Source organism: Cyprinodon tularosa, unplaced genomic scaffold (assembly GCF_016077235.1).
Source record: "Cyprinodon tularosa strain WSP-4 unplaced genomic scaffold, ASM1607723v1 ctg702, whole genome shotgun sequence".
Classification (NCBI taxonomy): Eukaryota; Metazoa; Chordata; class Actinopteri; order Cyprinodontiformes; family Cyprinodontidae; genus Cyprinodon; species Cyprinodon tularosa.
Window position 1 is genome coordinate 114,983 of NW_024039455.1, and position 124,750 is coordinate 239,732.

The 124,750-nt window shown below is 38.0% G+C and overlaps 3 protein-coding genes and 2 long non-coding RNA genes across 9 annotated transcripts; all 5 read right to left on the reverse strand.

The window, feature by feature from the left end:
- Nucleotides 1-4,752: 4,752 nt before the first annotated feature.
- LOC119772218 (poliovirus receptor-like) lies at nt 4,753-48,918 on the reverse strand. 2 transcript variants are annotated; one of them, XM_038268557.1, is made up of 8 exons: nt 48,603-48,917; nt 43,892-44,212; nt 43,496-43,792; nt 28,962-29,061; nt 14,741-14,892; nt 7,030-7,132; nt 6,825-6,931; nt 4,753-6,594 (listed from the first exon to the last, which is right to left on the reverse strand). In XM_038268557.1, exons 1-7 carry the CDS (start codon nt 48,658-48,660, stop codon nt 6,868-6,870), a joined length of 1,095 nt encoding a protein of 364 aa, XP_038124485.1. In that variant the 5' UTR covers nt 48,661-48,917; the 3' UTR covers nt 4,753-6,594; nt 6,825-6,867. The 2 variants fall into 2 exon arrangements, 1 of the variants encoding a protein (XP_038124485.1); XR_005279233.1 differs by lacking the exons at nt 4,753-6,594; nt 6,825-6,931 and adding an exon at nt 7,307-7,403 and having other exon boundaries at nt 48,603-48,918.
- LOC119772217 (zinc finger BED domain-containing protein 4-like) lies at nt 23,391-25,343 on the reverse strand. Of its 2 annotated transcripts, XM_038268556.1 has the most exons (4): nt 25,092-25,343; nt 24,896-25,061; nt 23,627-24,560; nt 23,391-23,596 (listed from the first exon to the last, which is right to left on the reverse strand). In XM_038268556.1, the coding sequence occupies exons 1-4, from the start codon at nt 25,118-25,120 to the stop codon at nt 23,436-23,438; spliced, it is 1,290 nt and encodes a 429-aa protein (XP_038124484.1). In that variant the 5' UTR covers nt 25,121-25,343; the 3' UTR covers nt 23,391-23,435. The 2 variants fall into 2 exon arrangements, with proteins under 2 accessions (XP_038124484.1, XP_038124483.1); XM_038268555.1 differs by having other exon boundaries at nt 23,391-24,560.
- A 17,924-nt stretch (nt 48,919-66,842) lies between the features above and the next one.
- Nucleotides 66,843-69,377, reverse strand: LOC119772214. The gene is made up of 4 exons (XR_005279231.1): nt 69,182-69,377; nt 68,574-69,101; nt 67,497-67,542; nt 66,843-67,117 (listed from the first exon to the last, which is right to left on the reverse strand). It is a non-coding gene; the product is annotated as an uncharacterized LOC119772214 (long non-coding RNA).
- Nucleotides 69,378-77,796: 8,419 nt separating this feature from the next.
- On the reverse strand, nt 77,797-78,568 carry LOC119772215. The gene is made up of 3 exons (XR_005279232.1): nt 78,254-78,568; nt 77,956-78,181; nt 77,797-77,884 (listed from the first exon to the last, which is right to left on the reverse strand). It is a non-coding gene; the product is annotated as an uncharacterized LOC119772215 (long non-coding RNA).
- Nucleotides 78,569-79,647: 1,079 nt separating this feature from the next.
- Nucleotides 79,648-94,375, reverse strand: LOC119772224. Of its 3 annotated transcripts, XM_038268563.1 has the most exons (6): nt 94,259-94,375; nt 81,640-81,654; nt 81,238-81,555; nt 81,050-81,140; nt 80,111-80,219; nt 79,663-79,983 (listed from the first exon to the last, which is right to left on the reverse strand). In XM_038268563.1, exons 1-6 carry the CDS (start codon nt 94,317-94,319, stop codon nt 79,855-79,857), a joined length of 723 nt encoding a protein of 240 aa, XP_038124491.1. In that variant the 5' UTR covers nt 94,320-94,375; the 3' UTR covers nt 79,663-79,854. The 3 variants fall into 3 exon arrangements, with proteins under 3 accessions (XP_038124490.1, XP_038124491.1, XP_038124489.1); XM_038268562.1 differs by lacking the exon at nt 94,259-94,375 and having other exon boundaries at nt 79,648-79,983; nt 80,111-80,201; nt 81,640-81,753; XM_038268561.1 differs by lacking the exon at nt 94,259-94,375 and having other exon boundaries at nt 79,665-79,983; nt 81,640-81,753.
- Between the last annotated feature and the right edge of the window lie 30,375 nt (nt 94,376-124,750).

Here is a 124,750-nt window from a genome sequence, read left to right on the forward strand (position 1 = left end):
ATAGAACTTGGGTTTTGTAATCTCTACTACTGTAGGTGCAGCATTTTGATTTAATGGTTGGAATCGTTGGTTGTCATCCATCTGACTCTTATATGCTTGGATGAATAAAACCTGCTTTTGTTTTGCTGATGGTGCAGTTCATTTACATGCAATTTATCAAGTTGGGAGTGCAGGGAGCAGAGTGTGATTCTGTGGCAGCGTCCCCAATATATTTATAACAATGTCTTCATTGGTGTTGTGTACACTTGTGTTGATGCAGTTTCTTTTAAGAGGTTTAGGCAAACATACAGTGTTCATCTTAGTGTGTACTACCTCACACTTGTCAAGCTATAGCTCTATATCTGTACTCATGGGGGTTGGGTGTTACAAACGATACAATTGAGGCCAGGATGTATTCAGATCTAGTTTTATAAAGCAAAAAGGTATTTCTATCTGAAGCTACAAAATTAAAAGGCATGAAAAAATCTAAATTTGTAAAGCATCGGAAAAGATGAATACAAAAAAGAAGCATTACACAGAATAAAAAAAAAAGTAATAACAGAATAACATATGAAAATAAAAACAAGTGTTAATATCAGTTTCCGCTAGAGTTAGACGATCCCACTAAAATCTAATTTTTATTAAAACAAAAAAAGTGGTCAAAATAAAAAAAAATGGTGACATCTCAAAGAACTCAAAGAAACAACAACAAAAAAAACTGTTTAAAAAAATGAATTAAAATAGAACGTGAGCAAAAACTTTTAACCCTGGAATGAGTTAAAACAAGAACTCCAAGTTCAATACAACTGAAATTTAAATGAACATGTAATCAATGTCAAACAGAGGAGAAACCACAAAAATCAAATCCACACCTGTTGAGTAAAACTGAGCACTGACAGTTGATATACAAGGAAGAAAAGGTTTTATTTAGAGAATAACACAAAACAGCTGAATACAGGTCTGTAGAGGTGTAAATCACATCCATCATGGCGATTCGATTCAGTATCGATTTCCTGACCCAACGATTCGATTATTTTCAATAATTAAAAAAACACCACGATACGATTCGATTAATTGGTTCATTTTTTTTTTTTTACACCTTACAGGCTAGACAATGTTTCAAATTTGAAATAAATCAATGTAAGCTGTAATATCGTTATGCATTTTTTTTTTAGAAACAACAGCAAATAACAGAAGTATAAGAGTTGCACTCCACCTATTTTTTTGCATCAAAAAAATAAGTACTGCACAAAATCAGTGCAATGAGTGCAAGGCAATACCTTTGGTCCAGACGTCCCCGCCCCCTCCACAGACGCTCCGCTGCACCTCTCCCAAATTGTAGCTGACCGCAAACAGTGCTGTAGACAGGAGGCCGGCTTGTTTTTGTTTTTATGACCGAAATTGCGGAAAACAACTCGTGAAGTTTGACCCATTAGAAGAGCGAGGTGCGCGAGAACACTGGGACCCTTTTTCCACCTGGATCTCCGCTCTTTTTGGCCCTCATGTTCCTCCGCCGTCGGACTAAACTCGCCCCCACTTCCACGCCGCCTCGGCTGTATCTAGACCCACAGTGTATAGCCCAGACCACGCTTCAATATTGAGCATAAATCAAAAATGTCTGTGTCAAGCTTACTGAAACACACTGCTGTAAGAGTATAACCAGGAAGCGGGGTAGGAGGGCAAAATAGGTTAAGCGCCACCGCAGCACGGGAGGGAGAATTACGCCCAGGAGAAATGGATAAAAATAGATCGGAGGAAAAAAAACAAAAAAAACATGAATCGATACTCTTGCGGACGTATCGATGCATCGGATAGTCGGCTGTTGGATCGATGTAAAACGATTATTATTTACACCCATACAGGTCTGAGTGTGTTCAGCAACCCACCCCAGAATATAAAGAGACTCCACACTACACACACACATTAACATTGAGTCTTCCCAAGAGAAACACTTTAGATCATCAAAGGACATAATTTTGCTCAGATAAACATTTCAAACATGTTTCTTGTTCACCCCAGTAACAGGAAGGGAGAATGATAAGGGCATGCATTTTAACCATAGCATGAAGGAGGCTTTGTGAACTCATTATTTCTCATGAGCTTCCCTTCAGCCTTGTCTAGAGTAGGGAGGGGAGGCATCGGCTTTCTAAACAGTACAGCATAGTGAAGGGTACAGGACTTCTCAATCATTACTCCTATTCAAACAAACATTTTATCACACAAAATGACCAAGGAAAAATATGACTCCACACACCACAAACTTTACAGAGATAGCATTTAGTACAAATATGATCCAGCTTAACATATGCATAGCTTAACCTATGGTAGACATAGTATAAATTCTAAACAAGGGTTCTTTACTTGACATCAAAGAAGTATTTTGAGGTGGTGTTGCAGCGTTGGTAGTTTCACTTCCTGAGGCTTGTATCAGACTATAGTTAGTGACACTCTGTTCAGGTAACTTGTGCAATTTTTTCTGGAATAGCCACAATAAACAGACAACGTAATACAGAACAGTTGAACCAAATTCTAATAAATAGAAAATAGATGCTGTGTGTAATGGTGCGTTCACACAGTAGGCGGTGAAGGTGGTTATTTCAGCCGCTTTGCATTTTAGGTCACCCAGAAGTCAACTATCCCCCCATCCCACCAAAATTTTATCAAAACTATGTAGCCTGTTTTTTCAGTGCTACTTCATTAGTGCAGGTAAAACTACTGTTTGGTTTTAAATATAAAATAGTTTTTTAATACGGCAGATGATGTTGCGATCAGTGCGCATGCTTGGGCTCTCTCTGGGTACTCCGGCTTCCTCCCAATGTCCAAAAACTTGACTGTTACATTAATTAGCTTCTTTAAATCTCCTTAGGTGTGAGTGTGTGCATGAATGGACAGAAGAAGGATAGAAAGAAAGCTACAATTTCTGCTGTAAAAGTTAAAGCTGATGAAGAAACTGTTGTATCCCGTATGCTTCCTCAATATCCTGAACCTAATCAAATTCAAGGGGGTGATGGGGTTCAAGCAGTGGCATCAGCTGCGCAGGAAGGTGGACATAAACCCCATCACAGTGAATATGAACACAGCCATGCCGCTGTTCCTCCTCCAGTGGCCCCACCATCGAATAATGATATTGGAGGAGCAGGAGCAAGCCCCCTGTCCATATCGTCCTCTATGGATGGTATGAAACTCAGTGCCCCTGACCCTTGCGAGCATGAATTAAGAAAACAAGAACAGGACCAAGATCCTGGGGGGGGGGGGGGGGGGGGGATGGGGGCATGTGCTTTTCCAATGTTAGAGGTGGCCAACCCTCGTTATGGTCAATGCACGGGACCCCAAGATAATGACCCACTAGATCATAGACCCACTATTCTTGTGTGTAGGCCAAGGACAGATGCAGAGATGCAGACTGCCTGTCAAGGTTTAACTCCAGCCAGACAGAACCCAGTTAAATGGTCGGAGGATGTTAAAAATAGATTGAGAAAATTCATGGCAGAAACAGGAAAGCCATGGCCATTGTGTTTGCACTTGGTAAAATTACTCATGAGGATTATTCCAACATCTGATGGTTTGACCCCTTTTGAGATAGTGAATGGGAGACCTTTTGTTCTACCTCTATGGGAAGGACAGCCATGGGCAGAAACAGAACAAGATGACATTGACCCGCTAACTAAGTGGATGCTGAAGCTTTTCAGCGACCAAACTGTTCGGAAAATATGTAATCTGCCTAGTGCTCCTTTTGTTTCCCCACAGGAAGGCCTGAAGCCTGGAGACCAATTGCTGATTAAGATCATCAAAAGGAAAATTTGGAAAGCTCCGAGGTGGGAAGGACCCTACATAATGCAACTAACAACCCCCACCGCCGTGAAAATCCAGGAAAGAAACACTTGGATCCACCAGAGTCATTGTAAGCTGATTAAAGATTTTCCCCAACAGAAAGTCCAGTCACCTTCACAGGAACCCCATAACTAAGGTACGGATCTGTGGTGAAGTCCAGCTTCAAAGGGCTTTGGTTTTTTAGGACCATTCGTCTCAACGCTGGTGAAGAAAACAACCTAACCCAGTCCTTTAGAGTCCTAGTTAATGGTTGTTTCATTGGAAGAGCTGGTGAAGATGGGAAAACTAATGACGTTCTGCTGCCTGGTGGTGACCGTTGGACTACTGTTCCTAGGGACTCAAACTGACTCTGAAACAAAGGAAGAACAGGATGATTTTTGATGGATCCACAGAAAATCATCCATACGGTGCCAATATGTGGTGGCAACATGTAAAACATGTTGCTGAAGATTTGAACAAAACAGACTGTTATGTTTATACTCATATTCCTACTTCTATGAATACAATATGAATTGAAAGATGCTGATGTTTTTTATGTTTAACAGGGGGGAAATGTTAGAGTTATGATTATAAAATGATGCTACATTTGTGTGCTCTGAATCAATCAAGAGGGTCGTAGACTTTTGTGACCTGCATCCTGCTATCCTGTGATTCAATCATTAGGTCATGAGGCAAAGTCACACGGTTGCATCCTGCTGTGATTCAATCAAGAGGAGCATTTTGTCCTATGACCTAATCAATTGCCTTGTCAGAAGAACACTGTTCTGTAACCCAATCCATGTGTATGATCTGGTAATAAAAGGCTTCTGCTGAGGAGAGGGAGAGAGAGAAGGGCAGATGTAGCTGAACGTGACTCTCTCCTCTTGGAGGAGCCAAAGAACCCTATTCTGTGTGGACTTTCTTTTTTATCATAAACCTACAATTTTGAACGTAACAGGTTGTTTGTCCTGTTTGTCTCTGTATTGACCTGCAATAGACTGCCAACCTGTCCAGGGTGTACACCGCCTCTCACCCATAGACAGCTGGAGATAGGAACCAGCATCCCTTGCGACCCCAGCAGGGATCGCAAGGGATGCTGGTCAGAAAAAAAATGGAATTACGACGGGTGACGTCCCAGCAGACGTTAGTTAGTGGTGTGCTGATATAAAGTTATCGCATAACATCACATGTCATGTCTGTGCTGTTACTGAATATAATAGTGGGCATGTTTAACTTATTTAGTGACTGGAATGATTGTTCAATATGTAGTAAATCACCAGCCTCCCTTGGCAACCCATCTCATTTCCTGTCATGGTCTCGCTGTCTGTCGGGATTTAACAATAAAAGTACAGGTGAAACTTAACATCAGGGACTGATGCTACATTGTTCCTTCTAAAATCCTTTGGAATCCACCATCATCTTTTGGATAAGCCCTTAAAAGCTTGATTAATTAAACAGACAAGCTAGATTAATGTAACTTTAATAACAACTCAAAAGCATAATAAGAAACCAACATAACTTCAATGGCATGTTGTTTACTCCCTCAACAACTGGTCTGCTGACTAGATTAAGCCTTTTTTTCTAATTCAACAGCAGAATAGTACCATTAATGATGAAATTATTACAAGCACAATGCTGCTACTGCTTTGTTGTTACACGTGTAAAAATACGATATACATCCATGTATGCATACATTCTATACTCATAATGGTAAGGCTATTTGAACATACAGCTGCTATGTTACCTCATTCATTAAGGCAGGTTCAAATGCTTCGCACGTTTCTGTGCTGTTAGGAAGGTATTGTGGTTAACCAGCAGGCTGGTTGACCTGGATGCCACTTCTATGTGAACAGGAAGAGCTAAAGTCAGCAAAAATGCTATAATTTCTTAGTGATTCAGCATTCAGCCTAAAAATCAGCTGAAGACTGACTTGGTTTCATTTTTTTGGAACTTTTAAGAAAAAAATTACTTTCCTGATCTAGTGATCTGATCTATTGATTCCTGATCTAGTGATCTGGTAAAAGGCTATTGCTCTGAATGTTTTTGGCCCCTAGACTATCCTAGATCAGCTCTAACAACTAAACAGTTGGAGCAGTACAAACATTAATGGTTACAATGATAAGTTAATGCAGTGTGTTGAAAAATATAGTAAAATACTCTAAGTGAAAAAGAATTAGATTTAAATAGCCAAATATCTGTTTTAATATTTTTAAAGGCAGAAAAATCTGCTAATTTATTTCCAGTATTTAATTCAGTAGTTTTCTAGACTGTTCTAGTTTGTGTTTGTTTTCTAAAGCTGAGGTAAAGCTAAGGCTGTTACATATCAAATTACTGGATTTGTGTTCTTTAAACGTCACCGAAATTCAATGTTCGGTAGATTTCGTCTTTCAGCAGCAGATGGCACTGTGCTATAAAGCAGATAGTATTAGGAAACTGTAATAAACTGCAAAGTACTAACTAACTAGGGTTTTGAGGTAACCTGTAACTATTGTTTAATGCATATACAAGGCAAAACAGTTTGGGGGATTCTTTCCTGTATGAAAGGGAATTCTTAACAGTGTAGTCAGTAGTTACTGGACAATGCCAGGAAATATGGCATTTTTAAATTTTTGTTTTTGTTGCTTTCTGTGGACAAAAACGACACAGCAAAATCAGTACATGTCAGTACCAGCTTCAATCAACCCAATTTGCCAAACTTGCAAATTTAAATATTCAGCCCCCATACGAAATAAGGCTACTATGGAAAGCATCACAAGCAGCAGAAGATTGTAGTCGCTGTTGCTTCAGCCTCTGTCGAAGATGGTGCTAAAAAAGACAACATGGTTAGCCTCAGAATAGATTGGCAAAGATTCATGATCAATCAAAGAAATTGAAAAATATTTTCACAAAAAAACAGTTGTTGAACTACACAAAATGACACTACTTGTATTTATTTATTAACATTAAATCTGCATTAGGGAATATTTTAAAACAGAAATATCCGTAAATGTGATGAAAAAGAGAGAAGAAAATTTCCTTGTGCTACTATCACTTACAGCTCTGTAGTTCTAGGTCATGCTATGCTCCTCCCCATTGGTCTTAAAGACTCTCAGCTTCACCTGGTGAGGATGTTGGTACTTCATCTCTTCTATGCAAAAAAAAGCTGACAAGTAGAAACATGACATCATATCAGCAGGATGTAACCATAATAGCATTAGTTATTAATTACATAGCAGCCTCCATAACTGTTCTTGTCCATACCTTGGAAGTTTAAGAAGTCCACGTCTGTATAAAGCCATAGTAACAGCAATGGCTAAAACAATGACCAGAAGAAGAATGAAAGCGATCCAACCCTCATTGCTGCCTGTTTTTAAAAAACAAGACACACAGGCCATAAGGTAAATTTATAGCTTGATTTTTCATTGAAAAACCTGTTGGCGCTTTTAGTAGGTTTGAATATGTTCATATATTTATATAAATGATGTTTTTACATGCAGTTTTACATGCAGGTAGTTGCATATGAATGCCTTTCAGAAACCTGCATATCCAAAGTCTTTATAGAAAGGACAACTGACGTCTTAGCATTGGGTGGCTCACAACTTGTTTCAATTACAACACTGGCTTTTTCTGCAGACCTAAAATAAACAAGTAGAGAGAAAAGCATTGGTTTGGTATAAACTTTTATGCACCATTTGAGATGTAGTCCACCCTATGTCTTTTCAATGTCAAAGTGTGTGTTAAAAATGTTCAATTAGCCTCAGGTTTTCCTCCTCTGTACCAAAAACCCTTTCAGAGACAGATGGGTATAGGGCTTTGCAGGCTAACAAAAGAAGCCAAACGACCCTCATTCCAAAGGGGTGGACCCATTCGTCCGTTTCCATTTGCATGCTACTGTTTAAAGCCTAGAACTCAACACTATTTCTGACATTTTAAATTGAAAAAGCTTCCTGGATGGAAGGTGAAATGTCTTTAAACTGGGAAACAAAGTCCAGTGTTTTTTTTTGTTGTTGTTTTTTTTACTTTTTTGGAACTCCTCTGTACCATACTGAAAAACCTTTGTCGTATCTTTTAAAGATCATTCATCTCAAGTAACCAGGACATGCTTTTTTTTCTTCAGTAATCTTGGATTTACATGCTGAGGGGAGAGTGAAGAAAGAACCTCCTGATGTGCTAGAAAAGGCCACTCAGGTGAAAAAACAGAGCCAGACTGGTTGCAGACAAATACTTCAGTATTTCCATAAAAAGGGCCTCTGTCTAAACTTGTACCACCTAAATGCATGTGTTCTTTTCAAACCAGGTTTGTTGCCATGGGCCTTCTCAATAATGCGGATAAAAATTGAAGAGGACTGAAGAGTGTTCAGCATGGTCGTGAAGCTCATAAAATTGGTCTGCAGTTTATATTCCAGTGGGGTTGCTTTTGCTCTTTCCCTGTAATAGAGTTTACACCATCTACCTATGTAATTTTTCATTAGGCCTAGACCGTATCAAACTACCTGCAGCTCAGTCAGACTGGAAGGGGAGTGTTTGGTACATTTTTCAATTCTTAATAAGGTTCTCAAAATTTAGATCTGGGTTAGCCAACAGACACAAGAATGAGTATGTTTTCATCTAAACCGGGGGTCGGCAACCTGCGGCTCTTTAGCATCCCCCTTGCGGCGCCCTGGAGCTTTTTCAAAAATAAATGAAAATTGATTTTTTGTTTTTGTTTTGTTTTAATATGGTGTGCAGGAGGTCAAACAAAAATTAATTATGTTTTCCAATGCTGTAAAAATTTGTATAATAAATAAATGTAAAGAATAATTTGCGTCATAGCCATAGAGATCAGTAGCCTGACGTAGTCCGACTCAATTCTAGTCAGAATATGAGTCTGATACTGCTCCATAGAGCTGTGATTATAGGGCGTGTTTCGAACGAACCAGGAAAAAAAATGCCTCTGCACTCAATTGGATAGACCTACAACCAATAAGAGCAACGGAGTGCGTGACGTATGTTAAGCGAGGCATAGTTGTTGTCCACAAAAATCAAAGCGTGCAGTTGCACGCCCTTTAATAAGAAGATGAGACTTGATCGCGTTTCTCTGTTCCTCTTTTTAAATTAATTTGCTGTCGATATCTTCTAGAACAGACCTAATAGCAGAATCTACTCACCTAAACTCTCCAGCGGCAGCCATTATTGTTGTCACCCAAGCGCGCATTGGTCACGTGGTTGATTACGTTACTGTTGATCATCTGTCCATCATCGTATAAAGCCCGCCCTGACAATTTGATTGGATCGCCTGACAGTGGGCGATAATACTCGCGCTACTATGGAGCAGAGCCAGACCGAACTTCCCGACCTCAAACTTTGTGGGCGGGACTAAGTTCGGAATGGCACCCAGGCTAAGAGATCAGTGGTCATAACTTGCAAACAGCGTGGCAGCCAAACAAAGCGGTGGGTGTTCCTCAGACCATGGATTCCAAAGGGAAAAAAAAAAGAGGAAAGAGGATTCAAAGAAGAATGGATCGAATCATTTTCTTTCATTATCAATGCAGAAGGATTGCCTGCATTTTTGCTTTGTAATGAGAGGTTGTCAAAAAAATAAAAAAATGGAAAGGAATTTCTAGGGAAGGAAGGCTAAATTTGCAGCCGACCACCAAGTTGGGAGGGAGAGAAAAAGTGTGATTGCAGAACTTCTGGATAAATTAGTGGAGCGCAGAGATAGATTTAAGAAGTGGATTGCATCTCCAAACTCCACTACTGCTGCTAGTTTTGTTGCAAGGATGGAAAACCATCCACAGATCAAACAGGTAGCGCTCTGATGCAGGTATGTGAACTTTCTTCCATTTTTTTCCAGAAATTCTAAAAATATAAATCACACCAAGGAACGATGGTGACGGAGGATGTGGGATTTCAGGGTTAGAGAGCTCTGCTCTGATGGATGTCAGTTCCTGCTTGGTTCATCATGACTCAATCAACTGCTCCCAAGAGAAAGACGTCAACCACAGAAAGATTCTTTTATTGTGTTTCTATAATTTCATCAATGCAACAAAACTTAAACCACGCGTGAAGGGCGGTGAAGCGCTGTGCAGAGAAGCGCTGTGCAGTGAAGCGGCATGTGGTGAAGCGGCGCAATGGGAGCATTTTCTGCTTTTCCCTCACCTCATGCTACTATGGGACATTTGCCCCAGGATAAACAATTAATCATGAATGCTTATTTTATATTTAAGCCCATATAGTCATTTTCTATAGTGGGGTAATACACTTAAAGCCCGTGTTTCCATACGAGGCATATATCAGACTTTTACATTTTTGCGGCTCCAGACAGATTTATTTTGTGTTTTCTTTGGTCCAATATGACTCGTTAAGCAGTTGGTGTTGCTGACCCCTGATCTAAACTCTTTTACTGAAGCCCAGCTGTGTTTTTCAATATTTGCCCTGCAACTCACATTTCTGCCCCAGTCTCAAGGCTTTTACAGTGTTCTTGCTGTATTGCCCAAAATTCAGCTACAGCCTAAGATGGTCAAAAAATTTACTATTCCTAGGTGTAAGGCCAAGCTCGCAGAGGGGAGGATGGATGTGCAGATAGGAAGGTTGAGTGACCTTGCTCGTACACACGCACACACACACAGAAAGAGCTGATTTTGTAGAAGCAGAAAAACAACAGAACAAGAAACAACATATACAGAGATGGAAACTATAGGGAGTATGAATACTGTGTATCTGCTTGAGGGACAGTTTGCGTAGAATTGTAAGATTTTCCCTGATAAAGATAAATAAAATGAGCCAGCCCGGGGAGAAGGACAGTGTTGCTTGCAGATACTGGCTGCAATTCCTCTCCCTCTGCAAAGGTCAACAGAAGCTGGGTAGTCTCTGTCATGTATTTCACTCCATCTGAAGTTAACTTGCATTCGAATCTCTGGACCCGGGGAAGCTGAGACAGCTTCAAAATGCTGCTAAGACCAACATCTGTTAAAGAGGGCCACTATAACAGCATGAAACTGCAAACTGCGCTGCCCTATGTGCACTGCCAGCTTCCCCTACTAGTTTGTGTGTGTGTGTGTATGTGTGTGTGTGTGTGTGTGTGTGTGTGTGTGTGTGTGTGCATATACCGTGTTTTTTTAGGTAAGGGGTGCATAAAGGGGTCTGTCTGGAACTGCCTTTCTAAACTATTCCATTAAGTACATACCAGGAGAGACCGGATAACAGAGAAATTCAAACAGCACGGACCACTCTGACCCTCCCAGCTTTAAGCCCAGCTGTACTCAAACTGTGCGACTGTTACCCTTTTAGAATCAGACCTTTCATGTGTTGCGCTTTAACTGTTTTACAGATTTTTCTATACATAGAAAAATCATACAAAACCATAGCACATTCTGCAGATGTTTAACTTAACTAAAACTTAACTAATTAAGTTTTTAACTAACTTAACTAACTTACTGATGTTTAAAGCTACAGTGTGTAACTTTTAGCGACATCTAGCGGTCAGACTGCAGACTGCAGCAACATGAACATCTCCCCCCCACCGCTTCTCCCCCCCAACAGTACGGCGAGCGTTACGGGACAAAATGTCTTCCACGACGTCCGCATCACCTACCTTCTCAAGTGATGAGGTTTGTTTACATAGATAATTTTACAGATAGTATTCATTAGTCTGTGTAGGGTATAGATTTCATGTAGACTTAAGATAATAAATATACCCGTTATTTTTTCTACATTGTTGTGACCTTTTGGCGATCTCGCAATCACTAGTTTGTTGGCTCTGCGCTGCCGTAGCGCAAAGATGTCTGCCTCCATGGCTGCGAGACCCGCTCCTATGTAATTATAAATAACGAATTCTAAGGCAACGCAAATATTAAGGTTAAGAGGCTGAGCTCCTAGATGATGATAAAATAACATACTTATGTATAATATATTACACAAAGGTTTGGAAATAAATAACAAAGAAAATATATTATTTAACATGGTAACACCATGTCTTTTATGTATTCTTTAAAATTAGTAAGATGCATCTGCAGCTAGAAGAAAATATATACTAATAATGCATGGAAGATTAGCCTTTTTTTAGTTGGAGACACAATACAGTTCCATCTGCAGTGAAAAAGTCAATTTCTTCCAGCAGATTTGAGGTTTTAAATTCCTTATACGCTATTTAAACAATTATAAATGACTTGTATAGTTGACAATTATTTCAATAATTAACCAACATTGATTATGTGATAAAACAGTTTCAGCCCTGTTAACCATGAAAGAAAGACAAGTTGGCTGTGCACAGTACTCTACAAATTAACTTCTTTAGGCTGCATCCTTTTTTGCTGATAAATGGTTTGTTTCCTAAGTGGCAGCAAGGCACAGAAATCCCCCATAAAGAACCTGACAACTGTGGCAGCAGTTGTGTAGTTCAGGAGAAAAAAAAAATAAAATAAAATAACTGACCAGAACACAGAGCAGATAAGCACAACTTCCTGCCTCCTTATAACATCCTATTCTTTCGCAAACGGTTACTTTAACTTCACCGTTAGCCAATCAAGACGTTATTTGGCACAAGAGACTTGTACCAACACAAAATGCCTGCATGCCTACACAAAATATGTGTTTCCTTTGAAAATTATTTACACCCCGTTAACATCAGCAAGTTGAAATTGACTTAATTTAAATAGTGTTTCATCTATTTATGGCCAGCCTCTCAGGGTTTAGGAGGAAGTTTCCTCCTCACACTAAGCTGAGCGATCATTTATACTATTGAGGAACAGTCTGAGGTATTTTACATCACTCGCTCAAAAGTGTGAAATTGTTGAAGAGTAATTTCTTATTATTTTATTTTCTGTTCTAAACAACTACTATTTCTATAAGTCTGCTAGTTAGGTCAGGTAGAATGGCATTGGAATGTTTAAACTCTGATACACAGAGAGGGTCTAGCATCACCTTATATGGTAATACTGTTATGAGGCTGGCAAAGGCAGGAAACTGGAGCTTGGTATTTTTGTAAGAAGCTCCTCCCTGCTGGGTGAGGGATTTTTGGATAAATTGAAAAACTTTTACCAGTTCTGGGCCATTTGAGCTGTTCAGACATGTATGGTCAAGAAGACAGGCCTAAGACAAAGAAGAAGCAGACTTCCTCTGCAAATTTTGTGTCTACCAATGATTTTGTTAAACATGGAATAAATTCTGTCACTGCTTAAAGATCTTTCTCTCTTTCTTTCTTGTACCTTTCTGGGAAACATTCCTCCTCGGATTAGAACCGGGTGACCAAAATAATGAATGAACACATGCTATAATTCTACATTTAAAACATTTGCAGTGAAGTTTGACGAGACATGATCCAAAGTACGACATAAATTACTAAATGAATCCTGAGGAGTGACAATGATGCAACAAGTTTAACAGTGAAAGAAAAAGATTCAGGAAATTAAGGTGATTTTTCTGCAATGATCCAGTCACTTAACACAATGTTTATTTATCAATACTAAATATACTGGTCATCAGCATTAGTCTTAACGCTGGCTTAGGGTAATTAGAGATATAAAGAGGACACACTATGCTTTTAGATAATTATCTGATGTTACCTTGCAAGCAAGATTAATTTTCGTGATATTTCTAAATTCCCAAACTCCCGAAAATTCATCTCGCCAGAAGCCAACATATGCATCAGCCCCGATACGGAAATGTTTCAGACCGATGAAATGCAGTGACATGTATGACATCGACACGACATACAGAGGCAGAAGGCTGAAGCAAAACCAACATGGCTGCGCCAGCTTCAGCCGAAATACCCTCAATTTCTTGTTTAAATTTAGCCATTTTTGAAATGTTTGCCTTTGAGTGTGGGAAGATTTTTGCATGTTCCTCTCGACCGGATTTGTTAAGAGTTTGATTTATCAGTTAAATCTATTAAACAAATCAATAATGTGATTGTCTCAGCTGCAACAGGTGCTGTGCACTTTCAAGAACATGTTATACAAGAGACTTCCCAAATTGACAAATGTATCACATATATAAATATGGCTTATGCCAAGTTATCTATAGCCTCTTTCCCACTGAAAATAGCTAGTTTACATGTGTTTTTCAACACAATCGCTAACAATCGGCGTTTGGCCAGCAAAAAAAGCTGGTCTCCCCTCGCTCGCAAGCTGCATTTCCTCTTTCCCCCTGCAGCTGCATGTCTGGCGACCCCATCACACTGTGTTAGTGTTAATGATGTGTGACATAAATCACTAAAGTAAAGAATGGAGTGCAACATTTAAGGAAGCCAGGGCGTAGTCCCTGTGCTTTAATCTTTCACTCTATTATCTTTCCAAATCCCTCTTTACAATGATGTGCCATGTTTTATCAATGTAAACAGAGTTGTTTCAGCTTATTTAGATCAGACATGGCTGGCGTGGTGCGTTGACGTCCGTCCGTATTTTTCTATGTTTTCAACACTTGTTGTTGATCATGAGAATACACCCTTTTGTGTTGGTTGTTTGCAGGACTATAAAGTGCAAATAGAAACCAAACCTAAAGTAAAGGACACAGAACACAGGCAGAGAAAAAGGGAACACGGAAGCCAAAAGGCAAGAGACAAGTTTATACACAAAGGAAAGAGAGGAGAAAAGCCAGGCAACAGAGTAATGAATAGAAGCATGTAGAGGGGAACATTGAGAGGAAGTCAGAGTTACCATACAAAATTAACACAAGATTTAACAGAAAAGATATGAAAACTAAAATGGAAACAACTGAAGAACATTAATAGCAGGAAAATAACAGAGACCGTTATTAAAAAAAAGCCCAAACAACTATGGATTGTGACCGTACAGAGTAAAGACTTACCACTAAAAACAATGCGGCACATTTATAAAAGTTGAGGAGAACTACTAAAAAATGTGCCTAATGGTAAAAAAAAAAAAAAAAAAAAGGACCACGTTGGGAACAATATTTGCATATGCTCAAATTTAAAATGTATTAGAAACATTTCTAAACCAAAAAAACAAAGGATAAAATCGCCTACTTTCCTCACCTGAGTGGAAATGCAGATAGAGGGAACTATGGCTGCTCCCGTGTGAGTTGTTTGCCACACACTGGTAGAGGCCATTCAGATCAGAGGTCCCACTGCTAAATATCAGCCTTCCCTCTTGTACTGTGATGGAGGAAGGTAAAGGGTTGCCTGACCTGAAAAACAAAAAGGATAACATTTCTATCAGTTAGTGGAGTTACAATTATAAACCTCTCAATGAAATTACTATTCAGGAATAATCTATGTAACCATTAATGGTGTTTAGCATCGATGGCAGTAAATGATCTAGTTTTATTCAGAATTTTTTTTTTTTTATTCTTTAATGTATGTATGTAAATTCCTTTATTGTCCCACAATGAGGAAATTCTCTGCATTTTAACTTATCCCTTTGGGGAGCAGTTGGCTGCCATTTTGCGGCGCCGGAGGAGCAGTGTGGGGTTAAGGGTCTTGCTCAGGAACCCAGAGTGGAGGCTGTGGAGATTGAACTTGGTACTGGCAACCTTCTCTAAGCACAAGCGCACTGCTCTAACAACTAGGCCAACACTCCCCAAAAAATATAGTCAACACTAGATTAAATTACCCAGCTGGTGAGGAACACAGAACAATGCAACATGAGCAATCTTGGGGGGGTAGATGTGATATAAGATTTCTTCTTCATGTCAAAATATAATCCCTACATATAAACATAAACATATATACCTTTTCTCTCTGAAAAAGCTTTTTAAATTTGCATAAAAATGTGTAATTACACCCATCCTTACTACCCTGGATATGTGTAGTTGTTTACTGTAACCATGCTTACCCATTAGCAGAGTGGAAATTATGACTTTAACCTCTCAAAACCCACCATTTTAATCGTTTACAAATATCTCAGTATGCATGAAAATTACACTGGTAAAATGTTTACCAATATAGACATGTTAGACATCATTGGAAGGCTTAGATTTTCCATTAAACCACCTAGTTGTTTTTTTTTTTTTTTTTTTTACAGTGTACTGTCTGGTGATGTGGCATTGAGAATAATTGTCTTGATACCAAGAGAGCCCAACCAATTTTACTTTCATGAGTGGAGCAGTATGGTTATTGCCATAGTATTCCGCTTGATTTATACATATAAATTGCTTTATTATAATTATGCAGGGAGTTTTACAGATTATATGGACACTGCAATGTAAGTAGAAAAGGAAAGGAAAAAAAGAAAAAAAGGAGAAAAGATCAAAGAAAGAGAAGATAAAAGGGAGATAACAATAAAACATTTTCAGTTTCCTTCATCACCTGCAAAGAGATGTAAAAAGAACAGCACAACCAACCTAGTTGATTTTATGGGCATAGTGAGCACCAAAGCACAATTAACATATGTAGCAGCACGTCAAAATGTAGCATGACAAAGCAGCCACAACAAGCAAGCATGTCTTTATAACTGCTGTTCAAAAAAAGACCAATTGTTTTTGATAATTAAAAAACAACTTTGAGTCTTGTTTGAACTGATGCAGCTTGGGTGTTTTACTCACCCAATTTTTATGAATATATCCAGAAACTAGAAGGTGTTAGCTTTCAAATAATGTATAGCACATGTAATTTGGGCTTACAGTTCCTCAGTTATTTGCTTTTCCATTTGGGTATGCAAAATATGCGAGAATTTCCCAAAATTTGGTGGATATTAAGAGGTTAATATTTAACACGTGAGGCTTGTTCTTGTGTGCCAACAAGAAATTGCTAGGAGGGATCTACCAGGATTGCAAGCATAAATACAGGTGGAAAAGTTGAAGGGACCGCCCTGATTAAGTGAGGAATTTGCATGTGCTACTGGTTTCAAACGGGTGAAAGAATTTAATATATAAAAAAAAAAAAGATGGAAACTATATTTAAAGAAAATAATATGCAGCCACAACAAAGACTATGCAATGGTTTGTAACTGAGGAAGCCAATATATTGTGAATCTCAGACACGTTTTAATTAGAATATATCTAACAATTTCAAAGAGAGAGGAGTGCGATGAGCCGCACATGTAACTCATTGTCTCTAATAAGCATCCTTGCTGCTCCATTTATTTTTTTTTTTTACTATATTCCCTTTTATTTTCACAGCTCATACATAATAATTAGACAGTAATACCACAGGTCCAAATACCGTGACTCATACAGTATTGCAAAAGCAAACAAAAAAAGAGGAAGATGAAACATTGAAAGATAATATATTTTAAAGATACTGTTAAATGCACAAATACACAAAGTAGCAAAATATTGATCTGTTCCAGAACCTATTGCCATAATAAGGCAATCATGGGACTCCACCTTTTCCTCAGTAACGGACGAGCCCAGATAAAGGCAGTGACACATCAAAGGATTATCTAGTGCTCCATCTTCTGAGGGCTCAAGTTGACTGACAACAAAAAATTGCTGATATAACATCTGTCACTGTTGTCGTTTCATACAATGAGTAGCTAACTGTCAAATATAAGCAAAGAGATGATGTGAACCTTTTGTATTAAAAACAATCAATATGTTAGACATCACGTCAGTTTTTTCTTTACAACCCTGCAAAAATATCTAGGATTTACGGAGCCCATAAAGTAAGGATTCTAGTAAAGTAAACAGTTTTTTCCCCCGGCTTCCGTAGCGTCGTGATCGCGCGTGTGCGCGCTTTCAGGAAATCCTATACACTACTGTTTATGCTCTAAAAACCTTCTAAATGACTTCGTTTCGAGTAAATTCTGGATGCTACCCACTCAGGACACTTGGAATACATTGGACGAGCAGTATGGAGGAATATTGACACGTTTTTTGTGGACTTTTATGGACCTTTCTGCCTCGGGCGCCTCCATTATTTGAATGTCAGCAGACAGCAAGAAGCCTCCCAGATCTCCAGATGCATTTGAGATATCAAAAAAGTACTCCAGGGTGTTGTTCAGCATGGGGGTGAGTAGAAAATGAAGGCTAATCATGTTTTGGGTGTACTATTCCTTTAAGGCATTTTACAGAGACAATTCAACCAGATAATAGTTGATTGGTTCAAAAGGTTCTATTTAAGGAAAACCAGCTGATTGCATGGACTCCTTTGAAGGAGCTTTTAAATTTGGACAGACTTTCTTGTAGCTGTGATTGAGCTACAAATAGGCTGCATTCAAGTAGAAGGTATGAATGCTCTATTAAAATTTTTTGGCATAGTCTTCTATATTACAAACTAAATGTGACTGCAATTAACCTTCGGTCTAAACAGTTCAGGGTATAAGATTGACCCAAGATTGACCCAAGGACACATAAGAAGATGTCCATTATAGAGATACATTATACAGAAATTTATATATACACTCACCGGCCACTTTATTAGGTACACCTGTCCAACTGCTCGTTAACACTTAATTTCTAAGCAGCCAAACACATGGCAGCAACTCAGTGCATTTAGGCATGTAGACATGGTCAAGACAACCTCCTGCAGTTCAAACCGAGCATCAGTATGGGAAAGAAAGGTGATTTGAGTGACTTTGAACGTGGCATGATTGTTGGTACCAGAAGGGCTGGTCTGAGTATTTCAGAAACTGCTGAACTACTGGGATTTTCACACACAACCATCTCTAGGGTTTACAGAGAATGGTCTGAAAAGGAAAAAACAATCAGTGAGCGGCAGTTCTGTGGGCGGAAATGCCTTGTTGATGCCAGAGGTTAGAGGAGAATGGCCAGACTGGTTCGAGGTGATAGAAGGGCAACAGTGACTCAAATAATCACCTGTTACAACCAAGGTGGGCAGAAGAGCATCTCTGAACACACAGTATGTCGAACTTTGAGGCAGATGGGCTACAGCAGCAGAAGACCACACCGGGTGCCACTCCTTTCAGCTAAGAACAGGAAACTGAGGCTACAATTTGCACAAGCTCATCGAAATTGGACAATAGAAGATTGGAAAAACGTTGCCTGGTCTGATGAGTCTTGATTTCTGCTGCGACATTCGGATGGTAGGGTCAGAATTTGGCGTCTACAACATGAAAGCATGGATCCATCCTGCCTTGTATCAACGGTTCAGTCTGGTGGTGGTGGTGTCATGGTGTGGGGAATATTTTCTTGGCACTCTTTGGGCCCCTTGGTACCAATTGAGCATCGTTGCAACGCCACAGCCTACCTGAGTATTGCTGCTGACCATGTCCATCCCTTTATGACCACAATGTACCCAACTTCTGATGGCTACTTCAGCAGGATAATGCGCCATGTCGTAAAGCTGGAATCATCTCAGACTGGTTTGACAATGAGTTCACTGTAATCAAATGGCCTCCACAGTCACCAGATCTCAATCCAACAGAGCATCTTTTTTGGGATGTGGTGGAATGGGAGATTCGCATCATGGATGTGCAGCCGACAAATCTGCGGCAACTGTGTGATGCCATCATGTCAATATGGACCAAACTCCCTGAGGAATGCTTCCAGCACCTTGTTGAATCTATGCCACGAAGAATTGAGGCAGTTCTGAAGGCAAAAGGGGGTCCAACCCGTTACTAGCATGGGGTACCTAATAAAGTGGCCGGTGAGTGTAAAAGTATGTTTAACAGTTTAGCTGTAATATATGATATAGCGCATTAGTGGAACACAGAGGCCCTGGGAAAACTTGGAAAGGTATAAATATTTGAATTCAGTTTAGCCTGTGCATGAACTTCCATTCAGATGCAAGGCATGTCACGTTTATTTGTATAGAGCAAATAATTACATAGGTAACTCAAAGTGCTTCGATGATCCATTCAATGATTTATAGACTAACAAAAGGATTTTAAACTATTCTCTGAGAGACCCAGTATAAGGACCTAAGAACCGGGATGATGTGTTCTACCTTCTTAGTTCTAGTGAGAACACAGGAAGCAGTGGGAGCTGTCTGACAGACTTTATAGGCAAACTTATATAGACACTGTTGCAGTAATAAATTCTACTAAAGATAAATGCATAAATGAGTTTTGCTCGGATGTTCTTTAATCCTGGAAAGTTTCTTCAGGTGATAAAAGGCAGACTTAGTAACTGCCTTTATGTGGCTGTGTAGGTTCAGGTCTAAATCCATTGTGACACAAAGATGTGGCCCATAATCAGTGGTTTCTAGCTTTTGTTGGGATCCGGAGGCTTGCCCACCAGAGGGCGCCAAGGATCCCTTCCTGGGGATTTGTTTTTCTGTTGGTTTCTGGGTTCTGTCTGCCTTTCTCCTCCAGAGGGCGTTCTGGGTCTCCTGAAGCTGGAATTGACTTCACCAGCTGTTCCCAATCTGCTCATCAGGAGACCAGCATATAAGCAGTGGCAGTGCAACACTCCAGTGCAGAGTGTTAAGCCAGTTACGGTTAGCAAGCCTGAGCCAACCAGCCTGTCTGATTCTCTGACTCCCCTGAAAACCTGACTTGAACCTAACCAGTTTTTGTCCTCTCTGCTTCCTAGGAAGAACCTGACTGAACACTGGAACTCTGGAAGAGTTTCTCAGCTGAAACCTGCTTGCCTGCTCTTAGAAGCACATCTGTGGATCAAACTATCTGAACCTGCCTGTCCGCTCTCAAGAAGAGAACTGGAAGAAACTCAGGACCTGAACACTAACAAGTCTGAAGTCGAGCCCTGCCGTTGCCTAGCCCTCTGCCGACCATCTGCCTCTGGACCCTCCTGGTTCCCTCCCTCTGCTGCTCAGCCTGAACCACATCACAGGTACAGACCTGCACAACTCCTCTGACAAGATCAACTGCATCCTGGCTAACCTAACTATCCCTCTCTGCAGAGAACCCTGTGTGACCAGTCCCGGATCTGTTTCCCAGCATCAAGTTTATTAACATTGTGTTTTCTCAATAAACAGTCAAACTTTTCATCTGACTCCGTGTGTGTTCTGCATGTGGGTTAGGAACCTTAATCCCATCATGACAGCTTTAATAGCTGAAGCTGTGAGCTAATTCTGGATCTCCTTCTTTGGTCTGAAGATTAATATCTCAGTTTTTAGTTCCATTGGAGAGAATTATTATACACATACTTGTGCTGATCTTTTATATGCTTTTAGCTAAGGATCTGATGGGTTCAAAGTCATTATAATGCATAACTGTGTGTCATCTGCATAGTTAAGGTAAAGTAGTGCAGTTATTGAATTGGAGGGCCACCAGAATGGAATCTTTAGAAACCCTGCATGTTATTTTTCCGTTCTCTGATTTAAAGTTCCTGTCCCTGTCCTTCCAGTAGGGTTCAAACCAGTCCAGTTACGCTGAAAGCTTTACCTTCCACTTCAGTGAGTAAAAATGTTTATACTGTACTCCCAGCACTATCCATCTTGTTACACTCTTGGGATCCAATTTTTTTTGTGGTTTTGCACATTTAATGTAGGACTTTTAATCATTCTTCTCACATTGCTGATGCTCTTTGTTTGCAACTTGACCAGATAAATGAGCTGCTGGCAAGCAATATTGCTCTGCATCAAAGGTTAGATGTGTGGGGACTCCAGCTTTAAATCCTGCTTCCTGGTGCTATGCAAGAACATCTATTATATGGTTTAGTCTTTGCTGAGTCGGTTTTCTGTAAGCGGGACCAATCTATGGTTTGATGTGTTGCAATGTAAGCCACACTAATTAATTGTGGCTTATTTTTAAGCCACAGTTCATAACTGAAGATAAAGGCCATGTATGGATGTGGGAAAAATTCCAACAGTCCTGTGGAAGACACTGCCAGTGAAATCCCACAATGACATAGTTATACAATGATAATATTTATAATTCTCTCCAGCAAACATTAGGCAAACATAGGCAGTTGCCTAGGGCCCCGAGTTCCTGGGAAGCCCATAAAACTCCTTTTACATATATGGTTAATACTTATTTGTGCACATTAATTACGTTTTTGATAAAATTCCTTTAGCTAAAATGCCAGTAGAATGCTTATTACCTTAAGTGTGTCTCTTAGGGCCCCCCAAGAGAGGAAAAGAAATGAGAGATGGAAAAAAAAAAAGAAAAAAAAAAAAAAGAAATGAGAGATGAAAAGAAGCTACTCTAGTGGTGCTGAAAAGAGGAGAAAGAAGGAGGCAAGTAATAAGCTGCTTTAAAGTTACCGAAAATAACTGACTCCTTGCTTCTTCACTGCGGCAGCGGCTAACACAAGCAGCAGTAACCCACAATGTACAGCAATGTCAGTGGTAATTTGGAACCTGTGAAGGGTCCATTGTGTATAGATGAACTACTGGTATTAAACCATCCCCCTGTATTGATAAGTATTTATTTAATTTATTGAAGATACATTAAATTGGGTCATTTTAAAGTAAGTTTTGAATTTACTTTCTATTTGCTAGTTCAGCATCATCCACTCAGCTAGTAAGCAGTTTAAGAAATTGTTATATTTGTATGTGTCCTGTGACATGCATCTATGTAACACCGGAGGATCAGAGATTGTGTAAAAATACTTATATTTAACCACTGGGTAAAGTCTTATATTGTGTATTATGTGTGATTGTTTTCAGCATGAGACATGATTCTTCTGGAAGATGACCCAGCACTGTCCGATCAAGTACAATGCTCGATAGTATGGAGAGGACCACTCCAGGTGAAGGACAGGATCTTTCCAAAAAATGGAGATGGGCACAGACTTACTTCCACCTATTATTTCATTCAAATGAAAAATGGAGAACAGATAAGCAGATCATGGCTTGTCTACAGTGAAAAGAATGACTGTGTTATTTACTTTTGTCGCCGCATTTTTGGAAACACAGGAAGGAGCAATCATTTAAGTGAGCTTAGTGCTTGGAAAAAATATTTGATTCCTTTTGAGACAGCATGAAAAGTCAACTGATTACAAAACATTAGGGCTGCAACTAACGACTATTTTGACAGTCGACTAGTCAGCGACTATTGAAACGATTAGTCAACTAATCGGATAATTATTACTTTTTTCTTAAATTCAGCATGAAGTTGATTTAATTATGTGGTACATGATAATGAACACAAAAAAGATGGTTACAATGAAAAAACTTATTTTATTGCACATACTGTGGATTTGTATAAAAATTTAATAAAAATTTCCTAACTTCAATTAGGCACAGTGCTCAGTCAACAGAGACATAAATTGATAAATAAATAAACCTCTGTCCATTTTTTTAGGGACAGGGAAATAAATTATTAATAAATTAAAATCAAATAAACATTTTTTCCCCTGTAAACCAAGAACAGGCTCATTAGCAGCAGCAGAACATTAAATAAAACAAAGATGTGCATTTTGTGAAGCACATTCAATGGTCAACTGTCTGTTGCAAAGGAACTTTACAATTCTCAACAGTCTGAAATCTAACGGTATTAACAACTGACATTAGTAGATACAGCTGAAAATAAGCATTCAGAGCTGTCTTTACTCAAGTTGTAAACATGGGCTGTGTGATATAACTTGGACACAAACTTGTCATGGTGGACAGACCAGGTTTAAAATCAAGATGAGGCTCAGGATATGTTGTTTAGTTTATTTATACTAAGAAAAGTCAGCATATCAACATGGTCTCGTGTGAGACTTGCTCTCTTCTGCGAGCAGATATGTCCTGCTGCTGAGAAGATTCGCTCTGTTGGGGTGGATGTTGCAGGAATGCACAAAAGGGATCTTGCTACATTGGACAGTGTGGGAAAACGCCCCTCATTTTCTCTCCACCAGCTGAGCGGATCATCCTTTTTGCCTATTGGTGCCTCTGTGAAGAACAGCTGAACTTCCTTCCTCACCATTTGGATTTTTAGGTCCTACTGGGTCTCCTCCTCTTCCTCACTCCGGCTGTCAGTGTCGGACTGAAGAAGGTTATCCAGCGCTGACTTTCCCCCTGAGACATTGCCCCTCCTCTTCAGCTGTAGCTCAGGGTCATCATGTATCCCAGTCTCAGCCTTAGCTTCTATTATGGCAAGAACTTCAATTGTGCTTTGCACCCTTGTGCCATCTTCAGGGGAGATAAACTTCATCTTTCGGAATCTTGGGTTGATGGCAGCTGCAAGAACAAGTGGGTTGTCTCTCTCTGCAGACACAGTGTTAAGATTCTCCAACCTCTCACTTATTCCCTTTCCTGCAATTGCTCGAAAGGCTTTTCCTGCACTCGTCTCAAACTGTGTTTGCTGTATGGACCGTTGCAGACCTTTGACCAGCTGTGGAAGACATGAAGCAGTAGCATACTCCTGTCCACTGAGGAAAATGGTTGCACATTCAAAAGGCCCCAACCCTTGCACCAGCTCTTCAAGTAGCACCCACTGCTCTGGTTTGAGGTCACAGTAGTGCTTGCCTCTAGGTGTTACCTCAGGGTCAGAGAGGGTCGCTGTGACTGGCCATCGCTGCTCCAGGAGTCTCTCCATCATGTAGTACGTGCTATTCCATCGCGTATTTACGTCCTGGATCAGCTTGTGCTCTGCTGTGTTCATTTGCTGCTGCTTCTTCAGTTTTGAATTCGCCAGCTCACTTCTCCTAAAGTGCTCCACTAAGTTTCTTGCTGCACCGGTGGCTTTGTTGATGCTGGGCTCTTTGAGGGTACTGTTAACAATAAGTTGGAGAGTGTGCCCAGCACAGCGCACAGAAAACCAACCATGTTTTTCTTCCAGGAGTCGAGCTGCAGCCACCATGTTAGACCCGTTGTCATGTACTATTGCTTTAATTTTGCTAGGCAAGATGTCAAATTTCTCTATCACCTCTTCCATCCATAACATGATGTTGGCAGCAGTATGCCTCTCCTCTAGAGGTAGAGTGGGGAGGTTTAGAGTTTTCATTTGCCAGTCTTTGGTAATGAAGTGACACGAAACTCCAAGATATGCCTCTGTGGCACGGCTGGTCCAAACATCACACGTCAGTGTGAGGGAGCTGCTGACCTCTTTTAGGATCTCCTTTACCTTTAAACACAAAAGTTGATTTTTGTAAATATTTAAAGAGCAAAAACCTACAAATCAACAGAAACTATTCAACATAAAAGTTTTATTGCAGCTGCTCTATCATACTACCAAAATTAAGTTATGTATTTCAGATATTTTAATACATAATAAGTAAATATGTAATATATTAATTAAATATATAATTGCTTTTAAATGACATTTGTGATTGCTTGTATGAAATGTGTGTGTGTTGGTGGGTGGGGGTGATTGATTGCTAATATGAAATACATAATTGCTATTAAATGAAATGTGTGATTGCTTATATGAACTCTATGTGTGTGTATTTAAACAATTACCTTCAGAAACATTGTACTGTATTTCTGCTCCATCAAGTGGGTGAAATGGGTCCTGGATGGCAGGATATAGTCAGGGTTGAACTGGGCTATCATCTGTTGAAACCCAGCACTGTCAACCATGGAGAGTGGCCTCATATCATAGATGAGCATCTGCAGTACTGACTCAGTGAGGGCAGCCGCCTGTTGCGGGGTGCATGTCTGCCTCCTTTGCAGGAAGGGGTCCATGGTGCTTCTCTTCTTTGGACTGCGTGCATTTAATTTAAAATATGTTTGTCAGGCAGTCTGGCATAACGCTCAAGCTCTTTTTAATAGCAAAAATGCGCTTATAAAATGCACAATGTATGTCATTAAAACTGCATTGGCTTGAATGTTACTTGCATCTTACCGAGGCGAGTCAGACTCTGTTTCGTTCAACTCCCCGACGTGCTTTCTCTTTAAATGTTCGTGCATCACAGAGGTGCCTTGCCATGCAAGGTCTGCTTTGCAAACCTTGCAAGTAATCTTTTTATTCGCCATATCCAAGCTAAAATATGCTCCCAAACTTTAGAAGTGTTGGTACGTGTACCTGATATTGACGCCACCATATTTGTATGTTACCGCTCAGAGACAGAGACACTACTGCGCATGAGCGACTCTCAGCAGAGATCATAATCAAGTGAGATGCCTCACTCTGTTGGAAAAACGCGTCTGGCGACAATAGTCGACAATGGAATTCATTGTTGACAATTTCTATCATCGACTTTTGTCGACAACGTCGACTAATCGTTGCAGCCCTACAAAACATAGAGAGGAAAACAACAAGAGAGGGACAAAATGTAGAAAAAATTATGTATGTCTACTCTATTAAAATTTCTGTATCTGTATAATGGGTCTGTTTTATGTGCTGTCTTCTCATTTCAAAGGGCCCCCTGCCTGTCTTTGCCTAGGGCCCCAAATTTCCTAAATCCGCTTCTGCTGTGGTGGTAGGATCTCTGATCCTCCGGTGTTTTAGTGTTTATGTAAGTTTTCTAACTCGATAAACTCTGCTCCTCCACCTGTGCCCTCTTTCTTCAGTACTCTTCAATTCAACATTCTTCAACATTTTCCTCACCAAAATACAGGCTTACAGGACATCATCTAAGTTTTTTCTGAAAAGGTTTCGAGATATATTACAGGGGTCTTTATCAAATTTGACAGCTCTCACCAGACCAAACTGAAGAAGGATTGCTAATGTTTTTAAGCATGTGGAGGCATATTGTTCTAGGCCCTTCCAGAGTCACATTTAACTCAGTGACCTACTCGTTAATCATGTGCTTTGGTGTAAGTTGTTTACTTGGCCACATGGATCACAATGACACTGCTATTACACAATTTCCTCAGAAAGAGTCTCAGGATAGGGTGAAACCTGCATGAGAGTTGAAAATGTTAAATGGTGGCCTTCATCGTTTAACAACTACTTCCTTCAACCTTTGTTCACCCTTCTGCTTCTGAATCTCCCCTTTTGGGACTCTGAGTTTTTAGTTTTCAGTTATTCTGTTTTGTTGATCTTAGGTCTATTTTCAATTATATTCAAGCAGTCTTTAGTTACTCTGTGTTACCCCCTTGTGCTTGTTTCCTTTCCCCTTGGCTTCCTTCTAGTTAGTTCCACTCACACCTGCTCCACATTCAGCTCATTAGCCCATCCGTTGTTCTGTTCCCCTTATATACACCACCTCTGCAATCACTCAGTACTGTTTCCTTGTTGTTTTTAGTTGCTTTCTCGTCTAACTCCCCACTTGCATTTTCCCTAATTTTTTATTTTTTTTGGTTCTTTGCATTTGTGGATGTATGCCTCAGTTTTTTATTAAGTAAACCAGAACTCATCTCTGCTTCACACATTGCTGCATTTTGGATCCTCAAGCAACCTCACCCCCATTGTTGACAGAAGGAACCAGCAAAAAGTATGGACCCAGCAGAGTTGAACATTGAAGGAAGCCTGGAGGACTTTAAAAAAAATCTCTGTGTCAACATCGCCACTCTCAGCCCACCTTGGAGACGGGTAAGCGCGACTGCACAACTTAAAAAAAAAAAAAAAGTTAACTCCCCAAACTACTCTCCTGTCAGGTCTAGGGTTACTGGACATTTTTGAGAAAGTGAAGTGGAACCAAAAGGCTGTTGCTGCTCAGCTTTTTTAATAAGACTCCTCCACATGTCAACCTATTACAACAGCTTATTCAGTTCACTTCCCAACTAGGTAACTTTTCCCTGTGGTTTCACTTGTCACCTCCATGACCAAAAAAAAGCTGGCTTCAAAAGTCGGACCCGGGACCTCCCATTGTTGACAAATGGTTTCACTGCTTACCAGTCTCAAGAGTCACACTTGAAAAACAAAGCCTTTGGAATTTTGTTTGTGTTGGGGAGATGTTTTACAATGTTGTGACAGAGTAAATGCTGCTGACAATGGGTCTCTGTGGTATCCATCCTTTGTGTTTTTATGGTAAAGCCTTTTTCTGAATAAATTTTATAGAGGAGAGGATGAGAGGTTGGTTCTCTGAAGTTTTTGATTGTCCTTTTCCTTGTATAACTATTTGTTGGGTTCCTTTACAGTACATTTTTTTTCTTACCTCGTACATAATCCTTTGTGTTTTTTTTTTTTTTTTTCGTGTACAGTACTTTGTCTTGCTACTGAGCTGTGCTGTATAAAAATTGCTTTGCCTTTTGAGGCTCTCATATGTGTAACAATGCATTCTTTTTTTCATGGTAATATGCAGCGATGAGTACCACTTTGCATCTACCCTTCTCTGCTGGCAAAATGGTGGCTGGAAAATGCAGACATTTGGACAAAACATTCTACTGCTGCTGACTTAGAATAAGCCTAAGGAGATTGGCCTAATGTGCTTAAAAACAGTGGTAGTAACGATATAGCTCACTCTAATGGGAGCTGCTGAAATTCACAACTAGCGAGACAACTTAAACCTCAACCTTGACTTTCTGGTACCAAAGTTGGATTAATTCTTAGCGATGCTAGTAACCATGGTAACGTAGTCTGAACAGTATACCTACTCCAGGGCAGGCTAGCTTTCAGGATTGATCTGAATCCTAAAAAAAGCTCCACCCAGGAGCCAATCAGCTGTTCTGGAAACAAATCAAATAGTTAAAACAAAAATGTTCTTGACAAATTCAGTAGTTTTGTATTTATTTGCTACTTTTGTTAAGATCTGAGGACAGGGGAGGACAACTGGAACGTCTTAAAATGACGTGGGGATTTCAGAAAAAAACAAAAACACAAAAAAGACGGGGAAAAAAAGTTATTCTACTTGTAGAAAAAAAAAAAGTGTAGCTTATGAGGGTAACTGGCCGAGCTAATACAGGCTAACCTATTTGATATTGAGCACAGTTAGCCACAGACCTACCAAGGTCTGCCCTTTAAACACTCATTTTGCAAACCTTGTTCATCATAAATATTTTTGTTTTTGTTTGGACAAACGGGTCAGTTGTCCCAGGCCCAAGTCAGAAAGGGGCCCTAAATTGATTGTCTGAACATTAAAAATACAGGCAGTACAAGCAGTTTCTCTGAAGATATTTGTAAATAAATATATATACACACACACATTAGGTGTATGTAATATGTTTCCTTTAAATAAGGGGCCATTAGAATTCCCCCCAGCCCTACATGAAATGCTTTGACCAGGAAAACAGCGGGCTGCAACTTTTAAAGTTTGTTTCATTGCAAACTATCAATGTCAGATTTTCAGAAGTCCGGCGCACAGAAAACAAAAGAGAAGAGAAAGAGGGAAGATGACAACAAAAGCATGAGGGATGTTATGAATAAATATTAAAAATAAACTAATGATGAATCTGGAACGGAATTAAAGAATGATGCCCATTCAGGGCCAGGTAAGAAGCAATGCCTTTATATATAAGTATAGCATCCGCTAGTTAGTGTAAGGGAGAAAAACACCTTTCTTTTACAGAAATGCTTAAGCTTAACGCCAAAAGAGCAGAAAGATGGAAGAGGTCCAAAAAGCACGACAAAAAGTAAACTATCTCAGAGATGGCAAATGTGCTAGTGATAAAAAAAATGAGCTAGTATTAAAATCTACCGTACCTGCTCCAGGTAATTGTTGCATTTGGACTGGCATCAGCCTCACAGGTAAAGCTCTTATCTTTCATTGGTCCTTCAAAAATTTTCACCTCCAAAGGTGGATCTGTAAGCCCAGAAGAACAATTTTATTGCTGTGATCAAAGGAAAGGAAATTCTGTTACTAATGTAAGTAAAATAGTTCTAAGCTTGGAGAAAAAGTGCATCAGAAAAGTCAGCTGTTGATCAAAGTAAAAAAAAAAAATTATTTTAAACACTGGCACACAGTGGTTGATCTCAGTTTAGCACAGCGTTCTCGCAAGCATAGTTCAGTGTGGCAGGTTGTTACGCCCCACAAAGTCACCATAACACTGAAAATCAGGCTAACGAGCTAAATTTTTTGTGAGCACAAGGGCACATTTCAGCACAGATGCTGGTTAGGCTGAAACTGTAAGAAATACAATCGAATAATCTCAACACCCTGATGATCAATGGGCGTAACGGCAATGGAAACAGTGTCTTTAAACATATTTACCTCCTTAAATGCACATATAATGAGGAAAGTTCTGTGAAAATCATTCGCCGTTAAGACTGTTATTAGTTTGACAAGGCAGTCGAACATATCTCCCCCAATCAAAAAACATATGTCTTTTATATATAAATAATTCCTGTATCAAAGCCTATTTTCCTATAATAGTCCTACTATTGATGAACTGACAAACTCAAGCTTCAAATGAAGCCTTTAAATAGAGTAGTATAATTGAAAATAATCCGCAATGTAATGTAATATTCAGACCTCAGGGTTTACTTGGAGCACATTCTCAAGCCAGATGCTGAGTCTCATTCTCTTTGAGAATAATAAAAAAGGTAAGGTACCATTTCAATAGCATAGCTGTCTGAGGTATGAAAGTGTGAATATTAAAAATTTTACTTGTAGTTGGAACTTTGTGCTCAAAGTTCAAGCAGCTAAATCTAGTATTATGTAAGCCTATAAAAATGCTCTAAAAGAAGACAAACTGTGAGATTTATTGCCTAGTCTATTAACAGAGAAAAAAAACCTTTTCAAAAAACACCCAATAAATATCTATTCTTTCAGACATGAAATACAGTCCAAGTCTGTTGCAGTCCAGGTGAATAAAGTGAATAAAGCAACAGAAAAACACTGCTGAGACGAATGTGGAAAAACACCTATGGAAATATTTTGGGTTTAGTTCACATTTCCAACAAAAACACAGATGAAGCAGTTGTTAGGTTTCACATTTGCTGAGTTGTGGCTTTATTTTTTTGTAATCGCTCTCTACCCTTACTATTCTGCAAAGCTAGCAGGTCTCTACCCAATTGGAGTCGAAGTCGCTTCATGTCCACTATAGAAATCATGAAAGGATGTCTGAATAAGTCCAAACAGTTCACTAAGAAAAACCTGATGATGTAAGGATTACTGATTTTTATTTTTTATTTTTATGGGAAATGCTTGAATGTGGAAATAGGGATGGATTAGGGAAATGCTTTAATGGTGAAATACTGTCACTATTATAGCAGAACTGGCAACGAATAGAGATAAAGCGTATATCTACTGTGCACCAGGACATGCATATTGTGCAGTGATGGCAAATGACCTGTACTTTGTAACCTTTTTATGTCATGGGAATCTGAAGAGCGTTACATTACATTTAGTATTCATTAAAAACCTAATGTCATATCATGGCAGCTAGCCAAAGAAGGAGAGGAATGAGAAAACAGCTCTCAGAAGCATTAAAAAAAGAAAAAGAAAAACTTGAATAGGGAGAAGGTAGACAAGTGAGCAATGAAGAAAAATGTAAAAGGCAGTAAGTAATTTAGAGCAGTCTATCAAAATTGGGTTGTAAAGACACACGGAAATGTTGGCCTTCAAAAGGATTACTAGCTCCTGGTGATAATAGAATAGAATTCAACTTTGTTGTCATTCCACTGTCATAGGTACAGAAGAACGAAATAAATTCTCTGCATTTAACCCATCTCCTTGGGGAGCAGTGGGCTGCCATTGTGCAGCACCCGGGGAGCAGTGTGGGGTTAAGGGTCTTGCTCAGGGACCCAGAGTGGCAGTGGGGGATCAAACTCGCAACCTCAGGATTCAAAGCCCTATGCCCTAACCACTAGGCCGCCACTCCCCATAAAGATGATAGGCTACTGTTGTCTTGCAACTGGGCAGACTGGGGTCCTCATTTCCAAAGAAAAAGCAGCAGATGCTGGGTTCAGAATAAGTTTCAACATTTGGCTCTAATAAAAAAAAAAATATGCAAATTTGACCATCTTCCAACTCTAAATGGTTTTGACTACTGACAAACAAATGTTAGTTCACTGTAAAAAGTTGGTTTGTCTGACCATCTTAACCATAATCTGTGTAACACAGTGAAATGCAAGTGTGTCATTGTATTGTGTTTTGCAACGACCCCTTAGGGAGTACATAGTTGTGCCCTTGAGGAGGATTATTGGAGTGAGTTTGCACTTCCCCCATAGGCACCAACCCTGGTATCAGCAGTGGGCTAAGAGTATTTATATTGTACACTAAATGAGAGTAAATGCACTGTGAACCCTGATCTTACAATTTCAGATCACTTTGTATAAAATGGGTTCTCTGTTTGCCACACCCTATAAATCTCTTTTTTCATAAATATAACAAACTTGGTAAAGCAAGCACAATGTTCTACACATTTATAGAACATTTCCCCAATGCAGTGTTATATCCAATGACTTAATATTTAATACCCATACAGAAACGCTACATTATGTTATACAATAACTGTTTTCAACCCTCACTATATTGGGAGCGGAAAATATAGAATTTATTCAAATAACTTTCAAGCTGTCATACATTGTTCCTTGAGTACACCCCATTTTTTCTTTAAGTTATTTGATGTAGTAATGGGCATTGTTGAACTTTATAAACTAAATCTGTACCGTACAAAAATTTGATCGAAATAATTTACCCTGGGAATGATCACACAATCATCTATGGTGTGAGGGATTGCTGTCATGTCAATGAGTCAATGAAATTATCTGGTTTTCCTTAGATATAAAACTTTGAACTAATTTGTCCATATGATCTGGTTGAATTGTCTATGTAAAGTGCCTTGAGATGACGTGTCAAGAATTTGCACTATAGAAATAAACTGAATAGAAATGAAATTGACTCTCACATGCTTTTGATATGGTTGTGGCCAACAGTTGGTTAAAGTAAATGCTGGACACCAGGAAGTCCAAAGATTGTCTGCTGAGAGTTCATGAAATGGTGGAAGCAAATTGTGGAAGACCCAGTATGTCTATAGAACAATACCAAGTACCCTGCAGTCCAGTTCTTAGACCAGTTCAGTATCTGAAGTGCAGTATAACATAACTGACCAAATGCCAAAATATGATTATAAGAAAGAGGATACTAGATGAAGGATGCCAAACTGTACAATTAAAGTCTTGTGACAAATCCAAAATCAACCTGTGCTTTGTGCGACACTAAAACTGCTTTAAGGATGTTCATAGAAAATGAGCATATATGAAAATTCCAAGCCCAAAGTCTTCTCAAGCACAAGTTCCAGGCAAATTCGAGATTCAAGTTCATTTTCCTAAATAAAAAGTACAGTAATGTGTTGGAACTTCCATGACTGCTGAAGGCAAAACTGATGTTTTCAGGTAATTGCATACACAGTAGTAGCCATTTAAAATTTCCCCACTTTCCTTGATGGGCACTTCGGTGGACCCTTACAATTCCTTTTTTTTTCTTTTATGCTGGGAGTTGCAGGGGAGTAGGCTACCATTTGGCGGGCATTTGACGGGGAAGGGCTGCTATGATACAATAATGCCTCTATTGTGTTGACAAAGGCAACTTACATTTCATCTCAAAGTAAGTTTGATCTGCTCAGGTTAAAAGCTAAGCTTCCTTTTAGTTCTGCCTAGCTGTAGGCGTTCCATCTCCAAGTCAATCTACAGTTCTAACACCACAGCATTCCCCCTGGAACTGTTAAATCTTGCAGTAGTTGTCAGGACATGACACGGGTATCAAGATACTTTCTTTGAAGCCCATTTATGATCAAGAAATCCCCACTGCCAGGGGAGGATCAAAAAAGAATGGCTCCCAAACTGCAGAACTGTAATTATAGTTTCTTTATAGCATCAAAATGTATATCCAACTAGTGACATTTTAAGTGAGAAGCTTCAGCTGCTCTTATGGTGCAATAAGGGACAAAAGTATGCAAGGGTTTGTAAAAGTAATTCACAAAAGACACTATTGTTGTTCTGCATTCTGTGAAGAGAAGGTTGGAGTCCTCCTTCTCACAACCTTCAAGTATGAAGTGTATTGAATGACAGAGACACAGGAAAAAAATGTTTTCCCATCAACTGTGGCCATCCTAACCAGTACCAATGCATACCTTACCAAACTCTAACCCAATTGACACCTGTATCACACTCATTCTGATGATGAAACTGTACAAATGGTCCTCACTCTGCTTTCTATATAAGTGCATACACACACACATACACACAGGATAAATACTTTCTTAACAATGTATAACACATTTTTTATGCAATCAGTTCTTCAGTGCAATACATATTACTAGCATTTTATTTGCTAGTAATATGCATTGCACTGAAGATATATTAATCAATGTAACTGATCAAAGTCACTTTATCAATAGCTACGTTTACATGCACAAAGTTTTACCAATCCGATCTTAAACTTAGTTTATCGGAAATTCCCAATCTCCGTTTTCATGGAGACTAAATAACCTATCAGATAGTGATGTGTGTATACAGTACATGTACGCAGCATTCGATCAGATTAAATTAGTTGAGAAGGTGCTGAACCGTCTAATCTTCCGGTTTAATAGCAGAAATAGAAACGGCATGTTTTGTAAATAAACATGTACTTGTCCACTCATTCTAAACTTTAGCTAGTCTTTGTTCATGTCCCTCACATTTCTTTTTCTCCAGTTGTGTCTTGTGTTTTTGGTGGTCATTAATTAAGTTTTGGGCTCAGCAGTATGTTAATTTAGTGCTCCTTCCTTCCACACGTTGCATTCATTACCGCCTCCTCCACCAAGCAGGACCAGAAGCAGTGGAGGAAGGTTAGTACAGAAAAACATGTCATGATAAAGTTGCAAACATGTGCTGAGGAGATCTTCTTACCCCAAACATCTGAATGGATGTGTACATGGATTCCAATCAGAATGGTGATCGGATAAAAGCTCGTCTCGCATACGAAATTTAATTTATTTCCAGCTGGACTGAATTGAAATAGAATCTTCAGCCTGACATTTTAAATGAAACATTTTGGTATTAACAGGCCTTTAATCTGATTATTTGTGTCCATTTAAAGCTAATGTAATGTTTGGATTTTCATGTTGTGATGCATTTCATTAAAAACTAGTTCTTCAGGCTTTTCAGAATAAAGAAAAATGACTCACCTTTAGATGTACAGATAATGGCTCAAGTAAAAGGCTTTGTCTCAGATTTCTCCGGTAAAGTTCTCTCTCAAGGGGATAATGTTTCCTGGGAGGACAAAAGAGAAGCTACCCAAAGCATTCCCATCCGTCTACAATTGCTCCTTTCGGAATTTCTGTCCTGTAGATTGGTTTGAAAATACCTTCAGTACGATCGCATGAGTTGAACCAAGATGAACCACTTTACTTGGAGTATAAATCTTTTTTTTTTTCACATTTAGCACTAAATGAGTGTTTATGTATTTAAAGATAGAAATAAATATTCTCAGTTTATTCAAATGTATCAATCAGCTTGCAGTATCATAAAAAAACACAAGCAAATTAATAAGGAACAACAAAGTAAATCTTGAAATACAAGTCAGCCCAGAAACTATTCACTTTTCAACCCGTTTTCAGATTTCTAAAAGTAATGTTAGTCTCCAATGCTAAAATGTCAAGAGATTAACATAACTTTATGACCCTGCTCAAAGTCTCTGTGATGATAAGTTAAGGAATTGCAGTTTTACCTCCTGCCACCAGAGGGCCACAGACACTAATGCACTCCTTGGATATGTTTATGGTTGTTGCAAGTTATCCGTAGATGAAGAATGTTTACTTCACGGTTTACCTGTATCATCTCGACTCGTTTTCAGTAATAAATAAGTTCAGTTACGAACCCAAGTTTCTTCATTTAGATAAGAAACATTACATGGTACCAGGAGTGGTCCAACAGAAGTCATGGAAAGTGTGAAGCCGCCAGAACCTCTGAATTGGACTGGAAATGTAGACTGTGAATGGCGAACTTTCAAGCAACGATTCAGTTTGTACCTGCAAGCGCTGGGACTGGACACAAAGCCAGACGCGCGGAAAATAGCACTGCTTCTTACCATCGCGGGACCCCAGGCTGTAGAGGTATTTAATACGTTTGTGTTTGCTGCAAGGGAGCACAAGGAACAGTTTGACAAAGTTGTGGAAAAATTTGATGACCACTGTTCACCAAAGAAGAACGAAACATTTGAACGGTATGTGTTCCGGTCTCGCATGCAATCGCAAACTGAAAGTTTTGATGCTTTTGTGACGGACTTGAAATTGAAAGCCAGAACATGTAACTTTGGAGAACTGAAGGATTCAATGATTCGTGACCAAATAGTGTTTGGAGTCCATGACAAAAAAGTGAGAGAGAGGTTACTAAGAGAGCCCGAATTAAAGCTGCCGGAGGCTATTAAAATTGGTAACGCAAGTGAACTGGCTAAGCTGCATGCAAAAACATTCAGTGGACAGAAGGAACAGGAAAGTGTTCCCGTAGCTGCGGTAAAGCAAATGCAGAAACAGAAAAAAATGAGCAAAAAAACAAATGTGACAGAGATGTTTTCATGCAAGAGATGTGGAAATCAGCATGCACCAAAGCAATGCGCAGCATTTGGCAAAACGTGTAGCAAATGTAAAGGGAAGAATCACTTTGCTAAGCAATGCTTTTCCAAAGGGAAACAGAGTGGCAGTGATAGAGTCCACACAGTGGAAGAAACGGAGCTTGCTGATTCGTTCTTTGTTGGGATGGTAGCACAAGCTGAAGATAGCATAGCAGCACAGCCAAAAGACATTGAACAGAGCAAAAATGCAACCTGTGCTAGAAAAGACAAATGGATTGTGCCACTGGAGATAAACGGTGCAGTTATTCCGCTGAAATTAGACACAGGAGCAAAGGCAAATTTAATTAATGAATGTGACATCAGAGCAAAGAAGGTGAAACCACGCATCCATCCAAGTTCAGTGAAGCTCAAAGCCTATAATGGACACCACATTGACACAAAAGGTACATGCAAACTTAAAGTGCAAATTAAAGGAAAAGAGCACCACCTGATGTTTGTAGTTGTTCCGGAGGGACATGACTCATTATTAGGTGACGCTGCATGTGAACATTTAGGCTTAGTGAAGAGGGTTTACTGCATTAATAATTTTACTAGCCAGACCAGTGTTGAGGCAATAGTGAACCAGTACCCAGACATCTTCAAGGGGTTTGGAGTTTTACCATTCACCTACAAGATACAACTGAAGGATGATGCACAGCCAGTCATCCATGCTCCCAGGCGTGTTCCAGCTCCTCTACGAGAAAAGCTGAAGCAAGAACTAGATAGAATGATGTCACTGGGTGTGATAAAGAAAGTGGAAGAGCCCACAGAATGGGTCAATTCGATGGTGTGTGTCAGAAAATCGAATGGAGAACTACGTGTGTGCATGGATCCAAAAGATCTGAATAACAATATAAAAAGAGAACATTATCAAATACCTACCAGAGATGAAATAACAAGTGAGATGGCGGGTGCCAAATACTTCAGTAAATTAGACGCCTCACAAGGCTTCTGGCAGTTAAAACTGCATGAGGACAGCACAAAGTACTGCACGTTTAATACACCATATGGGCGCTACTGCTTCCAGAGAATGCCTTTTGGCATATGCTCTGCTCCAGAAGCATTCCACAGAACGATGGAGCACATCATTGAGGGCATAGAAGGTGTACGTGTGTATGTCGATGATCTGATTTTATGGGGATCCACACTGGAGCAACACAATGAAAGGCTCATCAAAGTGCTTCAGAGAGTCAGAACAGATCCAAGTGTCAGTTTGGAGTAAAAGAAATCACCTTTCTGGGTGACAAGCTGTCACCAGCCGGTGTGGAACCAGACAAAAGTAAAATCAAAGCGATACTGGAAATGCCTAGACCTGAAGACAAAAAAGGTGTGTTGCGAGCATTAGGTATGATCAACTTCATTGGAAAATTCATTCCAAATTTATCCTCCAAGACTGTGCACTTAAGAGAGCTACTGCATGACAGGTGTGAGTTTAAGTGGACATCTGAACATGAGGAAGAATGGTCCCGTCTAAAAACAACTCTCACAACAGAGCCAGTGTTGACGTTTTTCGATCCTTCAAAAAAAATAAAGATATCCACCGACTCATCAAAGGATGGCATTGGAGCCGTTCTACTACAGGCATGTGGAGAAGACTGGAAGCCTGTCGCCTATGCGTCGAGAACGATGACAAGTGCTGAGTGCCGCTACGCTCAAATTGAAAAAGAGTGTTTAGGACTGGTGTACGGTTTCCAAAAGTTCCATGGCTATGTGTATGGTCTACCAAAGTTTGTGGCAGAGACAGACCACAAACCGTTAATTGCTATCATCAAGAAAAACCTCAGTGAAATGTCACCTCGCATTCAAAGGCTCATGATGAAGCTACAACGTTATGATTTCGACCTGATTTACACACCAGGAAAGCACATAGTGCTAGCTGATGCTCTGTCTAGGGCAACCACAGAGAAGGAGGAGCCGGCCGAGTGTTCCACGGAAAACTAAGTGAACCTTCATGTGAATCTGATTACTGAGACACTGCCCATGTCCGATATGAAATCCAGACTCATCGCTGATGAAACCAAGAAGGATGCCGTCCTACAGAGAGTCATCCAACTGATAAAAGAACATTGGCCACGGGATGAGTGTCAGCAATACTACAACATTAGAGGGGAGCTGAGCTTTGTTAATGGACTGCTCTTGCGAAAGAATAGAGTAGTCATTCCTCAGTCTCTGAGACCAGACATGCTAAAAAGACTACATGAAGGACATCTAGGCATGGAAAAGTGCAAGAGAAGGGCTAGAACCTCCATCTATTGGCCAAGCATAAATGCTGATATAGACAGAATGGTGTCAGGATGTATAACATGTCTAAAACATCAAGCTAAGCAGCCAAAAGAGCCAATGATAATCACAGAAATACCTGACGAGCCCTGGCAAAAAGTTGGGACTGATTTGTTCTACTTGGATGGAAAGAATTACCTGCTTGTAATTGACTACCTATCCAACTATCCAGAGATTGCACTGCTCCCCAACATGTCAGCGGCCTGTGTGATTAAACACATGAAATCCATCTTTGCCAGGCATGGGATTCCTCAAGTTGTGTATAGTGACAACGGCCCATCCTATAGCTCCAAAGAGTTTCAGGATTTTGCACAAGAATATGACTTTCGTCATGTGACTTCTAGTCCCCTGTATGCTCAATCAAACGGAAAGGCAGAGAAAGGTGTGCACATTGTTAAGCAGCTGCTCAAGAAAGTCATTCAGATCCATACTTAGCTCTGCTGAGTTATAGAACTTCGCCTCTTGAGCATGGCCTGTCCCCTGCAGAAATCCTTATGGGACGCAGACTACGCACCACACTTCCATACACCTCTGAACCGAAACAAAAGGAAGTGAAACAAAAACATCTTCAAAGGAGACAAAAAGCCAATTATGACAAGTCAACAAAGAGCTTAGTACCACTGGCTAGGCATGACACAGTAAGAATACACGATTCCAGCACCTGGAGTAAAAAAGCAACAGTTCTTCAGGAAGTGAGTCCAAGATCTTACAAAGTCAAAACAGAAGATGGTCAAGTCCTCAGGAGAAATCGAAGAAGTCTGCTAAAAACACAAGACACATGGCAAGAACAAACTGATGAAGATTCACTGGGAGATCCAGCCTCCACCGCAACAGACGATCCACCATCGGAAGATCACCAGAGAGCTGTGGAGACTGACTTACCAGTGTTGAGAAGATCATCACGCACTGTCAAGGCACCTGACAGGCTGAATCTATAAGGACTATGAAATGTATCCTTTTCATTGAAATTTGAGTTATAGTTTATGTTGTTTCTGAAGTAATGTTAAGTTAAAAGGAAGAAAAAAAAGTTCATAGTTATATATATGTGAGATTACAAGAACATAATAATATACAGATTCAAACTGCTTATAATAAGTATAGAGAGTGTTTGTAAAATTGTTTATTTGTAATGTTATTATTTCTAGGAAAAAAAGGGGATGTGATGATAAGTTAAGGAATTGCAGTTTTACCTCCTGCCACCAGAGGGCCACAGACACTAATGTACTCCTTGGATATGTTTATGGTTGTAGCAAGTTATCCGTAGATGAAGAATGTTTACTTCACGGTTTACCTGTATCATCTCGACTCGTTTTCAGTAATACCGTATTTTCACGACCATAAGGCGCACCGTACTAAAAGGCGCACTCTCAGTTACGTGTGCCATTTCTGTATTTAACACACACATAAGGCGCACCGGACTATAGGGCGCGTTTTTTATATACAGGTACATGTCCTCTACTACCTTTAAATACCTCTACTCCGTATGTAAAAATACAGCGGGGGCAAAACTGAGTATGACTGTGCTTTATTCATGTATTTATAACAAAGTATTAATCAAACCTGGGAGCTGGCCGTGAGACAGACACATCGCAGATGACACAGCGCTGTGGTCACTTCTAAATTAACTTAAAATCCTGAAACCTGCCGACGGAATATGTTAGCTTTTATTACCGGTATCCTAGTGCCTGCCGTTTAAATTATTTAGATGAAAAACACCTGCCAGCCACCGCGTGAACCCGGAGGCTGCCCAGCCTAGAGGCTGCTGATGAAAGGATTTCTACTGTCGGTGCACCGCTGGTATGTGGGGGTCTGAGCGCCTCCGACAGAAATAGATAATAATTGCAGTCAGTTCATCCAGATTAAGTTTTCAGGTGGACTTTCTCACTTAAAAACATATTAAAACTACTTTATTCCCACTGATCACAGCAAATATAGCTGCAAGATTTAGATTATTTAGATGAAAAAACACCTGCCAGCCACCGCGGTGAAGAGGAGGAGACCCGGCCAAGAGGCTGCTGTTGAATTAAGTTTTCAGGTATAAAAATAGAGCAGGAGCAAAACTGAGTATGTTTGTGCTTTATTCATGTATTTATTACAAAGTGTTAATCAAACCCATCAAAGTCATCATCCTCTGTTTCTGAATTAAACAGCTGCGCTAAATCAGACATGCCAATTTCCCCTTCTTCGCTGTCAGAGTCACTTTCCGTGCAGCGCGGCTCCTCAGAAATAATGCCGGCTTTTGCAAAAGCTTGAACAACAGAGCCAGCAGACACGTTAGTCCAAGCATCTACAATCCATCCGCAAACGGTGGCGTAACTTGCCCGGCGCTGCCTTCCACTTATCCTGAAACTGTGGTCTCCGTCGGTCATCCATCGCTTCCACGCCGCTCGCAGCCTTACTTTGAACGGCCGCTTCACACCGATGTCGAGCGGTTGAAGTTCCTTTGTCAGACCCCCCGGGATAACGGCGAGTACAGCGTTCATTTGATTCACCTTTTTTTTCACATCGGCTGTGAGATGGGCACAGCCACGCTTTCATCATCTCCTCATCCATCCAGCCTTTTTCATTTAATATCATATGTCATCAGAGCGATGTGTCTGTCTCGCTGTCAGCTCCCAGATCAGCTTCTCTGATTGGTTGATGCGGCGAGTCCAGCAACAAAACTTCAATTTTTCCATCTCGAGCAGCAGCAGCGCGTTGGCGGTGCGTCAGATGCTTAAACGCTTCCCGACGTGCTGCACCTGCTGCTCAAAACGCGCTGCGAGACCTTTTGCTGCACCTATACGCGCGTCAACCATTGACTTTGCATGTAAACTCGCTGCTTCTGCTGCACCTGCTGGGTCCGGTTCACACCGATGTCGAGCGGTTGAACAGCGAGCACAGGGTTAATTTGTTTCCCCATGTTTTTCACATCAGCTGTGAGATGGGCACGCATGGAGTTACATATTAACAGCGATGGTGATGAGTGGGAAAAAAAACACCTGGTCTCCTTACATTCAGCCACTCTTTCATCATCTCCTCAATGAGGTGGTCTCAAAAGTCGCAGTTACAACACACATAGGGCGCACCGCACCATAGGGCGCACCGCACATTTTGAGGGGAAAAAAAGACGTTTAAGTGCGCCTTATAGTCGTGAAAATACGGTAAATAAGTTCAGTTACGAACCCAAGTTTCTTCATTTAGATAAGAAACATTACAGTCTCCTCCTCCTCTTCCATCTCTTTGTATCTTCCCCACTCCTACAGACCAGAAAACACTGACTTTTTTAAAAATCTCCAATCACATTTTTTTTGCCATGATACACTGACTATGTAGAGGTCATGAATAGTCATGGTGGACAGATCTGCACAGGTTTTTTCCACTTCTGTCTCTGTGCTACACACAAGTTAAAACATTTTCCCACATTTGACTTGGGCAGATTATGAAAAGTTATTAAAAAGTAAATAAATAAAAAAGAGCAGCTATAAAGCAAAGCCCCACTTAACCAGTCTGTACAGCATTTTAAACCAGAACAGATAGAGAATGTTCATATGTCTATATAAAAAAAAAAGATTAGATCTAGAGGAAATAGCAGCAATAAAAACTGTGGGGTGGTTAATAGGCTGGCTGAGGCAGTGAGAGGTGATTCTCAGAGAGGGATCTGTGAAGTTTATCAAGGTTTTTTGTTTTTCATAAAGGAGAGATGTGCCGCGCTTACCGGCTCTGTCTGCCCCTCATCTTTTTGTTTTTTGTGAGGCTCAAAGGGGATCACTATTTTACTTTTTTTCTCCTCCTAAAATTATTTTCAGAAGAGGACCTGAAAAGCACCAATCAAGGACCCATCATGACAAAAGAGCAACTTTTAAACTGCTACTACTGTATGGAGTAAAATGGCTGTTTGTAATGCTCAATGACAGGTCTGGGATGTGATAATAGGGGCAACAAGGTGGTGTTTGATAAGCTGCCATGCTGCTGTGTAAGGTGCTTTTCTTGCTTGGATGGCTGTAATCTCGCCAAATCAGGCCCTGCCATAAAAGGTTGGTTAGTTCTGCACACATGCTGGATTGAATATAAACTTTCCCTTTTCCAATCATAATTTCTCCTTACTTTTTAGCATCTTTTATTACTTAGCCCATTCCGCACTCTTTTGTTCTTTTTCTTCTTATACTAATTGCCAGAAGCTTTTTGTATCTCCCATTAATGCACTGTGCCACCTGCAGCTGCTGCAGAGCACCAAATATTTCACAGAGCAGAGACTTTCAGATCATGCTGGCAAGCAAACCTAGTACACTGTTTGTCATGTAAGTCGTGTAAATGCTCAAATAGGGAGAGGTGAATATGCATGGCCTTCAAATAAACTGGGGAAAACGCACAACGATGTGTGCAACGAAAGTTATGCACGTGACCGTTAAAAGAGTATAATCATATCCAGCTTTCAAAGAATGATGGGCAAAGAAAAGGAACTAATTTGCATGATATGCAAATATAATTGTTTATGTATAAATATAAAATAACCGTCAAATGTTATTGTTTTTACAGCTAAAGACAGATCACAATGATGTTGTGTGTGTCGCTCATGTGTAGGAGAGACCCCACCCTGTAAGTGATTAACAGGGGCTGCAGTTTTAAGTCTTCTAAATACTTGCTAATGGAGCCATAAATTTAAAACCGCTAACAGGTGCATGCAAATCTGATACTGACGTTTGAGACCTTTGAACATGACTGTAAAAGCTGAGCAGACTGGAAAAACCAAACCGAAGAATTTGTTTTTTTGTTCTCAGACTTGTCCAGGGTGCAAGATGTTAAAAAAATACTTTAATACAAAAAAGGAAAACTGAAGTTTTTTTGTAAGCACATTTATGAAGCCACATTAACGTATGAAAACATCATGTGTGTCGCCAGTGTGATTTTTATGTCTATTTCTGCCTATTTGTGTGAAATCCTGCTTCCTAGTCCAACACCTTAAATGGGTTTATAATAAATGCAGCAGCAATGAAAGGTGGGCATTAAATGAATAAGAAGTTTGAGTTGCAAAACACAGAAAAGAGAGAGGAAAGCTATCATTAGCACTCAAATTGTAGAACAATTATATCATTTTGGCTTCGGCAGTGCCAGTTTATTGACACCTCCAGAGCCAATATACAAACATTGACTATTGGAGGCAAATGCCTTTGAGCATTGTGAGATGAGATATGAGACTGTGCCTTTTCTCAGCCAATTAGAAGCAACCTTGAATGTTTTCAGTATGACTGTATAGGCAGAGCAAACTGTAAAACCATCCATAAACCTGGCCAAAAATGTATTTTTCTACTAAGACTTGTCCGGACAGCAAAACCACATTTATACACTAAGGAAAATGAAACATGCTTTTGAAACCACGTTTAAAAAGCCTGACTACATTTGCTCAGGCTCTATAGATGGGAGAAAGAAGAGATTTACTCACAGTTAATCAGTATTTCGTAGGGTAGGGTTCGGTTTAGCGTCTCGGTGAAAATGACACACTCGACAGGACTTCTGTTGATGTTCTTGGTGGGTGTCCCCAACAGTGTGCTTGCTGTAGTTGTTGTATCGTTGGCATGAAGAGTTGAGTTTGTTGTCGTTCTCAATTTGACTTTAAGAGCATCGGTCCTCCACTCTACCTCTGCAGGTGGCTTAGACCCCGCAGCGATGCAGGTTGCAAGAGGAACCTCTCCATCTCCAAGTTTGGGACGGGCATCGACTATGCTCGTTTCTGGGGGCACTGGGGTTACAAAAAGATGCAGACAAGAAAAGTAACACTTCTGTTACTTTTTAACACAAAAAGAAAACCAGAGATGTTATTTAAAAAAAATTACCGTACCCAGAACAGTTAACGTTATATCCGTCCTGAGACTTCCAATAGGAGCAATGGAAAAAATGCAAGTGTATGTTCCTTCGTCCTTCAGCTGAACGTTAGATAGCTGGAGAGTCCCATTGTTGTCAGCAAATGTCCCGATGTATGTAAATCTGTTGTCTTTTCCATTAATATATTCAGCTTTGCCACCAATGATGATTAAGAAATTGTCCGTCACTGGTTTTTCTCTTGTCCTTCTCTGCCATGAAATCTGTATGACATTCTGATTACTCTGTAGCACACTCTTGCAGGGTAAGATGGCGGCATCTCCAAGCTTTACAGTGATTGCTGTAACAGGCATAAAATATGACCGTTATTAAATCCAGAGCAAAGGCAGCAATAAAGGTGAGCAATAAAATGAAGGTGAGCTCCATTGTGTTCAGGGAAAGGCCAGTTAGCATCACTACAGAATCTGTGGGATTTTCTCTCTTTTTAGAGAGCGCGGTTTCCGACGCTACGGAAACCGCGGCAGACCAAACCAGATGAAAGTGCGCATTCAGCTCGGCAAAGAACTCATGCTCTTCCTCAACACTGAAGTCCTCAGACATTTTTTCTTTCGTTGTTTCTTTCTTTTCACAGGTAAACAGCACATTTCTTCTTCTACGCTTGCATTATCGGCAGGGCAGACGCTGAATGCGCACTTTCATCTGGTTTGGTCTGCCGGCTTCCGTAGCGTCATGAACGTGCAGGCACGCGCTTTCAGGAAATGCTATACACTACTGTTTATGCTCTAAAAACATTCTAAATGACTTTGTTTCGAGTAAATTCTGGATGCTACCCACTCAGGACACTTTGAATACATTGGACGAGCAGTATGGAGGAATATTGACACATTTTTGGTGGACTTTTATGGACCTTTCTGCCTCGGGCACCTTAGACCTCCATTATTTGAATGTCAGCAGACAGCAAGAAGCCTCCCAGATCTCCAGATGCATTTGAGATATCAAAAAAGTACTCCAGAGTGTTGTTCAGCATGGGGGTGAGTAGAAAATGAAGGCTAATCATGTTTTGGGTGTACTATTCCTTTAAGTAGAAGTATAGATACTGCAGTTTAAAAACACTCCAAAAACTACTTAAAGTATAAAAGTATAAGGTAACCTTTTAAAAAAACAAAAAGCTCAATGATTGAAAGCTAAATTTTTTGACTATTTCAAAAATTCTTTGAAATAGGGCCAAGGATGAGGGAGGTCTTGTTAGTCTCCATCTCACGATACGCTCTCGCCTGTATCCGACCTTTCAGACATTTCAACAGTTTTCTCTGAATTTGACATTGTAGCATGGCATAGATAATTCATGTTTGCAGTTTGAAGAACACCTGCTTGCTTCTGATGATTTCCTTTAGCTAACCGATGAGTGTTTGCGTTATATGACTCATCCAATGACACTACTTTCCAGAGAGAGAGAGAGAGAGAGATCATATTTGGAGATATTGATGGGAATGCTCTGTGCAATTTTGTTTTTGAATAGTGTGAGTCTGTGAAACACTTTGAACTGAATTAACTGGTGCTTTACATTAATAGAGCATGACCGAATCCTCCCAAGTCCCTCCTTCCAGACCTCACTCCCAATCTGTAAGCCCAGCTCCTCCTCCCATGCAGCCCTCAAAGAGTCTGTGGAAAAAATGTATTCCCTCTGCAAAGATTCCAACAAAGCTAGAAATGATTTTTTTTTTATTCTGGGGAGCCCAACAGCATTCTGCCAAACTTAATTTCTTCTGGGAGAGATATGAAGTTCGGGATGTTAATTTGAACATTATTTCTAATTTGCAGATATCTGAAAAAATCTGTGTCCGGAAGAGAGAAGTGGTCCCTCAGTATTGCAAATGAAGCAAACTTTTTGTTGATGTACAAATCTTTGATTGTAGTTAGGCCTTTTAGCCTCCAATTTTTAAATGATATATCCGATAGTGATGGGGTGAAAGCATGGTTGCGGTAAATTGGGGTGTGAACCGAGGTATTTGGTAGGTCACAATGTACCTTCATTTGTTTCCATATCTTTAAACAGTTTAAAACAATCAAACTCCACTTTTTCTGAGGGAAATTGGTGCTGAGAAAAGAAGTGCCTCAAGAGAACCGTTTCCAAAAGTGCTTCTTTCCATAGCCACCCAAGGGGGTGTATTTGCAGAGAGGTCTTGAGGATCTAAAAAGTGTACTTAAGTACAGTATTTGTACTTCGTTACTTGACACCTTACCGCCCTAGATATACGTATAATGCACTGAAAGGCATCTGTCTAATTACCTATAACTATCAGCGTATTGTGGTTCTCTTGTGTCCTTTAAGGATAGGAAAGCATTCAATAAATATATGTTTGAGCTCTTTTTTGGAAAATGCATAAACCTAATGAAAGCTTTCATGCCAACTCAATGTTCCCACCTATGAAGGACCAACTCTGCCATATTTAAAAATAAATACAGAAATAAATAAATGCTCATTAAATGTATAAGCATACAATTAATTGCCAACAAAAAAGTGAGACATAAATGTATATAACTCTTAATAAGCTTCTTTATTTATTTGCCTTTGTAATATTTACCTTATTTATTTTTCTGTCCTTTATAATCTTCAACTTTATTTTTTAATTACTTATATTTTTAAGTATTTATTTATGTGCATGTTATAATATTTTTGTCTGTTTTATTCTTCCTTTGTATTTTTTTACCTTAGTTATTTCTTCGCCGCTGTTTATTTCTCTCTGCCCTTTTTACATTTCTCTATGCCCTTTTTACATTTCTCTATGCATTTCTGTCTCATTATGCAAATGAGGAGGGGGTGTGTCCTAGAGAGTCAACTTCTGCTCATTGGTTGGCTTGGCGGTCCATCTTCTTAACTCACAGAGCGCAGAGTACTAAGTTAAATGTTCTCTTTTCTGTTGCTGTTGTTCAATAAAAGTACGTTTTAAGATCATTTGAGGCGAGAACCTTATACTTCTAAGCATCACCATATGGCCCATTCACAGATTTAATGCGTAATTTAAAAGAAAATGTGACGAACTTGAGAGGACCGTGGCAACCAGCAAAGCTCCGAAGCTGACGGCAGCCAGGTCTAACCACAGCCCATCTGCAGCGGCCCTCTCTCGGCATAGCCGTGTGTGAAGCGTGTTGGTTAGCATTCTACTACATCGGTCGAATCTACAGGAGGAGAGTCTGATGTCGAGTCTGAAGTCATTAGAACTTGAGTAGGGACTTTGCCAAACTTTAGCTTCAATTTAAACTTTAAATTTAAATAAATTTGTGCTTAAAAGTATAAGGTTCTCGCCTCAAATGATCTTAAAACGTACTTTTATTGAACAACAGCAACAGAAAAGAGAACATTTAACTTAGTACTCTGAGCTCTGTGAGTTAAGAAGATGGACCGCCAAGCCAACCAATGAGCAGAAGTTGACTCTCTAGGACACCCCCCCTCCTCATTTGCATAATGAGACAGAAATGCATAGAGAAATGTAAAAAGGGCATAGAGAAATGTAAAAAGGGCAGAGAGAAATGTAAAAAGGGCATAGAGAAATGTAAAAAGGGCAGAGAGAAATAAACAGCGGCGAAGAAATAACTAAGGTAAAAAAATACAAAGGAAGAATAAAACAGACAAAAATATTATAACATGCACATAAATAAATACTTAAAAATATAAGTAATTAAAAAATAAAGTTGAAGATTATAAAGGACAGAAAAATAAATAAGGTAAATATTACAAAGGCACATAAATAAAGAAGCTAATTAAGAGTTATATACATTTATGTCTCACTTTTTTGTTGGCAATTAATTGTATGCTTATACATTTATTGAGCATTTATTTATTTCTGTATTTATTTTTAAATATGGCAGAGTTGGTCCTTCATACCCACCAACTTTAAATATAAAGTTACACCCGTGTAATTAATACCTTTCAGTTCTTTGGAGAAAGCGGTCCTTTCTGTGATAAGAGTATTGCAGTACGCAGTGGTGTATGAGGTGCCCCCAGGGACATAAATAAGAATGAACTTGCATATACACATATTAAATTAAACTCTTCTATATAATATACTGAAAAACATGCATAAACACTAGTGAAAAGCTCTCACATAAACTACTGAAAACATTTCCCTCTTATATAACCTACTCAAAAGTTTTCATACAGTGATGAAAAGCTTTACCTTTCATATACACTACTAAAAAGCTTTCATATACACTATTAGTGAGCTTTCATATACACTATTAGAAAGCTTTCATATATATACACTATTAGAAAGCTGGGGGTCATAGTGGTGAGCACTTCAATATAAATGAAAAGGGCCAGTCAGCCAATAGCAAACAGAACAGTATTCTCCTAGTAGAAAGGGTTAGACCTTAAATAACACCGCGACGTTCAGAAAACGAATAATGCAAAAATAAATATTAAGTCAGACTGCGTTAAGAACCCGGGTTCAGTTGTTTCGCAGAAACGAGGAGGGGAGTGTTGCATACCACTTCATTAAACACACAAAAACACGTTTTAAACTGCTATTTTGCGCGAAAAGAAACCTGCAGCCAAAAGACATAACAAAGGGACACGTCACCGTGAAACTAACGCATCCAGGGTTTACCACTGAGCACGCGGCGACCGCGGACAAAAACAGCCCAACACGTCTGTTGTTATCATTATCTCCCCTGTAAAACAACAACCTGCCCGATTCCTTTCCTGAAAGTAAAAGCTCTCATGTACAAACCTTTCGCGTCCCTGCTGCAGACGAACGCCAACACCAACAAAATAACGTTGCTTGACATCAAGACACCATATGGAGACGAGATAGAGATGAAGAAGCTATCTGCGTTTATGCGCACAGCACCCCTAGGTGCGTACTGTAGGAGCTGCCACCATCGCTAGTCGCAGAGGAAAATTAGCGGGGCTGCAAGTGCAGCAGCACATCACTGAAATGGAGGGCACACATAAATACATGGAAAAAATATGGTCTATGGATAAATTGGCAGACAATTATGCCTACAAATACATCAAATAAATGTAATTAAATTGAGATATGCCAGAAAACAAATATTTTACTCCTTAAACCCTTGAGAATGAGAATCTGTTTAATACTATATCTTACAGGGGCGGATATAATCACTAACCACCTCTACCAATTTTTTCCACCCTTTAAAACAGAAGGAGGCAGCAGTAATAATCTCAAGTGCAATATTTAAAATATTTAAAATGTTCATATAATAACAATTACTTGACAACAAAAAGCACTGTGGTTAATTATGCACATCAATATACTAACATTAAAGATGATAAGTACAGAATTCTTGCTGTTTTCAGAACTAGATTTTGTGTTTTATGGGGTAAAGAGAGAATTATGCGTCTCTGCAAATCATTTAGGAGTCTTCTGTGAAATCATAAATAAATATTTTAAGAAAAACTTATTAAGCAATCAATTTATGTAGATATTAGTGCTTGTAAATATCAATTTTATTCAGAATGATTATTGATAAAGTAGATTAGTAATGACAATGGAAAAGATGTTCGCCCCAGAACTCAAACCTGAAAGAATTTTATCCACTATATCTTTTATCTGGAGAGCACATATGTTTAAATATATGCATCTACTTGTTAGAAAAGGCTGTAAGAAAGTATTCTTTGTCTTCATTTAAAAAATATGGGTGTTGCGCTTGTTAGTTTTCCTTTTTGGAACAGGTTAATTGACCCTGAGGTTCTGACGCCTATCCACTTTCGGCCACCCCACAGTGTACATTGGTTTTTGCCTGGCCACCCTTATAAAAATTTTCTAGCTACGCCTCTGATCTGCCAGAATTAAGAATAACTTTGAGTGTAGCTTTACTTATTGTTTATATTTGAGATCTGTTTATTATAACCTATTCTTTCAGATCTGAAAACAAACATTGAGCAGGAATCAGCTATCATTCACTAAGTAGGTTAAGAGTTGATTTTTTTATTTCAACAGAATCATTTCTAGAGATTTGCAGCAGTCAGAGCAAAAAGTTTCGATTTTCAGACAACTGGAAATTACTGTTTACTTGTTGAGAATGTGGAATATTGAGCATCAATGTTTATATGCATCAAGTTTACACAGATGTGAACTTCCTTTGTATGGTGGAAAGAGAAAAGGAACACTTGAAATCGACTAACAAATAAATGTTTATATATAAACCCGTCAACTATCTTAGTGCTTGCTTAAAAAGGCTGGAACACAAGTGGAGTAATAAACCCCGATGAGCAGTAGCATGCACAGACATGTTTGGGGACAGGGGCTCAGGTTGCATGCCCCCTTATACGTTGCATGGAGAAACCAACAGCCATTAACAAAGTAGACTAGATGGAGTTCCCTTTTAACTGTCTTTCATTTATGTGAAAAAAAGAACAAAATAGAAGGCTACAGCACAAAAAAAGATAGAAAGAAACAAGATTTATATGAATGCTCTAAGTTATCAGGTGCAGCAAACAGATAACGCTGTACAATACAGTTGCTTCTAGTTTACATGTAACTGCTATAAGTCTTTAAACGCGAGATTATCCCATTATTCAACAGTTTTTCTTTTTCTGGAGACATAGGGAAACATTGATGTCTCCATCCTCTGGATGAATCTATATGATTAACTAAGAGCCTCGGGTGTGCGGTCTTAGTCGTAATTGCCTTATTGCTTGCACTCATAAATATCTTCCATGCATATGTTTCACTTACTCAAAGTTCGTCAGGCAGTTTTCGACGTTACATAAAAATACAAGAGAAGTTAAATCCAAAGCCATGATTCCAGAATATCTTTAAGTTTATTTTCTATTGATTTGAGTGGGTATATGTGATAGTTTAAGGATGAACTAAGATTTACATTTAAAATATGACAAAAAAAAACACACACTATTATCTTATTTCAAGTATATAATATGTAATTAACCTTATTTTAAGGTTAAAGATTTTATTCCATTGACAGATCATTGTATTTTCCTGCTCAAATTAGGGGCAAATGCAGTTGTTTTCAGAAAATTTTACATATTTTCAGGTAATTTCAAGTCCAAGATGTCTTTCAATAAACAGAAAGTGAAAAAGCAACTTAATCCAGATGCCACATTTTCACTAATAGAACTTTATTAATTTAACAAACTGTAATCATTTTGTCTTATGTTTGTTTTTAAATGAAATGCTCAACAAATAAAAGGTAATTTGTCTGCTGTAGATGTCATAAAAAGGGATATCAGCCAAATAGATGTCATCAGGGAGTCCCTAATGGTGACCATTATCGCAAATCAATAATTACATCTATGAGATGCTTTGAACTATTTATTTTTTCTAATTTAATCTAAGAGTTAATTTTAAACCGTTCCTTGGTACCTGGTAGAGGCCATTAAAGATGTTAAGCTATAAACTAAGTGGTTGGTGACAGAGGTAAAAAAAATTGTTTAGTTACCTGGACAGTTGGCCTTTCACCAGGACAAGACTCTATTGAGGCGGTGCAACATGTCAAAATTACGATATAAATTTAGATTTAGATTTACAAAATTAAGATATAGACTGCTTGGCTTTTAAATTCATAAATGCTATTTTGGGCCAAAAAAAAGAAAAGAAAACTATTTCATAAGAGCAATTTTTTATCTAATGGTAAAAAGGGCTGGTGCTCTAGCACCACCTAGTGTTTATCTGAAGAAATAACTACAAAGGAAGAATAAAACAGACAAAAATATTATAACATGCACATAAATAAATAGTTAAAAATATAAGTAATTAAAAAATAAAGTTAAAAATTATAAAGGACAAAAAATAAATAAGGTAAATATTACAAAGGCAAATAAATAAAGAAGCTAATTAAAAGAGTTATATACATTTATGTCTCACTGTATAATTTAATTTCTACTTACATTTATTTGTTTATTGTATTTTTGTTGGCAATTAATGGTATGCTTATATATTTATTGAGCATTTATTTATTTATGTCTTTATTTTCAAATTTGGCAGAGTTTGTCCTCCAAAGTGCAGGACCAGTCTGGGCACCGCTTCTTATTTTGAAATTACTCTGCTTCACGGTCCCTGTGTCTGACTTACCCTTGAAACTCATCTGGTTTTTATTCCATCAGTTCTACAGTAATAGGAACAATAACTAATTGACATACAAAGATACAATTTGCTCTGGTTATAGAAAGTTATGTCTAAGCAAAACAAAAATACACATGCGTGAGTAAAACAGTGGTCTATTCTTGTTAACCATATTTTAGAAGGAATATTATCAGCATGAATGGATCCTAAGAAACAGATAATAAATGTACTAGAATTTATTTAACATGTTTCATATCATTAGATATATATATTTAGTTATTTTCCTTGACAAAGAAGCTGGTGGTAATCAAGGTTGGTATATTCCTTAGAATATCAATTTTAAGAGTAAAGAACATATTTTGAATAGAACTTAGAAAGTTATTTACACTCAATATTTATTGGAAAAAACCTCAAAGCTATTTCATAACTGCTGACCAACCATTTGCATGTTTCTAGTGGTATTTTAATTTCTGTGTTTGGTTAAGAGAGCCCTGCATAAATTCCCCATAAAATGGAAGATAGGCTGGGATGCTCCAAAGTATGAAGATTGCATCCTGTCTTTGCACCTAAACAATGTAGGGCTAAATAATTTGGCCACGTTTTTTCTATGTCTGGTTGCTCTGATTCAGAACCTCTCCACTGCACCCCCCGTCTTCCTTCCTGATCAACTGTCGCCTGTAAAAACAGATGTCTGTTGCAGCGCATGCTGTACATCGCAAAAGGATGAAGAAAACTAATTGAAACATGAACAATGGAGCTAGTTTTAAAAATCTTTATAAGATCAACACTTTTTTTTATCCATGTAGGTCGTAAAAAAACAGGTAAAGAGCATTTGAAATACCCTTTTTTCTCTAGATTTTCCTACCCATTGGTTTATTACAGCATCATTGTTAAAGACATTATGTAAAATCCAAACATTTTAAATGAGCAGTTATAGGCTGGTAAAAGTACATACAGTAAGACACAACCTACCATAAGTGAGAAGGCATTTACATCCACTGTTGATGATAAAACGTAGACTGTAAATTCTCTGTGGTCATAATAACAAGCCCACATAAATTTTGGAGTAGTCTTTAAATAATGCAAAGACCTACTAATGTTTTTTTTTTTAATACATCTTTAAATTCCTCATATTGATGCAATATATTTATCATCAATAAAATACAAAAAAATACCTTAAATAATAAATTCCTTCCAGACGGTTTACACTTGTCCCCTTCCTCAAGAACTTAATATGGTGCCACTCTTATGCTGTTATCACAATATCTTCACTAAATCTATATATCTATATAATACCTGAATCCCCAGCTTTTCCAAATACAAAATAAACATCATGTATGATCAAATGATCCACCTGTGTAGAAAGGTAAGGGTATAATGATATAATACTGGCTACAGGCGGGAATTTTATAATGGTACCATTTACAATCCACCCCCATACAGGCACTGAGCATGTTGTTTTGTAAATATGGATATATCCTGTCTTTTTAAAGCATGAGAAAGACACAGTTGGCTGAGTACAAGTATGCATGTTATCAGTGCGGGCACTGAGACAGCCTTGAGTTACAAACTCAAGGCTGTCTCAGTGCCCGCCTTGAGTTTGTAACTCTCTGATGGCTCATTTTGGCTGAACTAAGGGTAACATTTTAAACAGATCTTGTTCAGAATGTTTTGAGTTTGTAGAAAGGTCAGCCTGCTTTTCCTAAAGGCTGTTCAAAGTTTCCATATGCAGGACAGACCACTCCAAATAATCCTCTCTGCTGCCAAGGGTGTAACTTTGTCATAAAAGTTGGGGGAGACACTCTTGAAAGGTTGTGTGCGGCAGCTACAGGGCCTTATGATGGTTTTGCTATTTTGCTAAAAATGAGCTCAGACATTAATATTTATTTAATACGAAAAAAACAATAATATTTACAACAACAGACAGATACCATTTACTGTCTAATTTATAAATTGCTTTAAATAATCAGGAACATCAATAAAAAAATTATATATATATATATATATATATATATATATATATATATATAAACAAATAGTAACAGGAGATATATTGGGAATCCCTGGATATATACAATTTCAAATAGAAAAAATATCTATCCATCAATCCCTCCATCATGAAAAACTGAAAGGTAGTAAAACTAACAAAGACTGCAAATAATGATTCCCAGATAGATGGATGGCTTTCGTTTAATCTGTATAATTGATTATTACCCCCCCCCCCCCTTCACAAGCAGCAAAATCTAATTTAGAGTTTCGTTCCACACATTTCTTTGACAAAGACTGAAAATTGAAGGTTTTATACCAAATCATTGATTCAATCAATTTTACTGTATGTTTGTGCTTTGAGTCTTGTAGGTCTCTTAAAGTTGAATTTTGGTGTGGTCTGTTGTTTGTGTTTGTCTCTCCCTTGACCATCAGGTGGCGACCTGGATCATTATGGGGAGGAGTACTTAAGCAGTGGACTGTCACTACCTCGGTGCCAGGAGTGTTTGCCAGTTGAGCCATGCTGAGATTAGCTGAGTCTAACCTGAGTCTTTGTTTCACTGAGCCTCTTCTCTGGATCAACCCACACTGACTACTTTTCAAAGTGAGAGAAGAACCCCCCCAGACGTCAGTCCCTCACTAGCATTAACCTTGCGGCATCCAAGATTCCCACGGTCCCTGAACTAATCTTTGTGATATCCTCTCCAGACTTTCTAGTTCCTGTTCACCAGCCCTCTGAGTTCCAGATCCAACCCCCTCTACCCTTACCTTAATAAACCTGTTTAACCTTTTGCCTTGCTCTCTGAGTGGTTCTCTGCATTTTGGGTCAGACCTCTAAACACATCATGACACTCTCGACTGCCAGTCTGGCTTTTCAGTTCAGTTGGCTGGTAGCCTATAGCCAGGCTCAGACTGATAATCTGTGACGTGGGCCAGTCCTAATTTCAGCGTGCAAGGGCCAGCCCTCCGTAAACCATACCGGCCCCAACACTTACTCTCCGGCCAAAGCACCTACCTGTGACAGTAAATAAATCAAGGAGCTCAAGAAGTAATACAATATTAACTACTTGATGCATGCAGTATATATAGACTTTTCTTGTCATGCACATCCTTGTGACGGTTGGCATATGGTGTAATTTTCTATTTCTTCAAACTGTAAAATCCTTTCAACAAACTAAATCATAATACAACTAAAATGCTTTCTTTAAACCAAACTACAATGTTCCTCTTATATTTGGCGAATTTATGTTATGAATATTTAGCAAAAATATGTTGCGGTGCATGATGGGGCAGACATGGGCAATGTGGAGTCAACAAGTCATCTCCATGTCATGTATTTGTTCTACCCAGCCACTGAAGCAGGTGAGTCCAATCTTCACCGTGAATTAACCTGTGCAGATTGGACTCACCTGGTTAATTGGCTGGGTAGATTAAATACATGACATCGAGATGACTTGCTGACTCCACATTGCCCATGTCTGTGATGGGGTTTTGCATCTATTACATTATTCCATTTCATTGCCTACATGCCACCTAGACTCGAAGTGAAGGCTTACACACTGCTGAGCTTTCATGTATTCATTGTTGAAGAACTCCCTGTCTGCCTCTATATTGTATTCAGCTCCGCTGAAAAACACATGGCATTAAGATGTCTACTAATATGATTATGCTAGAGAAACTAATATTAAGTCACCCCTGAATGAGTTAAAATCTCTGCAATTCGAGATCTCTAGAATTGTTGTGGTCCGGTAAATTTTTATTAAATAACAAAGATGATAAATAAGAGTTAATTTTTATCTGTAACTTTGTGTCACGATTTGATTATGTTTAAATGACCCAAAAGCAGAAGCAAGGAGGCAGAGGTGAAATTTCTTGTGATGATTTAATGAAAGGTTAAACTGGAAACAGAGGCAGGTAATCCAAAAATGAAAACACCAAGTCCAAACCAACAGGAAACCTGGAATCCAAAAACAAACAAATGACAACAAATTCCAAAAACTAACAGGAAACTACGAGTCCAAAAATAATCCAAAAAACAAAAACATGAAAACAAGTCTAAACTAACCAGAAACCATGGAGACATTAGGAGGATCACTATCACGAGGAGGAAGGCTCAGAGAGACGAGTTGGAGGAAGTTAGACGAGGACCCAGCAAACAAGAACTGAAAAGGGAGAGCATTTAAAGGAGACTGAGACTAAGGGAGGGCTAATGGGAAGATTGGGAACAGGTGAGGACAGGGCAGGAGAGGAAAAGAGCTAGGGAAAAAGGAGATCACAAGAGGGCAGCAGAGGGGAACAAATGAAAAAGCTAGAAGACTGGAAATAACTAGAAAACACAACAAAATAATAAATAAACCACAAAGAATATAAAACATTCATGTTATGTGTCAATTTTGATTTTTAGCCTCAGGTTTGACATCCGTCAAAAACCAACCCCCTATTTGGTAAAATTATCCTGTTTTAAGAAGAAAGCCTAACAATAATGAATCCTTGTGAGCACGCTTTCTCCCTGAATATTTTACATCTGAGGATTAATTATGCAAAATATTTTTTTTGGCATTGATGTGACTAAAATATCTTTTTGTCAAGCCTATTTAATAAGCTAAAATGGACACTTCTGCTTTTATTGGACACAAAGTTTTGATGACTTCCTCTTTTATTCTAACTATCTTAGTCAAAACCTTGAATCTCAGAAAGTTTTAATATTTCATGGGATCAGTAAAACATATAAAGTCAAATTTTGGGCTTCTGACATCCATACATGGGTTGCTCACTTTACCATTGCATAACCTTCCATCAACCTTATCAGTATAGCTTAGCAGATAAGTCAAATCCAATGTGGAGAAGAAAGCATAACTCTTGTGTATTCTATGCATAAAGACAATCTACATCTTAAACAACTTGATAAAGAGCAGGTTTCCTTTTGGCAGAACAATATGACCGCTGGACTCCACTGAACTGCTGAGCCTTTTTTTCAATTGGATATATATAGATACTTTTTTATACAACAATTGTTTAGCACTTCTTTCAGTACTTTATAACATTTGCTTGGCTACACTGAAGTTGCTGAATTATGTCATTGCTATCTCAGATGCTAATGCTATATCCGAGATCACCATTTGTTCTGGTGTAATTACATTACAGCACATTATTTTGTAATGCCTCATCCTTTGGCATACAGCCAGTGTTTATGCACATAGCAACGTTTGTTTTCATGGTGCTTAAAAGTGCGCACCGAACAAAGACGGCTTGTATTTTTCTCTATTAGGTTCATGGTTAAACTCAACTACTGCCTATTGTGGATGTGATATCGTCATTCGATAAAAGTTTAAAAACAATCCACTGGACTTGGTTCCAAGGTTTGGAATGTCTAAAATCAAGACAGCCACGTTGTGAGTCTTGGTTGTCCATCACTCCATTCAGTAACCTTGATGGAAAGTTAACTCAACATAAAATAACAATTTTGCAAAAGATTACATTGTCTGAAACAGTGTAAATCCACTTGCGTTGCAGGACCTCTTAACTACCCTTCTCTCTAATATTAGCCGTAGTCTTCTTGGATCAGCTTTGTAAGGCTCCTACAGTATATGTTATAGAAGCATGGAGGTTATAGGCAAAGACGTATAACTCGAATTATGGTTGAAATGGAGATCCTCTACAGTTTAGCTGTTTTGAAATGTCTTGAAAGAAGCAGAGGTACCATAAATGATTCAGAACGTGTTTTATTCTGTCATTCTCTCATTTTAAATTTCAACCCTTACACATCTTATTTTTTGACAAAATATATTTTCAGCTTTTAGTTTTGGACATTCAGCTCTCAGTGAGAGTAAAATTTTAGTCAAGTTTATAAACATCTAGTCAAGAAAGGTTTTGAAATTTACAAACCAATGCTCTATTTGACCCTAGTACTTGTCACTGCTTCTGTTTGCCACTGGATTTAGCTGCACTTTCAAGATCTCTTGAGACAACTGTGACACTCCTAATAGACTTTAGTCCTTTAGGGAAAATAGTCCATAGATATTAATTACAAAGAATTCACAGCTTCTGTCCAGACACTTTCATAAATCCTCTAAATTATTTTTTTCTTTATCAAGCAATGGGATAGAGAAACCCACCCTATTAAAATGCTCTTTTACTGTAACTCAGAGATGTTAAGAGATAAACAGTAAACAACTAAAAGCTAACCACCGTGCCCTGTAGCGGAATAAATTAAAACCAACGTTCCTCTTTTTTTTAATATATATATATAGTTTTGGAATACAATAATACAGGAAATTTACAGGAGATTGCTAATATGGGAGGAGAGCGGGAAAGAGGAGTAAAATATGGTAGTTTCACAGCCAAAAGAGGTGACTTGACAGATTTGGAATATGATAAATGCATCCTGAGTAGAAAGGAATGTACCCCAAGCATTCAGATAACTTTTATTGAACCTTTACTAAAGTGATATCTCTGCATCAGTTGACTTGATGAATCTTCTTTTCTTTCTTAAAAGACTTATCTATGATAAGTCTTGATAACACCTCATGGTTACTTGTATTACAAGATTTAATGCTTGGCCAAATCTCTCTAACTATCCTTCTAATTAGTGTTAAAATTCTATTGTTATGACGATTATACTCAGCTGATTCCTGATTAATCTAACATGTTAAATTAACTACAACCATGTTTTGAAAATGGCAAGACATAAGAACAGTGATGACTCTTACTTTTAGTCATTGGAACAGAGTCGTTGAAAGAGATTCTGCTTAGTCAGTCACTTTATCTAAAATGTCCAATGATACTGAAATGAATAACATTGCTGTTATTTTTCTATCTTGACATGTATTTTAAATTCCATATTAAATGGGTTACCTGGATTTCCTTCTTTTACCTAGGGAATATTATGTTAAAAAAACAACTGGTTCATGCATTTGTTACTCCAAGGCTTGCTTGGAATGAGGGGTTGTTGCAAAGTCAATGACGAGGTCCATGGATCCATCTGTTGCCACTATATGCTCATCCAGGGGGGAGCCAATCCTGCATGACAATGTCTTGATGTTATCTGATTAATTTCCATTGACAGACAACTTCTTAACTGGCTCAGTAATTTTCTGGCAGAGGTAACTATAACTATAAGTAGAGGTAACTATCAATAGTTACTTTTGGTAAGAAGCATGCCCAGTGCTAAAAAAATATTACACCAATATTTTATATTCTTTCCGATCTACTCAGTCTGAATCTGCAACATTCTTGCTTTAAAATAAGATTCCTTTTGCTTCATTAGCTTCTACTGATAGTCTTCTGTTAAAGTTTGATATATTAAAAAGTTGCTGTGAATTTGTTGCGTTTGTGTCCAGATTGTTTTATTCTGACAATGAAACACTTCAAACCCGCCTTTCATCTGTGGTCCTAACCAGAGGTGTCAAGTAACAAAGTACAAATACTTTGTTAGTTTACTTAAGTAGAAATCTTAGCTATCTACTGGATACTTTACTGGGTAAAGTAAAGTACAAGAAAATCTGTCAAACCAAAAGTAAATCTAAAACAACATAATGGCATAACTTCTTTACACCTTTTATTCATGAACCTGAATAGCAAAATAACTGAACATAAAACTGAAAAAAGACTGTGCAACAGTTAGAAACATCTTGACTCTCACTTCCTGTGTGGAAAAAAGTGTACTCGTTTTTCCCTACTAGGCAGGGACAGTTAAACCGCTACATTGTGGGGGAAAACCATCTTTCTGGAAACTTCCATCAGGTCCCGTTGGGGAAGATTACAGTTTTAGGCTTTGGTTTAGGACTTACAAACTACTGTGATAAGGTGGCCATTATATGTCAGGAAAAAATTTATTTATTTCCTATATATAAATCTAGCAGCCAGCCTTAAAGGTAGAACTAAGAGATAAAGCAGAAAGCACTGAAGTGCTAGACCGTACACAAGTAATGAGCTGCACAGTACTTTTTTTTTTTTTTTTGGTTAGACAATTTGTTCCTTTCAAAGACTTTTACAATATTTAAGTTTATGCATTAATGCATAGGTGTTAGAACCATCTTGCTTGGCTTCAATAAGACACAATTTTTAATCATCTGAAATTTCCTACCAGCCACTGAAACAACAATTTTATAAGATGATACTTACAGTAAGACATTAGGGAAACTGTAAAAACATATGTTTGTCTTCCAGGTTTTCTGGCAACCAGGTAAAATTTCCTTATGAATATTCCATAAGAGCTAATTACAAGAAGAGTACTTTGTAAAAAACTTCATTTGTAATTTCTAATTGTGTTTGCAAAAACAAAACCTTTATTTGAAACGCTTAATGTGTATTATGGCTAGAAAAGAAAAAGAGTGTAAAAGAGAGAACGGTGACTTGTAAGAGGAACCGACTATGAACACAGAACAAAGAGGTTTGAATATCGTTTTTAAACTTTATTGAAAGGAGTTCCACTCCCTGTACTGTAATTGAGGACATTTATCTTTAATTAGATCCTAATTTTGAATATAAACTCAATACATTGTTGCTGATACTAGTGGTAAAGAATAAATGCATTTTAGTGGAATGAATGACTGTTTTACATCGAGTTATTATTGTTAGTTATTTATTGGTTATTTATTGGAGTACATGTTGTATGATGAAATAAAAAAAATGCCTTCTAAAATTAATTGAAATAAATCTAACAGCACTTAATTTGGAAAATAAAAAAAACAAGGACAGGATTTCAGTACTTAACAATTATGAATAATTTTTTCTCCCTAAAACATGCAACAATTCTTTCCAAGCTGCTACATGATCCTATTTTTTCCTCCATCACTGTCCAAGAAAATTAGAATAGTTTCTCACAAACTTCTTAAATCTTTGTTGTTTTTTTTAGTTTGCTGCTATTCCCTTGCTACTCAGGTTGAATGCTAAGCTTTTAAATGTAGACAGTTCAATTTCTTCATGCAAACTAAGTTTAGGAAATTAATTTAAGAGGCTAGTTTAACTGGAAGTGCAAAGAAAGCTTTTCTTCTTAGTGCTAGAAGCAGATCAATGGTCCTCGATTGGGATCTGAACACTAACCAGATAACAGCAACGCTTCCGTTTGTGTCACGATGGGTCTAATACTTCTTGCCCACATGCAGAAACACTCACAGAGAGATAGTTAAAGTTTGAAAGATTCTTTTTTTTCCCGTTAAAGAGACAGAAACAGGGTTATCTCAGCTTGGGGGGTCCTTCGGCCAGAACCCCCCAAGTGCAACTGCACAAAGGAGAGAGTGATAAGGCGAGTTCACAGTTGGTGGGGAGAAAAATGCAAAAGACTGAGGCTCTGTTCTTACTTGATCTAGCTGCTTGAGTTGGAGGGTGGTCAGAGGTTCCAGTTTGTGGAGGCCTTGGCTGGTTGAAAGTGGTTGAGTCGTCGGAGGGCGGACAGGTAAGTTTATGGTGGCACAGAGGAGCAGACTGTCAACTGAAAATCTTGATGTGGTTGGAATTCAAAAGAGGTGAGTTGTGGAGCTCTCAGCGTCTCGAGAGGTTTTCTTCCAGGGCTGGAAGGACTTGAAAAATCCCAAAAGATCTGTTGGTTTCCTGCCAAAGATTTACAAGAAAAAAAAAAAGGTAAGAGCATGAATTCACAACAAAGGTTCAACAATTGACTCAGCAAAAGCTCGGAGGGGCTAGACAACCCAAAACAAGCAAACACTTTGGCGAAGAGGTGATGACAGCCAGCTGCTCATATACTCCTCTGAGGTGATGAATGATTCATTGCAGGTGTGGGTAGTTGAGACATGTAGGCAAGCCCTCCAAGACAGGAATAACCAGATGGCACCATCTGGTGGACGAATGGTGGAACTGAAAAAGAAAACAAACTAACCCCACAAACTTAAACCATAACAGTTTGTTTTTTTATTTGTTTATCCATTTATTTCATTTAGCTTTAATTTTCACTCTTAACAGGTATATTTCAGATCTGAGAAGAATACTTACGTACAAGTTCAACTACTAAAAAAAAAGCACAAAGTGGAGACCAAATGTGCTTAATTAATTAAAGTGATGTCAAAAGATGTAAGTAGATACTTTCAGGGCTGGACTTGCCATTGGTAATACAGGGCATATGCCTGGAGGCAGACACCTATTTTTGGGCTGGCCCAAGGCTTTCACAATGTAAACAAAAAATATTTTATATATATAAAAAAAAGGTAAATAAAAAACAAACAAACAGAAAAGTGCATTATTTTTCTATGTTCTCTATTTTGGGCTTTACAATACCAGAATTTTATGTTTTCTTGATTTAATATTTTTTTTTTTTTTATAACTAATCAGACTAAATGATTGGTTCCTCAATATTTAGGAGGCCTTTTTACTGAATAGTTTGGGGGTTAATTTTTTTTTTTTTTTTTTTTTTGCCATATATTTATTTTTAACAGAAGAAGAGATGTGAGAATTTTCTTCTGTCTCCAGTCCCCCCAACTGTACTTATCAACTCATGATCCCTTTTCAGATGTAAATGCCCCATTAGCCCCATTATTGTGGCTGGAGAACCATTCCACCCCTTTCTGTTTCCGTTTTAGCATGGAAAGAATGTTTTAAATATTCACAAATTGAATCCTTAAAGATAAGAATTGTTACATTTTCATAATGTTAGCCTTCTAAATATGATGAATAAAAACAGGAACGGGATACATTGGTTCTACTGTCATCAGATGCTTAATAAGACAGTTACAGAGTGAAGCATTTATTTCAGTTTGACGTTTTTTAAAATATTTTATTAAATGGAAATTTCTATCACCAGAATCAGGTTTATTGCCAAGTAGGTTTGCACTTACAAGGAATTTGACTTGGTGTTGTTGGTGCAGACAAAAAACAAAACAAAATAACAAAATAAGATAGAATATATATATATATATATATATATATATATGTTATTATTAAGTTATTATTTTGCCTTTTGTCTTCATTTTGTCAACTCAACTCCTGAATGCATATTTTTAATTAAGTGCAATCAATCACATAAAGAAAACTTAATTTATCCAGTTTTATTATGAAAAGCATTCTGTCTCATGAAATTGCACAGTTTAATTCACTGTACATGTAGACCTACATGGTTAAATGATTTGGCAGAACAAATAAATGGCTTGGGGATGACTTGTTGACTCCACAACCCCCATCTCTGCATTGAAAATAATGAAAGTATCTATAAGCTTATATTTAGCAACTCAAGGTCTTGTCTCCCATGTTCTACTTCACACAGTAAAAAACTGTGGATTAGCTTGTAATTTGTTCCAATGTTTAGTCAATTTAACTCATTAATTGATCAACTGAGAGTGAGAGGCAGCTTGGAATTGAATATCTCTCACTGAAAGAAGGGGAGTGGTTATATATATATATATATATCAGTGTATGTATATATATATATATATATATATATATATATATATATATATATATATATATATATATATATATATATATATATATCAGTGTATATATATATATATATATATATATATATATATATATATATATATATATATATAGGAACAGCTAAGATACTGCGCAGAACCCTCAAACTCCCAGGCCTCTGGTAGAGGACCCGAGCTTGAGGATGACACATACCACCCCACGAGGGGTGAGAAAACAGTTTTTTTTGTTTTATATATATATACTGATATATATATACTGACCTATTAACCGGAGTGATCAGCGTTCACCTAAACTTCATACATAATAAGCATATTTTCATTGTTTCTTTTTTAACTTCTCATTTTCTTTATATTTTTATCTTGAAATCTCTATAAATGCACTGTATGATTAAAATTATGAAATGCTCTATAAATGATTTAAAAAGGAGAGCAATGTATTAAGATAAAATTTCAGTCTTAGCCCACTGGTGAGTTGTGCCATTTTCAGAAGATGCTGTGGTCACCCCCTGTGGCCTCTGAGGTCCCCTTGGTGCCTGCGGGCTTCACGTTGGTGACCCCTGCTCTACTTTCAATCATTCACCCATTCAAACACACTGACGGTGGTAAGCTACATTATAGCTAGAGCTGCCCTGATGTTCACTGATGGAACAGAGGCTGCCATACACAGGTGCCAGTCGGGCCTCTGACCACCATCAGTAGGCAATACAGGTGAAGAGCTTATAGCCTGAGGACACATCAACAGGGAAAGCCAGAGCTGTGGTTCAAATTGGCAACCCTTTGGTTTCAGGGCGAAACCCTGCATCTAACACCACTCCCGACAACATGAAGATGGTCCTGTTGTTGAAATAAGTCCTCTTCATATATGTCTTAGATTAGATTAGATTAAATGAGCTTTATTGATCTCACAGCGGAGATATTCACTCGTCACATATTGGCATAGAAGTTAAAGAAGGTGCAAACAAGGAGGAAAAGGTACATTAAGAATAAACAATATATATACAGTATATCCAGGTGTATACAGTATATTAAGATAAATAAGGAAAGAAAAACAAAATAAAAAAGTAAGAAATATGGCTTATATACATACATACCAATTCTAGAGCAGCGGTCCCCAACCACCAACCATATATATATATATATATATATCCTTCCTATGGTGTTAGGGTCCCTACGGACCCGTTTTGAGTTTTAGCATGCATAAAAGTACATCATACATTTGTTTTTTGCATTGAAACTTTTTGACTTTGTCAAGGACTTCCATTTTAACAAAGTAAAATCAAATTTTATTTTTTTACTAAATTATAAAGTGCTCTGGTGAAAAAAATGACTTTTGTGGTGTTCGGGTCATTTGTGACCCGGTTACAATTTTTGATTATAAAACAATAAAAAAAATGCCTAAAATGTAATCATGAACACACAATCAACCAACAGGCTCTTCCTCCAACCACTTGAGCTTAATTTAGGGCCTTTTTGTCTTTGCCTTTTTGCGAAAACAAACAAAGGGAGACATGTCCAGGCTTGTCAAGCCATTTGAGTGTAGAGGTGGTGACTTGAGGAGTACACATCGCCAATTCACAGGATGCAACAATAAGGAGAAGATTCACTGTAAATAAAGCTTTGGATCACATCTTTGCTGCAAATGAGGCAGAGGACACACAGGATTTTAGCGATGGAGATGAGCAGGCCTCTGAGAACCGGCAACAATGTCTCTTTGGACGTTTCAGATGATCTCAAGAGTCCTCAGATTTGACAATCGATACACCAGAGCAAAATCTGACAAGCTTGCTCCCATCAGGGATGTTTGGGAGAGATGGGTGCAACTCCTTCCACTGATGTTCAACCCAGGGCCAGAGGTGACAGTGGATGAACGTTTTCTCCCTTTTTGAGGAAAATGCCCGTTCCAGCAATACATGCACAGTAAGCCAGGCAAATATGGCATAAAAATCTGGGCAGCCTGTGATGCTAAAACAAGCTATGAGTGGAACATACAGATTTACACAGGAAAATCTGCAAGCGGCATCCCTGTAAAAACCAAGGAAAACGGGTAGTCCTCGATTTGACTACTGGACTGCAGGGTCACAACATCACTTGTGACAATTTTTTTACATGCTATGACCTTGGACAGGAACTTCTCAGGAGGAAACTCACCATGGTGGGCACCATAAAAAAAATAAACCTGAGCTGCCCGCTGAAATGTGGCTGGTGAAGGACAGGAGGAGTGGACAATCTGGACAAGCTGACTGCCACCTACAATTGCCAGCGAATGACCAGGAGATGGCCAATGGTTGTGTTTTACAACATCCTCAATAGTGTCTGCATACAATGCATTTGTGTTGTGGACCCATATTCACCAAGGGTGGAATTCAACCCAAAACACTAAGTGGAGAATGTTTCTTGAGGAGCTCGTGAATTCCCTTGTCAAGCCGCACATTGAGCAATGGGAACGGGTGCCCCGAGACCCAGCTACTGCAGACTTGGTCAGACAGCTGCAGTGGTCACCAAACATGCCATCCACATCCACAGCAACAAGAAGAGCATCAGCATCACCTTCCCCCTCTGATGCCAGCCCTGCCTCAAGCACTCCATCCATAGCCACAATGCCAGTGAGACCACCTCGCTCAAAAAGAAAGAGGTGTCAGGTCTGCCCTAGCAATATGGACAGAAAAACCTACATAGTGTGCTTCACCTGCAACAAATATATCTGCAAAGAACACACCAAAAGTGTAAATATACACAAATATAAATATTGTATTCAAGTTCTATTGTGTGGGAAAAAAAGACTTGTTTTTGCCCTTTTTTTGAAGTAAATATATACGGGTCCAAAATGACCCGAAACACCATAGATGTTACTATATTTGATAATATTAAAATTAAAATCTTTTTTTTTTGTTGAACATTTATGAAATGTGTTTTAATATCTCTCAGTTGCACTCAGGTAACAGAACAACTGATTATTTTGTTGCCTTCTTCTCTTAAGGTTAATTTGACCACTTTTTAGACATTGAAAACGAGGGGTATGCTGCTAAAACAAAGGCCCAGGGGGCCACAAAAAATATTAAAACCAATCTTTTAATAGATAAGGGAGCCCAATCAGCTAAACAAGCGTTAAGAAAAACATTGGATGATGAAAGATTGTTTTTAGGGTATTTTATGGCTGATTTAATACTCGGGTCCAAAATGACCCGCTAACACTACAGATGGCAGCAGAAAGCTAACACAAGAGGAAGGATATATATATATATATATATATATATATATATATATATATATATATATATATATATATATATATATATACATATATATATATATATATATATATATATATATATATATATATATATATATATATATGATTTATGAACGTCCGATGTTATTTAACATCCTATCTTAAAGCGGGATTTTCTGCGGTAACAGCAACCAAAGCAAAGCTACGGAGCAGACTGGGCAATTCGTGTGTCATTGTCTCCTATTACCCCTAGATGGGACCGGCTTGTTGTTATATTTTTATGCTGTTTGTATTTGATTTTATGCCAGTTGTATCATTTTACTTGATCGTATTTACCCCCGGCCGGTCCGTGAAAATATTGTCTGACATATAGCGGTCTGTGGTGCAAAAAAGGTTGGGGACCGCTGTTCTAGAGTCTCCTCTTATTTAAAGAAAACTGCAGGTAATGTTCATCAAACACATATATCCACCTTGATATGTCTGAAGGGGGTCTCAGCTCAGAAATAGCCATAAATTGAGTTCATTCTCTCAATGTACCCCTTTCTCTGCTGCTTGCTCCTCCAGCAATCTGAACTATCCGATGGATCAGTCGGGATATACTGCAGGATAAAGACAGAGTCACAGTCATAAGATTGTCGAGACAACAGCAAAAACATTTTGAAAGCAGAAAATCTAGTCATCATGTCAATTAACTTATAAGGAAATATTAAATGGGCCCAGCTAGAAGCTAAACCTTTCCACACAGCCTGGAAGAAAAATGAAAAAATCTGAGAATAACGCTATGATCTTGGTTTAGCAGTTATAATCTAAACAAGCAATAGCAGTAGAAATGGTTGCCTTTAAGTAATTGCTTGGCATCTAAAAACTCTTCCAAAGAAGCAGTGAGAATAGCAAAAATCAATTAAGCATTTTAGACATTGTAGAGCGCAAAAGAAGAGCTAAGATGGACGGACGGACAGACAGACAGACATTTCTCACCTGGTTAACGCCTAAATGTTGGGATTTTCTTCTCCTCCTACAATTCCTGTAGTGGTGAAGAAGCTCATATTAACATTTTTTGAGACTTTTGAAGCTAGGCTATACATTACAGGACCTCCCCATTGCGTACGCGCAGTAATCTCATCCACAGTCACTTCTTGTGAGCCATTTGGTATGTGCATTTTTCTACAGGCCAATACAAAACACCTGTTTTTTTTTTGTTTTTTTTTTTTTACTGCAGTGAAGTAGAAATTCAGCCACATACCACCTTAGGGAATAAAGGTTTGCCAAAGTTTATATATATATTTATATATATATATATTTTTTTTTTTTTTTTTTGGAGGGGGTGGGGGGGTCACTGTAAGATTAAAATTTCATGGTTCAGCCCCTCGCGCAAAATTCCAGTTTGCGAGCGCAAATTACTGCACGCAAAATTGGATCTTGATAAATCTGGCCCTATGCCTCTTAGCATCTCGGGCTCAGGAGAAGCTAGCTAGGTTTAAGAGAAGGAAGTATTGGCGTTTCTATTGAGCGTGCTTCTCCAAAGACCTGGTATCTTATATGCAGAGGATGGCAAGTAAATGTTTCCTTTAATTGCCTAATATGAAAGGAGGAACTGAATCTTACTCCAGGCTTTGGGATTGATCAATTGCATTTATGTATATCTAAAATTATTTAAATATCCTTCTCCCAGTATTCTGCACATTCTAATGATATGTTTTTGATTACCAAATTTATGATGGTAAACGTCTGTTTTTTTGCTCATTTTAGAGACACAATAACAGAAAACTTTTCCTTTTTTTTTCAAGTTGACCTTAATCTTGCTATAAACACACTTTAGTAGTTCAAGCATTACAATTCAGTGATTATTTTCAGCTAAAAGATGAAAAGTGTCTCGCTAAATTTAGTCAAAACAAACTGCACCACTGGCCATTCCAAAGGAAGGAAGTTAAAAACCCCTTAAAAAAATATTAGGCAAATCTGATGCAAAAGTGTTGTATTAATTAAAGATTTGTCTAAATTTTCATACTATTACCCATTATCATACATGCAGCCCTGATGATTATTATTACTTACCTGCAGAGGCAGACAACCAGCATGAAGCAACATAAAATCAATCCAATGGAAGGTGATAAAATAAAAAACACATGCCTTGAGAAATTTATACCTGAAAAAAAGAGGTATTCAGTATCATGCAGGGTGATGGTGAACTGTAATGTCATTGCAATTAAATACTATATTGTTATTGTCTCAACAAACCTTGTCTTTCCAAAACAGTTAAATTCCGTGTGTTTCTTTCCAAAACAGTTAAATTCCATGTGTTTTCATGGACGCCCTCTGTATCAGTTATACTACATGTGTAAAATCCTGCATCATTATGTTGAGCTCTGAAGATAATGAACTTAAAAGGCATCTCAGAGTCTATTTTAACTCTTTCGGTTGAGAAATTTGAGAATGTCTGATTTTGACTAATATTCACAAAATGATATCTGCCATCGGTCCAGGTGATTTCCTTGGGGGTATTCCCAGAGATATTGCAAGTAAATGTGACCGGGTCGCCGCTGGACACAACCGTATTAGAATGTGCCGTCTGAGTGGCTGATACTGAAACATACAGAAATGTTGCAGTTAAACTCAGTTCAGTACTGTAGGAAACAATGAGGAAAAATATATATTCACCTTACCTTCAAAGAGACTCTGTATTTTCATCAGATGAATAAGAACTAGAGCTGCTTGCCTCAGACTGAACATGGTGACCATCAGAATATAAAAGCCAGACAGAAACTTTATTGTCTGCTATAGGTGTAAATGCAGAGGAAGTGCTGGGAAGCCAAGTCATAAAAACGTGTCATAAACAAGTCTCAAAAAGCATATGTGTGAGAGTACCAGGAAACAGTTGTCAGACCAGGCAGTTAATGAAGTTTTAAACAATCAAGCTTGATAATGCCCATCTAATTTGAGTGCTCTGAGAATCCTAATGGTTTCTTACTCCCACCTTCTTTTGCAAACTTTGTTATTTTTGTTTTACATGGGTAACCAAGAGAAGAACAACCTCCACTTATATACAGTATCATCCTTTTCAGTGAACTATATAAACTAGCTTCAAATACAGTGAATGCTGACATTAATTCATTGTGTATAATTTATGAGTTTAAACAACTATTTGTGCATTTCTTACCGTGATACTGACGCCGTCTCTGGGTTTCAGTTAATGTTGTTACTTTTCTCACCAGAAATGTGGAACTACTGTATACCAGACTGACCATGATTTCCTTTGTTAACTCTAAGGCCATTGCTGCAATAATTTTCAGCTTCTCAAGCAGTGAAAGAGGAACGAATCTCTAACGCACTGAATGTAAACGGCAGTTAGACCTGACGCTGTATTAACACTGATGTCTCTGTGCAGGAAAGAGCAAACCCAAAACAACCACAACCTTAAAAAAAGAAAACAACAACAAAAAAGAGATATATATTTTTTATCCTAATAAGAAGTTCCCCTAGCGCTTTGAAATGCATTCTGGAAAAGGCAAGTATCTTGTTTTTGGCTGCAATAAACAAAGTGCTCATGCATGTTCTCTCAGTCACTGCAACAGATCTTCCTGGCTCCATTTGTTTTGAAGGCATTGTCACTGCCACATTGCCAAAAAGTTGCCATACTTTGTCTGAAGGAGAGATCTCACCCTTCTTGTCAGTGCAATGTGTATAAAGTGCAAGTGCAAACACAGGTTAGGGGCTGAGGCCTGCTATAGCATATTTGAATTCAAGTGAAATAGCTCTCTGAAAGGTGATAAAAGTAGCAGGTATTAAGGCAAGGCAAGTTTATTTGTGTAGTGCAATTCAGTACAAAGACAATTCAAAGTGCATAAAATAAAAGCAGATGAAAGCAAATAATGGTAAAAACATGATAAAAGCAGGTAGTAAAACAAGTAGAAAAAAGCCACAAACTCATCTAATGACAACTCATTTAAAGAGATTTTATCTAAGCTGTTACTGAGAAAAATCTTTAAAATAGCCTTTTTATTTAACGCTTTATGACTAAAACATGGTTTAATGAGCAGACTGACACCTCAGTGGTGCAGGTCCGATTTATCTATAAGCCTGAAGGCTACTTTTCTGAATTTACTTCGGGTCGGATGTTCCCAAGTAGCTTGGTGGTTGTGACGTCAAGCATATCCATGTTGAATGCATCCGACCTATATGAATCAAAGTGTTACATTCAAGATGTATTTTGTGGATATCAATATCAACACAGACAAATCCTGCAAGGACATTGGTCCTTTAATCATGAAAAGGTTCTTAATTTGACACAAAGCTAACTTAGTAACTGCCTTTTTTTTTAATGATGGTTCAGGTCTGAGTTATCATGACACCAAGATTTCAACCATACGTGGTTTCTAGCTTTAGTAGCTGAAGCTGTAAGCTAACACTATATCTCTCATCCATTGGTCCAAAGATTATTACCTCAGTTTTGCTTTTATTCAGTTGGCAAATTATGGCACATCCACATATTGATCTGTCATAGGCATCAAGCAACAATCTAATGGGTTTACAGAGGTGTCAAGTAACGAAGTACAAATACTTTGTTACTGTATTTAAGTACACTTTTTAGGTTTCTATACTTTACTCCATTACTTATTTTTCTTCCTACTTCTGACTTCTACTCATTACATTTTAACACAAGTATCTGTACTTTCTATTCCTTACATTCTTAAAATAACCATTACTCGTTACTCTTGGATTTGGTTTAATGATTATAAATATTTATTTCACGTCATTGGTGCCATCCGCATCTAGTGAAATCTAGTGTAATTGGATGAGTCATACAACGCTTTAAATTTTAAAAGTTACTTTACACTTTTATACTTTTATACTAAGGGCCGGATCTATCAAAGGTTTGTGTGTATAAAAACGTGAGCTATTTCACTACGCAGGCTAAAAAATGTACAAACTGATCTATCAACAGCGTGCTAAAAGGATTTGGTCTTTAAAACGTGCTAAATAGAGCCTCTTATCTATTTAGTACTTCTTCTGAAATGAATATGCAATATGGGGCGTTTACACGCAAAAGTGCGTCTTGTGGGAGGAGAACATGTAAATATATTAATTTAGCACTCGCAAAGTGATTTATCAAACCTTAAAGCAATTTTGCTAACGGTATCTGACTCTATATTTAACACGTTTCAAAAGAAGGTGCAAATGGTCTGTATGCGTAATTGCGCACACATGGCAGCGGTTATTGTCGCAAGAAGGAGACATCGAAATGAAGCAAAGAGATGCAGAGAATGCATTTTTTCACTCCGTGTGAATATATTTTTGGAATGAACGAGGAAACGATCATCAAAACATATCGTTTATCCAGCATTGACATTTTGGAGCTGTTGGGGGAAGTCTGAATGGATTTGGAGCCAGCCACAAGGTGGACCCAGATACCAGATATCACAAAACTCCTTGCAACATTGCACTTTTTCTGGGTCATTCTGGGTCATTCCAGCGTACGGTTGCAGCGAGAGCTGGGATCTCCCAATCTGGTTTTTCAGAAGTGCTGTCCGACGTTCTAAATGCCATGTCGCCCTGACGCCCTACCGGAGAACCCCGACCTCCCCCCTGCGCCTGTGGAGCAACATGCCAATGCTGCGGGGATGCGTACGCGCAGTAGTCTCATCCACAGTCACTTCTTGTGAGCCATTTGGTATGTGCATTTTTCTACAGGCCAATACAAAACACCAGTTTTTTTTTTTTTTTACTGCAGTGAAGTAGAAATTCAGCCACATACCACCTTAGGGATATATATATATATTATATATATATATATATATATATATATATATATATATATATATATATATATATATATATATTTTATTTTATTTTTTTTTAATTTTTTTTTTTGGAGGGGGTGGGGGTGTCACTGTAAGATGTAAATTTCTTAATGCACTAGTTTGTACAAACTACAAACTACTTTGCCGCAAACCACAAAACGCACAAAACCATCATTTAAATAGGGCGTCTCCAACAGTTTTGCACCTGCCACCAGTTATGCAATCACTCTTGGTAAATCACCCGCAAACCATGGTTCAGTAGCCTGGGTGCCAGTCCGAACTTAGTCCCGCCCACAAGGTTTGAGTTCGGGGAAGTTCGGTCTGGCTCTGCTCCATAGTAGCGCGAGTATTATCGCCCACTGTCAGGCGATCCAATCAAATTGTCAGGGCGGGCTTTATACGATGATGGACAGATGATCAAGAGTAACGTAATCAACCACGTGACCAAAGCGCGCTTGGGTGACAACAATAATGGCTGCCGCTGGAGAGTTTGGGTGAGTAGATTCTGCTATTAGGTCTGTTCTAGAAGATATCGACAGCAATTTAATTTTAAAAGAGGAACAGAGAAACGCGATCAAGGCTCATCTTCTTATTCTAGGCGTGAAACTGCACGCTTTGATTTTTGTGGACAACAACTATGCCTCGCTTAACATACCTCACGCACTCCGTTGCTCTTATTGGTTGTAGGTCTATCCAATTGAGTACACAGGCATTTTTTTTCCTGGTTCGTTCAAAACACGCCCCATAATCACAGCTCTATGGAGCAGCATCAGACTCATATTCTGACTAGAATTGAGTCGGACTACGTCAGGCTAATGGTTCAGCCCCTCGCGCAAAATTCCAGTTTGCGAGCGCAAATTACTGCACGCAAAATTGGATCTTGATAAATCCGGCCCTAAGTAGTTTTTGGAACACATACAGTACTTTTTCACTTTTACTTGAGTAAAGAGGTCAAGTTGATGCTTTAACTTTTACCAGAGTGTTTTTAAACTGCAGTATCTATACTTCTACTTAAGTAACAAATGTGTGTACTTTTGACACCAGTGTGGGTTTATATTCAATTTTAACTACTATATGTTATCTGCATTGTCATGGTTTCTGATATCATTGTGTGCTATAATCTGAGCCAAAGGGAGCATGAGGATATTGAACAAAAGGGGCCAAAAATGGAGCTTTGAGGAGCTGTACATGATTTTCCGGTCCCTAATTTAAAGTTCACTACTGACAAATTTTTTCAGATGCTCTAGTAAAACCAAGTGATCATAGTGCGAAACACTGTACTAAGGTCCTTTAATACCACCACCACTGTGGTTCTTTCACAGTCTCTAATTATAATGATGTCATTGAACATCCTAATCACAGCAGTCTCAGAAGCTACTGGGGTAAGCCCAGACATCTGACTGGAAGACATACAGGTGCTGGTCATAAAATTAGAATATCATGAAAAAGTAGATTGATTTCAGTAATTCCATTTAAAAAGTGAAACTTGTATATTATATTCATACATTACATACAAACTCATATATTTCAGATGTTTATTTTGTTTAATTTTGATGATTACAAATGACAACAAATGAAAATCTCAAATTCATCATATCAGAAAATTAGAATATTGTGAAAAGGTTCAAAATTGATGGCCCCTGGTGCCACACTCTAATCAGCTAATTAACTCAAACCACCTGCAAAAGCCTTTAAATGGTCTTTCAGTCTAGTTCTATAGGCTACACAATCATGGGGAAGACTGCTGACTTGACAGTTGTCCAAAAGACGACCATCGACACCTTGCACAAGGAGGGCAAGACACAAAAGGTCATCGCTAAAGAGGCTGGCTGTTCACAGAGCTCAGTGTCCAAGCACATTAATAGAGAGGCGAAGGGAAGGAAAAGATGTGGTCGAAAAAAGTGTACAAGCAAGAGAGATAACCGCACCCTGGAGAGGATTGTGAAACAAAACCCCTTCAAAAATGTGGGGGAGATTCACAAAGAGTGGACTGCAGCTGGAGTGAGTGCTTCAAGAACCACCACACACAGACGTATGAAAGACATGGGTTTCTGCTGTCGCATTCCTTGTGTCAAGCCACTCTTGAACCACAGACAGCGTCAGAAGCGTCTTGCCTGGGCTAAAGAGAAACAGGACTGGACTGCTGGTGAGTGGTCCAAAGTCATGTTCTCTGATGAAAGTAAATTTTGCATTTCCTTTGGAAATCAAGGTCCCAGAGTCTGGAGGAAAAGAAGAGAGGCACTTCATCCACGTTGCTTGAAGTCCAGTGTAAAGTTTCCACAGTCAGTGATGGTTTGGGGTGCCATGTCATCTGCTGGTGTTGGTCCATTGTGTTTTCCGAGGTCCAGGGTCAACGCAGCCACATACCAGGAAGTTTTAGAGCACTTCATGCTTCCTGCAGCTGACCAACTTTTTGGAGATGCAGATTTCATTTTCCAACAGGACTTGGCACCTGCACACAGTGCCAAAGCTACCAGTACCTGGTTGAAGGACCATGGTATCCCTGTTCTTAATTGGCCGGCAAACTTTCCTGACCTTAACCCCATAGAAAATCTATGGGGTATTGTGAAGAAGAAGATGCAATACACCAGACCCAACAATTCAGAAGAGCTAAAAGCCACTATTAGAGCAACCTGGGCTATCATAACACCTGAGCAGTGCCACAGACTGATCGACTCCATGCCACGCCGCATTGCTGCAGTAATACAGGCCAAAGGAGGCCCAACTAAATACTGAGTGCTGTACATGCTCATACTTTTCATGTTCATACTTTTCAGTTGGCCAACATTTCTATAAATCCTTTGTTTTTATTGGTCTTCAGTAATATTCTAATTTTCTGATATGATGAATTTGAGATTTTCATTTGTTGTCATTTGTAATCATCAAAATTAAACAAAATAAACATCTGAAATATATGAGTTTGTATGTAATGTATGAATATAATATACAAGTTTCACTTTTTAAATGGAATTACTGAAATCAATCTATTTTTTCATGATATTCTAATTTTATGACCAGCACCTGTACAAGCATCTGGTCATAAGGAGCTGAAATGTTATTATCTGAGAAGGTTAGCTATAATAAGTTGTTGTTTTGTCTTTTATATAGCCCCTAGACCTTTTCTAACTTTTTTAAAAGGGTGAATAATAGGTTCTCTTTCATTTCCATAAGCAACATAATGTTCCTGATAAACAAAGTAAAATCAGTCTTATAGCTTGTGAATAGATGTAATTCATGTGAAGATGAATTCTTTACCCCCCTAGTTTTGCTGCAAGACCTGCACTGTCAGTACCCTTTACAGACCTGCACTGTACGGCCTCCTGTACTGTCAGACAAGGCTTAGATTAAGCAATGAGTAGGCCTACTCTGGACTGGTTAAAGCTAATTTCAATTATTTTGAAACTAATTTGTCCCTATTGTATGGTATCTGAAAACAAGGGCCATACACAAAAGATAATAACAACCATAAGAAGAACCGTTGAAGATAATAATATCCTTATTGTTATTTTATTCTATGCTTCTTCTAAGCATAGAAGAAAATAATAACCATAAGGTTTTTGAGAAAGAGGGATGCTTAAGCTGTTTTCAGTAAATACAGTGCAGATACAATTTTAACCACAACTGTCTCACATTTGCAGGTGAGATATTTCCATTCTCAACCATCTGCCACAGGTGTCATATGCTTGATTGTGACCTTTGTTCTTTATTATTCACATTCTTTTATATTGTTTCATATTGTATTGTTATATTACATGGGAAAAACAATTTTTTATTCACAATGCTGAAAAACACTTTTTGTGTTGCTTGTGAGTGAAGGGTGCTCCATGAATAAGTATTATTAGTCATTGTTTTTAACCTTTGAACGTTTGCTTACATTACACTATATATTTTTTTATGGACTATTTGGAACAATGTAAAACCACAACTGTAAAAAAAGGATGCAGAGCTTAGCCACCGTTTTACCCACCAACAGTGCGCCACCATCAAGTAAAGATAAAGGTAAATGTGTTGGGTTACAGGAACAAACACATGCATTACCTACATCTTTCTGTACAAATGTTCTCCTCTTTGTTTCTGTATTTATTTTATCTTAATCCAAGGACCACACTGGTTGGTGTTTTTAACTTTGTGTTTTATCCAAGTAAAACTACTCTAATCCACATGAAAGAGCCTCCACACAATGTGTGTGCACCCTCCACATCTAGTGTTGCAAGTAGGGGCAAGATGCTGCCACTACCTTTATTAAATACACAAAACAATGGCTATGCATGAATAACTAATCAGGCAAATTATCCAGCAGAAAAATTAAATATATTCAAGGAGAGTGTATAAAACCTCATACTTATCATACCTCATGCTTATTCTCAACCATTCTGGTGGTATGAATATAAGCTCTGTTGTATCTTTGTTGCTCAGCTGTTGTGGGATGTGGGTATGGGGTGAATATATAAGAGCTCTAACCATATCCACTCATCAGGTAGAAGTCTGGTCCTATTTAAAACTGAGCAAACAACGAGTTACAACAAGTTACGAAATTGAAATTTATGGTTTATTGGACAAAGAAACACAAAACATATTAGCAATATTTTAAAGAAGTACACTTTTAACTTTTCATTTTCTGCTATGGATTTGGCTCACATTGTTCACCTAAATTTTTACTGGTAGAGCAAATAAATGTCAGCATAATATGCATTTTGAGACAGAAATAAGGTTGTAATAAGAAAAAGAATATTAGACGACAATTATATCATATGATCAGGGTTTCCTTGGACTTTGAAAATGGAAGTGGCACTTCTAAGTGAGTACCCACCTCATGGTCTTCATATAAATACATGCTATTTGAAGGCTTCAAATCAACCTCTTTTTGTCAGATGTTTGGAATAAACATTTAGTTTTTTCCAAACATTAGTTTTCTGACAGTATATGAGACATTAACTGGCCAATGAAGTATTTGAGTAAGTTTAATTCTAAGATCTCTGGTAGGGCTCTGTAGATAGTACAGCTTGGAGCTGTGATTTCAGTCGAGAACAGTAAAGGTACCATGTTAATTAGGTCAGCAGAGGCTTTTTAGTTTTTAAGAGCCCTGCTCTGCACCTGTAGAGTGGAACACTAATGGCAGAGTGCCATGTGTGTAGAAGGAGAGTGTGCACAGTTTGCTGTACTTTGACAAAAGCTTTGTCCAAACATCTGCCCTAACCTCTACGTTATCCCTCAGTCACTATATAGAGCAGGGACTATATAGTGGACATTATAGTGGACTCAGTAAACTGACTGCTCAGACAGATGACTACTACTTTTCTGTCTCCATTGGTCATGTGACTCTGGCCTCCCACGCGGCACCTCCGCCATCTTTGTTTGGATTTTGAGCACAGGTATCATGATTGGTGGGTGGTTGCACTGCAAAAGAGGAAAAAAGGTGCCAATTGTCATGTTCGGCTGAACGTATTTTGCCCACATGCGAACCCAACTCGGCAACAGGGATCAGTTAACTGTTTATTGAGTTGAACCAGAGAAAATGGAAGCAATGGAGACGATGAGGGAACAACAGCACCGGGACCCGTTCAACTTCTGAAAGGAAAGGTAGGTAATTAGACGGGAAAGGCGATCAGGAGAAAATATATAGCGGAACGCGAGCTTACCACCGGACGTGGGGAGGACGGAGCGGACTCAGCGCAGATCGATGGAGTAGGTGGCAGGTGTCCGAGGGACCAGTTGGGCGTGGGTTAGAGGGTGGTCCGAGCAGCTCTTACTTTCCTGTGATCCAAGGTAGCAGGAGAAACCAGACTCGAAGCACCTTGCTTGAAGCCAGGTGAAAAGGGAGGGTCTAGTGGAGACTCAGAACTAGGATTTGGCACAAGAGGAAACCTGGGGACCACAGAGGTAGAAATTAGGGATGGAAGTCAGTTCTCTGTCGAGAGACTGTGCCCTTAGGCGTACCGCTATGGTTAACACTCCGGCATCCTCCTGCTGTCGTATGCTGCTCTAATAGCGCGATCAGAGGCTGCTGAACCAGCCATAGGTGGCCCACCTGTCAACTGCGGACACCTGCGGAGAAAGCAGAAGGGAGCAGAACCGGCAAAAACTTTACAGCTCTGTCGGCTGAGTCCTGACACCACCAAGTGGAAAACCAACTATTTTTCACTGTTGGTCAACAGCAAAGAGGGAACATCAGAAAGAGCTAAATATACATATTGCTAAATCAGGTAGGAATTAGCCAAGAGAAATGTCGTAAATTTAGCTCCACCATTATGAAGTCTCTTACACCTCTCAATTCTGTGGAATCCTCTCATCGCATCTGTTCACACACTTTGTGTCAGCCTATCAATAACTTTATATAGCCTGGGGGATATTTCATCATGACATCAATAAATTGAAAAAACAAAACAGTAAATAAACATTCTCACACAAAAAAATCCCAATCAGGCTTTTTAGAGGCCACACCCTGTCCAACTGACCCTGTATATTTGGTATCAACCCCCCTGCAAAGTGACTTCAGCATGTTACTTCAATTAGCTAATTCTCCCATTAACATTAAGCTGTTATAATGGATATAAATATGAAATATTTTTCTAAATAAAGAAATGGTAAAATTTCAGACCAACTAATAGCTTTAACTGGACCATAGTACCTATCATTGATAGGAAGCTGCAGCCCCATACCAGAAAAAGATGAACTGGGTCTGCAACCTTTCATATCCAAAGAGCCGTTTTGCCCAGAGTACGACCAAATAAAAGTTGTTTAGAGCCGCAAATAATACCATGACTTTTTCTAGAAAACCTTTTTTTTAAAAGCTTGTATAGGAAATTAGTTGTTGCCATCTCAAACAATCAATTCATATATTTTTAATGTTAAAACATATAATTCTCAAGCTAATTCATAGAGAAATGTCTCTGAAAATATATTTCTGGTTCTTTTAAACTCATTCTCTTCCATCTTATAAAAAACGCTAAAGCTATTGATACCGGTATATATTATAGTAAATTATTTAGCTCTTTATATACATTTTAGCCAGTATTAAGAGCCGGTGGAGAGGGTCCAAAGAGCCATATGTGGCTCCGGAGCCGCAGGTTGCAGACCCCTGCCCTAGATGAAGCGATTACTGAATGAGAGAAGAACTTTCTCAGTATATACAGTATAAGCATAATAGGAAGAGAATTCCTTGTTTTACAGCATAAAATGCTTTAAACGGACATATGCCCTTTGCTGGAAAAATAATTAAGCTCCCTCTTGACTAAAATTGTCAAGACTGCTGAGCTTGAACTTTGAAGGAGTGTGAGTTGTAAAGTATTTATTGCTATAGATTGTTTTTTGGGAAATTGCAATAATACATTTACAGAACAGAAGGGGAGGGAAAATCCTCCTGAGGTACTTCATAATAAAAAATAAAAAAAACACAGCAGAATGTAATAATTCATTTACATTTCCATAATATAAAAAAGAAAATCAAAAGCAGAAATATTTATATATAAATATATATTAAAGTCTTTGAGCTTGTAAATGTGTACAAATGTATCATTTTATAAACTGGATCTTGCTCTTTATGTGTTATTTAATTCAGAGGTTTCTCTTCTGCTTTTTTTTCTTAAGGTGATTTGAGATGCCGCTTGATCTTCCTTACCAATTCTCTTCCGTGTTGGTTTAGCTTTGGAATGTGAAGGAATTGCTTCCTACCAAATATAAAAAGAGGGAAATAAAATTAAATTAAGAAAAAACAAAAAAACAAACAAATATTGAGCAAGAAATAAAACACTCTATTAAGAATACAAATTGACCAACAAATAAAACTCCCCTAACCTTTTCTCCAAGCTGAACAGTATACTCCGTGCAGCTAAAGATACTGCTGTTACTCAGATTCCAGGTTCGGTCTCTGGTTTTGTTCTTCTTGCTTAGACAAAATGATACGCTGTGAATTAGAATCAAAACATTAATCTTTAATGCAATTTCTTGGTGCTAGTTTGTAAAATAAACAAGTATGAGAACAGTGGTTTTAAGTATATGGGAGCTTAGAAGTCATAGTTTGCTAAACTTGACTATTTTAAGAGGGAAAGATTGTGTAAAACAGATGAACACTGTGCCTTAGACTTAAGTCAACATTATCATGTGTCTAATATTATATTTACAATGATGCTGGCATGTTTTTACCCCTATGGTCTTTGATTAATGCAGCTCATTTTTATAACCATTTATGTTCTAAGCTATGAAACATAATCAACAAAATAATATTTATGATGCTATTTATATGCAATAATTATTTTTATATTAATGATAGCAATACTATTTTTAATGATAATAATAATAATTGTAATGGTTAAATTCCAGTGCACTTTAAATGTGTAGAATTGGCACAAAATCACAACTAATGCAGAATAACAATCTATAGGGGAATATTTTTCATGTTTTTTTTAATAACACTACAAGCTTTTATGATTGCTCTCTACATTTTATTGCTCTCATAGTCACATCATTGCATTTTATGTAAAGTGGTGTGGAAAGATTTAATTTTAAAATCCTTTTTCCTGGCTATAAATGTAAATTTAAAAATGGTAAATCAAAACTGCATCGCATTCATCAATTATTGAAGGGGTAAAAATAAATCAGAGATCAATTAACTTATATATGAAACTAATTTGACACACAATGTTGTAACATAACTGAATGTTATAGTAAACATGATCAACTCCTGAGCTGCAGCTCTTCAACTGAACAGCAAGCAGTGAATTAGATATAACTCACCTACAGAGGCAGACAGCTAATGCAGTGCAACATAAAAGCAACCCCAGGGCAGATGATAGTGTGAATGTAACGTACTCTGAGAAACTGATTTCTGGAAATAAACAAACAGATCATCAACACAGCTCATAGTTTAAACTTTAACCATCACAGTATGTATTGCAGTACGTACCATTTTCGGTAACTGATACCGTTTTGGGTCTCCAGTACTGTTAAGTTCCATGTCATACTGTTAATGCCTTTTTTGCCAGTTGTGTTGCAAGTATAAACTCCGGCATCATCATGCTGAACACAAATAATATTAAGAGTAGACGGCATGTTTGCTTCTATTCTCAGTCTGTTAGAGGAGAAATTTGAAAATGTTTGATTAAAGGAAGTTGAGTAAATAAAATAAGGTCTGTCTTTGGTCCATAGGATAAACGTTGAGTCTAAGTTGGATATGTTGCAAATGAATAAAACTGAATCTCCTCTTGATACCAGAACATCTCTGTGGTCTTTTATGGCAGGCGCTGAAATGGAAGAAAACAAATAAGCAAATTAGAGAACATTATAGTTTAACCATCATGCATCACAAACATAAATCTCAACTGTACCTGCAAAGATGCAGCCTGTATTGAGGAGCTGAATGAAGAGCAGCGCAGCTTGTTTCAGGATGAACATGATGACCGTCGGACAGTGAGAGACAGGCTGGAACATTGTTGTCTGCTTTAAATGTTGCTGCAGAGGAGGTGGTGTAAAAAGGAAGTGGTTAGTTGCTGTTTGGTTGAAGTTAAAGTTGCATGTATTACCTTGCTGGGTTTGAGGAAAATAATTTTTTATTTTATATATATATATATATATATATATATATATATATATATATATATATATATATATATATATATATATATATATATATATATATATATATATATATATATATATATATATATATTTAGAAATATATATAAATAAATTGTTAGTAGCATGTGTTTCCTTTAGAAAGAGATGCAGAGAACCTGAGAAGTAGGAATCTTGGCAAAAAGGTTCCATTATTGATAACTTAAGAGCAGTTCTGTGTTTGGGCTACAGGTGGAAATATTAGAAAACTCTGTCATGCCCCACTGACACTGGACTTTTTTAACTGTGTGTTAGCCATATGGCCTCCTCCTTTAGGCAGGGGCAGATTTAGGAAATTTGGGGCCCTAGGCAAAGACAGGCGGGGGGCCCTCTGAATTTAGAAGACTACACATAAAAACAGACCCATTATACAGATACAGAAACTTTATTAGAATAGACATACATTATTTGTTCTACTTTTTGTCCCTCTCTTCTTGTCCTTTTTATTGTTGTTTTCCTCTCTATGTTTTGTACTCAGCTTACTTTGTATGCTATCTCAAAAGAACTGAAAGACCTTTTCCAAGCACTGAGCTCACTTAACGGATTGTTCCTTCCTGTGTTTCCAAAAAAGTGACGGCAAAAGTAAATAACATAGTCCTTCTTTTTGCTGTAGTCAAGCCATGGTCTGCTTATTTGTTCTCCATTTTTCATTTGTATGAAATAATAGCTGCATGAATCATGACAGCAGGGGGATGGGGATGGCTTTACGCACTTTATGTTATAAGTGTTGTGATGGCATTTTAGCGAAAGGATTTTTTTCAAAACAATAATTAATGTGCATAAATACGAAATTGTTATATTAACAATACATGTAAACAGAGTTTATGGGGCCCCCACGAACTTGGGGCCATGGCAACTGCCTAGTATTGCTAAATTGTAAATACCCCCTTTGCTTTAGGTAACTGAAAATGCTTGACGCATTTTGAATTCGTGAAGTGAGACTTGGAAAAACTTTTATCTTACAGCTTTGAGTGTTTTTTTTTATTTACTGGTGCTATCTATATTTGAGGTCAGCTGAAAGTAAACAGAACTGAAAAAGAGAGCGGAGGATGTGAAGGGACTGAAACCTGTGAAGGCAACAGAAAGAAATAATGCCTCCTGACATGGGCACTGGGCTTTACCCCTGCGCCACTGTTTCAGTTCTCAAAAATGTAAATTGAACTGTTTATAAATTTTTAGATCTAGATTATGTCCAGAGTAGTTGATACTGTAGGATTCATTAAATCTATAGATCTATCTATCTATCTATCTATCTATCTATCTATCTATCTATCTATCTATCTATCTATCTATCTATCTATCTATCTATCTATCTATCTATCTATCTATCTATCTATCTATCTATCTATCTATCTATCTATCTATCTATCTATCTATCTATCTATCTATCTATCTATCTATCTATCTATCTATCTATCTATCTATCTATCTATCTATCTATCTATCTATCCAATGCTACTCGACTCTTGCGACTCGACCTGTTTTCACCCACAAAACATGTGCGCTGTGGCGGGAGATGGTGAGCAAATGCACTTCCTTTCACCTCAGGTTGCTGCCTAGCTGCGCCCTGGGCCATCCTATACGTTTGTATTGCAGAGGAGTTACTGTGCATGTACAACTTTCAACGAGAGTCAAAGGGCAAAGATGTTTGCTTCCTAGGGCGGAAACATATCACCAATCTGACGAAAAATGTGTATGAAAAATGAACTTAACTGACACTTTATTCATCATTAGATTACATATTTATCTTATACATCTAAAAAATATATATCAATATATTTCGAACTATTTTAAAATATTAATATTAATTAAAATATTTTTTTATTCAGGGTCATTCTGCGCCCTATCGCCCTCTATTGGCCAGTCGCCACTGGTTTCAGAGATACATTTCTTTATGGATTGACCATCTAGATTCCTTCTTTTGTTTGGTGCAAACATGAGGCCAATGCTTTCGTGTAAATTCAACTATTGCGGAGAAGTCTTTCTGATGGTCTTAGAGAAACTAGAATTTACTAAATGTACTAAAAAGCAACGAAATTCACTCTCTTCATTTAACCATCCCTTTGGGAAGCAGCGTGGGGTTAAGGGTCTTGCTCAGGGAACGTGATTGGCAGTCTGTGTGGGTGGGGCTTGAACTCAAAACTTCTGAGATCCAAGTGCAATGTCCATATCACTAGGCCACCAAGACATACAGTGTATATATCCGACTCTGTTGCATTTCAAAAAAAAAAAAAAAGCAATCAAACCCATCAATGCATAAAATGTTTAATATATTTAGAAAGTAAAACAAATTAATTAAAGATAACTAGCCTTGTCCAGTATCCCTGGGTCTGAATGATTGTCATCCATGACTATCTGAAAGCAGTGGCATTGCTCCAGGATTGTGCCATTGGATTGTACTCCTGCAGGATCAAAGGCTTTTATGTTCCATGTATTTTCTTGTCCTTCAATTCTGGATCTCAGAGGCTTGAATGCATATCTTAAAGTCATGCCTTTTGTATGCTGACCACCAGGAAGGTGTTGCAGATGATTTCCCCAACTGACTGGTTTACTTCAATCAGCCTGACAAATGCTTACATTCATGTCTTCATTGCTTTGCATCACCGGGGGGTTTTCTGCTTTTCATTTTAGAGGAGACTTTTTAAGTTCAGGGTCCAACTGTTTGGACTTATGTTTATCATGGTAATTCATTGGTTAAGTGCCTTCAAAGTTGGCTATTTCTTGATAAACTGACTACACATTTGACAATCACCTTCATTGGTTACTGCTGCCGCTGGTCGAACAAGGCACTGCAGCTGTACACAACCCACCCCTCAACAAGCTCAAAATGTACTGGTTAGGTAGTTGGGCCAGTGAAAGTGAATTTAACAAGAAAATTGTGTATGAAAACTGTCCCTGGGTTTTTTAAAAGTCCAAATCTTCGTCTTCTTGATTCTACTGCCGGCTGGCAGACAGCAATGTAGTGCATTACCTCTACCGCCCAGTGAGTAGTGTGGACCTGGAAAAACTTTTTAGATAAAAAAGAAAATACTATATTAATTTAACTAATCCAGATGTCAATAAATTACAAAAACAGACTTATAGCTTATACCAAAATCATTTTGCCTTAAAATATATACAGTATATTATACAGTTCTTTTTATCTGTTCAAGACTTCACACTAATTCTGTACTTCGTTTTAATTTCCCCACAGCTGTAATGTTAAGTTATGTTCTTTATGGCTGTAGTCTAGTTATTTTCTTCTTCTGATTTTTTTTTTCCTTTCCAATAATCTTTCAGTCTTCACCAACAATTCTTTCTAATATGTAAAACAATCATCCTTTTTTTTCTTCATAATGTTTTCATCTTTTTTCTTGGATCTTTCTTTTGATAATTCTTTTATTCTCTTATTTTCTAGTATCAATTCTTATATCACTTTTATGTGCAGGAATGGAGTGAAACTACATTGTTAACCCCATTATCTGAAAACGACATAGTTTTTCTTTTAACTTCATTACACTGATAATGAACCTGAATCTAATTATGTTACAGCACTTAGAAGTCACACGATTTCAATCAATTCTACTGAAAGTAGTGATGCCATCATATCTGCTTTTTAAAAACACATTCATTTAATATTTTTCCCCTACAGTATATCAATTTCAAACTCTGGAACTATTACTACTACTCATTTTTGTTCTAATTGATACTGCAATGCATGTGTAAGTTTTATCAGTTATAAAACTGCTGTACATATATTATCATACTGCTACTGAATTGCATATATGCTTTTTATCTCTACTTTTTATTTTTAATATTTTCAGAGTCATCAGGTAGAGTCCATGGTTGTATCATTGATAAAGGCACATCTGGACTAATGTTTAAATTAATTAACTTATAATACTGTTGGTTTTTGATTCTCCTACCACATGAATTATTATATGCCCTTTTTTCACTTCTGATTAGACATGTGTAGGATGTCTTTGTGTCATTACAATATCAACCCAGTAGTTAAATCCTTCTAAATGTTAATGGAATTTAACTCACTTCCACCTGTAAAGATGCGGATTTCTAAATTATAACACCATAATCAACTGTAGTCCTAATGAGATTTATGTAAATTAAAATTTTAAGCTTGTCTATCTGCTCCTCATTCATCTCATTATATTCAATATCTTTTTAGTTTTCAAAGAACTTTCTCTCCAGTATTGCTTTTCATCAAACCATATTACCTCATTGAAGTCCCTGCTTTTATAGGTTTAGTTTTACCTCTTGATTTCTTTCTGTGTAAAAAGGAATATTTTTGGTGTATCAACTGAAGATCCATTTATGTGTCTTTGTAAAATCTTAGAGGATTGCTTTTTGTATCTTTGCAACAGCAAATTTATTATTCTTCCATGGTTCCAAATAGCTCTATCTGCAAAAAGAGAGTAGCCTAAATAATTATCCATTCCTTTAAATCAATGATTTATCATGACTGAACATCATTCTCTGAAAGAAAAGTATTCATTCTGTTGAAAAGTTCACGAACCAGTTTTTTTTCCGGATTTTTATCAACTTTATTATTAATCCTTCTTTCCAATCCATATCATAAGTTTTATCTAGAACAAGGGTGGGCAATTCCAGTTCCTGAGGGCTGGTGTCTTGCAAGTTTTACATCCACCCTTTGTCCAACACACCTGAAGCAAATGACTGAGTTACCTCCTCAGTATGGGATAAGTTCTGTTGAACCAAAGGCACATACAAACGTTGAAGGATACCAGCCCTGGAATTGCCCACCCTTGATCTAGAAAGACAACCAAAACATTTTCTTAATTTAATTTAACTTTTACTACCATACCGCAACCCTAGAATATTTTTTGGGTCCAATTGCATCCATAGTGTTCCATCCTCATCTAAAACTATATTGGTACTTAGACAAGTATCCCTTGGATTCAATAAGTCTTTAGTTTACAAGTTTATCAATACATTTACTCAGGTATGATATTAGTTATTAGTTGGCCAATAGTTTTGTGGTTTTAAGTCATCTTAACCCAGTTTTGATATTGGAACCATTACAGCTGCTTTCCAACTAGGTTGGCCATTTCTATAGCACCAAAAAGGAGGACATTATGCGGCATATCAATGAATTACTGAGGTGTACATAAGAATCAGGTAAAGTCACATTTATAGTACAAGTCTTAGTAGTTTAAAGAGGATGCTTGTGTAGCTAAATAGAACAAAATATTAAAGAAATGTAAAAAAGAATTGGTTCCCAACATTTGTATTTATTTAATACACTGTGGTGTTTAAAAAGTAACCACTGAGATGAATCTTTAAAGTGCAGAATACCACAAACCATAAGATGTGTGGACCTAAACGTTAAAAAAATCTTTTTAACAAAAAACATTCATAATAAAATAGCATAATACACTTTTAAACAACGAAAGAGATTGTAGAAAACACATTCAACTGCTCTAAAAGTATAGCTTTATTTTTAAGAGTCTCAGTCTTTTGGGAACTTATCTTAAGTGTCTGTGTGTGCAGCAGACCTGTCTTTATGGTCATCCCTTCAGCAATGGGCGAATCTCTGAAATCCACTTTCAAGTCACAGTTTACACTTCCATAGGACTAGTGACTAGTGTTTTATAGTATAGTCCACCTTGTCGCTCTGCACAAGTTCTTTTAGCATCCAGGGGTGACAAAACTTAATGTAAAAGCCAACATTGAAGAGTTCGCTGCTGCACGTTTATTACTTTTATGTTAATCCGTACTCGCATGCCGTTCAATTGCAACTTGAATCTCCACTACCTTTGGTCATAATTCACGCTCTTTTGTCCATTCTGGGTTAAACGACGTCCAGGCTTTGACAGGAAGCTAACTTTAATACTTAGCATCAGTAATTCTGATCCTTGTTTACTTTTGTAAACAATGACAAGCAGATCTTTATCTGACACGCCGCCACTCTTAGCCAATCATCTGTTAGATCAGATAGTGATGCATTTTTGATGATTGGATATTGTGCTGCAGCCCAGCAAAAAAATAAAAATAAAATAAAAATCTGCTCTACAAGCCTAGTGCCTCATAAAGGAAGACAAATACATGTCCGGCTGGATGCAGCGCCGGACGCCGGACAGTGCAATGAAAATCTGGACTGTCCGCCCTAAAGCCATCTGGACACCCCATTTCCAATTTCAATGGAGTTTTCTATATTTTTATGTTCTATTGTTTAAATCTGACAATATTAACATTGAATAGTTTAACTATCATTTTAAAATGTGTTAGTTCCTTCTCTGGAGTTGACATCTTTAATTCCCCAGGGCTTGTTTTGTTTAAACTATTAAAACATGTATTCCTGATTATTAGCTCTTTGTAGCTCTACCCTATTGTCATGGTTTTGGTTTTGTTCAAGTTTTATTTTGAGTTTTCATTGGTGTTATTTTGATTCTTGTATTCTAGGTATTTTTTATTGTATTTGAATTCTTGGATATTTCCTGTTTACCCTCTTGTGTCAGTCTCATTTTCCCTAGCTCCCTTCTTGCCTCTGTTCACACCTGCTCCCAGTATGCTAATTAGGCTGGTTTGTCGTCATTACTTTGCCCCCGTCTTGTACTGAGGATTCTTGGTTTTGAGCATTTGGGGATTTTTGTGGATTAATGTTTTAGATTTTTGAACTTTTGGTTAATTAAACATTCAAGTACCCACCTTAAGCTTTGTGTCTGCATTTGGGCCCTGTAAAACCTCCACCTCCCCCACTGTGACACCTATTTTCACTCTTTACCAGTATTACTTGAAGTATGTGTTGTTGTTTCTTTTTTTTTTTTGTACAAATGTTTGTGCCAGCATTGCTGCTTCTTCATTGATATTAGCTGTTGTTCTCAAAAGCTTCAACTTTTTGTACAGTGTTCGTATTCTGCCAAAAGTCCAAACACAGTACATTCTTCTACCACATTACAGGGGAACAGAACACCTCGCCTGTTCAGCCAGGCCAACAATTCCCTCTTACGGCCCTCCTTTCATTGACAGGTATCGGGTATTACAGGCTAGCAAAGAACCCAAACGACTCCCATTTCTAAGGGGCGGACCTGCTGGTCAGATTCACTTTGCATGTTTTCTGAGCCAAAACAAGGCTTTGTTTTTGGTCCACTGTATAAAGCCTCAAACTCAACGCTATTTCTCACATTTTGAATTGAAAAAGCTTCCTGGATAGGAAGCGAAACATCTTTAAACTTGGAAACAAAGTCCAGTAGATTATTTTTTTTTTTTACTTTTTTGGAACTCCTATGAGCAGCTTCACTTCAAACAGACGCACATTAGCTCTTCCTCACATACATGTTTAGCAAGTTATATGTGCAAATAAAATACGAGGCCCCAATGTCTTATTCCTTCTCTACGCAAGTGTGGTTTGATTTCCGATGCATACAGCTTCTCTCATCCTCGTGTGTTGACCTGTTTTTGTGCACTCATGTCCAGAGATGGGAAGTAACAAAGTACAAATACTTCGTTACTGTACTCAAGTAGATTTTTCTGATATTTTTACTTTACTACTTATTTTTATGGCGACTTTTTACTTCTACTCCTTACATTTTTACACAAATATCTGTACTTTCTACTCCTTACATTTTAAAAACTTGGCTCGTTACTTTAGTTTTGAATCATTTCAATGGAGTTACCGTTATTATTTTTCACGTCATCAATGCCAAATTCAATCTAATTAGATGGGAATCTACGTTGCATTTGACGCACCACTACAAGATGAATCGACAGATTCGGCGGTATTCATTCGCGGCAAATCATTGCAGCTTGGTGGCGGTGGCGTTAGCATAGTAGCATGGACGACGAGATGATTGAAAATGAACACAACGGAGATCTAGTCCTATTGGCAGACATCCATTTAAAATGTAGGCAACGGCATGAAAAAAGTGGTTTCTACTTTTACTTTTATACTTTAAGTAAATTTACAAGCCTGTACTTTGTTACTTTTACTTGAGTAAAGAAGTTTAATCAGTACTTCCACTTTTACCAGAGTATTTTTTAACACAAGTATCTGTACTTTTACTCAAGTACGGAAAGTGAGTACTTTTGCCATCTCTGCTCATGTCACCTTCTGTCACGGCGTTACCCACAGGACAAACCAACCTGCCTGTGATTTGCTACTTCTCACGAAATCCTGCCTCTTGTGGCTGTACTTTTCTTCCTACTAGCAAAGCAAAGTCTGTTACTGCAGTTCAGAGAGCATTAATAATGAACATAGATGAAAAGGGGGAGACGCTGAAATCTCTCTTGCCAAAGGGCTATACTTATGTCCCTGGCCAATGTAGGGCTAACATATTTCTTTGTGTTGCCATTTCCCACAGTGGGGTGGTACACCATTATGACAATATGGGCCCTCGCAACACATATCACATTGTCACATTTAAGTACTGATTAAACAGCCTTAACAGTTGATAAACAAATGTACCAAACATTGACATCTGGATCAATGTTGTCATTCCACTGCTCTGCCTTGGTGCAGAACTGGTTTCAACACAGTTTACAGTTCTAGATCTCTGGCTAGATCCAGCTAGGCAGAGAGATATGTATGTAATGTTTGATTTATTCTATTCAGATTACTTTTTGATTTCTGCTTTGAATTTCCAATACTTTGGGTGTGCTGCGTTGGGACATATTTTGTTGTGATTGTCTAAGTTGACTGATTTGGGATATATTAAGAGAAGTATATCGCATTTTTAATAGTATGCAGCATTGATTTTGGGTTTTTGATAATTTACCATGGTGTATATTTTCACTTTCTCTGGGTATTTCACTTATAGCAGTCTTCTCACTGAGAGTCAAAATTGACGTGTTTAAAGTTAAACACTGTTGTGTGTAACTGGTTCAAACAGAACTGAGCTTTGTGAAATGTGTTTCATAAGGTAACAGAATTCTAGATTTAGACTGAAACAATTATAAACTGTAAATTGCTATCCCAGTTTTTTTCTCTCCAAATAACCTAATGTGGGTTCTATTAGGTTAGAGGAATGTGGAGGCCATCTAGTGGTCCAAATAAGAACTACAACAACACTCCAAACCAGACAACTGACTGAATAATTGAGGACTGAAAATGGGCAAATAACAGTATTTTGTATTCAGACTAAAGTTATAGGAAAACTCAGCTGAAATCTGGATAAAGTCATTTAAAGTAAAGGCTTTAAAGGCATTGTAATGTTTTTTTTTACTGATTACATAATATGCTTCCTTGTAAGTATACTGAGAAAAATAGAATCAAACTTTGTCTTTAAATGTGGATGTTGATTAAGTGTTTAGAAGATGAAGTGGTTAGATATATTTTTTAAAGACTTCTGGCGCATCAAGCAAGATGAAGCCTTAACCCTCACTTGGTTAACAGTTAATTAAGACAACTTTTTGATTATGAAGCTAATTACAAGTTTCATAATCTAGATAAATAATTAATCACTTTGCTATATCTTCCTGGATTGCAAGAAAAGGAACAGTCATAAACAATATATAAAACTGTTATTAAATTTCCTTTATTTCAATAACTCAATTTACAGAGTAAATATAATCTAAGACTATTTTTAAGTTTATTATTATCATTTTCTGTTAGCAGGTAAAGAAAATACAGCATTTGAAATAATATTTTATCAGACTGTTGAAACACTTTATTATAGAAAGGTTGGATTGATGCACACATATTGAATACTTGCTTGAATATTAATTTGTTGAAAGATAGATTTTGATCTACAAAAGCTACACATTTTCTAATTCTTTGAATTAGATTGCACTGACTGACAAGTTTAGAACTTCTCGATTCACAAATGGGGCCTCCATGTGGGTACAAAAGCCTGGGGCCCTAAAAATAAACCCATCTCTATTGCTTCTGCTATTGCAAAATTGAGCCAATCAATAACTGTATAACCAGGATGAATTTAATCCAGATATCAGTGAATTGAAAACTATAAAAACCCAGCAAACACACTGTTTCCAACTTCCCCTTAAAGGTTCAACTACTACTTAAATTTCCAATTAATATTAAGCAGTTATAATTGGTATACTGTAAAGATAAAATATTTAACTTCTTTTCAGAGGACCACCTAACCAGAAAAGTTTTAATTGTACTATAACGGTTATAGATAGGAAGTCCAGCTCTATACCAGAAGAAGATAAAGAGATTTTGGAATGAGAGAAGGACTGCCCCAATATATAGGAACAGGAGATGAATTCATTGTGTTATTGCATAAAAAGCTTTAAACTCATACAAGCACAGTGCTGGAAAAAAAAAATCTCTTGACTCGCCTGCCACTATGAATTTAAGAGTGTAACTTGCAAATTGTTTTTACTGCAACTGGAAAAAAAAAAAAAGTTAAACGTTGCTAAGATCCCTTTGCAGAACAGAAAGAGGGAAAAGCATCCTATTATTAGGAGATTTTCACAGCAGAATATAAAGAGATGATCTGAGCATCCTTGTCACTTTTCCTCCATGTTGCAGCTTTGATATGTGAAAGTGCTGCTGCCTAACAAATAAAAAAAAAGGAAATGCTTAAATTAAGAACAATAAAAACAAGAAGGAATAGCTGTGAAAACCAATCAACCAGCAAAACTTCTCTAACCTTTTCTCCACGCTGAACAGTATACTCCACACAGCTAAAGATACCGCCCTTGTTCGGATCCCAGGTTTGGCCTCTGGTTCTGTTCTTCCTGCTAAAATAAAATGATAACCTGAGGATTTAACAAAAAGATTTAACTTCAATACAATTTCCTTGGTGCTCATTGGTAAAATAAACTAACAAGTATGTGTTTTCAAGAATATTCGAGACTTACATACATATCCGTTTGCAAAATAAGGCTATTTTAAAGACTAAACATTTGTAAGACTGTTTTGAAAATAGATGTATTCTCTGTCAGAAATTTCATGTATGTACTGAAAAACAACCAATCCCTGCCCACAAGCTTTTATAATCTGCAATAACAATTTATAGGAAAATATTTTCCACTTGTTTTTGTGACACTGTTCATGCTTTTATAATCTCCCTCTAGCTTACATTTGTTTCATGGTCCCATTATTGCATCTTATGCAAATGCATTTTAATTATTCATATTCTAAAATAAATCAACATAATTTCCAGCGATGTGGAAAGATTAAATGTTAAAATCCTGTTTTTTGGGTGTAAAAAATATCTGCATCCTATTAATAATCATGGAAGGGGGGCCAAATAAATCATAGATGAATTAGCTTATATATAAAACTAATGTGACACACAATGTTGTAACATAACTGAATGTTATAGTAAACATTATCAACTCCTGAGCTGCAGCTCTTCAACCAAACAGCAAGCAGTGAATTAGATATAACTCACCTACAGAGGCAGACAGCTAATGCAGTGCAACATAAAAGCAACCCCAGGGCAGGTGATAGTGAGAATGTAATGTACTGTGAGAAAGGGATTTCTGGAAATAAACAGATCATCTACACAGCTCACAGTTTAACCTTTAACCATCATAGTATGTACTGCAGTACGTACCATTTTGGGTCTCCAGTACTGTTAAGTTCCATGTTATACTGCCAAAGCCTCTACCACCAGTTATGCTGCATGTATAAAATCCGGCATCATCGTGCTGAACGCTAACAATATTAAGAGTAGACGGCATGTTTGCTTCTATTCTCAGTCTGTTAGAGGAGAAATCTGAAAAAGTTTCATTAAAAGAGGTTGAGTTAATAAAGAAAGGTCTGTCATTGGTCCATAGGATAAACTTTGTGTTTATGTTGGAAATGTTGCAGATGAACAAAACTGAGTCTCCTCTTGATACCAGAACATCTCTGTGGTCTTCTATGATAGGCACTGACATGGAGGAAAACAAATTAGAGAATATTTCAATTTAATAAAAAAAATAAAAATAAAAATAAAAAACAGAACATTTTCATTTAAAAATCCCCCAGAAGTGTTCAGTAAGTGATCTACATACAGTTTTGTTTCTCCAGTACTGCTAAGTTCCATGTTATACTGTTAATGCCTTTTTTGCCTGTTATGTTGCATGTATAAAGTCCGGCATCATCATGCTGAACACTAACAATATAAAGAGTAGACGGCATGTTTGCCTCTATTCTCAGTCTGTTAGAGGAGAAATTTGAAAACTTTTGATTAAAGTAGAATGAGTAAATAAAAAAAGGTCTGTCTTTGGTCCACAGGGTAAACATTGTGTTTAAGTTGGAAATGTTGCAGATGAACAAAACTGAGTCTCCTCTTGATACCAGAACATCTCTGTGGTCTTCTATGATAGGCACTGAAATGGAAGAAAACAAATAAGCAAATTACAGAACATCTTAGTTTAAACATCACTGATCACAAACATGATTCTGCTCTTTACCTGCAAAGCCTGTATTGATGAGCTGAATGAAGAGCAGAGCAGCTTGTTTTAGGCTGAACATGATGACCATCAGACAGTGAGAGACAGGCTGGAACTTTGTTGTCTGCTTTAAATGTTGCTGCAGAGGAGGTGCTGAAAAAAGGAAGTGGTTATTTGCTGTTTGAAGTTTAAGCTGCAAGTATTACCTTGCTGGGTTTGAGAATAATTAATGCTTTAGTCATATACACAGTTGTTATAAGTAGACTAACATCTTAAGTCCCCAGATTTACTTTTCTTTAGACAAAATGTCTTGTTAAAATAATCTGCTAATTGCATGTTTTCCACTTCAGTAATAGATGCAGAGAACCTGCATAATCAGAATCTAACAGGTTGTTCACAAAGAAGTGTAAACTTTAGGGCTGTTTGGCTTAATTAGTATTTTACTGGTAAAATGTTAGTCATAATAATGTTAGTTAATTAATGGCAGATTAATTATTGAGCAGTTTGCAATAAATAGCATATTTAATGTTTTAATTATTTGTCAGACAACTAAATAAATGTTATATTTATATTTCTCCATATTGCTCTCCATATACTTTAGAGATCATTGTGGAAATCGTCTTGCAACACCCCCCCCCCCCCCCCCCCCCCCCCCCAATTTGTATCTCGCGACCTCCCTGGGATCCCGTGCCCCACCACTTTTTAGAATCCCTGCTTTGGATAATAACTTGCATATTTGATTCATTTTGTATTCATCAATTGAGACTTTGAAAACTCATTTTTCTTCAAAGCTCTGAGTGTTTCTGTTCTTATTCACAGATTGTTTTTTTTGTTTGTTTTTTGTTTTTTTTTGCATTATCTTTATTTGAATGTCAGCTAAAAGAAAACAGAGTCGAGAAAGAGCGAGGTAGACAAGCAAGTCAGGATTGAAATAGGCTTTACCCCCTCCCCGCTGTTTCCGATTTTAAAACCTGACTTGCTTGTCTACCTCGCTCTTTCTCAACTCTGTTTTCTTTTAGCTGACATTCAAATAAAGATAATGCAAAAAAAAACAAAAAACAAAAAAAACAATCTGTGAATAAGAACAGAAACACTCAGAGCCTGATGCTTTTATTTTACATCACCAAAGATCAGACTTCCTGTGAAAACCATTAAACTATTGTACCTCTTGCACAAACATGCTCTTTAGAGTTTGATGAGGGGGGAAATGGTAAACCATAACGTGTGGTGTGTAGTGTATTTCTACCTAACTTTGCACTTGTAGCTCATGTCCACGATAATCATACTGTAGGACTGGTTAAATCTCTAGGCCAAGTGTTGTTTGGTGGGACTTGCATCTTCATTGTTGTGTTACTTGTATTCTTACTTGTAGAGTAAATGAAGCATAAAGTTCTTTAAGCATCAAATGTCAGGTCCACATATATAACCACCACAAAAAAAACTATATATTTTGTGTCGAGGCAAAAAAGTGTGATGTGAGAAAAAACCCTTTTAATTCAATCAAAGCTCATTGAGTGTCTGATGTTTTATATCAGCACTTGATGTAGCATTTTCTCTTTTGTAAAATTGGTATTAACAAATGCACCAGATGCAAAAAAAACATTGACATCTGGATCAATGTGTCATTCCACTGCTCTGCCTTGGTGCAGAACTGGTTTACAGTGTTAAAACTTTTTACCATACCATTTCTCCAATTCTAAACCGAATCTCTGGCTAGATCCAGCAAGGCAAAGAGATACGTATGTAATGTTTGATTTATTCTATTTACATTTTTTTTTTTCTTTGAATTTCCAGTACTTTGGGCATGCTGTGTTGGGACATATTTTACTGTGATTGTCTAAGTCGACTGATTTGGGGTATATTAAGAGAAATATATCACATTTTCAATAGTATGCAGCATTGATTTTGTTTTTTTGGAGAATTTAACACATCAATTTAAATTGATGTGTCTCAAGTTAGACACTAGTGTGTGCAACTGGTTCAAACAGAACTGAGCTTTGTGAAATGTGTTTCATAAGGTAACAGAATTCTAGATTTAGACTGAAACAATCATAAACTGTAAATTGCAATCCCAGTTTTTCCTCTCTGAAAAACCTAATGTGGGTTCTATTAGGTTGGAGGAATCTGGAGGCCATCTAGTGGTCCAAATAAGAACTACAAGAAAACTCCAAATCAGACAACTGACTGAATAATTGAGGACTGAAAATGCGCAAATAACAGTATTTTGTATACAGACTAAAGTTATAGGAAAACTCAGCTGAAATTTGGATGAAGTCATTTTAAAGTAAGGCCAAATCAACAGATCAGCTTTAAAGGCATTATTATTATTTTTTACTGATTAAATAATATGCTTCATTGTAAGTATACTGAGAGAAATAGACTCAAACTTTGTCTTTAAATGTAGATGTTGATTAAGTGTTTAGAAGATGAAGTGGTTAGATATTTCTTGAAAGACATCTGGCTCATCAAGAGAGATGAAGCCTTGACCCTCACTTGGTTAACAGTTAATCCAGACAACTTTTTGATTAGGAAGCTAATTACAAGTTTAATAATCTAGATAAATAATTAATCACTTTGCTATATCTTCCTGGATTGCAAAAAAAGAAACAGTCATAAACAATATATAAAACTGTTATTAAAAGTTCCTTTATTTCAATAACTCAATTTACAGAGTAAATATAATCTAAAACTATTTTTAAGTTTTTTATGATCATTTTCTAGTAGCAGGTAAAGAAAATACAGCATTTGAAATAATATTTTATCATAATAAATAATATTTGGCCTCTGGTTCTGTTCTTCCTGCTAAAACAAAATGATAACCTGAGGATTTAACAAAAAGATTTAACTTCAACACAGTTTCCTTGGTGCTCGTTGGTAAAATAAACAAACAAGTATGTGTTTTCAAGTATATTCAAGACTTAAATACATATCCACACACACATTAAGGCTATTTTAAAGACTAAACATTTGTGTAAGACTGTTTTGAAAATAGATGTATTCTCTGTCAGAAATTTCACAACCAATCCCTGCCCACAAGCTTTATTAATCTGCAAAAACAATTTATAGTAAAATATTTTCCACTTGTTTTTGTGACACTGTTCATGCTTTTAGAATCTCCCTCTAGATTACATTTGTTTCATGGTCACATTATTGCATCTTATGCAAATGCATTTTAATTATTCATATTCTAAAATAAATCAACATCATTTCCAGCGATGTGGAAAGATTTAATGTTAAAATCCAGTTTTTTGGGTGTAAAAAATATTTCAATCATATCTGCATCCTATTAATAATCATGGAAGGGGGTCAAATAAATCAGAGAGGAAATAACTTATATATAAAACTAATTTGACACACAATGTTGTAACATAACTGAATGTTATAGTAAACATTATCAACTCCTGAGCTGCAGCTCTTCAACCAAACAGCAAGCAGTGAATTAGATATAACTCACCTAGAGAGGCAGACAGCTAATGCAGTGCAACATAAAAGCAACCCCAGGGCAGGTGGTAGTGAGAATGTAATGTACTGTGAGAAAGGGATTTCTGGAAATAAACAAACAGATCATCCACACAATTTAGCCTTTAATCATCGCAGTATGTATTGCAGAAGTGTTCAGTAACTGCTCTACATACCACTTTGGTTCTCCAATACTGTTAAGTTCCATGTTATACTGCCAAGGCCTTTATCACCAGTTATGCTGCATGTATAAAGTCCAGCATCATCGTGCTGAACGCTAATAATATTAAGAGTAGACGGCATGTTTGCTTCTATTCTCAGTCTGTTAGAGGAGAAATTTGAAAATGTTTGATTTAAGTAGAATGAGTAAATAAAAGAAGGTCTGTCTTTGGTCCATAGGATAAACGTTGTGTCTAAGTTGGATATGTTGCAGATGAATATAACTGAATCTCCTCTTGATACCAGAACATCTCTGTGGTCTTTTATGGCAGGCGCTGAAATGAAAGAAAACAAATAAAAAAATGAGAGAACATTTTAGTTTAAACATCATGCATCACAAATATAAATCTAAACTTTACTTGCAGAGAAGCAGCCCGTATGGAGGAGCTGAATGAAGAGCAGCGCAGCTTGTTTCAGGCTGAACATGATGACCATCAGACAGTGAGAGACAGGCTGGGACATTGTTGTCTTTAAATGTTGCTGCAGAGGAGGTGCTGGAAATAGGAAGTTGTTAGTTGCTTTTTGAAGTTTAAGATGCAAGTATTACCTTCATGCTTGAGTCATATGGCTTAATTAGTATTTTACTGGTAAAATGTTAGTTATAATAATGTTAGTTATTTAATGGCAGGTTAATTTGCGAGCGGTTTGCAATAAATAGTATATTTAATGTTTTAATAATTTTTCAGACAATTAAATAAATGTTCCATTTATATTTATGTACTTCATTATATATTTTGGCCCTCTATATAACCCCCCCACCCCCCCCCCCCCCCCCCCCCCCCCCCCCTCTTTGTATCTCATGACCTCCCTGAGATCCCGTCCCCCACTTTTTAGAATCCCTGCTTCAGATGATAACTTGCATATTTGATGCAATTTTTATTCATCAAATGAGACTCAGTGTTCTTCAAAGCTCTGAGTGTTTCCGTTCTTTTTCACAGATTTTTTTTTTAGCAATATCTTTATTTGAATGTCATCTAAAAGAAAACAGAGTAGAGAAAGAGCGAAGTAGATAAGCAAGTTGGGATTGAAATAGGCTTTACCCCCTCCCCACTGTTTTAGTTCTTAAAACCTGATCTTGTCAGTTAGTTTCTTCACTGATGCTTCTATTTCACACCACTGAAGATCAGACTTCCTGTGAAAACCATTAAACTATTGTACCTGTTGCAAAAACAAGCTCTTGAGAGTTTGATGAGGGGGGAATGGTAAACCATAACGTGTGGTGTGTAGTGTGTTTCTAACTTTGCACTTGTAGCTCATATCCAGGATAATCATATGGTCAAGTGTTTTTTGGTGGGACTTCTATCTTCATTGTGTTACTTGTATTCTTAGTAGTAGAGTTAATGAAGTATAAAGTTCTTTGTGCATCAAATGTCAGGTCTACATATATAACCACCCAAAAAAAGAAAATGATATACACTCACCGGCCACTTTATTAGGTACCCCATGCTAGTAACGGGTTGGACCCCCTTTTGCCTTCAGAACTGCCTCAATTCTTCGTGGCATAGATTCAACAAGGTGCTGGAAGCATTCCTCAGGGAGTTTGGTCCATATTGACATGATGGCATCACACAGTTGCCGCAGATTTGTCGGCGGCACATCCATGATGCGAATCTCCCGTTCCACCACATCCCAAAGATGCTCTATTGGATTCAGATCTGGTGACTGTGGAGGCCATTTGAGTACAGTGAACTCATTGTCATGTTCAAGAAACCAGTCTGAGATGATTCCAGCTTTATGACATGGCGCATTATCCTGCTGAAAGTAGCCATCAGAAGTTGGGTACATTGTGGTCATAAAGGGATGGACATGGTCAGCAACAATACTCAGGTAGGCTGTGGCGTTGCAACGATGCTCAATTGGTACCAAGGGGCCCAAAGAGTGCCAAGAAAATATTCCCCACACCATGACACCACCACCACCAGCCTGAACCGTTGATACAAGGCAGGATGGATCCATGCTTTCATGTTGTAGACGCCAAATTCTGACCCTACCATCCGAATGTCGCAGCAGAAATCAAGACTCATCAGACCAGGCAACGTTTTTCCAATCTTCTATTGTCCAATTTCGATGAGCTTGTGCAAATTGTAGCCTCAGTTTCCTGTTCTTAGCTGAAAGGAGTGGCACCCGGTGTGGGCTTCTGCTGCTGTAGCCCATCTGCCTCAAAGTTCCACGTACTGTGCATTCAGAGATGCTCTTCTGCCCACCTTGGTTGTAACGGGTGGTTATTTGAGTCACTGTTGCCCTTCTATCAGCTCGAACCAGTCTGGCCATTCTCCTCTGACCTCTGGCATCAACAAGGCATTTCCGCCCACAGAACTGCCGCTCACTGGATGTTTTTTCTTTTTCGGACCATTCTCTGTAAACCCTAGAGATGGTTGTGCGTGGAAATCCCAGTAGATCAGCAGTTTCTGAAATACTCAGACCAGCTCTTCTGGCACCAACAATCATGCCACGTTCAAAGTCACTCAACTCACCTTTCTTCCCCATACTGATGCTCGGTCTGAACTGCAGGAGATTGTCTTGACCATGTCTACATGCCTAAATGCACTGAGTTGCCGCCATGTGATTGGCTGCTTAGAAATTAAGTGTTAACGAGCAGTTTGACAGGTGTACCTAATAAAGTGGCCGGTGAGTGTATTTTGTGTCAAGGCACAAAATAAGTGTAATGGGAGCAAAAACCCTTTTAATTCAGTTCAAGCTCATTGTGCGTCTGATGTTTTATATCTGCACTTGATGTAGCATTCTCTCTTTTGTACAATTGGTGTTAACAAATGCACCAGATGCAAAAAAACATTGTCATCCGGGTCAATGTCTTTCCACTGATCTGCTCTGGTCCAGACCTGGTTTCAACATCATGGACAGTTTACAGTGCTGAACCTTTCAATGTAATATTCTCCATTTCTAAACCCCATAAAATGTTTTTTCTCAGCATTGCAATATTGTAACATTATATATATTGTAATAAGATATATATATATATTAGGGATGGAACGGTTTATGAAAACCGTCCGAACCGTTCGGTTCGACTGTCTCGGTTCGGTTCGCGTGTGCTGCGTTCGGTTCATGCGATGCTCCTTTTTCTCATAGGCGAAACATTTACACTCCAGAGCAGAAGGTGGCGGTACTGCGACCAAAGCCAACCACCAGTAGTAAACAAGAAGAAGAAGAAGCGAAGCAGCATAGCCCAGTGTAGGAGAAAAAAATCTGTTGTTATGGAGAATTGTGTGGGTACGGCGAGTGGGAAAGAACAGGAGTGGGAAGACAGGCCAGCAGCACTTTATAGGTCTGCTGTATGGGACCGCTTTGCATTTAGAGTGACCTACGATGACGGCGGAAAGAAAGTTGTGGACAAAAGTGCAACAGTGTGCAAGCATTGTGCAACACGTTTTGTTTATGCTAACAGCAACATGACCAACATGTCATGCTAACCCCGAAATCCCACATACTCCGTCAGCGCTCCGCCCCGCTGCGCTCCAGACCGGCTGCTCAAAGCAAAGCCTACAGCCTCCACTGTGGCTCCCGTCCGCTCCGCTCTGAGTTCCTTGGAGATCGTAGAGGGCATGCACGAGATGATTAAATTCAAAGCAGCAAAACATGTCCGGGGTCCAGGGTTTCCGCGGATCATTAAAAATAATTACAATTCATAAATTTTTTGGATTTTTTCATTAATTTCATAAATTTTTATGGGATTTCGGGGTAAAAATCAACATATACCGAACCGAAAACCATGACCACGAAACCATGAACCGAACCGAACCGTGGATTTTGTGAACTGTTCCACCCCTAATGTGTATGAATATATATATATATATATATCTATATCTATATATATAGATATAGATATAGATATATATATATATATATATATATATATATATATATATATATATATATATATATATATATATATATATATATATATATATATATATATAGATAGATAGATAGATAGATAGATAGAGAGATGATAGATAGATAGATAGATAGATAGATAGATAGATAGATAGATAGATAGATAGATAGATAGATAGATAGATAGATAGATAGATAGATAGATAGATAGATAGACAGATAGATAGATAGATAGATAGATAGATAGATAGATAGATAGATAGATAGATAGATAGATAGATAGATATATATAGATATATATATCGTTCAAAAGTTTGGGGTCACATTGAAATGTCCTTAAGACACACACACACACTGATCATTAAATAAAGTGAAAAAATAAAGAATACAATATAACTGAAGGAAAAGCACTGTACTTTTCAATGAAGATAACTTTAAACTAGTCTTAACTTTAAGAAATGCACTGTATAGATTGCTATGTGGTAAATGACTATTCTAGCAGCAAATGTCTGGTTTTTGGTGCAATATCTACATAGGTATATAGAGGCCCATTTCCAGCAACTATCACTCTGTTGTTCTAATGGTACAATGTGTTTGCTCATTGGCTCAGAAAGCTCATTGATGAATAGAAAACCCTTGTGCAAACATGTTCACACATCTGAAAACAGTTTAGCTCGTTACAGTTTAGCTCGTTACAGAAGCTACAAAACTGACCTTCCTTTGAGCAGATTGAGTTTCTGGAGCATCATCAATGGCCAGAAAAAGAGAACTTTCATCTGAAACTCAACAGTCTATCCTTGTTCTTAGAAATGAAGGCTATTCCATGCGAGAAATCGCTAAGAAATTGAAGATTTCCTACAACGGTGTGTACTACTCCCTTCAGAGGAAAGCACAAACAGACTCTAACCAAAGTAGAAAACAAAGTGGGAACTCCTGTTGCACAACTGAGCAAGAAGATAAGTACATTAGAGTCTCTAGTTTGAGAAACAGACGCCTCACAGGTCCCCAACTGGCATTTTCATTAAATTGTACTCGCAAAACACCAGTGTCAACATACAGTGAAGAGGCGGCTGTGGGATTCTGGGCTTCAGGGCAGAGTGGCAAAGAAAAAGCCATATCTGAGACTGGCCAATAAAAGAAAAAGATTAAGATAGGCAAAAGAACACAGACATTGGACAGAGGAAGACTAGAAAAAGTGTTGTGGATGGATGAATCCAAGTTTGAGGTGTTTGAATCACAAAGAAGAATGTTTGTGAGACGCAGAACAAATGAAAAAATGCTGGAAGAATGCCTTGCACCATCTGTTAAGCATGGTGGAGGTAATGTAATGGTCTGGGGTTGCTTTGGTGCTGGAAAGGTGGGAGATTTGTACAGGGTAAAAGGGATTCTGAATAAGGAAGGCTATCACTCCATTTTGCAACACTATGCCATACTCAGTTGACAGCGCTCGATTGGAACAAATTTCATCCTACAACAGGACAATGACCCTAAACACACCTCCAAATTGTGCAAGAACTATTTAGAGCAGAAGCAGGCAGCTGGTATTTTATCGGTAATGGAGTGGCCAGCGCAGTCACCAGATGTGGCAAATGCCACCCTAAATGACAGCCTTGCCACCCCTGCTGCCACCCCAGTTGGCGGTAGGGGTGGAGAGGCTTATAGATTACGGATACTTTGAGAATTATGACCGCTAATTTCCAATGTCGGACTGCAGTGAATGCAGCACGAGATGACGCGAGAGTGACAGAGACTGATTTGTTTTGAAAACCGAATGGGGCAAAGCGAGGGAGCCAGGGGTCATGGGGAGAGGAGACACGGGATGAAACAGGTAAAAAATAATTCACTATCGAGAAATGAAACCATAATGAAACCACAACGTTGCTAGCATAGCTGCAATGCTGATTTTGAGATGATAAAAATCAGGTTGCAGAACGTTATTTCTCTAACTATGATGTTAGTTAGGCCTGACGTCTCAGCCTCATAAAGACATATTTGCGGTCAACTATGACAGAAAAGAGACTATCTAGTTTGGTTGTACTCAAATCAAAACGCACAAAGGCTTTGGATCTAAATAAAGTTGTGAAGCGTTTTGCTGAGCAACATGGAAATCGCTGCATTCAGCTGTTATAGTCATGTCAACTTTCTGTTATGCTCTCTGGTGAGCCTTTACAGAGCTGTTACATTTTGTTTTGGCACCTGAGAAAATCTGATATTTCCTTTAATAAAACCAAAAGTGTTAAAAGTAAAGTTAAAAATGTGATACTGGAGTAAATCCTGCTTAATATGAAGCAGTGTTGTTGTTTCTTTTTTTGTATATATAGTATGAAACTATCCAGAAATGACCATTATGAACCTAATCACAAAATGTTTTGTACTTTTTCAGACTGGAAGCAAATTTTATTTTTATGTTGCTTCTTTTCAGATTTGTGGAGTTTTGGAGGTAACATACAGTACCTGCCTTTTTGTTGATTTGTTGATACAGCAGCTCTATCTACAGCATATTTACATGCATGAAATGTCCCTTTCATGTTGCCTTAACTGCTGTATGTCAAGTTACTGAGGAACAAATGGGGTAAACGTGTGTTCAGAGTAAACAATACATAGATGTCTGGTACCTTGTTTCGGTGCCTTGACCCATTTATTTCTATTGTGTAGTGATGCTCACTTTAGTACAGCTCAGTCGATAGATCTCTGATGGGTAACTTTTTCTTTCTATAGTTTCTTCTTGTGCAAATGCTGCAAAGCTGCCTCTCTGACAGTCAGTCTCACACATCTACTACTCAGCACCTGTGTCTTACCTTAATACCTTTCCTGTCATAAGGCCCCTCTAGAAGTAGTGTTATCATTCTTCTATCTCCTATTAAGTGAGATCACATTGTATGATGTATTTCTAATAGTAACTGCTTCACATGAAACACTTACTGCACATACTATTCTCACCAAACTGTGATAACTGTGATTAAATTTAGTGTAAACAAATGCCATATGTTGCCATCCCTCAAAAATTCCTGCCCCCTTCTCGCCACCCCATAAATATTTTTCTAGATCAGCCCCTGATCTGAACCCCATTGAGCTTTTGTGGGAGCAGCTTGACCGTATGGTATGCAAGAAGTGTCCAACCAACCAATCCAACTTGTGGGAGCTGCTTCTGGAAGCGTGGGGTGCAATTTCTCCAGATTACCTAAACAAATTAACAGCTAGAATGCCAAAGGTCTGCAATGGTGTAATTGCTGCAAATGGAGGATTCTTTGAAGAAAGCAAAGTTTGATGTAAAAAAAAAATCTTATTTCAAATACAAATCATTATTTCTAACCTTGTTAATGTCTTGACTGTATTTTCTATTTATTTGGTATATGGTGGTGAATAAGTCTGACTTATTCAGGAAAACACAAAATTGTTTGGGTGACACCAAACTTTTGAACGGTAATGTATATTCATACACACACACACACACACACACACACACACACACACACACACACACACACACACACACACACACACACAAACACACACACACTGATCATTAAATAAAGTGAAAAAATAAACAATACAATATAACTTCAAATTTCTGTGAAATCAAACTTTCTTCTTAGGAAGCAACACTGATTGACATTCATTCCCACATGCTGTTGTGCAAATGGAATAGACAACGGGTGGAAATTATTTTCAACTTGTAGGCAGACTCAATAAAGGAGTGGTTCTGCAGGTAGTGACCACAGGCCACTTCTGAGTACCTATTCTTTCTGGCAGATATTTTGGTCCCTTTTAAATGATGGTGTTACTTTCACACTCTAAAACTAAAATAAGATGGACTATAAAACCCACACAAGTGGGTCAGGTAGTGCAGCTCATCAAGGATGGCACATCAATGCGAGATGTGCAAAAGAAAGTTTGCTTTGTCTGTCAGCGTACAGTAACGTCCAAAGGCTAGAGGCGCTACCAGGAGACAGGCCAGTACATCAGGAGATGTGGAGCAGGCTGTAGGAGGGCAATAACCTAGCAGCAGGGTCACCATCTCAGTCTTTGTGCAAGGAGAAACAGGAGGAACACTATCAGAACCTGCAACATGACCTCCAGCAGGCCACAAATGTGAATGTGTCTGTGCAAACGGTTAGAAACCGACTTAATGAAATTGGTATGAGGGCATAATGTCCACAGGGGGGGGGGTTGTGCTCACAGCCCAGCACCGTGCAGGATGCTTGGCATTGGCCAGAGATACCAGAGAGATACTAGCATTGGCAAATTCACCACTAGTTCTCTACATTCTTCACAGATGAAAGTGGGCTCATACTGATCGCGTGTGACAGATGTGACAGAGTCTGTAGGAACCATGGAGATTGATCTGCTGCCTTCAATATCCTTCAACATGAACAGTTTGGCAGTGGGTTAGTAAAGGTATGGGGTGGCATTTTTGTCTTCAGAGTCTGTCAGAGATAGCATGACTGCCATTAGGTACCAAGATAAGATCCTCAGACCCCTTGTGTGACTATATCCTGGTGCGGTTGGCCCTGGGTTCCTCCTAATGCAGGACAAAGCTAGACTTCATGTTGCTGGAGTGTGTCAGCAGTTTCTCCAAGATAAAGGAATTGAAGCTATGGACTGGCCCACCCTTTTTTTCCCAGACCTGAACCAATGGAGCACATCTAGGACTTCATGTCTCGCTCCATCCACCAATGTCACGCTGAACAACAGACTGTCCAGAAGTTAGCAGATGTTTTGGTCCAGGTCTGGGAGATCCCTCATGTGACCATCTGCCAACTCATCAGGAGCATGTCCAGGTGTTGCAGGGTGGTCATATGGGCATGTGGAGGAAACAAAAAAAAAACTGAGCCTAATTTTGTCCATTTTAAGAAGATTACATTACAACAAAGTTGGAACTGTTTGTATTGTGTTGCCACCGTCAGCAACATTCCTTTAATAATCCTATTAACCATTCTCCGTTGTATCTGGTTGTATTTGGGCACGCTATCTGATATGTTACACTATTACTGACTTATTTTCTGCTTTGGTGGAGACTGTGTTGACAATGTAAAGTCACCTACCCCTCTAAGTTTACTGTTTTCATTGAGCATGGGGGACCTCTGCCAGTCCTTCTTCTCTAAAACTCTGGCTCCCTCAGAATACCTCAAATTGTAGCTCCTATGGTTAAGTTAACCATTTCTCCTCTTTTACTGATGTCATGCTTGAACAAACTCTTCTTAGAGCATTGTGTTACAGAACTCAAAATGACTCAGCATAGAGTTAAGGTGTTGCTGATCAAAAATATTAAAGGATTCTTGCATCATCAAAACATGTGGCCTGGCCAAGTGTCAAAAACAAGGTCAGAGCTGTATCATACTTCATTTGTCATCTCAGACTAGCATTTAACACAAACACAGGCTAATTTGCCGACATCACTGTTTTCTTCACCATGTGGGTGTAGAAGAGTGCCAAATTTCCATCTCTAAAAATGTTGAACCAAACAGAAAGTACTTGAAAATTAGACTTTGTGGAAGAATAAATGGGAAAGGACATAATCTCACAATTAGTTCTGTATTATACTAATGTTTATATAGTTCCAAATTGTAAACCCTTAATCTGAACATGACTGCTTTAGATCAGGGTCACTTAATAATAGCTGAAAACTGTTCCCCAAATATTAAGATAGGAAATATGAAGAAGTTTATTTAATGGAGGTGAAGTATACTCAGTGGGTACGATGGAGTCTACTTTGGACAGACTGATGCTGAAGCCTCTAATCATGAAGAAAAGCAATACCTAACAAAATAAAACTAGATCAAATGTATAGTTCATAATTGTTTTAAAAGACCCGCCCGCTCCTCTTTAAAAAAAAAAATGCTCATGCACAACCCTGTACTTGCTCCCGAGAGGGAACACATATTAAATGCATGCGAGAGCATGCACAAGCCCATTTCTGCTTGTGCACGCTCTGTTGAAAAGTTGCTGTTTGCACCGTTCATACAAGCTCATTTTCCAAAAGACGATTTGCAATTTTTCCACTATGTCAGACTCACCACTGGTATGTGAAAATGTGGACGAGCACGTAGGACGCCCTTATGTAAACATATTACCAGGATGATTGACAATTAGGAGGACCACTTATTTTGATGATCCACCCGGAACAAGAACATCTCCCACTAGACCTTTAAGCCTATATAAAATAAAATTCAACAGAACTCACAGAAATGTGCTCTGCAACTGCAAGACACTCCTGTGCCAGCTGAATGTGGAGCAAGGCTGCTTGCTTTAGGTGAACTTGATGACCATCTATAGAAAACCTGATTAAATGTCTATCTCAAAAATTTGAGTTCAGAAGTAGTGCAGATGTGGTTATATCCAATTTTAGTCTAAGGTACAGTATGTTCAAAAGGGTTTAATCTGGACTGCTAATGAACAAGTGTTAAACTCAATGCTTTATTTATCTTTGCAGAAAAAGGCAAAAAAAATAAAAAACTTCCTCCTTTGAGGTTTTGTTTGCGGTATTTCCTGAAAAGTGCTTTCTAAAGTAAGAACATTAGAAACATGAGGTAGAGATAAAATTAAAACACAATAGCTCCCCTTGTGCCTTTAAAACAGTCCAGACTTATTTCTACACTGCTGTAAATGTTACAGAATGATCAGCAGGCTCTGAAATCAGCCTGGTAGTCAGTCTTTAGTAGTTGTGGGTTTGGTGGTGCTGCACACATGCACTATAAAAATGGCATGTTGGTTTATGCTCTTTGGACAGACACTGGGCAGCTGTATAGAGATCCGACTTGAATGAGACTCATCATTCTTCAAAGACCATTTTAAACTACTAAAACCAGGTTATAATCCACTGCATCTCTTCTACAGCAGTGGTTCCCAACCTTTTTAGACTTGTGTTCCCCTTTGGGCATTTTGTCTTACTATGAATCTCCCTATCAGTCAAAAAAATTGATAATTGTCCAAAAAGTGGAATGTACAATAACTTAAATAAAGACTATCATACATAATCTTTTAATTTGAGCATTTCGTTTTTCATTATTTTATGCTTTCCATCTCAAATTAAAAAAACCACAAGATTATGTTGATTGGAAGTTTGAAAGGAATAGAAACATGTAGAAAATAAAATTGTGTTATAAACCTGTATATATAAAACTGGAGCTCCTCTGAGTACCTCCCTTATAATCATAATTAAACATGATGAATTGGGAACAAAATGCAGAAAAAAAATTATAGTCAGACTGACTTGATTAGTTTTACTTTGTTTTCATCAAGACATGTGAGCTGCATTGATTAGCTCTGACGGCTCAGTGTGAAAAACAGGCTGCTCTCTACATCCAGTCTGTTCCTCAGCTTGGTTTACTGTAGATGAATGTCAAAGCTGAAGGTGACCTCAAACATAAAAAAAAAACTACTTAAAAGCTTGTTTCATTTTTTTTATTTCGTCCTCAGTAAGCAAAACACATCCCAGCCCTATTTTATTACCTGATAAATAAAACATGTTCATGTACCCCTTGCAATGCACTTGCGGACCACCAAGGGGCACACGTTCTCCGGAAAAGAGAAATGGTAAAAAGTGAAAGCTAAAGCAGGCTATACAGGGAAGTGTTAAACTCAGAAGGCAGAAAGACTTACAGACTTTAACACAGACACATCTGTTCTGCTTGTTTTGCAAGTACAAGAACTTGCTTGAAACATGTTCCTTTAACTAACCGACACTAAGCCCTCAACGGTTTGTTAGTTATTTATTTTGTTACTAATTTATCAAGAAAACATGCTCATATTGCATAGCGTTTTTCTAAGTGACAGTTTTTCTCAATATTTTTATTTTACAAGGAACATCTTACCAGTCACAGCTGGTCAATTTACAGCACTTTTTCAAATGAAAGATATGTAAAAGATCTGAGACTGTTGACTCAAAGTGTAATGAGATTAAAGAGGATGAGACCCATCCTCTACTCAGCATAACTTATACTTCACTGCAGTTTTGCAGTAAAATAAATCCATATGTACCAGAATAAATAACTGCAGGGATGTTCTTACACACCTAAACAACCCATAAATTACATCAGTAATAAAACCTCTTACAGATTAGAAACTGTATTGGGATAGCCATGTTGTTGATTTATGACCTCCTTATATTTACATTTTAATGCATCTGCTTTGATAAACAAAAACAACAAAAATGTGATTTAGGGTCTTCTTCTTGACGTTGAAGAAAGGTTTCCTTAGCTCAGAGTTGACCATAAACGGAATTCAGCCTCTCTATATACTCTTTTCTATGCCTTTTGTTCCTCCACTGATCTGTAGCAGTTTTTGGTTGATGTGGGAGGATGTGGGGATCCTGCAGCATAGACACAGAGTCCCAGTTAGTGATTGTTGAACAAAAAGAACAGAAGCATGCAGCAAGCGGAAGATTACAGTGATCAAAAGATTAATTTAACTGATGATATATGACTGGATTACACCTGAGAGATGATTGTACAAAAAAATATATATATATTGTTTGTGGTCTGAAGTCATTGTGTCACACAGGAGAGAGAAGTGGCAAAACACATCTCTATACACATCTGCATTGGTAAAAAGTGAGAAACAATGACCAGATGAGGAAGGAGGTAAAGTAAAATGTAGAGTAAAGTGTAAAGTAAAGTAAAGTTAAAAAGAAGCTGGAATAATACTTCAATACTCAAACGAACATAACAGAAATATGCAAAAAACATATCAACGAATCTGACCTTTCCTTCTGACTGATCCAGAGACCGGTTCTGGACTGGTTTCTGATGTTCGTCGCTGGTTCTACGTCTTCTGCAGAATTGTAACAATAACCTTCAATTAAATTTCTTGTTGCTACTTTGCTCACGAAACTAACCAGAAACAGTAAAGCTTGACAATTTTCATGATAATCTAGCTTTAAAAGGAGATACAAACATGCGTCCGCCTGTTCGGTTTTAGGTTTTAGTAAGATGCATAAATCATTCAACCACAAAGTTCTGCACAGGTCCTTTAAACCTGGTCTCTTTTTGTTCTTGAATTTTTTTTTTAAGTAATCAGTCACACATTTATGGCTTTAAAATCAGTCTTCCAGTTGTTTCTCTCTTTGAAATATGTGTTGTTTAATGGCTACTCCTCTACCAAGTCTAGTACTATACACGGGGTGCCTCAAGGCTCGATCTTTGGCCCTTTATCATTCTAAATTTACATCAATGATTTAATTTCATCTTGTAAACACCTACTTCCTTTATGATTTGCTGATAACACTATCCTTATAGCAACTCATAATGACTTTAACAAACTCTTAATTGATGGTGTGAATGATGATTTATCTTCTATTTCCAAATTAAATAAATTAGTACTCATCGTGAAGAAATTAATCTTTATAAATTTTGCAACATGAATATTTCTTAGACCAAAGACTAGATAAATTGATTATATATAATATGCAGTTATATATAGATTAAATATAACTGCACTCAAGTTGAAACTTTAACATACATGTATATGTTCTTCATGTCTTATGTCCTTATTTTGTCTGTATAATTTACTTTGTTTGATTGTTTTATTCTCTGATTGCTTTGCTATTTATCTCACTGTTCTTTTTGCTCTTCTTTGTTAAAGCACTTATCTATCTCCTTTTGTTGTTTTTCTCTTTCGATGTTCATGTTTCAACGAAAGAAACATATCTTGCTTTAACTACTGGTAGGGGTGGAACACATGTACAAGCCAATCACCTTCATTTCGTCCATGCATCATTATTTGCAATGGTATGAGCTAAATAAATAAATATATCAAAAGATAGAATAGATTTTTTTCCCCCATGAACTACATGCATGATCATATTTAATAAATTCAGAAATACGCGATGAGGTACGGCTCTTCAATTTAAAAAAAATAACATTTCAGCATGTATTAGATATGCTTTTCATTAAGTCCATAGTATAATTTTCATATTAGAGATAATCATTATGCAACTGAAAAATTCCAAGAGTTTGAAATTAATCATTTTTAGTAAAACAAATAGATTGACAAACTTATTGATAAACATTTTCTGATGTTGTTAATTACTACAGTATGCATTCCCAACCCATGAAACCTGTTTTCTAAACAAAATATATGCTAAAACAGTTAAAATATATAAATGCAGAAATATAAAACCTTTACAATTTTTGTGGAAGAAAAAAAGACATGAACAAAAGTAAATAAATCAACAAATAATATAGAAACTAAAGAATTAATCTAATTAAAGATAACAGGTAACATAAAGTAAAATGTGTCCATCAATGTTCTTAATCCATTTTGTGGCTTTCTAAATTTTAGTGTCTTGATGGTTACATTCTTGCATCTTCTGTCAATAAATGTCAATTATTAATTTATTTTTGTTTATTGTAAGACTACAGGCAACCATCATATACTTTTTGAATATTTTTTACTTTTGTAATAACCATTATCTGAGGTTTATATGTTTATCATTGTAAATCATTCATGTAAATCATTTTAACCTAAACCTAACTAATTCAGAAACTTGTAGGTGAGATCAGCAGAAATTGTTTGTTATAACTCCTAAAATCACATAATGAAAACAAAACATGATAACTTGACTGAACATTATAATCAGCTGCCCCAGTACTTGTTGCAGCTTTGAAGCAGAGCAGAAAGAAATTCACGTTTACTAAAAATCTGGAGTCAAATAGATATAACTCACCTAGAGAGGCAGACAGCTAATGCAGTGCAACATAAAAGCAACCCCAGGGCAGGTGGTAGTGTGAATGTAACGTACTGTGAGAAACTGATTTCTGGAAATAAACAAACAATAAACAAAGATCATCAACACAGCACAGAGATTAAACTTTGACCATCACAGTATGTATTGCAGAAGTGTTTAGTTACTGATCTACGTACCACTTTGGTTCTCCAATACTGTTAAGTTCCATGTTATACTGCCAAGGCCTTTACCACCAGTTATGTTGCATGTATAAAGTCCGGCATCATCGTGCTGAACACTAACAATATTAAGAGTTGACGGCATTTTAGCTTCTATTCTCAGTCTGTTAGAGGAGAAATTTGAAAATGTTTGATTAAAGTAGAATGAGTAAAAAAAGAAAGGTCTGTCTTTGGTCCATAGGATAAACGTTGTGTCTAAGTTGGATACGTTGCAAATGAATATAACTGAATCTCCTCCTGATACCAGAACATCTCTGTGGTCTTTTATGGCAGGTGCTGAAATGGAAGAAAACAAATAAAGAAATGAGAGAACATTTTTACTTTAAACATCACGCATCACAAACATAAATCTGCTCTGTACCTGCAAAGACACAGCCCGTATTGAAGAGCTGAATGAAGAGCAGGGCAGCTTGTTTCAGGCTGAACATGATGACCATCAGACAGTGAGAGACAGGCTGGAACATTGTTGTCTGCTTTAAACGTTACTGCAGAGGAGGTGCTGAGAAAAGGAAGTGGTTAGTTGCTGTTTGGCTGAATTTACATCTAAGCAGCACTCATCACCTGATTGGGTTTGAGGAAAATTCATGTTTGAGTCACGTGCACAGTTGTTCAAATCAGATAACCTTTACTGAAACCCAGCCCCCCCACAATTTAGTTAATTTTTGCTGAACAGAGGTTCACTTATAATTAAACTGTTAATTATATGTTTTCCTCTGCAAACATGGCATGGGGGGCATTTGAGCTGCTTAGCTTGCTTTTTATCTTGTTGTACTGTGTTACAGCCAACATAAGGGGAAAATGGTGGTCTGTGGTCTGGGAAATGTTCTTGTTAAACCTCCTGTAGATAACTTGGACAACCTGAACCTCTGTTGCATTTTTTATCCAAGAACTGAGACTTTTTAAACTATTTTTACATCTTTAAGTCTTTCAGTTCTCTAACCTGATTTTGTTAATTTTTTTTGTTTGTTTTTTTTACCTCTGATACATTCTTTTCACTCAATTATACTAATTATCCAATGAGCTGTGTCAGTCTGGGTTGCTGCTGCTGCCACTTTTAGACATAGCAGGCAAACCTGTGGCAAGCAGGGCGATGCAAAAGAAGGAGAAGATAATGAGAAAAAGAGAACAGAGAAAGTGTGGACTGCTGGAAGAATTGCAATGAACTGGTGAAAGAAAAGTGAAATGGCGTTCTCAAAGATGACCCTGCACATTTTGAGTATGTTTGGCTAAACCTACTGTGAAGCAGGATTCTCCACCATGAACAGAATCAAAAATAAATATCGATCCAGGCTCACGAATCAGCACCTTGATATCAGCTTGAGAATAAATTTAAAATCCTTGCAGGGCAGCCTAAAGCCCACTTCTCTCATTAAGCCATAAAAATGTAAAAAAAAATATAACAAATAGTCAGTTCAGGTGTTATAAAAGATGTGAATCAACAAATTGTCTATATACCAAACTGAACGATTGTAGTTCTCTACTTCTAAAAAACACTAGCTTTTAAAATGGAAAAATATTTCCATTTTAATTTAAAAATTCAATGTATAACATACAAGCATAAAAACTTCATTTTATTTCAGTGTTAAATTCTGTATAAGGTAACAGATTAGAATTAAAAATGTCTCTGGACCTTTACTGGTTGATGATTTTCCTTATTCGGACCCTGCTGATTTTTTTATTGGTCACCCCTGCTACAGTATATACAGTATCTGCCCTACTGTGAATAATAGTGGCTTTTATCTAATATAATTCTCATTTCCTTTATTCTTACCCACAGACATGATTTAACACCAAAGGAGGACCACAGAAAATGTCAGGTTAAGAAACGGAAAAAGAAGCTCCACCATATTGCATGGGCTTGAAACAAAGGTCACATATTAACCTGTTTACTTCAGAGGCCTCACGTTTCCATTGCTAAACTTTGACATAGGAATCTTTGATTCTTTAGAGATAACTGTTGGTTGCAGTAGTCCCCAACAATAAAGTTTCCTCATGAAAAAACAAAGTGCAAAACACTTAAAATAGCATCTCACAAAAAGTGAGTTAAACATATCTATTTTATTTCCCAGTTTTTATTTTCTTTATATTAGTTAGAGACTGTTAGACTTCTGCAGAGAAAAATAACACAAGAATTGACTTTGACTGAAGACATTCAAGTGGTATGACACTAGGTTATGAGTCCCCACCCTGCTAGAAGTGTAACCCTCACCCTAGTTTACAGTTTAAAGTGTTGGGTTTGTTCATATTCTGAAACAAATTACATATTGCATGTAGTTCTGAAAGTTCAATATCCATGCCATCAGAAACGATTGCCTTCTTCTAAAGTTTTACTGCCTTCCCCGCATGACTTATTGCACATCGGAAAAATATCCCTTTCTTTACAAAGGACCACATGTTTAGAGGTTTTCCCCATAAATGTCTTTTTATTGATATTTATGGTTGCTGTCATATTCTCACAAATGAATTCACCTTCTTATTTGAGTCCCATCACCTGAAGAATGCTTGTGTTCTGCTGAATAAAATTTTATTAATGAGTTACATCACCTTAAATAACTAATATATAACTATATTAGTCACAGTGTGACCAAGTACTACCTTTTTTTTTCTTTTTTTTTTTTTACAATTGGTGATGGTGACAAAAGTCGTTGAGGGTTGTTTGTCTCTGTCAAATGGAAACTTTTTTTTTTCCAATGTGTGACCCTAAGTGTGTTGATCACGGCAAAGCTCACCCAGTTCTCTGCAGATGTCTGATGTAATATACACTATATTGCCAAAAGTATTTGCTCACCTGCCTTGACTCACATATGAGCTTAAGTGACATCCCGTTCCTAATCCATAGGGTTCAATATGACGTCGGTCCACCCTTTGCAGCTAGAACAGCTTCAACTCTTCTGGGAAGGCTGTCCACAAGGTTTAGGAGTGTGTTTATGGGAATTTTTGACCATTCTTCCAGAAGCGCATTTGTGAGGTCGCACACTGATGTTGGACGAGAAGGCCTGGCTCTCAGTCTCCGCTCTAATTCATCCCAAAGGTGTTCTATCGGGTTGAGGTCAGGACTCTGTGCAGGCCAGTCAAGTTCATCCACACCAGACTCTGTCATCCATGTCTTTATGGACCTTGCTTTGTGCACTGGTGCACAGTCATGTTGGAAGAGGAAGGGGCCAGCTCCAAACTGTTCCCACAAAGTTGGGAGCATGGAATTGTCCAAAATGTCTTGGTATGCTGAAGCATTCAGAGTTCCTTTCACTGGAACTAAGGGGCCAAGCCCAGCTCCTGAAAAACAACCCCACACCATAATCCCCCCTCCACCAAACTTTACACTTGGCACAATGCAGTCAGACAAGTACCGTTCTCCTGGCAACCGCCAAACCCAGACCCGTCCATCAGATTGCCAGATGGAGAAGCGCGATTCGTCACTCCAGAGAACGCGTCTCCACTGCTCTAGAGTCCAGTGGCGGCGTGCTTTACACCACCGCATCCGACGCTTTGCATTGCACTTGGTGATGTATGGCTTGGATGCAGCTGCTCGACCATGGAAACCCATTCCATGAAGCTCTCTGCGCACTGTTCTTGAGCTAATCTGAAGGCCACATGAAGTTTGGAGGTCTGTAGTGATTGACTCTGCAGAAAGTTGGCGACCTCTTCGCACTATGCGCGTCAGCATCCGCTGACCCCGCTCCGTCAGTTTACGTGGCCTACCACTTCGTGGCTGAGTTGCTGTCGTTCCCAAACACTTCCATTTTCTTATAATACAGCTGACAGTTGACTGTGGAATATTTAGGAGCGAGGAAATTTCACGACTGGATTTGTTGCACAGGTGGCATCCTATCACAGTTCCACGCTGGAATTCACTGAGCTCCTGAGAGCGACCCATTCTTTCACAAATGTTTGTAAAAACAGTCTGCATGCCTAGGTGCTTGAATTTATACACCTGTGGCCATGGAAGTGATTGGAACACCTGATTCCAATAATTTGGATGGGTGAGCAAATACTTTTGGCAATATAGTGTATGTGTTTGAATTATGCCCCCCTCACAGGCTTTTTTTCATTTTTCTTCTGTCTATTTTTATTGTTGAAAGAAGCATTTTCATGAATAAGGTATTGGTTGTAGCATTCGGGAGATGATGAAGGTAAGGTAAGAAAAATATGAAGAAAGCATTGGGTCACACCTATAAAGATGCAAATCATCTTATTTGTTTCAATGATGGCAGAAAAAATAACTAACTTGCAGCATTTAGCTGATTGGATTGCATCTACAATCGTTCCTCCTCTGTCTTTGATTTTTGCATTTATTATATCCAGCAGGCAGAGACATATTATGCATGTTACACAGTAAATAAGGAGCTCTAATCCTATTATCTTCTTCCTACACACATGAACCTACCAGAGAAAACCTCAAGCCTCAGTCTCCAACCACACGCTTTGTCACACTATAGTGCAGACGGAACAGCAGTGTTTCAGACTCTTGAACGCACAATTCACCAACTCAGGTTTTGCAGATGCACTTGAACTTTTTCTCTAAACTCGTCTGGTTTTGAATGATATCAGGACCTTTAATGTGAACCCAGTCTAAACACACACAGATTCTCTCTGAATCACTCTGCAGATCTCAAATGAAAGAAAAAAAACCCTCAATAATAGAAATCTCAAGGAGCCAATAAGAACCTGATTGCATGCATGTGTGTGTGTGGGAGAGAGTCTAGGTGGCTGCAGCTCATCTCTGACCCTCACAGGCACTGATGGATGTTTGTGAATATTTGAGATGCCTGTTCGAAAGCCTCTGGCAAAAATCGGAGAAACATCAGAGGAGCTGGTCTATCTCTGTTCTCTGTGTGGAGCAGCTCATGGTTAGCTTACCCTTACATACATCCGCAGTGCAGGAATTTAAATCAGCCAACAGAGCTAAAATTGAGTAATATGCTACAAATGTTATAATTGTGGGTTTATTTTCCTTCTATGCCTCATTTACATTGATGTGCCTGCATGTATCTGCTAGCAGAAGCAACAAAAAGCTGTAATCCCTCTTTTCCTTGTAAGAAAAATAAGATTGTGCATGCATTTTTATCTTTCTTATTTCTCATAAAAGGTTGTAGTAGTAACTAGGACATATGAAAGCACCAGTTTAGCATGCTGGGGAATTAATTATCATGTTGCCATTTTCACAATCATGTCTTCCAGAGAACTATTCATCATGCATCTGAATAAATTTGAGGAAGATATGTGGACTATGTAAAACCTGCAATGTAAAAAGGACACCAATGATTTGAATATCTAATATGATCACATCACATGCTTAACTGTGGTTTGATAATGCCTTTATATAAACCATGAGGGTGATTATGTGCTCTCAATTATTTTGGTTTACAAGACAAAGGTCACAGACCCAGAGGGGACAACCACATTCTGCCATAGAAAGACACTCAGCCTAGAATAAACCTAAAGAACACAAACAGCAATGCACTTTGAGTACATATTGTGTTTTTTTTCCCATTCTTGACTCAGTTCCTTGATTATTTTGATCACATCTTTTGTTAGTTTCCTACAGTTTTATTACATACATTGATTTTATGACTGTGTTTTCAGCTTTTATATAGACTGCATTGTTACCTCCTTGTTTATAGATTTCCTTAGCAAATGTTTCTGCCAAAATACATGACGTCAAACCTTAACTAGTGTTACAAATCTTTGGACCTGAGAATCAACCAGCTGATTTTCGTGTTTCTTTGATGTCAAACCTGAAGCAGTTCTAATCAAAGGTTTTGACCCAAAACCACAGGGTGTCTTCGTGAGAGGTGAAGATGTGGAGGAATTTGATTTTCCAGTATGAATGAGAGAAACACATGCTTATTATTTAATCAAACCCAAAACAGTATGGCTTCAATACATACGTACTTTTGCAAGGCACTGTGGGTAAATATCATGTTAAGATGTTGGGACTATAAAGAAGGCTACATACAGAAATGTGATCACAAAGTGTGGGTCTGAAATTGTCATCTTAAGGAGGTGTTCCAGGCACTTCCCACCCAGAGGAGGGTCAGGGGATGACCCAGGACATGCTGGAGGTACTATGTCTCCGGCTAGTCTCGGAGTACCTCGGCCTTCGTCCAGCAGAGCCGGGGAGAGGGAAATCCAAAAGTCTGCTGAGACAATTGCCCCCAGTACTCTGTCCATGATAAATCAGTAAAAAACACTTCATAAAAAAATCACTCATTTGGGTCAATTTAAATTATAATTTCCATCTTTACTTTTTTTTCCTTAAAGCTACAGTGTGTAATAATTACAGGCATATAAATTCAGAAATTTAATATATTATACATAACTATGTTATTTATCATCACCTATGAGCTCAGCCTTTTAACCATAACATTTGCGTTGCCTTAGAATTCGTTATTTATAATTACATAGGAGCGGGTCTCGCAGCCATGGAGGCAGACATCTTTGCGCTACGGCAGCGCAGAGGCAACAAACTAGCGATTGCGAGATCTCCCATTACGCTCGAAAATAACTACGGCAAGTTGAGAGAGATGAACTGAGACGGTACTGAACAGTAGATGGCAGTATTATGCCTGAGAAGCGTTTAGTCTGCCTGAAACCAAAGAAGAAGAAGAAGCAGGTATACTGCGCCTCGGTAACAAGAAAGGTAAACAAGGCGGCAGGCGTGAGTGACTTTGCAAACTGTTTGGCACTGTGTGGCCAAACATCAGACGAATGGAGGATCATGCCTACTCTGTATCACAACGAAAAGCGGCGGACACCGAACCCCCGTCATCTAAGAAGCGGAAACACGACGAGAATAAACGCAAGAGTGACAAGAAACGACAAAAAACACGGATCAACATTGGCACGGCATTTACACGATGGAAGTCACTGATGGAGGAAAAAGGTTTTCAAAGTGACGCTCAAGTTGCCAGTTTTCTCTTGGACAGGTAATTAATCCTATACACACAATTGTCTAATATCACTGCAGTTTTTGGAGTACAGGATGCTCAGACCTGTCTAAAACAATAACATGCTGCGTGATGATGCTGTTCCTCTCCAGTATACTTATTCAGCAACGTCCCTGACGTTTCACAGGTAATGATTCAGTAATTTTCTGTAAAATAATTTTCTGGATATATACCTCGGTTACTTCTCTCCGGCTCCTTTGGAGATCTTCAAGCCTTTCCTCCTCTGCTCTCACCCCGCTGGCTCCCCTCTCTCGCCTGGCCCCAGCTGCACGCTCACCCCGGCCTCTCTGCCCTCTTCCTTTCCCTCTTCCTTGCCTTGTAACCCCCGTGCCACAAACAAGACTTGGACTCTGTAAACGGGGAATATATATTCTTCCAGCGAACACAATCTCGCTGTTAAACTAATGACTACAATTACTTCGTCTGTTTATATCACCATGCAAAGCAGCTCACCAAAACGTCACAACGACGTAGAAAAAATAACGGGTATATTTATTATCTTAAGTCTACATGAAATCTATACCCTACACAGACTAATGAAATACTATCTGTAAAATTATCTATGTAAACAAACCTCATCACTTGAGAAGGTAGGTGATGCGGACGTCGTGGAAGACATTTTGTCCCGTAACGCTCGCCGTACTGTTGGGGGGGAGAAGCGGTGGGGGGGAGACGTTCATGTTGCTGCAGTCTGCAGTCTGACCGCTAGATGTCGCTGAAAATTACACACTGTAGCTTTAAGTTTACATTGTGTTGCAAAACTCCCTTCAATTTTATTGAAATTTTTTTTATGTTACAATAACTATTGTGATAGAGCAGCTGCCAATATCCTGCACAAGGGTGACATAAAAAGCATGGCTGCTACAAATCACGTATGTGCCGGAAAGGCTTGTTGACTGAGGGTTGTACACAAACCGTGTGTACACATAGCTGAAACGTGTCAATAGGGGGGAAAGTTCAAAAAGAAAGACAGAAACCAGAAGCTGAAAACTGTTTTACATATCCGATCTTGACATGATTTGAGCAGAAAGACTGAGTACCCGGTCTATCCAAGAGAAGGCCCGACTAAAAGTAAAAAAAGAAGAGGTTAAACCTAAATTTGTTTATTCCAAATTGCTGTACATGATTCCAGAAACATTTCAGTCAAATTTATGTTTGTCTATGTGTAGCACCTTATCTCCAAAGCCAATTCCTCATTAATGTGAATAACCATCACTATCATAACAACAAACTGTCATGATCTGGCCTGTTTGCTCTCCCTTAATTGGTTATTTCTTTCACCTGTCATTTTCCCTCCCTGCCTCAATTATCATCTATTCCTCTCACCTGTTTCCTTTGGTTTATATTCTATTCAGCCTGAGCATTCAGTGCCAGATCATTAACTGTTTTTCTGTTAGCCTGTCTGTGATGTTGATTGCAAGGTTCTTGTCCTGGATCCTGGCGGCCAGTGGAAAGAGGGTTTTGTGTCTGTCTCGTCTCCTGCTCACCCACTGTTCCTCCCCTGCTGAGCCCTCTGGATTTTTGGCTCTGTATGCAGGGAGGTTCAGTTTTTATCCAAGTAAGACTGGTTCCAAACTGGAGACCAGTGTAAAGGTCCTGCATCAAGTTCTGGTTCCACGTCCTGTCTCGGCTACCCTCTTCCACTGAGCCTCCCCGTCTGCATCTGATCCTGTCTGCTCCTGTGCGTAACCGCCTGGTCACGCTTCGGACTCTGTTGGACTCTGAACCTGCCTGGGAGATCTACGATGCCTGGAAGCCTGGATCCTGCCTGTTCTGTCTGTTCCTGTCTGTTATGGATCCCTGATCAGGTTCGGCTTCCTGCAAGACCTCTGGGACTGCAGCACTGGGGACACTCTTGGACTGGACTGTTAAACCAGGTAAGTGACCAACTGAGATAATCATCCTCTGTCAGATGATCGTGGTCACTTACCTGTGTTTCTCCCCCAAACAGACTGTCTGAGATTGGGCGGTGCCCCGCCCCCACCTGCAGTTGCCGCGTGCCACAGATCCTAAGAGCTCCCCTTTTAGTTTTGTTCTTCATTTGATAAACGTTTTGAACTTGCCTTCTGACTGTCTCTCCCTGAATACTGGGCCCATCTGTCCCCGTTTCCTGACACAAACATTTTCTGTTGTGTCAGGACTATGTGATAGAATAACACAAAATAGAGAAAGGATGAAAGATACTTTATTTCACCAACATGGCTTCTAACTGAATGGTGGAAATCTTTAGTATCTAGGTGTACAGAAATAAAGCCAGCCTATAGAACTGATACAGTCCACCTGTATGCAGCGTCAGCTCAGTGTAAACACCTGTTCTGTGAAGGTCTCACATCAAACAGATGGAGGTGTTTAAGCAGTATAAGGCTAGGAAACAATATTCCAGCCTTATTACATCTCTGAGAGCACTATTTGGTCCTTCATTAAAAAAGTAAAAAAAAAGATTATTTAATTTTCATTTGGGATTAATGGTGTATTTTTTAATTGAATTGAATTTAAATGTCTCTCAGGATCATACAACTTGTTAGCATTCATCTTTATCATTCAGTAAAAGGCTTATTAAAGCCTTAAAATACCTTGGCTGTTTAAAATATGATTATAATAACAAAATGAAATCAGTTATAATAAAAATAAAATTTTAAGGCAGTTTTCCAACCCATACCATGATGCTGCAGGATGATTTTTAATGTCAATAAATTTCCCTCAAGAGTCAAACTAGTTGAAGCGCTGATTATTTTTTATAAGAAACAAGGTCAGAGGAATAAAATGGGCAGAACCCAGGCATGGACTGGTAATCGTGCATACCGGGGGGGTTCATGGAGGCCCAGAAAAGCATGAAATAAAAAACAGGGCAAGGGATTATAACACATTAAGAGAGCTGCATGAAGTGGCATTTCTTTTCAATATGGTTCAATAAAAATTCTATTTCTTATGAGGTCAAGATACATTTAAAATTTAGGAATTTTACATATTTTTTTGACTTAATTTAAGTTAAAACTACAGTTTTTTTTATAAAATTGAATATGAACTCAAGAAAAACTTACATTTATCTGTAAAAATTAGAGCATTTTTTTTATTTGTTGTGGGGGAAAAAAAACATTTGACAGATGAAAACTGGGATCCTATCTCAATCCCACTGAAGCAATCACCTTACGTATTGTTTTTGAATAATTAGTAAAACAGAATTTGTAAAGAAAAGAATGAAATAGATCCAAATGACCTATCAGTAAACGTGTCTGTTTCAGCGCATATCATCATTAGAATTTCTTTTAAGTATTATGTCTTCAGTACAGGGGCCATAACAGGGGCCAGGACATGATCTACAGGGGCCTTGGCCCCCGTTGGCCCCTGTCTAGAACCGGCCATGGTGAGGAATGATGACACAGTGGTGAGGTGCACTGTATGCTGAAGTCCAATGAAAAACAGAAAACACAACCGATGTTTAAGGCTACAAGATTGAAAGTATTGAAAATAAAAGACCAATACTGTTCTGTTTACTATTTAAGAAATTACTGTTAGTTAATAAAGAGTTGTTGAAAAGTTGCTGGCCTTAAGTGTGTATGTATGGGGCACGGTGTGGGTCCGTTGTCCCCGGGGGTCGGGCGGTTGGGGTATAAGCATCTCCCTGAAATTAGTTTTTGGAACTTGGGATGTCTGGTAATGATAGGATAAACCAACCAACCAACCCCTTGATGAATAGGATAAAATAACATAACCCAAATAAAAATATGTTGGTTAATGTTCCATGGTAAAGTTAGTTTAGTAAACAGAGGTGCTGCTACCCATAAACTTCATGCTAGCACTAGTGGCTAATGATGATTTTTTTGTAGCCTATACTGAGTGCATCCTCTCTGACAGGATTTCAAATGGTTCATCATTTTGTCATTGGCATCCTTTTTTACACAATGAAGGCACAGTAGTCCAATGTTACCCTACAGTATCTGGAAGACTGAATAGATCTGATGAGCAACTTACAATAACTTTTTATGATGATATAACATGATAATATGTGTGATTGACTGTGACTTTTCTCTCTCTCTCTCTCCTTGATCTAAAAACTGTAGCTGTGCTGTGGTGGAGTTTACATTTTACAGTGTTAAAAAATTAAGATTTTGGAAGTATTTTAAGTGTACACTCACTAATTTCCATTAACCTGGCCTCAAGGCCATTCTAGTCCAAAATGCCAGGGTTGATTTTTTTGTCCCAGTCCACCCCTGGCAGAACCTAAATGGATAAGTTAAGCTATATAAATACAAAATGAAAAAATGTCTGCCAGGCTGAAGTACACTTCGCTGCAGCAAACAGAAAGGGGCGGGGACGGACCACTGTCAGTCTCATACCTTATATGGAAATGGGACCATTTCATTCCGGAACTGACGGGGGCGCTAGTGACACTATTTTCTGTACCGACCGTTTCATAATAATTATAATAATAATAACGTATTTTATTTGACAACGCCTTTCAAAACACCCAAGAACACTTTCAACATTAAAAATACTAATTAAACAGTAAAGAAATGGCTACAAAACGTGATATGTCACGTGGCATGTCTGTCACGTGGTAGGTCCCTTTTTTTATTTTGAAATCTTTATTTAAAATTATCTTAGTAACAAACAATCTAAAATAAGACACAATAAGGAATCATTATGGAGATGTATTTATCTATCCTTACACCCTATATATCTCTAACAAAAGTCATAAAAAATAAAATAAAATCAATATTTTGGAGACAAATGTACATTACATTAAGAGCACATTTATCCATCCATTAATTTTTATGAATTATCCTCAAGTGGGGTCATGAAGGCTGCTGACCCTGGACAGATCCCCAGTCCATCGCTGATTAAGAAAACAGATATAAACAATTACATGCTGGTGCTGAAGTTCAAATAATATATTTTGATGTTGTGAACGGTACTCTTAAAATAAATAAGTTAAAATCTAAAATATAATAGCCTTTGGCTTATTTAATAAGAACTAGATGGAAAAGAGGTTTGGTCTGTAAAACATTTAGTCGACAATTTTGGCCAACTTAGTACGTCCATTCATGGTGCACTTTTGTTGTTTATTTGCCAAATATTTTTTCCTATTATTCTCATTGTGAATATAATTTACAAACAAACCAAAGGACTTTTGAACTTT

Coding starts and splice junctions, on each gene's coding strand:
- LOC119772217 (XM_038268555.1), bottom strand. CDS start 25,120: ATGGACCCCTTCCTGCAAAGGAGGCAGAC. Junction 25,062..25,091: donor TTCCTGCAAAGGAGGCAGAC/ATGCACCCCGCA, acceptor GGCTGCCCTCAC/TGAGTCAGTACTGCAGATGC. Junction 24,561..24,895: donor ACAGTACAATGTTTCTGAAG/GTAATTGTTTAA, acceptor TTGTGTTTAAAG/GTAAAGGAGATCCTAAAAGA.
- LOC119772224 (XM_038268561.1), bottom strand. CDS start 81,742: ATGTTCCAGCCTGTCTCTCACTGTCCGACGGTCATCATGTTCATCCTG. Junction 81,141..81,237: donor AGTACTGGAGACCCAAAACG/GTATCAGTTACC, acceptor GTTTATTTCCAG/AAATCAGTTTCTCAGAGTAC. Junction 79,984..80,110: donor CTGTTCAGCTTGGAGAAAAG/GTTAGGGGAGTT, acceptor TATATTTGGTAG/GAAGCAATTCCTTCACATTC.
- LOC119772218 (XM_038268557.1), bottom strand. CDS start 48,660: ATGTCAAGCAACGTTATTTTGTTGGTGTTGGCGTTCGTCTGCAGCAGG. Junction 29,062..43,495: donor CTACGAAATACTGATTAACT/GTGAGTAAATCT, acceptor CTGGGCTTACAG/ATCCACCTTTGGAGGTGAAA. Junction 14,893..28,961: donor GCAACAATTACCTGGAGCAG/GTACGGTAGATT, acceptor TTTGTTTTTCAG/GTCAGGCAACCCTTTACCTT.